The sequence below is a fragment of the Gymnogyps californianus genome, chromosome 3 (genome assembly GCF_018139145.2).
Source record: "Gymnogyps californianus isolate 813 chromosome 3, ASM1813914v2, whole genome shotgun sequence".
NCBI classification, from domain to species: Eukaryota; Metazoa; Chordata; class Aves; order Accipitriformes; family Cathartidae; genus Gymnogyps; species Gymnogyps californianus.
Window position 1 is genome coordinate 20,727,429 of NC_059473.1, and position 134,318 is coordinate 20,861,746.

Genomic DNA, 134,318 nt, shown 5'->3' on the forward strand with positions numbered 1-134,318 from the left:
CGTGCCGTGCCGTGCCGTGCCGCGCCACGCCGAGCGCGGAGGGGCGCCGCAGCCCTGCCCGCGGCTGCCATGCGTGTGCGCCGCGGCGGGGCTGCCCGCGCTGCCGCTGGGCGCCGGCGGTCCCGCAAGGCAGGGCTCCCCGCGGCGGCGCTCGGCTCCGCTCCGCGGCCGCGGACGGGCGGGCCGGGCAGGTGCGCGCTGCGGCTCCCCGCTGCCCCCCTCCCAGGTAGGGCCAGCCGTGCCTGCGTGTGCCGGTGTCTGCGTGTGCCGGGGTGTGTGTGTGTGTGTGTGTGTGCGTGTGTGCGTGTGTGTGCGCGCCCGCCCGGCCCCGGCAGGCTGCCGAGCCGCAGCGGCGGAGGCGGCGGCGGCAGCAGCCGCGGAGGTGCCCGCCGGCGCTGGCGGGGGGACCCCCGCAGGTAGCGGCGGCGGGGCGGAGGGTGCGGCGGGGCAGCGCGGGGCCGCACGGCCGGGGGAGCTGCGGGGCCGGGAGGGCGGCGGGGCGGGCGGCTGCGTGCCCCACGGGGCGGGCGGGGAGGGGGTGGGGGGGCGGTGCGGGGCAGCCGCGCCGCGGGTTGCGGGGGCGGCGGGGGCGACCCGCGGAGCCGGCGCTGAGCCCCGGGCACCGGCGAGGCGGAGCGGCTCTCTCGTTGCAGGCGGCGGCGAACCGGATGCCTTTGGCGGGCAGAAGATGTGTCATGGGAAGCAGGCGAGCGGCGGCGGTGCCCTCCCGGCGGCGGGCGCTGGCCGCGGCGCTGTGGCTGCAGCTGGCGCTGAGCCTCGGCCCGGGGCTGGCGGCGGGCGGTGAGTGAGGGGCCCCGGCCCCGGCCCCCTCCTCCGCCCGAGCCACCCCCCTCCCCTGCCGCCCCCGCAGCCCCGGCCCCGGGGAGGGGGGAGCGGGGAGCGGGGAAACTTCCTCCCCCTGCGCCCTCCGAGGGGAGCGAAGCGCCGCTTCGTCCTGCGCCCCCCCCACCCCACCCCCCCGTCCACCCCTGCAGCCTCCGGGCACCCCGCGTGGGGACCCCCGGGAGGAGGGAGCCTCACCCCGGCCCCTGCTAGGGAGCGGTAGCTCTATGTAAGTACAGCATGATTTTGAAACAGCGTAATTTTTTTTAATTAAGGGGGGGGAAAAAAGAAAAAAGAAAAAAGCCTTCCCCCACCGCGGTCCACTCACGCATCTCTCAGATGACTCTTAGTGCTAAATCCCCATGCAGCTGGGGAAAGCAGAAATTTGGGGAGGAAGCAGCCGATTTGGGTCTGAAAATGCAACGTCCTTCAGCACTCTCCTCGTGGAGAAGCGACCCAGCCTTATTTGGCCTTTTTATTTTAATTACATTTTTACACTATCATTTTAAATTATTGAGCCTGTGAGATATTTTCAGCAGGTACATTTAATTACAAAATTGCTTTAAATTGATTCCGTAATTAGACTTGGATTGCTGGAAAAGTCTGAAAGTAAACTGCTTTGCTGTAAAATGAACTTAGCTGTGATAATGAGAGCAGCTTCACATTTCTACTCCAGCATGGTATTATATATTTGTGTTGGGGGAATAAGCCATTTTATGATTGAATTGCATCACTAATGGCAGACAGAGTCCAATATAAAAATTGCCTGGGCTTCTTCTCATGCCAAACACTTATGCCAAAATTTTCTAACTTGAATGCCTAAGCCCAAGCAGCTCCGATCCAGATGTGTTTTCTGTCACTGAACATAGACTTACAGAAATACGGCTGAACAGGACCTCAAAAGGTCATCTTGTCCATCCTCCTTCTGATGTGATTCAGTCCTAATTTTCTATGTGGAGACGATAATGCCATTTTCCAATAGAAATCCCGTGACTGCAAATGTGATTCCAGCTAAACAAGCTTTTAAACTGTTGCAGTCTCTACGAATCCCTCTTTAGAAATCAATGGCTTTTTTTTCTGCAACTGCGTTACCCTTGGTTTCCTGGCCAGCTTGTGTTTCAGCGTGGTGATGCCATTCTGCCTGTCCTGTGCCTTCCTCGCAACTGGAGTTGTGTGAGCTCCTGTCCTTCTCTAGCCTCCTTCTTATGGCTCCATTCATAAAAATGAGACTGTTCCAAGGCCCCCTCCTCCCCGAGGCTGTGTATATCCCGCAGTTTGTCGGCATTTATTTAGCTGATTAGTGCAAGAGGTTCTTCAAAATATGGTTTATGTCTCCCTTGAATGTAGTAGCTTTCATCACAGCCTGCAATAAATTCTTGTGTGATGTTGATCGTTATTAACACCGCTGCCTTTCACCTTGGTAGTGTAACTAATTCTATATCAAATTCCATTTGTAAGGCATTTTAGGATCTTTCAAGAATTTTTTTTTTTTTTTTGGTCCAGAGCCTAGGAAAAGACAACACACTGAATGATTGTGCATGGGTAAAATAACCAGTGAAAAATATTCATTGCTGTTCTTAAGTTATTATTGCTATTGTTTTCCAGTGTGGTTGTGCTTGGAAGTTAGGCACTGTATAAATACCGGTAAATGTACAGATCTTTCATGTGGTAGAATATATGGTTGTTGGGGTTTTTTCACCCTGAGTCATTCGAGTGGTAAAAATAATGAGCTTTGTAATTAGAACAGAGGACTGTAAATTAGGATCCCTCCTATTTTAGGCTCTGTTATATCTGTGAGTGAGCTTACTGTGCTTACACAGCTTGCTGTGAAGGCTCAGCTTTTGGCTCCCCAGCCTGTGACCCAGAGCTTAAGAACTTGTAAGCAGCCGTTGACATGGACCAAAGTTGTGGTTTCCCGGGACCTTTGAATATTTCGTTTCTGGAGGACTCTCGTTTTATGGATGTGCGTATCCAGACAGAAGGCACCCGGCATTACTGACTGCTTTGGAAAATGTAGCCCCAATCTCTTTCTATCTTCTCATTATCTGTTAAATAAGGATAATCATACTTCTCTCAGAGATTTGAAAAGAGCTTTGATGACATTTAATGAAAATACTATGGAGGTGGAAAGAATTTGTTTCAAAAGCTTTAGAAAAACAGCAGTGACAATACGCTGAAATAAAAACTATCTCACATATTAAAAAATGAAAATGAATAGTTTAGGGTTATTTTTTCTACAAAGCAATCCACGGCTTACATTTTGGATCCCATTTATAGCTTCCTCCCTTCCTTAGCTGATACCAGGGTTTGGCTCCTGTAATAATCCTGTCATGACTTGTGTGACTCCTTCTATTTTATATCTGACTAAGCTCTATTGATTGTCACGTTCTACCATTTCACCCCAAATCAATACTACTTATAACTCTTTTTTTTCTTGTCAATAACCCTACAGAGAATAACTCTGTTTATTACATTCTGACTTTCTCAAAAGTGGATCTAGCAGAAAATTTGCTGTAGAAGTGAACTCAAATGAACAAACCTTTCAGCTATCAATATACCTCATTCCTCCCTGATGTATTTAACTCTGCTGATACCAAATCTCTCATACTTCAGCTTGTGGCTTTCAGCTAATCATCTTTGTTTATCTTGCTTTTTGCTATAATTCCGTAGTGTAGGAAAAAAAAAAAGAAAGAAAATAAGAAAGTAGGAGCAAGGTGGGAAGGCTAGTAAGAGGAAAAATGAAATGCGCAAGTGGATGGAGCTGATGACGTTATTTCAGAGTTTTAAGGCATTGTACAGAGTTTACTGTTAAACCTGTAATATGGAGAGAATAGCTGTAAGAATATATTTTTACATATATTTCAAATTCCTGGAATTATATTAAAATGGGGGGGGGGGAGGATCTAAAAGAAGAGGGAGAAAAAAAGTTCAGTAAGCTTCTGGTTTTGAGGTTTGTTATGTGGCCTTAGAATTTTGTCATTGTACCCGGACGTCTCCTGGGCGCATGTCTGCTTTATTGTCCTAGGTCAGTTGAGTGAGCTCTGTTCTTCTGCAGTGTCTTCTGCACGGCCCCATGGAGAGGCTCAGGACTGCGACACGCATCTCCGTAGGCTTGGATGGGGCCGTGAGCTGTCACCTCATCTTGCCTCCTGGCCTCAAGCAGGGTCAGGTGTACTCGTGTTCTTCTTGCAAGACGTTTGTTTAATCTTCTTCCTAAAAAATCTCCACTTCTCCTTTAAGCACCCTCTGCCAGTGCTTCATCAGCCTTTACGCTAGAAAGTTTTTCCTAATGTCTAACCTGAAGCATCCTTCCTGCTGTTTAAGCCTGCTATTTCCCATCTTGTTCAGGGCAGACATTCAGCAGAGCTGCTGCTCCTCAGCTTTCTGGCTGTCTTTTGTGTTCTGTTCCATCTCTTTGGTCTTCTGCTACAGAACTGCAGACTCCAGTTCCTCCAAAGACTGGATGGCTCCAGTTTCTCCAAACTTTTCCTAAGTCTACATCATACTTTCTAGACTGCTGGTCATTCAGACCATGAGCTTGCTCCCATGGAGCCATGTCCCTGTGGAATACACTGCTCAGCAGCCTTCCCAGTGCTGAACAGAGCTGAGGGATAGCTGCCCATGCCTTAGAGGCTCTGCTCCTGTTCAGACATCCTGGGTACCTTTGCCGTCATTATATGATGATGCTGGTTTATATTCAGCTTCTGATTCCCTGTAGCTCCCAGGCTTGTTCCTGCTGGGCTGCTACCTGGGCCGGTTGTTCCCATCCCGTGTTGCTGCTTTTTTTGGCATTGCAATCAATTTGCTGCGTTTCCCTGGTCGCATGTCCTGCAGGCAACATCCCTTCACATCGGTGGGTGCTTTTAAGATGGAAGGTGCTATACATCAGGTGTGACAGTAAAGAAATCTGACATGTTGTGAAACATTCAAACTTTATATTGAATATTAGTGATACCATGCAGAATAGTGGTGGGTTTTTTCCTAGACCAAAGCTGAATTTTTACTGCTCTGTGATTTCATTGCATTTGATTGAAGTCTTGGTTATGCCTTGGTTATAGTATCTAACGACTGCATTTGGATGTAGTTAATACCAAAACCACATCCCTCAGGTTTCTGAGAACGGTGGACTTGTTTCCTTGGGGTAATAAAAATTTTTGTGTGTGCTGATGATGCAGGCCCACCATAGGGCTTACTTTTTGTCAACCTGCAGTTGTTTTTGGCCAGAGAAGCCAGCCGAAGATTCCCCCTAACTGCCTTGCATACATTTCTGATTTTACAAAGAAGGTTTTCTGAAAAATCAGAATGTTTTCTGATACCCTCTCACTAAGTCTGTAGTTAATGTATTTTACTCACTCCCTCTCAGTGTGTCTGCTTCGCTTGTCAAGCAAAACAGACATTTCAGCCTTGAGTTCTCTGTACATTTGATGAAATCATCAGTTATTTTGCAGGATTGTTTTTAACCTCCAGCTTACTGGAGAAGCTCAGTATTTTGGCAGGAACAGATTTTTCCCACCGTGACATGATCTTATTCTCAATCCTGGATCTGCCTCGTACAACCTCCGTTTCCCTCTCTGCAGACTTAAGTTAGCAGTTAAGTACCATTTTGTAGCCGTTCTGATTGCAAGTGGCAAGGCCAGTGACATCACAGGATGGCAGCTCATCATTTGTCTTAGTGGCACATCCTTCTGCCTACAGCCTTGCGAGAGGTGGGCATATTTGATAGATTAATCTTAAATTGGTTTCTTAGCACCCTGCAAGAAGGAGGTTTATCCCTGATTTACCATGGGATTTGGAGACTGAGGTTAACTTGGCTTCTCTGTTTTGCTCCCTTACTCCCAGAATTACAGTAGAGTATCTTTGATCTCTGTATTAGGGATGATTACAAGTTCAGAAGAATGAACTAATTATGCTATGCTTGATTTTCTCATCTGTAAAGCAGATAAGTGATGTATTTCACGGGCATGTTATGAGGTAGTTTGAGAACCTCCCAAAGAAAATGTTACAGAAGTGAGAAATAGGGATATTAACAAAGTATAAACTAAAGTTTACCAAAGTTGAAGGTTCTTTAACATTCATGATTTTTGTTGTTCTTGTTGTGTGGATTAATAATTAAATATTCTTACCAGAATTAGGAAGATATTATCTTTTTTGACTTTTACAGCTTCTTATGGGTTTTTTCTACAGCGTTGATCATGTACTCCAGTTTTTTCCAAATATTGTCTACCTCTGTTTGTGATTCATTTTTTTTTACAACAAAATACACATTATTAAAAGTAGAAAACCTTGCACTCGTGCTGTGCATTTTAGTGAGGTTTTAGGCATGAAAAGGACAAGAAAGTGTGGCCCGAATTCGTATTTGCTATATGCCAGTGCAAATGTGAATGAAAAACTGGGCTGCACTTAGTGGTGAACATAACTTAGTCAGAAAATGAGCTCAAGGGATAAAGTGGTGTAGTGTGTACAATTTGATTCAGTAAGTGTAAAAATTTGCTTTGCTAACATATTAAGGGGACTGAAGGTACATGTATCTTACCAAATTCAGCAATTTAACTGTGAAACCAACATCTCCTCACTTGGTTTTACATCTCCTCAGGTGCTTTCTTCGACGTGGCACAAGCATAGCATTATGAAACCAATTACAGGCTGTACATCTACTAGATTTCACAGTGGAGTGGTTTCTAGCAGCAGTTTTTAATGTCCACGCTTGCCTTCTGACTGTCTTACCCCATTGCTTCTGTCGACACCGAGTTTGGCTGCCTCTTTTTCAGAGGGGGCTCCCAATGGCTTTTCCTGAACAGCTGGGCTGCTGATGGGATTTATCTGAATCGAGGTGTTTCTTTCTCCACGTACTGAAAACAGTGGAAGAGGTTGTTGGTGCCATCTGTGCTCACTGAGCTCCTGTGGGGAAAATGTGTCGGACGTGTTTTCACGCTCCTGATGGTGACCCCTGAATCGTATCAACTTTTAAACTGGGTAGTGTCCATCCTGGGTTGCTCTTCTGCTCATTAGTAAGGGATTATACAAAGCTTTTGCTCTGTAGGGAAGTTCCAGAATTTATCAGAAACATTTCTGTATTAAACAAGCCTTGTTTTTGTCAGTATATGACCAACTTTAGAAAGTAATATATGGGGCTTTTCTGCCAGTGCCACTACTTACTTTAGCTAAGCATATCATATTAAAAGAAAAAAAACCCATAATTTGACAAACATTCTTGCTTGTGTTAGGTGATAAAAATGTGACTTTTTAAAATATAGCCCTTCTCATCCATAGAGTTCAAAGCACTTTTTGTAAAGGAAAATAAGTTTTATTAAGTCCCTTCATAGATGGGGAAATGACTACAGAAAGATTAAATGACTTAAAGACGCGTTTCATGTAAGAAACAGATCTTGCCATAGACTGGGAAGAGATCCTCTGGATCTTTGTCCAGCACTTTCTTCTGTAAATAGAATTTAGGGAAATTCCTAATCCACATTAGTATGATACAGCCTTTATAATAGGATTTTTTGGCTGTGACTCTCTTCTAACTGAAATGAGCAGCAAATTTCCTATTCACATAAATTGCTACTTAAGCAAATCACAGAGGGAGTTTTTCCAGTGTGGTTTATTTGCCTTACTCCTTTATGTCTGAGATAGCACATGGCATTTTTCCAGACACTGAAAACATCTTCTTCTGAATAATAAAAAATAAGAAAATGTTATAAGTTAGAGTTGAGCACTGAAAAACGGTATCATGCAGTTTCTCATAATGCAAAGCACATATGAATAGGAATGATATTTCTGCCTTGCTCGATCATGTGATTGGTGATCATAGTTTACATGAAAGGGCGACATTAGAAAAGCATTGCATGTGATTTTTAAATAATTCTAACATACTTGAGCAGTTAGAGAGGAGAAGAGCACTGCATGACCAGGTAGCTCCATGCAGACTGTGGCATGAGTGCCATTGCCTTATACTGCCCATTGCAGTTTAGAAATCGGTGGATGTATACTGCGCTCCTGTAAAAAATGGGTTCAGCTTACAACTGTTTGCTCATAAAAACATAAGGTGTAATGTAAAGGACATAGGAGGATGAAATAGGTATAGTGCATGGTCCCTCGCTGTTTCATTTGCTTGCTGCAGGTGGTGAAGCTGGGCAAAATGCAGAGCAGGGAAGCATACCAGGGCTAAGGGTGCAGCAGAGTTTCTGTGTAAAGCCAAATTCTGCACTTTGTAAAAATTTACAAAATCTGCAAAAAAAAAAAAGTTTGCTTGGAAACTGAAAAGAAGAGACAGGGCTTACAATAGATTGAAGAAGAAAATAGGTTAGGTTACTAAGGGTTAGATTATGTAGAAGTTGGGTTATCAAGGATATCGTGAGATGATAGTGTCCTAAAAATAAACTCTCTTGTGCACTGCTAAAGAAAAAGCAGGATACAGCACGCACATGAATCAGAGGAAGCGTTGTATCACTGGACTCCCATTCCAGAGACCTAGAGAACACGCTAAAAAGAAGAGGTTGTCTTTGAAAATGCATAGCCTTCAGATCTTCTCTTTTGGTACTGCAGAAAGGCAGCAGCACACGTAGTTGTTGATCTCTTAGGAGACTGAAGAGCACCATACAGATTCAAGAGAAAAGCTCCCATATGTGCTGGGAGGGAGCAGAAGATGCTCAGAAGTGGAAGCCTGTAAACATGGTGTCCTGTTCTCACTTCTGTCATTAGCACCAGTGAATGTGTATACTAAAAAAACTATGGAACAAAAAATTCATTTCAATCTTTCTGAAGGTGAGACAGTAGACTTGAAAGCAAAGTCACAGAAATAGGACTGGAAAAGACCTCAGAAGCACCTGTAGTTCATCCTGCTGCCCAGAGCAGAACCCGCATACATACCTCAGGGAAGTTATAATTCAAGACTTTATGTTGGAAACTCTACAATCTCCCTGAGTATCTATCCCAGTGCTTCACTCTCTTAACCATTGAAAAGGTTTTTCTGAAGTCTAATTTGAATCTTCTTTGCTGTAACATAGGACTCTCTGAGGATTTACGTCTCTAGTGTGGGAATCCCAAGTGTTCCTCCACTGTGCTGCCTGTTGGTGCAAATCCACCAGTGCTGTGTCTTTGGCCATCCTGACTGCTGCTACCACTTCCCTGGGTCAGAGTGGGAAGAATCGTGACTGCTCCAGCCCAGCAAAGTGTCTCTGAAAAGTTAGATGTTAGTTAACAGCCTGGGAGCTAAAGTTTAGCTGTAACTGCCATATGTTCATATGTTGCTACCAACATAGAAGGAGCCGTTGTGATTCTTCATGGTGGAAATTACATTTTTCTAGTTTAGTTAAGGTCACAGCTAAGTTTGTATTTAACACGAGATCAGATATCTTACCAGCAGCTATCAAAAAGGTCAGCTTTGCCTTGCTAGTTTGGAAGGGCTTGCAAGGATTTTCCAAAGTCACAATTGGAAAGAATCAAGAGTAAATCTCAGAGCCCTCCTATAAAAGATGCTTATTTACACAGTCTGTTCTCCTTGGGGATATTAGACCAACTCTTTGTGCTTCATCGTGATATAAACAGTATGGTTATTGCCACACTAAATTGCACCCAAGTGAATTTGTGTTTTACTTCTGTAGACTGAGTGAAGTTGTATATACTGAATAGCCCCATGGTAATAGATTAGATCCACACAAAAGCCAGTCAGTAGCTTAAGACTTCCATGTGTGTTTGCAAATAAAAAATTTTAACTGGAATTTTTAGAAGCAGCTACTTACAGCTGTCACCTCCAGTGCCTCACTTCCCATTCCCAGTAAAATGGGTGCTGATGGTGGGTATCCAGAAAGATTGTGTCATTCAGGAATCTGGAGTGGCACAGGAAGAGGTGGGGGATATTAGAGAGTGTGTGGGAAGGAGTTGCTTTTTTAGGCTAAAATGGAAGTTTGAGAGATTTAGAGCAATGTTAAGAGCTGAATTAGCAAAAGGAGGACTGCGATGGCATGGGGATTGAAGTCAACAGGACTACTTGCTTGGGTAAATCTTTTAGCTGTAAGAACTTCATGGCATAGAGTATGTCTTCTATATCTATTTCTAATACTCTGTGTAAGCCTACCATGCTATTCCTGTGTTTGTGTAATAATGATTTGTATTCTGAAAGCCATGGGTACTTATGAGACAGACAGTCATTTTTCTGTATCTCTCCACTTAGTTGACATTTTTAGGGATATTTTGTTCACATCATATTACTCAGAGAAAACACAAATGATCCACTTAGAAATGAAAATAAATAATAAATAATTTGGTCTCCTGTAAATTGGACTTATGAAATAACTTGATTGCAGTTACCAGCTTTGCAGTAATCTTGAAGGAATTAAGATAAAATGGTGTTATCATGAGCAATAGTAAAAATGAGAATACACAGACATTTGTCTTCGTCTTGTAAAATGCAGGACATCCTTCTCTCCTCTGAAGGGGGACCATGTCCCCCAAAAAGTACAGTCACAGCCATTCTGGGGGAGCACCGCACTGCTGTGACTGCAACACTAACTCCCGCTCTATCCCTCCTTAGCTTCAGAGATAATCGTCCTGGGCAGTTCTTTCCATCGCTGACTCATACAAGCACATGCTCTCTTTTTTGCACTCCTTTTTTGCTCCCTTCTCTGAGGCCTGAGGTTCTTCTACGAGGCCAGGGAAGAAGCATGGAGGATACAACCTCTCTTTTCATTAAATGTAACTCCAGGTTAATACCACCTGGAGTTACGGGGATGAGCTGGAGCGTATGACATGGTTGTGACAGCACAGCCCTCTCACCCCCCATGGCTGTAGCTAGCCCAGCTGCAGTCATCTGGTGTCCCACCTCCCTTTGAGCTCCTCAGCAAGCCCTTCAGTCACAGCAGCAGGCAAGAAACAAAACAAATAAGCCCTACTTCTGGCTAGAAGCATCAATGGTGTAGATTTATCAGAAGCAACAAAATCCTTAATTTATACACCTTACTGTGATTACACGCCTCTTTTATGCCTTGTGTGCCCCTATGCAAATTATACTGCTGTAGTCTGGTCTTTTGACAGCATTCAGATACCTCTCCCAGTGCAGTACCCACATTTTAAAACTCTCCCTCTCTCTCTGCTATATGATTCATGTCCCAAAGAGCAGGGTTGTTGTTTCAGGCTTTAGCCCCTTCTCTTTTTGAAGAATGACAATCAGAAATGGTTGCCCAGATGGAAGAATCCATCTTCAAATCTCGCAGAGCCATTCACTGCCGATAGCCTGTGCGTCATCTGTCACTGTTGCCCTTATCCAGTGCATCTGTCTTAGAGATCAGCACAAGAAAGGTACTGTCTAGGACTGATTTTGTCAAGATTAGGCTGGTTTGCAGAGGCTAGGATATTTTAGTCCAAAGGGAATATCCCAGTGAAAATATTCACCAAACAAAATATACGAATTATTGCGGAATGTGCGTAGACGAAGCCCAACTCCATTATACCTATGATCTCTTTGAAATTGGGTCATGATAGGACACACCACTGCACGCCAGCTGTAAGAGGTGCAGTGGAAGAAATTGTAGGAAAGGGCACATGGACTAGCAGGGGCATCTGGTTATAAAGGAGGGGTGAAGGAGGGGTACATAACTGTCTTCATATGCACCCATGCACTAATGCACTTAAGCATGCTCTTATTAATCTTATGGGGGGGGTGGCGGCGTCGGGGGGTGAGAGAGAGAGATGTATGCATATATGCTGGATAAGAGTAAGAAACTAAAAAAAAACCCAGCAATGAAATTGTAAAAAATCTACTACTCTCTTTGACAGTCATTTCAAGGTTCTTGTGCTTGTTCTTAACTTTCACAAGGTTGCTTTTTACACTGCAGAATGGATGAGCGTTGCCCCTGATGCTTGGGTGCAAAATGATATTGGATTCATGTGAGGGATGGAGAGTAGAATAGTGTTGCGTGTATTTAGATTCTATTTCATTTTTATTTCATACACAGTAACATTACAGAGAAAGGACTTCATTCCTCATTTCAAAAAGAAAACCGTCAGATAAATTGCATTCACTGTGGGGAGAGGAATTTTGTGAAAACCAGGGTGGAAGATGCCTTTTTGCAGTAGCCTTGATGTGATAGGAGGTGTGTTTCCTGGATGCTACTAATAGGTGCATTTTTTAACTCTGGGTTCTGCACGTGGTAGAGTTTTCTTGGTTCTTCCAACAGGCTGTCTAAGAAACCTTGTACTTAGAGCAAGTAGATCTATGCAGTTCAGAAAGTTAGTATGTCGGCAAGGCCAAGTTTATGGGGATCTAACTTGATAAAGCAGACTGAAAAAAATTGTATTTAAAACATTTTTTTAGAATGCTAGCATTATTAGAATATTAAAAAAAATAAGGGGGCACTCATTTAAAGTAGCTCAGGATTATGTCAGCTAAAGAGATTTTGCTGCAGTGCATTAGTATCGCAGGTAAGTGATTCATTACATTTGCCGTTCTGGCCTGTTTAAAGCTGCGATTTAAAAATGCAAACTGTCAGAGGAAATAGTTACAAATCTGATCTGAACTCTGATTATTATTTTTTCCAAGGAAACAATGTAACAGCTCCCCGTTGCAACTGTGTAGTCATCTTAGCATTTGCTGTTTATGGTCACTTTTTGCCATACTTAATCTCAGTTTAATTCTTCAGTTGTTTTGATGGAGAGGAAAAAGTCCTTTGATAGTGTATCTATACATATATTGTTAGAAAAAACTATTTTCCATATGCCAATTTTTTCTGTCTTTGCAGTCAAGTGATTCTGTTATCATAAAATCTCCTCTGAAGTACAAAACCAAAGCAGTTCGGGGAGCTGCAGCAGCATTTCAGGAGCCAATGAGACTGGCAACTTACCGTGAATGTTAACATGATACTGTTATTTGTTAGCTTGGAAATACCATTTGCTGGTTTTTCCCTGATCCAAACATCTTTGGAAACAGGATGATGTAGGGATTTTCCTATTCATCAGCTTTCCATTTCTTCTGTGAATTTCCTTTCTCGCTCCGAGGCAGTCATTCAGGCCATGGGGGCTCTGATTGCTAGCAGCGCTGCCAAATTTCCTACAAGAGCAAATTTGGATCCTCGGTTTTATCTCCTGCACTTGACCTTGGGAATGAAGGAGGTAGGGGTGAGTGGAAGTTGTATGAGATGAAGAGATTTGGCCTTATGAAACAGTTCTAAAACAATGCCTCACCTCAGTTTACATGCAGGGATGAAGAAAATCCCGTAATTCTAGAACACAAGATGAAGCTGGTCCTTCTGATTGGATATACAGCCTCTCCTTTCAGCATCTGAACACCACTCATTCTTGCTCCCTTACAGCCTTGTCAGTCCATACTTATCTCCTCCTATTTCAAAAGTACTTACCTGAAAATAAAACAAACAGGTGGACTGGTGCCTTTTCTGGGAGATTCTCTGGGAAGCTACAAGGCACTTAAAAAATGTTTAATGTGTTTCTTTTGTAATTTGGCTCTTGTGCAGCCTTCTACAGATCATCTGGTCTATCTGTCTAGATCAGCTAGCTTTTAAAAAAAATCTTCACAAACACTTTATAACCATTTGCCTTGATCTGAAATACCAAAAAAAGACAGAAAAAAAAAAAAGACAGGGATGTACTAGATGGGGAAAAAAGGGATTGAGGGATGTATTATTCAGAGGTTTATGTATAGCTTCCCTTTTCTTCCTAGTTGTAATGGTAATTTCAGTCTTGACTCTCTTATTGAACTTGACTGTATTGATTTCGTTTATTCCTGAACTATCCTACTGAATTTTGAAACCAAGGGCTGGTCGGTGCCAAATTCCCGAGTGCTCATGTCCTTACTATCATTTCATGATCCGTGGTAGGAAGGGAGTGATTCTGTACATATAAGCCTAATGACCTGAATTTGTAAAGCTAAATAGCAACACTGCTACTGGCATGACTCACTATTATTTTTAGCTCTGAAGGGGAGACAGTGGAGCAAAGGTTCATCTTTCCACACCAGCTGCATCTTTTGTTGAACAATCTGATATAGCTGAGAGGTTTAACCTTCATGTTTCTGTTTTTAACCAGACTTCTGCAAGATGTTATGCATCTGTTTGGTTTCTTTTCATAATAGGCTCGCTCCTTGAGAGAATGGCTCTCTGCTGTTCTTGTACGGTATGGGTCCTTGCTTAGTATTTCTAAGGACAGAGACTTTGCAACTTGAACTATTGCTAGAAACAGCCAAAGTAGAAAAGATGACTGATTTAACTGAAACAGCAACGCAGAAGTCTTTGGCTCGGGTTTGTGCTAGTCAAAGCATAAACATTTTCTCTATTTCTCTTCAGAATGCTAATTATTTTATGTTCAAAGAGTAATTTTCAGAGGTGAAATGTTTGGTAGTACCGATACAATAAAGGAAGAATCACATTTTCCTGTAGGATAACTGGTCCAGATTCAGTTTGGAAAATTACACTGATTTCTGAAAGCTTTTGCTCCTAGTCTTCTAGAGTGCTGCAAAGCCTAGCAGGTTGCATGGCCTCTGCGTTCCTGCCAGGTTTACCTGGGAAATTAACTGGTCATTAAAATCCCCTGTGGCACCCAAGCAGTTCCAGTTTCTAACACTGAATTTCTAAGTAAAGGTGAGTGGTGGTACTGTCAGATTTGGAATTTCTTCCAAACATGCTTACCTCTTAAAAAAGCAGTTAAGTGACTTTGGAGGTTAAGAACTGCTTTTGAATTGGCTTAGGCACTGAAATAAACTTCAAGTCCATAAACCTTCAGTGAAACAAAGGCCCTGAGCTACTGTGAAGGTACAGGACAGACCAGAGAGGTGCTACTGCCTTTGGATACTTGCTAAGAGTATGACCAAAGCAAAAACTTTCATTCAGATTATATGGGGTTTAGGTCTTAGACTGTAGCTCATAATGGTGATGCAGCATATTTGATAAGGAGATTACTGCTTGTACGTTAAGTTGAAGAAAAGATTTTTTTTTTTTAATCACAGTGGGAAACTGCACATACAGAAACCTTTTCCTGGAAAAAAACTTACCAGTATTTAAATCTAATTTGAATTATTTCTTAAGAAGGACATATGATGGTGAATGTCAACGGAGTGATACTAGTATGTTCTCTGTAATCAAGCCTCGTTGTGCTACATATGGAAGATTTATCTGAGCCAAAAAGGGAAGTGAGGGCAAAGAATAAGCAATATGGGGGAAGAATGTACCTTGCATTATCAGGGGATTGCAAACTCCGATAAATTAAGACACAGAGATTTTGTCAAAGCAGTCAGGTATGTAAGTTTAAAGCTTGCTCTAGGCAGTTTTAACTTAGCCAGCACTTCTAGCAGCTGATAACCTAAAGTGACACTGACCTTGGCAGACTTACAAGGGTAAGCTTTGCACAGAGATGAACTATTTCTTGATCAGTTGCTCAAGTATATGAGGCATAGTCCAGCATTCCTTCATTATTGATTATGGATGTTTGTTTTATCCCAGAACAAACATACTGATTGCAGAGAGTGGAAGTAGAATCAGTGTCTCTGTATATTTGAGCTCTTCTGTATCCATTATATGATATCCTGGGGCATTGTGATGCCACTGAGCTTATGCTATGCCTCTCTCTCCTTGCTTTTTTGACTCATTCCTTTTTAAAGCTGTAATGCATGGAATAGGAAATACTGGTTTTGTTCAGTAACTACCTGCACAATCAGGCTTTTTTGCTGGATTGTCTTTTTCCTGGCCTTGTTGCGTTCATGTCCAGGGGATGCTTCATGTCCTTTGCTTGTGGACATGCAATTGCAATTGCACAGGTAGTTTTCAAGTATCATAAGTGGCTGCTTTGAGGTTGTCAGTGTTTAGAGACACAGCGGGGGCAATTTAGCCACAACGTCACTATTTTTAATCCATCCTCTGTGTACTGAATCACTGTACCTCTTGCTAAATCTGTCAGGGTCCGTGGGTGTTAAATGCTGCTAGGATGTAAATCCTTTTTCTTGTGAGGAGCTACCCAGACTCAGGAAATAAAGTGCCACAGTGGGAACAGAGCTCGGTTGTACCCTCCTTATGCTAATTGTAGTGGTTTCTATTAGCAGAATTGGGCAGCTCTGGAGTCACACCATAACCCATGCCCTTTTCTGGAAGGTCATAAATTGTGACCCAGTGGACAGAGCCTTTTGGTTTCTTGGACTAACAGAATGCTGTCAATGCCAAAAGTCCCACAGATATTCTCATTTTAGGCTTAATATTTTAAAATGCCTGTGATTAAAAAAAAAAAACAGAACAAAAAAACAGCACCAAAATGTTATCTGATACCTTAGGGAATGTGACAGCTGAAGTGTCCCTTCTAGGTCTTCTGTTGAGTGACTTGCTGGGTTCAGAGATACTTTTGCACATGCTACTTTGCCCATCTGTTCTCCCTGCTTTCTCAGATCCCCTGAGCAGGCAGAGAAGCAAAACTCAGAAGACTTCTGTTCTCTCTCCTCTTCAGAGAAAAGAAATTGTGTCAACTGCAATACACTGCTTGGATGCAAAAAACCTGAGCCGGCAGGAAAAAAACCCAGATAGTATCCCTGACGTGTAAGGCTGGTTGCAGAAGGGCTCCCATCTACCTTGGTTTTAGCAGTGGTCATTGAGTTACAGACCTGGATGCGAACATTTTTGGACAGCTGTGTTTTTTGTTTGTTTGTTCCTCTGTTAGACATTTAAATAAAGGATGCAATACTGTGGTGAGAAATGGCTTAATTTATATCATTTTCTTTAACAGCATGGCCTTTAAGGCAATAACATGTTGTAAGACTCAAGCTCTTTGTGAGCTAAATCTCTGTTGACAGCACATGATTGATTCAATTTTGCAGATGGGACAGATTTCCTTGTTGTGTCTCAACCTGTCTTTTGATTACTTGCACACAGACCTAGCCACTGACAAACCAAAAATGTTAATATGGATGAATGCTTACACATACGCCTTACACATATGTGAACGCCCACTCCTTTATGCATTGCTTGAGGAAAAAATATACTTGTACACAATAATCTTGTTCTTTATACATGTGTAATACAGAATGCAAAGTTATGCAGCCAGAAATAGGAGCAGGGGTTTGAAAAGTTGACTTGTAAAAAAATGGAAAATGAATATTGAATGGTTGTATATTCAAGAGGGCTGAGTACAACAGGGATTTGTACTTGATCATCGATCCTTCTTCCTCCAATAGGTCATCAGTTGTTAGCTCCAAATCTGAAGTTGCTTTCACCTGAAGGCCTTCTCTTACTGTACTCTTATGGGGTACCTATCTGTCTCATAGACCCAGGTCACTTGACACTAATTCCTAATAACTGCTGTCAGTTTTGAAGGAAAAGCCAGTACTGAACAGGCAAAGAGAGTGAGTTGTTCTCCTGTCCCTGAAAGTTTTACATTTAGCAGCCAGTTGTCACACAAGGCTGCTGCTGTGGCCTCTCCTATGTGTTTTGTGAATGTTACCTGGTTCAGCAAAGACCACAGGAGTTATGCTTTGGATTGTATTAGAAGCACAATGTCACAATTAACTAGAGGAATTCAGTTTCCAAATTTTCCTTGTAGGATCATACTTCTAGAGATACTGTATAGATATTGAAAGCATTTTAAAATATAAAATTTAGCTCACTTTTCAATTTTCTTTACCTTAACCTTAATGCCAATTTAGAAATTGATATTTCTGTTCAATAGACTTCTGTTGTAGTAGGCTAACACCTATGCAGCAAAATTTTTCTGCCCTCCCTGATCCTGTAACTTATAAAACTGAGCAGGGGGGAACCTTGGTCTCTCTGAAGGTCATATTGTGACCACAGTTTATTTGGACAACTGATGGCTTGTGTTTCTTTTAGGTTCCAGAGTTTGTCCTCTAAGCATTTATTTTCCCATTTAATGTAAAATCTTTGCCTGGGGCTGAGCCCTGACACATGAGGTGGCATCCCAAGATCAAACATTATTAACATAAAAAGAAGCACTGGAGACCACCGGTTTAATCAAAGGACTTCATTTTCAGAGGTGGTCTACCCCAAATTTCTAGTAAAATTCCATGAAAGTTGTGATTTTGTACCATCTTTGGAAACTGGATCCTGATCTAAGACACCTTAATCATATGGCACCATTAGTGGGGAATGACTTCGGGCCACTGTACTGAAATCTCTTTAAAATGTGACCATCTGCCCACTGTTCTGCAAAGGCAGGAAATATTAATTACAGAATATTCTGACAGCTCTGGATTTGTAACACAGCTGAATTTGGCCCATTATATTTACAAAATTGATGTTGATCAGAATTTATGTAGATGAAAAACTACATAGCTAAATAGCACTTTGTTTTCTGAACTGTTTTACCTTTGTATAAGAATATTAGACAAAAGGAGTATATTTTAAAAAGACATTCAGTACTAATTTGCATGAAAATGGTACTGTTGCTACAGGGTTTATTATGAACTGTTATATAAATAATCTGCTTTTAAACAGACTCTAAATATCTATTTATGCAATGTAGCAGTTAGAAAAGTTAGTATGTATTTTAAGACTGACAGTAGCTTACTGTGTTCAACATCTTTGGTTTGTACAGCAGAACATTTTTCACTTAACAACATATTTAAAAAAACAAAGCAAATACAAAGAGACATACTGTGCGCACGCACTGTATTTAAATATAAAGTTCAAGTTGCATAATGAGTCAGCTACAACCAGGAAAATATTAAATCTGACAGTTTGTTAGTAAATGTTCTCCTATGCCTATATGTTATAAAGGATATTTGTCAATAGATAATGCTGTATATGCTACGAGTTGCATGAACCAAGACAAAAAGATTTCTAAATAGATGAATTAAATTTTTAAGAACTGGAACTACACAGCAGAGCTACAGTCTGATCCCCTTAGCCAAGGCCATGAGAGGACTCATCTTTTCTTCAGCCACACTGTTCAGTTCTGCTTACTCCATCTGCAAAACTGCCCACAGACTTGGGTGCCTGCTAAACAAGGGCAGTGCCTATATCATCTTGCTCTTTTAGCAGTAGTGGCTCTTAATGTTGTCCTCTTGCTTTTGAGTCCAGCTCCTGACTCTTGGCTTTGTCCTCTGCATGCTGACTCTGAACTGAGAACCTCTACCACAGCCGCTGGGTGAGGTCATATATCCCACGACATTCACTGAAAATTTATCTTCTCTTTTTGTACAGGAGAGAATTGAATCTTATCAAACTACACCAGGGAGATGTTTTCAAAGCAGAAGACTAGCTGTGTGATCTGATCCTATTTGAATGTCTGAGAGCAATGTTTTAAATCAGGGTAGTGCAAGCTGAGCTCTCCACTTTAAGTCTCATGTTTGACTCATCAACACTTCATAGTCAACTGTAACGAATTCCACTGCCGGGCCTAGTCTAAAGTACTTTTTTTTGCTATTTGTGCATCTACATCCAAGTCTGGTATTATGCAGGCACACATTTTAAAGGGGAGTTCATCTTCAGATAGTTACAAAACCTGTTAGTCAGCTTGGGGCCGACCAGATGGAAAGCAGCTCTGCAGAGAAGGAGCTTGGGGTCCTGGTGGACAGCAAGCTGACCACGAGCCAGCAATGTGCCCTTGCAGCAAAGGCCAACAGCATCATGGCCTGCATTAGGAAGAGAGAGAGACTGGGGCATGTTTCATGTGAGGAGAGGCTGAGAGAGCTGAGACTGTTCAGCCTGCAGAAGAGAAGGCTCAGGGGAGGTCTTATTGATGTATAAAATAACCTGAAGGGAGAGGGCAAAGAAGCCAGAGCCAGGCTCTTTCCAGTGGTGCCCAGTGGCAGCACAAGAGGCAATGGGCACAAACTGAAACACAGGAGGTTTCCTCTGAACATCAGGAAACACTATTTCACTGTGAGGGTGACTGAGCACTGGTTGTCCAGAGAGGTGGTGGAATCTCCATCTGTGGAGATATTCAAAACCTGACTGGATACAGTCCAGGGCAGCCTGCTTTAGCTGACCCTGTTTGAGCTGGGGCATTGGACTAGATGATCACAAGGTCCCTTCCAACCTCAGCTGTTCTGTTATTCTGTGATATACCACATATCAGCACACATCAGAGGAAGCCTTCGTATCAGATTTGTCTATCAGTCCTGTCAAGGACACGGGAAGTGTGTGAGACACACTCCGTTATACAGACATTATATAGTTGTGGAATGACTGAATATGATGTGCCGGGCATGTCCAAAGCACATGGACTTGCGGCAAGTTGGGTGCAAGGCTGAGGTGTGTTCCTAACATAAAGAAGCAGCTGAAGATCTGAGATCTGCTATTGGATTTTTTTAAGTGTATCCAACAAGATTTGTATGTATAGTACACACATGTGGACATTTTTGCTCATGTTCAAGAGCCTGAATGATTTCAGCCTGAAAATATAGCCTAAGAAATACTTAATTCTGGCAGCATGTAATCTACCTTTCCTCCCCTTTCTTTCATATCGATTCTAACTTCAGTCCAGAATGAATGTAGTACTTGATCAAGGTGAAACAATTTAGCAACCCTTTCAATACAGAGTTAAAGGTCTATAGTGCAATGTAAGTAAAGGGAATGACCGTTAGAAAATAAAAAAACTATAGAGACATTATGTATGGCAGTGCTATTGTGGTCTGTTATTACTATTATCATCACTGTTATTGCTATTATGACTGACATAGTTGTTTTTAACATAGTCTGGCTACTATCCTCAGCTGAAATTAGGAAGAGTTTGTTGCATTGGTGTCTTTATGAACACACAACATGACCGTATGGTGCCTTGGCGCAAGTAGGACCAAACTGCTAAGGCACAGCTCACATTCTTCAGTGTCCTTGTGTTGCTGCTTTCATTATAGGAACAGATGGCTTAGCAGGAGTGTTCCCCGCTTGGTTAAAACAAAGATGCAGAAGGTCATATGAACTGGCTTTTATTGGAATATGCTGGCTATTACAGTTAGGTGTTGTTTAACAATCAATCCTAGATTTACTCCTCCTCCAATGCACTGACAGGATCAAAGGTCTCTCAAGTGCGGGAAGCATATACAATACAGAAATGAATTGAATGGTTTTAAGAAGTAAGATGCAAAATGACTGATTTCATAGATATATATGTGTTTTGAGACATTTCTTCCATATCTGATTCTGAACATGTAGAGACAACATTTTCGTTGTATAGCAATAAAATGACTGCTCTGTTGGCAGCAATCTCATAGTTGCTTACATAAAAGCCACGATGGCCTTGAAACCTTGAATCTGGACAGAGAGATAAAGAAACAGTTATATTTTAAGCTCCTGATTCAGTGACCTTAGTTCAACAGTGACAAAAGATTGCTGCCATCTAAATAGATATTAAATGACCTCACAAATGTAAAATGGATTTTTCAGTTGCTCAGGTGTCTGCATCACACATGGTCTCTTCGTGACCTTTCACAATCTCAGCAGAGATGCCAGTTTTGGATGAGATCTTGGAAGTTGAACTGTGCTTGGTTGTAGAAGTTAACTGCTTGGGGCTGGAGGGGTGCTGCTGGGGCCATGGAATAAATTTGCAATCCCCCTCTACTAAGTGTACTGTTATTTTACTTTCTAGCAATTTAAATCCATGCCAAAAGGAAAATCCTTTTTATGCTTTTTAGACTATATTCACTGATGTTTGCTCACTGTATTTTGGCCTTGTATGTATGCTACTAGATGTAGGCTAATTTATGTTGGCATGTGATTGCTTGCTGTACTTGTTCCTGAAATTGGGGGGGAAATGCTAGGAACAGATCTGCAAAGTGATTTTATCTCATTTTCTCCTTTCTCCTTTATTGCTTTTGCACTGGATTGATCTACATTCTTTTCTTTGTTCTGACATGTATTTCTTGGTCTCTTAATTTTCTGCATAAAACTTAAATAGTTACTCACTGATCCATATATATATCTCAAAAGGTGAAAGAGGTCAGTGAAGAGACTAATGACAAGAGGGAGAGGAAAGGTGCATTTGAAAATATGTTTCTAGTTTGATTAGATTTTGCTCCTGGTTCTAAATATAAAATCTTTGCAAACTTTTAACTCCTGCAACCTTGTTAGGTTATATTCCCAATCAATTGAATCTTCTGGCCAGCATGCCATTAAATGGACATTTTCTAGTTCATAATTGTAGTAGAGACAATACAGCAGGCTTTGTGAGGAAGGCCTTGTGTGACTGCGAGATGGTCCATTTTTTATAATTATCTTAATTGGTCTAGCAAAATATATTTATTTTCCCTACAATTGTTGCATTGGTGTATCCTGAAGGCAATCACAGCTACAACAGTATTACTGCTGCTCTGAAAGTCACAGCTGAATATGTCAGTGGGAGTCAAAGCAAAAGGTGCAATAGAAATGTTATGAATTATTATTAAGATACAGGAGAAAGCTCTGCAGGGAGGAACTGGAACATCTTGGGAAATGGTCTGCAGTCAGCCAGCTGGGAAAGCTGGAGACAGAATGTTAATAGAAATGTTGTTTTTAAAAATCACCATGACATCAACATTTATATCAAGTGCCTTGTGCTGGAGCTGGTTATATAACTGTGATTATATTAGGTGTGATGAGCAGCTGTGTAGTCGAGAGGGGCTGTGCTGTGTTGGGGAAGGTGGAGTTGGTAGTGATGCCTGTAGCTAAGGCTGCTTCAGTAGGAATCCTTGTTTTCAGTGACCTATAACTTTATAACCATTTAGCTGAAATTTTCCATGCTTGTTTTATCTCTGGCTTCGTAGCTTTGGATTTCAGGAAATGTTAGAACAAATTTTTAAAATACCTAATTGTGCCCAATGTGTTACTTTTTGCACTAATTAATTATCAGAGTTTGCAAGTGCTCAAAAGGCATTTAGGTGTTTGCAAAAGTATCTCAGTATTCCTACGCTGCACATTATCCTACCCCACGCATTTGGAGCTTCAGGTTGCAGGACAGAGGTGTAGCCTCCCCTTTGTAACCTAAGGGAAGGAGTAACTGGGCTTGAGTCTGAGGCAGGAGCTACCCTTTTGCCCAGAAGAGTGTTGGTCAGAACGGAGCCACATGAAGGAAAGCATCAGTTTGCCTTCTTAAAGTCATACTCAGTTAAAGTTAAAGACATATTAGAAGAGGTTGAAAGGACATTGGACTGCAAAAACCCTCAGGTTACAAAATGCTGAAGTTAGGCTCGCTCATATGGCCATTGTTCCAGTCCTCTTATATCTGAGCCCATTATAGACATTTGTGATCTTTCTCAAGACTATAAATTATTTTAACCCAGGTTGCCTGTTTAGAGTTATTTCAGATATGTGAAAGAAAGATAGCTTCAAATGATCAGTGTTACCAGTATGGGTTCCAGTGGGATATTTACTTCAGTTATGGAAAAAAAAAATGCAGAACTGAAGTCCCCTAGCATACAAGAGAAGCATCTTGAGAGAGTATGGTAAGTACCATACCTCATCTAACAATCGATCTGGTATTTGCTTGGCAACATTTTCCTTCATTAGTAGGAAGAGAAAGGGAAATGTCCCAGTTCCAGCCTAAGTAAACTAAAACATAAGTTCTTGTCATTGTGAAGTAAAGCCCCTCTGGCAAAATTTCTTGTTTAGAAGGATGACAGTTAAGAATAACAACATATAAAGATCTTATATGGCGAGCATCTTCTCAAAAATGGCATAAGCAATTCAGAAGTAGTTCAGGGACTAGAACAAGTGATGAATATTTCAATAAATGTACTGTTGGAGATACCAGATACAAACATACTATATCCTTTTTCATCCTCTAAGCAATATATGCTTTAAGGCAGATTTTTTCTGAAGAGCCACAGAAGGAATATGATATAAAACACAGATGCTACTCTGTAGTAGCGTATTTTTAATATTTCATATTTTTAATGACATTTTGAAGGTCAGCTGTCTAGGGAACATGAGGGGGATTGTGCAAGAAGTTGAAAGGTCTGAGAGAGCTCTCCTGTCTTTTCTGAAGAACTCTGCTTTCATCCATCTACTCAGCAAGGCAGCCGTGATGCATATAAAACCTGTGTACACACAGGGTTCATACATAGGAAACAAGCTGTATGTTTTCTTTTGTAAAATCTGTTAAAAAGTTTATGTCTAGATAGTGAAAAATTGATACTATTCTACTACCTTAGTGTATTTATATATTAATATCTGGTTGCAAAAGGTAGCTCTTTTGAGTAATCTGAATTGCTTCTAGCTACGCAACAAGACTGAAGAGTTGCTGCATTTTTAGATGAGGCAATTGTTAATCAAAGTTGTTCTCATCCCAGTCTGACTCTTGTCCTTCCTCTGCATGCTTTCTATATTGAGAGGATCCAGTTATACCATAAATTACATCTTTTTACAAAACTTTACACTGAAATAGAATTTGGTCTTAAGGCAAAGCTGCTGCTTCTTGGCACTCAATTTCTCAACTATAATTATTTTCATTAATTTCTCTGTCACTTTCAATAGCTTTTTCTTCTCTAGAAAGATATCAGAGGCTCCCTCTGGTGGCTACGTTAACTTAATTTGGCTCTTGTTTTTTTAAAAAAGAAAGATGAAAAAAGCAGAGTATCCCACAAGATTGAAAGCCCAAACCAAAAGAAACAATAATAATAATAACGCGGCTGCTTTACAGGTGCAGCAATGTAGATTCATGCTGAAGAGGGAAAAGGTAATTTCTTGCAGGGATAGCTGAAGGATGTGCTTTAATTTAACACATTCATACACCATTGCTATTGAGCAGTATGTTCAGATAGGAACAGGACATGAGCTCTACTGAGTGAAAACACAGTCTTTCTTTTTGATTATCTAAAAAATTAGACCTGTTATTTCAGTTAGCATGGCAAACTACTTTGACTTTTGACTTTTTTTTTAAATACAATTGTAATGTACAGAGGTTTTTGGAAATAATGATGGAGTCTGTTGCGCTCAAAAACGCATCACTTGGTTCCCATTAGTTACTTCTTTTGTGTTTATTTTTTCCCAGGCTTTCCAAGCATATGTAAAATAATTCAGCAGTTCAGTTCTGCTGTTTGTTAGGAATCCATCTGGCAAATAGTCTGGATGCAAGAAGTTAAAGCTAATGCATTTCATCTCATGGGCGAAAAGCACGCACAGTCTGTTGCTGTAGCTCAGCTGCCACACACTACCTAGGTAAGCCACAATAGCTTGATTGTGCAAACACCAGCTTAAACAAGGCTCCAGGCAGCCTCTGCCAGCCTAAGAGACAGGATTGACATCTCCCCCAGTTGCCAAAGCAAGGACTGGTTTTAAGTAGTGCTGTTCCTGTTGGTACACAGAGAGCTTATGCTGTCCAGTTCATCCATTTTCTGTAGGTCATGAACAAATACTCGGAAGGTTTCAGGTTGAAAGCTGCACTCCCCGCTCTTCACATTCTGCCTCTCCCTTTCCACTCTCTGGTACTGAAAGCTGCCCACAAATGTAGCAGTCATAATTTACAGCAAAATCCCTTTAAATGGCCCACTGGGCTATGTATTTGGCAAATTTCCACTGGCTGGTGGAAGTTTGAAGAAGCCTAGTATCTACAACATAAATACAACCAAAATGGAGAGATGATTGTGGGTTATGACTGGATTTATATGCAGTCCTGATTCTCGTGAGGATTTCACAGTTTTGCTGAAGTCTGTAACGGTAGATGAGACAGATTAAAATACTTCAGAAGCTTACTCCCAAAAGAGAAAATGTATCGCACAATGTCATCATCAAAAAGAATATAACTCTTCATTACTGTTATAAATCACACTAAAACAATTTCCTCCCTCATTTAGGTATGCTGTATTTCAAAAGTAAGTGTAACAAGATGTGTTTTTCAGTTTACCTGATTACTGATTAAATGAATTTTAAAAAATGCTGAGTTCATCCCAATTTGGAGTATCTCTTCTTGTACTTCCTCCATACCATGTAGAAAAGCTGATAAAGTTGAGATAGCATCCCTTGCCACCTAAGAGAAAGCTGAGGTGTTTCAAGCCAGAAATGTGTACAGAGGCTTTGAGAAGTAGCAGTTTCATCAGTTTTTTCCATGGGATACAGTTGTTTTACCTCAATCTTCACTCCATTTCCAATTAGGCTTATATATGTGGTGTACTGCATGCATAATTGTATCTATCACATTTGAAACATGCTGAGTTTTAAGATGTACAAGGACATATATATATATAGTTATTTTCATTAAGATAGCTGAGTCATAAGGCATTATGTCTAGTAAGGCATCAAGTAAGCTATAGAATGGATTGTTTTATGAAGTGCTGGACATGCGAGAGGAACTTAGCTTTTGTATTCCCCTCAGAGAATCAGGCGCAATCGATAACATTGCCTAGTTGGCATTTTTTCTGAGAAAGTCCCTTTTCAACTAAGTTTAAGAAGTTAAGTTTAAACTTGCAATATAAATAAATTAGCTAAGCAGCAAGAAGGGTGAATTCCCTAGAAGAATCCTTCAACCCTCTATTTCAATTGAAGCTAAAGCTCAGGGTATGTTTATGTATGTGAATGTGTATATGTGCATGTGGTGTGTAGACTCTGTCCTTCATCACAACTCCTTTCTGAGTGCCATGCGGGGTACGCAGAGCTGTGCTTACTGAGTCAAGCCTAATCCTAACATAGCAAAACATTCAGGTTGCTCCTCCAGGAGACCGCTTTGACAAGGGATAATAAGTGATATTGGTCCTTCTCTTAATGGCTACTACCTGGGCTAAGGGGGAAGTTGCCTGTCCCATGTTAAGACAGCTACTAAACATGAGGTTGGCATTTATCCCTTCACACTATTGTATATATATCCTTAGCTTTCATTTAATTTTATCTTAAACAAAACACAGAGTTATCATTCCTATAACCGTGCCTAGTTTCAACATGATGCTGATAGGGCACAAGATGCTGCATTTTATGAACAGTAGGTCTAAACGTGTGGAGGACAGGCACGCTTTGTGAGTGGGAAAGATCTTTAGGTCAAGCCATACACTTCACAGAACGTAGCAGTATCTCAATGTGGGAACTCTTCACTACCTGTGGAAGTCACTCCTGCCTGATGTGTGATGATCACTGCGTCTTTGGTGAGCAGCATGTGGGCTATGAAGTAGCTCGAGTCAGAAATCAGGAGCAGAGATACTTCTTTTCATACTGGGAACAAGTATTTCTTAACAATAAGACAGATCAGATCAATGGCAGTCTCTCTGTTTTTAGGTACGGCAACATGTTCACAGAGAATTAATCGCAAGTGAAGATGTTAAGGGAGAAGCCGCTGCCCAAGCATTCACACACCAATCAAGGCGTCGCACATACACCACCTGAGACTGTAACTGCTTGGACAGGAGTCCCTTCGCAGCAGGTGACTCCAGTGAGCTGATGGGTGCCCCTTTCAACTCCTCACATACACATACACACACACACACACGCTCACCGTCGGGCGCTGCTGCTTCCCTCAGGCTCGACCCTAGGTTCCCCGAAGCAGAATCTCTAATCGAGGCCTTCAAAATAAAAAACGTAATTTATTTCATCTATGGTGCACAAATTTAGACAGCTGAAGCTGGGTGCCTCCAGAGAGGGACCCCAAACACCAGAATCCCTGGGCAATTATACCCTTACAGTCTAAGTCCTGCCCCTCACACCATAGTCTGGTCCAATATTCGGGTCTGGGGCCTTCTTCTCTCTCATTGGGTCCTTTTTCTCGTCTCTAGGCAGGTTCTTTCTCTTTCCTGCTTTTTAGGCTCGTTGTTACAATGTCTCCTTTTCCTGGCTCAAACTGGCTCTGGGGCTTTCCGAATCTTCTTATTCCTCCAAGCAGAGAATAGGTCAACATTAAGAAAAAGCATTAAGCAAGCTATGAGTTCTGCTTTATCATGAATACTTCTAAGCAGCTAAACAAAGTCTTTAAAGCCCTCCAAAACGTATTAACAGCCTCCATAATTTTTATACATTCCTGTGCTATTATAGTCTCACAATCTTATCACATTATTGCCACGTGCTGTTTACATCTCGTTCGGGTGTGGTCCGCAAGCTTATGTAGCTCAGCTTTGCCACCTTCCACAACAAAGAAATTCCAGAAGGTACGTGTGGGGTTTTTCCAGGAACGCAAAAAATTAATTAAAAGATGAAAATTTTCAGGCCACAGTTAGGGCGGACTGTGTAAGAGACCACGAAGTGTGGCAAGATGCTTTCTTGTCTTTGGATTTTATAGCCTAAACTCAAAGGCCTCATGGAGAACAACCCTCAAAGTGGAAAGCAGCTGGGTCTGGCAAAGGATAAATGAAATAAGTGGGGTTTTGAGAGGGGGTTTAAAAGACAACTGGACATGAATGGGGAAAAATGGGGGGATAGGGAGGTGTCATAAAAAGATAAATTCAAGCCTGAGAGAAAACAAAGCAGCCAGAAGTATATCCTGCGGAGAAGGGAGAAGAAAGGTAGAGCACAGAAAGGACCAACAATAGGGACGTATGGTGAGGAAGAACAGGATGAGGGCCTTGAACTTCACAAAGAAAGGAAAGGAAAGCAGTGAAGGGAACTGGGGCTGTGCCCTCACTGACCCGGGCACAGTCCCAAAGGGTCTCAGCAGAGCTGGGTGCTGGTAATGGTGTCCATCGACAGTCCCAGACACAGCCAGGGGATGAACCAGGCCTAGGGCCCACCCAGTCAGAGCAGCAGGAGATCGGGCTGCAACATGGGTCCAAGGTCCACCCAGAAGATGGGGCCAGAGACAGGGCTGGAGAGAGGCACACCTACAGCATAGCCCAGGCAAGGTCTGGGAGTCCAGGGCTGAGCTACCTGGAGCTCCTGGGCCATGGGCAGAGGGTGTGAGTGGGGGTTCCAGGTGAGGCCAGTCAGTGCCATTAAGGCCTATCAATGCCCTCAGGGTCCTGGCAGAGATTGACACGAGAGCAGAGACGTTACTGGGAATAGCGAGGAGACGTGGGATTCGAGGCAGTTCTAGAAAGGCAGTTTTGGCACCAAACACTGGATGCCAAGTCATGGTGGGTGACTCCCATCAGGTAGAATGGGAAGGAAGAAAGGAAAAGATTTTAAGAGAGATTTTTGGAAAGTGGCACCCAACAGAGCCACAGAAGAAAGCTGGGTAAGGATAGAGGAAATATGGAAAGAAAGGGTTGTTATTGTTCTTGGGAGGACAGTAAAACTGGTAATGATGAAGAGCAAAGGGGCGAGATACTATAATGGTCAGGAAACTGGTGCAGGGACCATATCAATGTTCTTCCACCAGCATTATCAACAGCCAAGTTCAGAGTTTTATTTGAAACTGTTCTTGAGTTATTGGAGGCAAAAAATACCCATGAATTTCGTGCATAACAAAACAAGGCTATTAGTCTTGCCTAGTCCTGCAAGGCCTGCAAGAATTGTCTGACCTTCCTAAAGCAGTTCATCTCTAGTCTCAAGTGAGGTTCAAGATGGTGTCAGATTATGAAAAAAAATCTTTTTAAGGTGGTCAGAAACTGAAAGTGGCAGTATATTTAGGCACGTTCAGCTCACTTTTAACCTTAATGTAGTAAGGCATATTGGACAAGGTACTGGCTGACTGGAGTTTGGCTTTCTACTCACCACTATGCCGTTAGCCCGTGCTGTTTGTGACCTACTTCTGTTTGTCTCAGTGCCCCTTGTGTAAACTGGTAATATATATGCCTATCTTCATTATAGGGTAATCTGTAGTCTGGTTATAGGAGTAAAAAATCATTTATAATAATAAGATTAGTACTGGCATGCTGTAGTCACAATAGCTACTGAAAGGCCATGCCTACTTAATAAGCTGCTTAACTAACTCAGTATTTTGGGCTACTTTTATAGAAAGGGCTGTAGATGTAAAGTGTAGATATAATAATTAGGAAGAACATAATCGTCTAAATAACCCAACTGCTCTTGCAAGTCAGGAAGCTTGATGTGTTGCTTGTATCAGTGGAGACTGCAATTCACTGAACACTGGAAGGCAGGCTCGAAAATCTGTACAGTTATAAAAATAAATGGATGAGCCAAATATTTTGTAAAAACAAAGTAAGATTTGAAAAGAGGGACCCTGAACTAAATCAGGCAACCCATTATGTGCGTGGCTGGAGTCTATGATGAGGGAGGGAGCCAGACTATAAAGGAGGGAGCCAGACTCCTGCATTTGTTTAAGTCTGCTTACTATATAATTCAGGGTAGCGAGGTGAACGAAGGATGAAGCATTAGCTTCAGCATAGAATTTTTATTCTGATCACTGGAGCCTAAAGTTATTAAAAGAACAAACACAATTATGACATCCTAGGGGACTGGCACACATATAAATCTGGATATGCTGCCTGTTTCTTGCAAAGCATATGTATGGATCTGTGTACCGCCTGCTTTTTATTTTAACTAGGTTTGCTGCAGCTGTTGCTCTGAAAAGAACCATTTAACACTCTGGGGAAAGAGAAGCTGCAGAAATCCTCAAATTAATATCTATTAAGAAAAGTAAGTTTTAAATAAATTGCTTGTTTATGTGGTTAAAACTCTTGTCCCTTGAATAAGAACAAAGAACCGTTGCTTACTAGCTCTAGACTTTTCCTAGCTCCCAGCTAATCAACTTACAGTACCATAAAAAATTTAATAACAGCTTATTCTTCCTCTTCCTCTAGTCCTTCAAAATGATGAGAATCTGTTTTCATGATAGGTAGGGACGTGAATACTTTCTGAAGAACAAAAGCCCGTAGTCTTTAAATTTAACCAGTATATGTGATTTTCAGATTGGCTTTTATGAAAATATTTTGAGCATCAGGTAGCTCAGCATTACCTATTACCTGTGCACACGAATGCCATAGCTCTCAATCTTTCAACTGACTAATAACAATGTGTATATATTATATAAAGTGTATTAGATTTCATCTGACAGTCTCAACTTCAGTGTTGTCAATGCAGAGTGCGTTACGGAGTCTGCAGTTTTTAGAGGTGTCAGCAGAAAAAAAAAAATCAGGTTCTTCTGGTCCAAAAAGATAGGCCATTAACCCTTGGGAAGGCTCTCATAGTGTATTGCCAGCCTCCGAAACTGTCCTGCCAGGCATCTTCCTGGCATTCATGCCCTGTTCTTGTTTCAGGCACTGCCCATCCTCTTAGCTCTGCTGCCTGTGACTGAGGGTTTCCCCCTCTCTTCCCTCTTGTCCTTCTCCAGCTCCCAGTTTTAGCCTACTGGGAACCCTGTTGGGCTGCTTCTTGTGTTCCCATCTCCTTCTCTCTTATCTTCTAGTGGTGTCACCATCCAAACAGCTGTCAGTCAGCTTCCAGGCTAACATAATTTTGTATGTCACTACATCCCATCTCTGTACCTTTGCCAAGTCGCTCCTGCTGTTCCTGCTCCGGTTTCTTCAATCTCTCTTCTGACCTCAGCTTCCTCCTCTTCTGCATAAGTTCACTGCCATATCCATAACTGAAAGGGAGCGATTTCCAGTAGTGCCCTAAGACACTATCTGTAATACCCACAGATTAAATAAAAAAAAAAAAGAAAAGAAAACCCCATGATCTGGGCAATCAGGGACTTAGTTCTCTCACTTCAATAATTCACAAGATTTTAGAATTTTTTTAAGGTAGAGAGATTAAAAGTCTTGGAGGTATGATATAAAATAAAGCATAGATGTATTAAAGAAAGATTCTGTCAGACTAATCTGTTAATCTCCTGAGACGACAGCTGGTTTCCCAGGGAAGGGAAATGCAGCAGATACTGTCTATCTTGACTTTCGTAAACTGCCACCAGGGAAAGTATATGTGAAGATTTGGATTAATAGAAGAATTGCAGAACTGATAGGAGACTGGCTAGAGAGGAAACAGATTGCATTGAAAGGGGAAATACTGGGCCAGAGGGGACTTTACACACCAATGATTTTTTGATGATGCCACAAAAATTGAGAGTGTGCCAGTGAAGTTTGTCATTGACATTTTTCTGGATTTTTTTTTTTTTTAGGGGTTAACTATGATGGCTCTGCAGTGGCACGATGTTTTAATTATACATGTTTCCATCTCGCTCACTAGCTCTTCTGTCACTTTGCTCCTTGAGTTGCTTGTTCTGATGCTACGAGCACCCTGCATTGCTTTCCAGCCATTGGGAGGTCCTCGGGTAGGACAGTAGCAGGGAAATGGGCACATGACGATTTGTAGTGGAGACAGCCCCGCAACTGGATTATCTGCTGTTACAGTCCCACTCCTGACCAGCTGTTTAAACAGAAAAATTTTAGGGGAGTTTTTACCCTGGATTGAGCAATTACATTGAACACAATTATGAATCAAAAAGAAAGGAAAAAAATATGCTTCTGTGTCATCTTAACCTAGTACTGATTTTTCCAGTCTTTTCAGTATGGACAGACTAACTCACAGGACAGAGCATTTTAAATGAGTAATTTAAGTAAAAAATGTTTCGGTATGATGATAATGCTTCATTATCGGTGCCCAACTGGATTCCTGCTTCCTTTCTATACAATGTTGTGGGTTTGTCTCATTCTTGGAAAATAACAAGCCAACTTTGTTTCATTTTTCTTCAGTGAATGTATTCTCATGAAGGGAAACAACAGACTAAAACCTGTGCTTAATGCTAACAGTACTAGCAGAACATAGGAACATAAAGTCACTTTTCAATATAGAAGGAAATCAGAAGTTCTCCCTGGGTCCAGATTAGGACTGAAATCAATCAGGGTATTTTTTTCCAGTGGATATTATCTGCTTGCTTTCTAAAAGCTTTACTTGAGTAGAAGTGATTTGCGGTGTGATCTGAAGCAAATGTGAAAGGCGCAATGGCAGTCCTCATGTGGAAAATACCTGGTAAACCAGTAAAACCACCTTGTCTTCCTTTACATCTTCTAGACCTGTAGGTAAATAATGTCCCAACTTTGCAAGGCTAACCAAAGAAGTACCAGCAAGCAAAACATACACAGAGGAAAAGGTCAGTAAAAAATGGATGGCTGCGATGAGGTCCCCTTCTAAGAGGAAAGGTCATGGTTTCACGAGTAGGTACATATAGAGAAAAATCACTGTAGGGCATAAGAGCTGTCAGAGTATCCAGAAGCAGCAGAGGATTTGTGATAAGGAATCAAGTGCAAAAGCTGGAAATGGTGTCTGTCTGCTCTCCTGCTTTAAGTATGTACCAGCTTTTTAAATCCCTTGTCTCTCAGTCTTCTCTAGTGCGCACTTTATTTAAAAGTTTAATATTATAATATTCACATATTAGTCCTGATTGTCCCTATATCCAATTCTGCCTGTTCTTGGGAAAGTATAAAATCAATTTCTATAGCACAGCTGAAAAGCAAAAATTGTTGGATTACCATACTGTTGTGTGCAATAAAAATATAGCATTATCTAGGGAAGCCTGTAGTTGATTAGAGCATAAATATCAAACCCCCAACTCATACCTCTGAGTGTTTGGTTCCTGCATCTTATAGAAACAAGGATCTCTGCTGAACAGTGTGACATTTCATTACTTTGGATTTGCTATGATGAATAATATTATATGCTATTGGCCTAGAAGAAATATTACTATAGTAACTAGCTCATGATTCATTTTTTATGGCTTTTTGCTATATTTCCTAAGGGATGCCTGTCTAGACTAAAAATGTTTAAGCTAACTCTTGGTAACGGTAATTAATTTTTTCCAGAGTGCTAAAAATATGGGACAGATAAACAACAATACTTAGATACTGCTTTTTAAAAACACAGCAGGCCCATAACATTCTTGAAATTATGGGAGTATAGTTTTATTTTATTTGGCACTTTTTTATTAGTAGATTTCTCTGTTGTTATTAATCCTGTTTAGTGACCTAAGGCTGGATTCCCACATCGACAATATTGCAACTCTAATGAAATCCTTAGACATATAAAGGATGAAAATATAAGTAGGGTTGGTTGATTTAAATAAAAGTAATGAGCTCACTGATTCATTTAAATCAGTAAAAAGGAAATCTTTCCGTAAGTGATAAATTAATATTTTATATTTTGGATTTGTACATATTTAATTCTTTATGATGATTCTTATGCGTCACCAGTCAACAAACAAATGTTGACAAATATCATCTTTATTACAGTGCCTTATCAGCATAAGGAATAGGAGGATGTGCTAGGTATATGCCCATTTATTGAAGCATATATAGAGCTTAATGTGCATTTACTGCATCCTTGTTTTTATTATGGTAAAAGATGTCATTTGATTTTTTTTTTAATTAGACTTTTTCAAAAACTCATCATCTATGTCAAACTGTGTTTGTCTGCAATTAGAATTCAGATACTCAGGGTGCAGATAAGAAGCATGGAGCTACCATGTTAAAGAAGAACTATTTTAGAGTAATTAAAATTACCTTAAGTATAAAAAAAAGCATAAAAATATTTAAGCACATTTTATATTTTAAATTCACTTAGAAATGTGAAATATTATCTATAACACGGAAATTGAAGAAACCTGCTTCTTTTTCACAGACTAGAAAAGAAAAACATACTTTTATACTTTTTCAATTCCTGGTAGAGTTTGCAGCTTGAATAGAACTAGTCATTAAACTGAATGAGCTGAATAAATGGAAATTAAGAAAATATTCACCTTATATTTGCAGAAAGCTGAACAAACTCTGGCTTCAGGTTTTTAGTTATTTCTGCCTAATGCTTGATTTGAACTGGCCTCACATTAGGCCTCAGCGTGCAAGTGTTATCATTTTCAATGGCTTGCTTTGAAAACTAAATACCCAGTTTAAAAGTTTAGGAACTGGGAGGAGGTTGTGGGATTTCTTGTGTGATAAACTGGCTTTTATTCACCCTGAATCATACCCCAGGATAGCCATGGTAACTTTCTGTAATAAAAACACAGAAGAACGGAGCTCTGTCAGCAGAACGACTAGCAGATTTACTTTCTGCCTTTTGTTTTTCATTTAAGTGATGGGAGGTTCAGAGGATCACCCACTAGCATATGACATCTCATACGGGTTCATAAATTATGCAGTCAGACTTGTTGGATTACAAAAGGCTGGAAGCAACAAGTGCTTCTTGCATTATAAATGAAATGGCTTATTTACAAAGATGACATAGCTATATTAATTGCAAGAAGTTATTATTAAAGGGACAGGCCTGTGCTGTTTAAGATGTTAATTAGAAGAAACTAATTTTCGAGAAGAAACAAATACATCTTTTCAGTTTGCTGTGGGTTTACTGAAGTGCTCCGCTGGTTGTATTCTAAACCATCTTTTTTTTCCAGCAAGTTTAAGTGGTTTTCCTCATGCATTAGCCTAATGTCAAGGCAATAAAAGAATCCTGTATCAAGGTTCACATTCAAAATTTAAAATGGTGATCACCTCCATGCGTAGAAAATTCAGCTTGTTTCCTGCTGTATGACACTGGTCAAGCACCAGCTGGGGTGTGCTATCATCCCTGAGTGTTGAACGGTAATTGGAGTAACGAATTGGAGGCATGACCCCTGAAATACAGATACTGTTATTACATCTGCAATCATCTATGCAGGGCCCTTGAACCTGCCCTGCTGATGCTGTGGCTTTTCCCCCTTTCTCCCTGGTGAGGTTCCCAGACAGAAGCAGCTCCAGCATGGCTCCTGGAAGGCCCCTTTTGCCCTCCATGGGCGCTTTGTCCTGGTTATGGCTCCTCACGTTCCCTCCCCTGTGCTTGCTCTGGAGGGAGCAGCAATCCTTAGGCTTTCCAGGGAGATGTCAGTTTGATTTAGCAGAGAAATGCCCAGGGACTTGTCATGCCTGAGTAGGGATTTTAAGGTTGAGCTGACCATCGCTCTTAGGAGCATCTCTAAGTGACTGCTCCTTTCCAAGCGGACACTGAGAAGAGGAGAAAGAGAGGTGGTGTGCATGGTGGTAAGCAAGATTTCGGAGCATGGAGGTCTTAACAGGGGGGTGCAAGGGCAGGTGGTAAGTTGCGGTAGAAGAGGGCATGAAAGGGAAAGATAAGAAAAATGGGGAATTGCAAATGAGGCAACCTTTCAGTTTTTGAATGATCAGTTGCCTCTCTTTGAGCCTGTTGCCCTTCATGCAGGGCTTGCATGTTCATTTTTTATTGCAGATGGGTGGTTTTGGTGCTTGTGAACTGCATTACACACTGATATTCTTGTTTTTCTTCTATGACACTCTTGGGTTATATGAAGGAGAAAGAAGCTTAATGGTGTTCTTGATTTTATAGATCAGCTTGTGGCTTAAGCGAAGTACCCACCCCCTGGAGGTCTTATTTGCTGTTCTGTTTCTCCTACAAAGTAATTTGAACTTCTCCCTTTCTTCTAGTGGCTTGTTAGGCTGCCCTGGATAAGGCTCAGCCAAGTGAGGAGGGATATCCTACAGTGCTGGGAGTTGGGAGTATGTTCTGCAAGGATAGTGAGGGAGGTTGTGATTCACATCTTAAACAGGGCAGGGTTTTACAAAGCTGCTGAAGTCTCAGGGAAGTGTAGGCATTAGTGACCCTTAAGGGATTAAAGAGAGTTTAGATTTTAGCAGGTGTTTCACTAATGAAATCACAGGTTTATAATTTCATTTCACTTCCAAGGCTAGATGCTAATCGAAGCACATCCTTCCTTTTCTTGTTACAAGGTGTCCTGGTTTCGGCTGGGATAGAGTTAATTTTCTTCTTAGTAGCTGGTACAGTGCTGTGTTTCGGATTTAGTGTGAGAATAATGTTGATAACACACTGATGTTTTAGTGGTTGCTAAGTAGCACTTATCCTAAGTTAAGGATTTTTCAGTTTCCCATGCTCTGCCAGCAAGCAGGTGTGCAAGAGGCTGGAGGGAGCATGGCCAGGGCAGCTGACCTGAACTAGCCAAAGGGGTATTCCATACCATAGAACGTCATGCCCGTATATAAACTGGGGGAGTTGGCCGGGAGGGGCAGATCGCTGCTCGGGCATCGGTCAGCGGGTGGTGAGCAACTGCATTGTGCATCACTTGTCTTTTCTTGGGTTTTATTTCTCTTTTTTCTTTGTTGTATTCCTTTTCATTACAATTATTATTATTATTATATTTGTATTATTATTAGTTAGTATTATACTTTATTTTACTTTAGTTATTAAACTGTTCTTATCTCAACCCATGAGTTTTACTTTTTTTCCCCGATCCTCCTCTCCATCCCACTGCGAGCGGGGAGGGGTGAGCGGCTGCCTGGTGCTTAGTTGCTGGCTGGGGACAAACCACGACACAGGGGTATGTGGATAGTTCAATTAACGTCATCAACAGTGAGGAAGCATCAACAGCCAAAGGCACAAAATGCTGTGCCTGCATGGCTCTCACAGAAACAGGGCAGAAACTCTTAAAGGGATAAAAATGACTTTTCCTTTGTACAAGACAAGCAAGCCCTCAGCAAGTTTGCACTTGTGGCCCTTCTGCTTTAGTCCTAATATGGCTTTTTACTGAGAGCTGGCCTAAGATAACCTGCTCCTGCAGTGTTTACAGACTCCTTATAAAACGTGCATGCAGGCAGTCTGGTCCTGCCACAGGCTGCAAAGCCTCTGCCTCCCTCTGCCACTGACTGAGATAGAAAGGACTTGCTGATTTAGTGAACCCAAATGCAGGTGTTGCTGTACAAGAAGCCCATTCCCCATCGTACTGAAGACAAATACTGAAAATACTCTATATCTTTAATATTATTACACGTTATATGCCACTCTTCCTTCACTGTGTGTATGCAACAAACTGAAATGAGAGTGATGTCTCTGTTCAGGAATGAGTGCAGCCATTTCTGAGCTAACATGCATCAGCAGTGCGTCAGTGAAATGCTATATAGCAGTTTTAGAGGCAAAGAAGTCCATCAAAACTAGATTAGAAATCACCTTGCCAGCACCATGAATTTACAAGGAGCTGTAAGATATGGAGGTGAGGGAAGAGGGAAACAAGGAAAACAAAAGAGGAAACTGAGAAAAAGGTGCGGAGAAATAGAGAATGACGGGAAGAGCTGAGTGATTCTTCCTCCTGCCTTTTTTCAGGCATGTCTGAAGTTCAGTTGTGGCTATCATGATTTCTTGTCATCACAAATCTGTAATTTTCCCCTGGCCTCCGATATTTCAAGTTCTTCATCAGGGACGAGATGAATCATTATATGTTTGAGAACATATAACGCAGAATTCTAGCAATACAGTCTGTTCAAATTAATTATAATGGTTCATTTTGCACCCCAAGGAGGTCATTACTTATTTTTCAGTCTTCTGATTAATTTGACATCATTTTTATCTGACTGACAATACCAAGTAATTTAGGTAAATGTTCTGGTTTAACCCCAGCCAGCAACTAAGCACCACGCAGCCGCTTCCCCCTCCCCCCTTCCAGTGGGGTGAGGAGGAGGAAAGAAAAAAAAGTAAAACTTATGGATTGAGATAAGAACAGTTTAATAACTAAAGTAAAAATAAAATACAATACACTACTACTAATAATAATAATTGTAATGAAAAGGAATACAACAACAAAAAAAGAAATAACACCCAAGAAAAGACAAGTGATGCACAATGCAATTGCTCACCACCCGCTGACCAATGCCTGAGCCACGATCCATGCCTCCCGGCCAACTCCCCTCTGTTTATATACTGGGCATGATGTTCTATGGTATGGAATATCCCTTTGGCTAGTTCGGGTCAGCTGCCCTGGCCATGCTCCCTGCCAGCTTCTTGCACACCTGCTTGCTGGCAGAGCATGGGAAACTGAAAATCCTTGACTTAGGATAAGCGCTACTTAGCAACAACTAAAACATCAGTGTGTTATCAACATCATTCTCACACTAAATCCGAAACACAGCACTGTACCAGCTACTAAGAGGAGAGTTAACTCTGTCCCCGCTGAAACCAGGACAGTAAAATAGGAACCCATATAAACTGCTTGTGTTCTATCCAGGTTAAGAGCATTGCTATTTTCTGATGACGTCCTGTTGGTCCAATGGTAGAAATATGGTAAATACCATAACCAAAATATATTGTGTATCAACTGCATGTTTTACTGGTGATGATGACCTTATGTACTCATTAACCTTATCAGAAGGTATTATTGTTCATTATATTTTACACAACATCCCTTAAAGGTGCCATGATACAGAAAAAGACTAAGTATTAAGCTGTTTTGATTACTGAAATAGTCAGTTCCAGCAGTAATTGTGTAGTCTTTACTTTAGGGATTTAAAGCCATAAAATAGCATCCCATAAAGTTGTTGCTAGTGATGCAGTGTTGATTATGATGATGGCTGCTGACCTTACTAAATTTTTACTAGATAGGTAACATGAAAATTTACTGCTTTATTTGACAAGTGCGTTGTATAGTTTTTACTAGTAGGTGCTGATGATTTCCTCTTCCCTCTTTGTAACCATGAGAAAAAGTCCAGTAGTCAAAAGTAAATTTCAGTCTTTTCCCCAAAGACTCATTGAAGGATTTATAAAGAAACAGAATCCATTGTAGTTCTAAGTTATTTTTTATCTTATTTGATATACTCTTTCCTGCAGGATAATGCCTTTCTATTTTAACTAAAAAATTGGCTTTCCCATTTATGTAACTTTTATGGTTCTTTCCAAAGACTTACCTTGTGGCTCTGGCTGAAAACTGTTTTGGCTAGTTTCATCAGGTTCTAAAGGGACCAAAGCAAAAGAGGTCCCGTCTATAATGTGAGATTACTCCTGCCATTATAAAAATACTGTATTGCAACTTTGAGTAGCTGCTTTTAAATGCATAGCTTTGAAAAAGGAAAGAAACTAAAGATCATGAGAAAAAAAGACTTAATTTACCAAGCTGTATTTCATTGAAGACATGCATTTACTCATTTTTGATAGGGTGGAGCTTAACTACATGAGATTATGTGAAAAAGATTATTATATAAAGGATCCAAGTCTGATATCGTTAAGGACAACTGGAAGATGGCAATTCTCAGGGATGTTTCAGCATTGTTGTTCTTGAATATTGTACCAGAAGTTTCATACTTAAATTGGAAGAGACTGATGGACATAGCTCTCAGCTAAATAAGCTGTTGAAGGACTCAGCACACCTCTTGTGCAAGAGAGGAGCAACGCTGGTGAAAATCAGAGCAGTCCCTGGCTTCTCTAGATTGTAATGGCCCCTTCAAAACACCCGCAGTACCCTCTGTGCTGAGGGAAATCCTCAGCACAGCGGCCAGCCTCGCTGTACCTCCTCCACGTACGTCCTTGCCTCCTTCTCAGCCAAAGCACAGGAGGAGGTGGCACAGCACTGGCTTCACTGCTTTGTGCCTGGATCATACACATCTTCAAAAAGAGGCCTGCCGTACAAGTGACTTCCACTGATTTTAATAGGACTAAGATTTGGGCCAAGTCTACTGTTGATATCTATGGAGAAAAGATGGGGCTGGGGTTTTGTTTGCTTTGCCTTTATGGTCTTACCATGAGAAGTTACCGTATTGCATGTTGTCCGGGTTTCGGCTAGGACAGAGTTAACTCTCTTCTTAGTAGCTGGTACAGTGCTGTGTTTTGGATTTAGTGTGAGAATGATGTTGATAACATACTGATGTTTTAGTTGTTGCTAAGTAGCACTTATCTTAAGCCAAGGACTTTTCAGTTTCCCATGCTCTGCCAGCAAGCAGGTGTGCAAGAAGCTGGGAGGGAGCATAGCCGGGCAGCTGACCTGAACTAGCCAAAGGGGTATTCCATACCATGGAACGTCATGCCGAGTATATAAAGAGGGGGAGTTGGCGGGAGGCGCGGATCGCGGCTTGGGAACTAACTGGGCATTGGTCAGCAGGTGGTGAGCAATTGCATTGTGCATCACTGTTTTTTTCTTTTCCCCCCTTCCTTTTTGTTATATTCCTTTTCATTACTATTATTATTATTATATATCATTATTACTATTGTTAGTATTATATTTTACTTTAGTTATTAAACTGTTCTTATCTCAGCCCACGAGTTTTACTTTTTTTTTCTTTCCTCCTCCTCACCCCACTGGGAGGGGGAAGGGGGAAGCAGCTGTGTGGTGCTTAGTTGCTGACGGGTTAAACCACGACACACGTGTAATCGGCCTCACTGGGGCTTTTTCCTTCTTCCTTGCTTCAGGAACAAGCAATGGAAATGCTGCATGGGAGCAGTGATCCTGTGCTGATTCCATGTGTCACCTCTTATTCAGTAGCTGAATAACAGCTGGCTACTGGCTTTGTAGAAACTAGAGGGTACATAATTCAATTTTTCCATTTGTGTTCCAGTTCCTTCTTGGGAACTCCCCTTGGGGATAGATTTGTCTGCTCACAAACTGCACTCGAGAAAAAGAACCTAAGAGACCAACTTACTGAAAAATGATCCCTAGGAGGAATGAAAATCTTTGCTTGTGAAAGGTCACTAGAAAAGTGGCAGTAGGGTCACAGAATTAGGCTGCAACAGGGAAAAAAAAATTCTTGCCTTCTATGTTGAGTTTTGTGCTGATGGTCCCAAAATCTCTAACTTTGCATATTTGACTTAATGAAAACTGAGAAATGAGCTTGGCTCATTTTTATACCAGGCAAATTGTATGTGACCTCAGCACCTTTCTTTTTTCTGTTGTTGCAGAGGCATAGTAGTAGGCAGTTGTGTACTTTTCCCTGATGCAGCTAGTAAGAAAGGACATGTATTTCAAGGTGGGTTATAATATTCCTTGCCTGACTGCAAATTCTGAGATTACTGAAGTAACAAAATTGAGCTAAATGTCATGTTATCCCTTGGTCTAATGGAAAATAATTAAGATCATCACTGAAGGATGTGGGTTTGCTGCCTGAAGCATAAGAAGCTTCTTTTTAATCTCCAGTAAAAATCGACAGCCCTTCTCTATTATTAAGTATCGCCTACAGTGTGTAATCCCATGAACATAATGACTGTATTTCTCCTTGTTCATCGTGTTAGCAAATGCTGGAGAGTCTTGGGCAATTTGCACTGGAGGTCTTGAGCCATGCGGCAGATGAGCAGGTGTGAAGTTCAGAGATCTGTTTGACTTGGCTACTGCGCTGACCCTTCAGTTCTCATGATAAACTTCACTGGATGGAGGAGTAAAACTGCGTAAGAGCAGATGCTCTGCTGCTCTTGTGCTGCTTCAGCAAAGAGAGGAGAAGCTAGTGAAATCTCTGTAGGTGAAGAGCCCCGGGTGTCAGAGCACTGCAGAGGGGCAGAGGCTGGGTGTAGGTGATGGTTCTCTCCAGCATGCATGGCACGTAGGTATTCCGGCTGGGTTCTGGCCATCGGGTCACCTCCTGGAAATTGTAGCGTGGTTGGGGAGGTCAGCACAGTGACCCCGACTCACATAAAATCAGCCGTGTATGGAGTCAGGAAGATGCAATCCTTTCTGGTGACCTGACAGTGTGCCCTGCCTCTGCTAGCAGGAGCAGGTAATTGGACATACAGCGCAGTGGCTCAGCGTGTGTTTCTTGTATTCTCCACTAGCAGCCTTCAGCCAGGGGACTGAAGGGAGAAATTCAGTGTTCAAATGCTTACCATCTTCAGTGCTCTCCATTTGGCTGCCGCAGCGTCACACCGAGCCCTTTGGTGGAGGGAATGATTTGGCCTTAGGAAACGGAGAATTGCTTTGAAAAGTCTTCTACTGTAATATCTTCCTTCTCTCTGACTGTACCATGGAGGCACTTCATCCTTATCATGCAGGAAGTAGCTGAGGGTCTCTGATACTATTCTTTTAAAATCAAAACATTAAAGCTACAATGCGATGATTTTCAAATTTTCCAGGCATCCGTCCCACCGGCATTAATTGCCCCCCTGCTGTTCCTGCTGCAAAGCTATTTGCTCTTTCAGTATGCAGTACTTGTTCAGTGCTGCACTAAACCTTTGTTGCTTTGCAGTAAAAAAAGCTTCAGTTTATGCAAATGACATTGAAATGAGTTTGATAAAGTGATAAACAGTCACGTTTTATGATTGCAACTGTTGGGTTTTTGTTTGTTATTTTACAGTTAATTTTGTGGAAGTAAAGGGCTTTACAAACTCCCTTCTGGCGTCAATGCAGTAATAGAATGCTCCCATAACAGAGTTTTAAGAATTTGTTAGGGCCACCAAGCCAACGTGATAGGGGGATCACATACATCCAACGTCACAGTGTCCCTTTTCCCTGTGGCAGAGCTCCCTCCCAGCTCGAAATCTCCCTGTACCTAGCAGCTCATCTTCTGTTTTAGTTACTATGTCTTTGGATGGCAGTTAGGTTTCGTGCCCTTTTCTTTATTTCCTCTTCCTCTCTGCTTCTGACACATTATTATTCTTTCCAGTGACTGTACCAGACCTCCAAAATCCCATAGTCCCCAAGAGTAATTACAGATACATTACTGTGCAATCCCCACTGGTAGGTTGGGTCAAGTGCTTTATTTTTATCCAGGTCAGCTACTGAGCAGTGTGGTTGACTGCTTCCTCAGTAGCTGCATGACAAGACGGGATTATTTCTGTCACCTGAGTATTTCTGCTGTAGCTGGAGGTTGGTCCTCTCCCGAGCCTGGAGTACCCGGTACCCAAGTAGGGTTGTTAGTGGTTATTAATGGATGATGTGAGGGCCCCGTGAAAATTAAATGCCAAATGGAAAAAACTAGAAAAAGCATGACTACGGCTGCACGAGGAGTAAATGAACACAGTTTGATTGTATCTTTGTCTGACATAGGGTTTGATGACCTACATGCTTGTGCTGATCCTGGAGCTCCTGAACATGGATACAAGACACCCAGTGCAGGTGTTTTCTTTGAAAGTGTGGTAGTCCGGTTTCATTGCCAAGAAGGATACAGGCTTAATGGTACTTCAAAAAAACTTTGTGTGAGACACTTTAATGGCTCCCTGAGCTGGAAACCAAGTGATAAACCTGTGTGCCTACAAGAAGGTAAGTCAGTTTTCTTAAAGCAGTTCACCAGTGTCAGTTCGTCTCACTTGTCCATGTACCATGTCTGTGTGTCTCAGCACAAAACACAAAAGACTGGAGGCCATTTCACTGTGTCTTATTTGAGACATACTTTAGTTTCCCATCCATCCCATCCATAATCCCCATTTGTCAGTTAAATTTATACCATGAAAGGTTGTGTGTGTGCGTGCACGCATGTGTTGAAAGGGACATAAACAAATCTGAAGAAAAAAAGACAATACATTACTCCTTTTAACTAGTTACAAATTGATGCAGAGAGAAAAAACAACCTCTGGTATAAGTAAACTGTTTGTAACTATTTATTAAAGCTGCCCACTTAATACTCCTTTCTTCAGTATTTTACTAGGAAAATATAATGAATTTCCAATGCTACTGCTCCTGCTAATCAGGAGTTTTAAACAATTATATTTTATGACGTGTGCATGATTCAAGTAGGAAAATCAAATACACATGCGCTGCAGAAGTTTAAAGTCACAGTAGAAGTTTACTTTGGATAATTCAGACTATTATGGCATAAACCAATTTATTTTTATTGTATTGCATTTTTGAAATTGTATTTGTTTTTCAATAATTAGGATGTTAAATTACTTTCTTCTTCTAGGGTTTAGATAGAGGCAGGATTAATTTGAGTATCATAAGTGTAAATTTTGGCCAAAATACATCCAAGCAGCACAAACGATTTATTTCACCAAGTATATTAAAGATATAACTTGTTCTTTTTGTTGATTTATTTTTGGTCAACAAAGCTATTAAAATCAACAGACATGAAAAGTGTTAGTTAAATCAAGTGTGTACATTTTAGTGTTGTGACTTCTCCACTGAAGTCATTAGCCGTTGCCTTGTTGTCTTCAAGGTGGAGCAAGATAAATTGTATTTCAGGATGCCTTCCATCATTTAAAATCAGATAAATATATGGACTTCCTTCAAAAGTAGTCGAAGACTTATGTGGCTCATAAACACACTTACTACATAGGATCATGCATCACTCAGCGTGTATAAAAAATGCAAGTACTTGTTTATGCTGATGGGTGGGTGGATATGAGAATCCTGTCCCAGGGCAGGGGTGCATGAAGGGATGTGCCACAACAGGAGCAAGCAGGGCCTGGGAGGACCGCACTCAGGAGATACACGTGGAAGGGAACAACCCTAAACAGTGGTCTGTGTGAAAGTGGTGCATGAGATATTGGAGAGAGTAGCCAGAGGCAGCTGGTAAGTAGTCCATGGTCTTTCAGGTAGCTGCCCTGTTGGCAGGAGAGGTCTTGGTAAAATACAGACTCTTCGACATGTGTGAGGCCACAGGCTACAGAGCCGTGAGGGGCACAGTCGTGAGCTGTCTCATGGTATGCACTCAGACGACAGCTGATGTGTAGAACGTAAAGGCAATGGGGGCCAATTGGTCATAACGGTGGCATGGGTCAGCTTCAAAGAAGCAACCTGATGCCTTTAAAAATAATGTATGTATGAAAATCACACCCTCTCCTGTTACAGCCACCTTTCATAAATGCCCTTGTCTCTCATCTCATGGTTATTTAAGAAAAAATACATGTAGAGTGACAGCAGTATATGTCTAAACTGGGTATTTGAACTACCAGAAAAAGCTATAATGCTTGGAAAATCTGTTTTCTTAACCACTATAGGTAGCTTCTGGGAATTTTCATGTGCATCTTTGAGATAGTACGTGTATCATCCACTGCAGTTGTTAAAATAAACATTAATATGTTTTATTGAACATTCAAACCTCTTCCCAGGCCCCCCAGTCCAGTGGAAATCTGTGGAGGAAGTTTCTGATCACAATGCCATCAACAGCAAAACTGCCGCTGATGTCAGTGTGATCAACACTTGAGCCAGGTGTTTTCGAAAAAGAAAGAAATTGGAAGATGAGAATGTGATGGATGATGTGACAACAGTTGCTTAAGAGATAATCATTACTTTACAGCACAGAACACTTAAAAAGGATTGCTAGCCAATGCTCTGATCAAGCAAAGCACTTCAGCTTAAGCATGACTGTAATTATGTGATTAGTCTTGTTAAAGTTCTGTGCTCAAAATTAGGCATATGCAAAAATGCTTTTTATTATTTGGACTGAAGAGTAGGACCCTGATTTAGGATTTAGTGAAGCAAGTGCTTAAGTACTTTCCTGATTAATGATATAATAATACCTCAGGTATTATTAAAACAATCCTAGGGTTTAGCAATAGGAAAAAAAAAAAAATTGGTTGACAGAATTAATTCTTCTTTCCAATACAACCACTGATTCAGAAAAAATACTAAGCAAAGGTTCAGTGGCAATCCATGAGACCTAAGCATTTGCTTAAGTGCTTTTTAGAGTGATCTTTTTGTGTACTGGGAGCGGAATCATGAGAGAGGGGCACGACAGGCAGGTGGGCAGTGTAGGAACATGGCACATCTGGAGAACAATTAAGGAAGAATTATAACAGGGTTTGTAATTATCAGCTGTCTAATGACATATATAAAAGTCCTCATTGCAGAAATTCTGTAATGATATATAAAAAGAAATTTGAAATTTGTAGCAACTACTGGAGAAGCAGGATGTTAATGTTTTACCATTCATCATTAGCTATCACAAGGTGAAATCAACTTTATGTTGCATTTACCCATTTAAGGCAGGGGCTGACTGCCATGTGTGCTATGGTATGCTGTACACGCCTCTCATCCCAGTATATCTAAATGTCAGATATTGGCAGCTGAGCTTGAACAGTAAAAACACTCAATACCTTGGAGTTCATTTTAAGTTAAATCTCAGGAGTTTGGATTCAACTAAGGATGGTTACATATAATTTTATGTCTGTATGTTATGTATGTTTAATTGTCATTACGTGTTTACTGGAACAATCTCTAATCACAAATGAATGCTATTTACCAAAGGAAGTAAAGCAACCTGTTTCAGAATGTAATTGATTTTAAAACTAATACATTTGCCTGGAGCTCTTCATCCAATCAATTTGATTTTATAGGTCTGTCATTTCTCGTTAAGAGGCAGGAGATTTTAAGTGTCAGTACGAGAATGAAGTTGCATGACTAGGTGCCCAATAAATGCCCTGTCAAAAATCTATGTGCTTGGAGTTATGTTCTCATGTTGATCTACAGCATGTTGTGACTGTAACTTCCGTCAATTCTAATACGGTTATGCACATAATACCAAAGCTCTAAGGTAGGAATTTTATATTTACTGTTTAAGAGCAATATGTCATGTTGTTCACACTTTAATCTAATCTTCTCCCACTGTGATAATGTGGCTGCTGAGACTGTTGCCCTACTTGGAACAAATGCTACCTCTTTCCTATGAGACTGAATCTAAATTTACAGTCTACATGGAGATGACAACCAAGCGATGAGCTGTGCCCTTCTCTCCCAGTGCTTCTGCAGGCAGACGCCTTCGAGATGTCCTTAGTGCCTCATTCTCCCACTGATAGGGATGATAAACCTGCAGTGAAAGTAGTGGACTAGTACATAGTTTGGCTACAGTTTTCCTGTATGACATTTAGCACTCATTTCTCTCTGCCTTTGTCCCTGGATCTGTGAGATGACTGAAATATTTTTATTTCTCCATCTCTTACTTGTCTTGCCCAGTCTTCGTTGATTCTTAAGCCTGGTTACAAGCATTATATGATGTTTGTGACCTGTGCTTAGCACAATGGCCACAGATCTTAGGCGAAGTCTCTGTGCACTGTTGTAATACAAGCAAAGACAATAAAGAGGAAGTGTTATTTAATATGCACTGAAATAGTGTTTGCCATCCACAGAACTATCCTACTAACACAGTACTATCGATTTAACACTAGTAAAAAAAAAAGACACAATATTGACCTTAAATGTTTGCTTTTAAGAGGACAGGGTCTATATGAGCTGTCCTCGCATTCAACCCATTCTTCATGATGTTCCTTTCATCCTTCCTCCCCGTTCCTCTCTGTTCCAGCCTGTCAATGTTGTGGCTAGATGTGGTCAAGGCTAATTCAGAGACCGCTCCACAGTGAGATACATAGGAGCACTGGACCTCTGCATTTGAGTTTACATACAGACTAGTAAACAAAACAGTGCCAGAGCATTGGCCAAGGCACTGCTCTGCAACTGCACATACTGTTACAGTGTTAGAAAAGTCCATGACATGGTTTTGGCCAATGTCAAGTAGTACTCCCCAAGCAATTCTTACAAGCACCTTCTGGATTAGCATGGACCAGGGACAATTTTTAGAGGGTAAGAGTTCACCTGCATAGACACAAGCCATGCCAAGCCAGCTGGTACCCATGGATGGTGTGGCTCTCTCCGTAGTGTTCTGGTCATGCCTTCCTTCTGAGTTGCCTTTATGGTCCAGGTGCTCTAGCGAGGAGGGAGGGTGGTCCTCCTTCCCCATGGGCTGGAAGAAACAGTTCTGAGAGAAGATGCATGGTTTGCACATAAACTAAAGCACTATAACTATAGCATTTAACAAATTTTACTCTTCAGATCAATCTTCCTGTGATGGGGGACACACTTGGTTTGCTAAAGCCAAGAACTCCCAAGGTACAAAGCTGCATCTTCATGAAAGTTAGGTCAAGATGAGCCCTTGCACCTGGCAGGCTGCCAGGCCTGCTGGCTGCACCCCACCTCTTTGTGCCTCTACAAGATAAGAAATGTGTTCCTAACTGGGGCGTTCTTTTGGCTGACCTGTTTTAATATCATACAGTAGATATAAGCAGATCATGTAAAACTGCCAGAAAGGAGTGTAAATCATAGCCATTGCTGTGCGATGCTGGTTAAAGACCGTGTGTTCCCTTAAATGGTTTAGCAGCTTCCACAGATTTGCTGAAAATTACTTAGAATAAAGCAGTTTATTTTCTAGGACAGGACATTTTAAAATCCAGTCACTTAGTCTCAGCTTTTCCAAGCAGAATTTGTGCCAGCTAATCCAGTTGTTTGCGGAGAGGCGGCTACTGCAATTTATGCCTGACTAAGTGCTAAACAATACAAATTCTGCCAGTGGGAAAGCATTTGCTCGCAAGGCATCAGGAAAAAGAGCTGTAATACTGTGGTCCATTGGTCTCGCGTTTAGCCAGGGCTTGCAATAGGCCTGTTATCAAAGTCAGCCAGGATGTCGCAGGCGAGGGATAGTACAGTGACCAACTTATCACTGTTCTCTGCCAACATCTAGCCGATTAAAATGATTCGATCTATAGCCGTTACTTGGAATAATGGGGATGAAGTCGCTGTAATAGATCATTGTTACAGAATCAATTTCCCCCACTTTGAAAGTGAAATCTCATATTTTACTGCACTGTATGTATACACACCTCTTTCATTTGTATAGCAACAGAAAGCTGTTATGCCAAGAGAGTGAGCTGTTCATTGACGTTATCTTCTGGCATCCATCTCCAACCTCCTCCTGCGTGGCTGCGGAGCAGGATCCCCATCTATCTCATCCCATCCTCGGGGGTGCCCAGGGCAGCCTCTTCATGACAGCATTCAAGGCTTAGCGTCAGGCATTTCTTATGCTGTCTCCTCTGCTGATTAACTTGCCAGAGAGAGAGAGAGAGAGAACATTGTCTGGTCTTTGAAGGTGATGTCTGCACCCTCATCACAGTGCGTTTTATAACCTTCTGTTAGGGTACACATCCTCCCAGGCTTGGGCATTTATAAATGAATAAATTCTAATAAAACTTCTTGCTGCAGGTTCTCAGACTGCCTGACAGACTGCCAGCCCTTCCTGTTACAGGCAGCAGGAGCTACCTGCAGCAGCAGCCAAGGAGCTAAAAGTAACAAGAGAAATGGGAGAATTTTTGACTATTAATACGTCCAGGCCCCATACTAAAAGTTAGCTAAGTACAATGTATTTTAGAAAACATCCCTATAATGGGAAGGTACAAAGGAAAATATTTTTTAACTGGGGAAGCAACACTCTTCCACTTCATATTAGTAAAATTTAGTGATGAAGTCTCAGAATAATAGATACCCTAGTTTGCCTAAATAAATAAATACATTATGAAATACATTTGCTCTTAGTTTGCATGTGCTATGCTAAATGACAGTTTATCTTGCTTCTAGTTGTGCTTCTAAGCAAACAAGCAGGCTGTTGCTATCGCTTTACTTTGTGCATGCTCACAATTAATTGCTAAATACAAATTTAGAGTTGCCTCTTCCTCTTTAGCGAGAATTACCCATGAAAATGCAGAAACTTTCTCTTTTATGCAAGTCTCAAGGGACTTCTGAAACTTCTTTTTTTTAATAAATATTGCATTCCTAAATGAAGATAATTGCCTCTTGTGGCAGAAGTGTTGGGAAAAAACCAGCATAAAACAGGCTTACAATATTTTTACTGTCTTGCTTTTATTTGAAATACTTTGTCGGTTTTGATGCCTGGAAACTTTTATCACCATCTCTGTCATGGATTGACTGCTGGCAGACAAACAGATAATTTTGATTATATTTTCCCAATATTTAATCTTTTCTTCTCTTCTGTTTAATCTCACTTTGCAGTTATGAGGAGGATGAACTTTGAGTCACCTGGACTATTCCTTCCTATCCTCTTGGCTTGTCTCTTAATTATTCAGTATTAGCAGAGGGATTTTTACCCTGCCTCACCCTTTCCTTCCACTTTCCACAACATCTTTCATTTTTTAGTCTTCTGAGTTTGATTTTATATTTTGGTATCTTTGGCACTGGTATATACAGTGAGATATAAGACTGTCCAATCCATGTATCACAGACAGACAACAGAGCCCGTGCCTGTATATCACTAGAGGTTTGCAGTCATTTCCCTTGTTGAGAATCTTCTACAAGCACTTGAGATGCTGCTCAGGGCCTTAAAAATCACGCCCTCTGAAGGCATATGAATTCAGGCACATAAAATTATCTGATTTAAAACAGAATCAATGAGATGATTGAAGTGAAGACATTTTCGTAACGAACTCTGTGGAATGGAGCTGGATAAACCCTTGTAAATGTACCTGATTTTCATCCAACTCTTTACAAACTCTAGTTTTTCTGTGTTCCTCATGCCATATCTGTATTTTATCTTTTCTTTCGTCCTGTCCTTAGTGCTGTCAAAGAGTCTGCCTTCACATGGGACTTTGGGATAGTCAGACTGTGTGGTGTAATTTGCACACATGATGAACGGAAGGACAAAATTAAAAACAGTCTTCCTAAACGCTCTTAATTTTGTTTGTTTAAAAAAGTCTGGGGGAATGATGCATTATTGTAGCACGTCAGCTTCTACTACAGTGCTATAGACTTTGTAACCGATGGTTAACTAGGGAAAGGACGTATTTACTGAAATGCATGTATTTTCCAAATGGTTTAAGCAGAGCACTTACATTAACTGATAACTTTTGCTTAAGAGCTTGATTATTGAATAGCTAGCCATGGTTTTTTAATTAAGTTACTATTTTTTTTTTTCATGAAGTCACAGATTGCCTTGTTCCACATGTTGAAGATGCAGAGATTCATAACAAGACATACAGGACTGGCGATAAGTTAATAATCAGCTGTCATGAAGGATTCCAGATCCGTTACCCTGACTTAGACAACATGGTTTCAATATGTCAAGACGATGGAACATGGGATAATCTGCCCATTTGTCAAGGTTTAGTACACCAGCACATCCTGTTTTATAGCTCATGCACCTTGTGATAGTTTGCCAATTTTTTTTTCTACAGTTGTAAGGATGTCAGTGATCTGATAAGCTCCACTGTACAGTACTTGAATACTGCTGCTGCTAAGATTTTTTTGATTTCTCTTCCCTGTTGCTCACTGCAGGAAAGAAGATGCCACTTTCTGAACATACCCATACTTAAAATACTACTTTAAATATTGCTTTTTGTTTGCTAGTCTAAAATCTGACAGAGATACATTGCATTTTAAAAAAAATCAGGGTTAAATCAGTCAGAAGTTCAGCAGAAGATCTGATGGGCAACTGACATTTTTGCACAAATTAATTTCTGGAAAGATTTAAGCTTCTAACTGCAATTTATCTTTCTTTGCCTTGTGCAGTGGGCAGGGGTAGAGGAGAGAAGCTGGAACCTGTTCTTCTGTCAGTTTTCAGTATAGTTGTTGATCAGGTTCACAGTCCATTAAACCTATAGGTATTGACTGAAAATTCAGAGTGTGCACAGGAATGATTTTGGCCAGAAAAGCCATTAGCTGTAGAACTAGTACTACTAGTACCATGGGATCCCAGCTTCACTTAGACCGTGAGAAATGCCTGGGTGTAAGCCAGCTTTAGTGAATGGAAATTCAATAACCCTGGGCTGCTATTACCTTTACATTTCTAACATGCATGTGTTAGTACCATTGACTTGGTTTTAACCAATTCATGTCTTGACCAGCTGAACAGCATCGAGAGATTTTACCTGTCTGTGCTAAGGAGAAGACTGGGTTAGTATCAACTTTCCTCAAACCCATCTGTCATCTCCTAAAGCTGACAGTTCTCTGTAGGCACTTAATTACACCATCACATCAATTTGCAGAGTCAGGGCAGGCAGGCAGGGGAGCTGGGACACTTCTCGGCAGTGACGGTGGCAGGGTGAGACACAAAAGTCAGGGCTTGGCATTTCTGCTGTCAAGTGATGAGATTGATGGGCGCCAGAGTCAGAAGTTACAGAAGCTTAGTTTGTACAAGTCTCCAGTTAGGACCCTTGGTTTGGGGCACATCAAACTGTCCCCCAAGGTCTTGTCTTAGACTATGGCACAGACACGTAGAAAGTTAGGCACATTACAGGGCTAGCTCAGTGTTTTAGATGCACACATTGTATCTGAATAGGGCTAACAGAAAAGGGGCGTTTTCACAAACCCATAAAAAAGTGGACACTAGTTTTGGGGTATCTTATCAGCAATGGCATCATGTGTGGCAGTATGAAGTATACAGCCCATTTTTGAGAGTGGGTGCACCTCACATCTAAGATAGATTAAGACTCTTGCAGTTAGGTGAGATGAATACTCAAAAGATTAATTTGCAGGTACTGTATTTGCCAAAGATCCAGGTGGAAATTTTGTGACAGCCAGTATTAACTGGATAAGCAAAAGTGCCCCAAGTACCCCTTGGCTTGTTATTTTCTTCTGTTGCTGTATTTATACTATGAAACACACTCAATTGCTGCTACTCCATATTCAATATTAACTGCTTTTCAAAATAAAAGCAGTGCTAATAAAAGTTAAGAAATCAATTGCACAAGAGCCAAGTGCTGTAACTACCAGACAGGTAGAGAATAGGCAATTCAGATTCAAGTATCTGCCATATTTTGCCAAATTCTATAGACCTCTTCCAAAATTGTCTCCAGAATTTTCTTTTTGCTATGTCAAGCACTAATAATATCAAAGGCACTTCTCTACTTGTACTAGGTAGGCTGTCAATTACATTTCTGTGGCCCTTTGATTACAACAGGCAGGGGAGTCTCATGACACTAAGATGCCTTTTTTCCTGCCAGAGCAGTGGGAAAGAATTGTAGAGCGTATAAGAATCCAACCTCAAACTATTTTTGCCACGAGATAATAACGATAATTACTGACCTGAAATGATGTGAATTACTTAGCAAAAAAATGTCAAAATGAAGTTTTCAAGCAGCTTGAGATGTTTGGAGACCTAAGGACTTTCACAAACACTTGGCTCTCATACAAATTCAAGTAAATCTCTGTCCTGCATTACAAGGAACTCAATGAGCATTAAAATTCTGAGCCAGCAGGACAAAATTGTCCCTGATACAGTTCAGAGAAGAGTAAGCTTCGTCTTGCTCGGGCAGTCTGTGCTCTTTCTCTCCCACTGGAGGCTGCTTATATCGTCCTGCTCAGTGGGCTGCTCACTTTGCAGGAACTGGTGTGTTATGCGTGGGGCATACTTGATCAGGGGTACAAGCAGTAGCCAGTAGATAGGATGCTTGAAGCTTTATTTGAGCAGGGAGATAACCAGCTAGTAAAACAGCTATCAAAACCATTGCTCTGGTAGTACAGTGTGCTGTAAAAAGCTTTCAAGCTTTTTCTGTTGTTTTCTTTTGCTTTTGTCCCTCTCCCTCAAAAGACCATTGCAAGGAAGTAACCACCTGAAGTGCTGCCAAGACTTTTTCTTTTAGGTGCCAGTATCTTACAAGTTCTCAGACTGATTTTAGTTTCCCCCTCAGGCTTAAAATTATGAGAGTCCTATGAACATCCTTCACAAATTCCTAGGATTGGCAAGAGACCTATTTATGGATTGCCATAATGCAGCTCCTATTAGTCTCATAACTTTATAATATTATTTTTCATTCCCTGATTACTAATCATCTTTCCTCCACATTATTGCAAATTAAAAAATCAACAGTATTAAGTATTACCCAGAGGGTCATTTCTAAGGCCATGAGGAATTATTTTTTTTCTCTAGTACAAAGTCTTATCTAAATACCAGCTCAAAACAGACTCTGAATGTATGTGAATGACATGTTATAAAGTAAGTCATGTAATCTATTAAATTCACTGCTTTTTCTTGCACCAAATATGGTTGCTGACCATTTAACTGTCACCACTCAATACCATCCATGGTACAAATCCCTCAGAAGTAATTCCAGAAGTAGAACGTAGTCTCTGACTACATTTACAATTTCTGGTGATAACAGATACCTTAACTTTTTGATAACCTAATCTGAGACCTCGTTCAGTGTTTATCATGGGACTGCTCATAGGAAGTCATGTCCCTTTAGACTTTCTCAAACTGGAATTTCAAAATCATTAATTCTGTCTGCAAATCTTTTACAGTTGTGTGCACTTTGTCACAGGAGCAGTTTTATTATTAAAGATGGTTTACATGCCTGTCAGTTTTCAGAGGAGGAATAAAACTCATGGTTTATATAAATGACATTATTTATTAAAGATTCTACCTCAAAAAGAAATTGCCATCTGCTAAACCAGTGAATGTTTGTGAAACAAAATACTGTCATTTTCAGTAAACCTTTCCTGGATTTGCTGAGAGTGAATCCCACGCTAGCAAAGCGTGTGGGCTAAACAATAAAAGGGTTTGAAACAGGATAATGAGGCATATGTATCTGAGGGAGATCATGCAGACATGCCATTCATAGTAGAGAAGATGAAAAATATCGCACTCCTCAGTTTAGGAATTGTAACCAAGATGTGTGAAGATGACTGAGATAAGCACCTTGTAATAAAAGATACCTCCCTCTTCTTAATTTGCAGGTTGCCTGAGGCCATTGGTTCTTCCTCATAGTTACATTAACATATCTGAGTTCGAGTCCTCCTTTCCCGTAGGAACAGTGATGTATTATCAATGCTTTCCTGGATATAAACTAGAAGGGGCAGAGTTCCTTGAGTGCATGTATAACCTTATCTGGTCAGATAGCCCACCTAGGTGCCTTGATGTGGAAGGTAAATGTCTTATTGTTTGTTTATCTTTCAATTTTGCAAAATCGGCATGCTCTCTGTGATTTTAAGTCAGGGCTATAACCACGGTTCCGCTATATGTAATGTTTCCGCAGGCCACGCAGAGTCTCTCTGTTTTTTGTTGTGTGCAACCTATTGTGGTTCACTGCACCGTTAGCTCTTGGTGTTCCCTAACTAATGTTTGTTCTCTCAGTGTCCAAAGTGCAAGAGGGGAAGCTCTTAACGATGATTGCTTTGCCCTTAAAATGTAAATTCTTTGCAGCTTTTCTAATAAAAATACTGAGGAAGTTACAGAATTCACATTCATGTGCATATGGTCAGAGTTTCTATAGATAGGAATGGATTTCCATGATAAACTAAAAAATACTCCATAGAAGCTCTTAGTTTGGGCTGTGCCAGCTGCAAACATTATTCAGTGCTACGCGATGCTGCACGCTTGAATATTTGTTGTCTCTCATAGTAGTTAACCTTAAAGAAGGATTTGCCACTAAAATGACTGAGCTAATTTATTGATTAGGAACGTAAAAACTGTTCAGTGTGAAACAGAGGTAACAGAGGTAAATCATACCAAGCCAAAAGGAATAATCAGTGACTATAGCTGCAGTGCTGGAATGGAGGATATTGTAGTGCATTTATATTTGCATCCCATACATCTAAAACAAAGATATCGAATGGATTGCTCCATACACTGTCAAAACCTTATGAACTACCTTCCTCCATCTTCATACTGCATCTTGAATGAAACATCCTAGGAAGTCATCAGAATCCAAATACATCCTCTGCATTTCATTCCCCTAAAAGGACTACATTTTTGCTCTATTTCAAGCCTGTAAGGAAGCTATCTATATGTAGAATTTAGGTAAAAGCAATTATAGGAATTCATATGTGATGCTTATGTCACTGAGCTAAATGCTAAGCATTCTGGAAGTGCAAAAATTTGCCAACAGCATCAACAAACTGATATACTGCACAAAAATAATAAAATTATCCTTATTTTTAACTGACAATTCAAATTCCAAAATTCAAAAATGCCTTTGCAGTTTTGGAATGACATAACAAGATGATTTTTTTTTAAATTTAGCACAGCATAAAAGATTAATCCCAAATCAGCTGTATGTAAGCCATTTTTGGAAGGTTTGTTTGTTGTTGTTTATAGCATGGAAAATACATTAAAAAATCAGGAGGGCCCTGTTAGGCTTAATCCAAACAGTGTAACTGTTTCAATAAAAATTACAATTCTCCTGTTAGGAAGATAAGAGCATTAAAATACAGAAACTCAAGTGTATGAAGCAGAAAAAGTTGTGTCTTACCCTCACTTAACACAGGTGAGCATTCCAGCTCCTGTCAAAATACCCAAGAAAACTCATGTGCTCATTGTTTATTGCTTGTATTATAAAGTCATGGAGAGGCTCTTTTTTCTTGATAATTTAAAACATGAGATAAGAACTGCTGCCCTGACAGTTCTACATTTTAAATAACATGTCAAAAGTTATCATCGCCAGTCAACGAGGATGATCTGTGATGGGGGGATCAGTGTGTGCCAGACGCTGGGTCAAGGCCATCTGGGAGGCCTCCTGAGTTTTGATTTAGATCCAGCCTCCCTCTTAATCGCTTTCTTATTGCTCTCCTTAAATGTTAAAACTTTCCGTGCTGATTTCATGTTGGAGTCCCATCTGTGCATGTGTTGAGTGAACCACAGGAGACCAAAGTCTAGAGCATAATGCTTGCAAGAGCAGGATCTCCTCAGCTTTGGGGCTGTCCCTGCTTCTGTTGGGGCAGCATCACTAAAAGGTCACCCTTGACAACTCCCCTTGTGAACTCTGTTGTAGGGATGCTTCAGCTGGTATGCAGTGAACTTCAAAATTAAATCCCAATAGGGTAAATCAACTTGAGATGCCCTCATTTGAAAGTGTTTTTTCAAGTGATTTATGCAAGGAGTGCCAGTCTCCAGGTATCTTGTTACAATCCACTACTCTTAATTAGTGGACAAAACTCCCTCCCTGCATATTTTTAATTCTGCACCTTGCATACCAATGTCAAGCTCATTTTTCAGCATTCCTTTTACGTGTGAGATATAATCTCATCAAGCAGTATTTTTCACAGAGGAAATCTGCCAATAACAAATTAATTCCATTTATTTATTTCCATGATCAATTCAAAATTTATTCTAATGACATTTCCTGCTCAGTATTTTAATGTGGTAATGATTAAAAGCACATGGTTGTTAGGAAGCTATAGTAAACCATTTTAGAGCTTTTATTCTGCTATAAACAATGCTGCTTACAGCTTTCTCATTTTGACATATGTTCTTCTTGAAGCCTTCACAGAAGGAATTTCTTAAATGTGTGCATAATCACACAAATGCTATATGTCAATCTCATGAATTTTTCCCTCTGTTAGGCCAAATAAATTCTGAACGAAGGGTTTGTAGCTCCATTTAAATAAATAGTTACACCAGGGATCACTCAGCTCCCATCGTACAGCATGCTTTCTAATGCTCAGTCCAGTCTTATTCTCAATATTGCCAAGCGCAGAGCTTCCACCAACTCTGGCAAGAGACTAATTTTTGCTGATAGGGAAGAAGATTTTTCTAATAATTAAAATCACTGTTGCTTTAGTCACAGCAGTGCATAAAAATTGTGTTACCTGGTACTGAAGCGCAGCCAACACTGCAGAGTTACGCAGCGGCTTCTCAGAAACAGCTGTTTGCATCTGATCAGGGAAGTTGTTATAGCTCAGGCAAATAAGGATGCCTCTAGCTCAGATTGCCAAGTATTTACTGGTATGAGATCCTCTTCTTAAACGCTTGTACCTTTGCCAAATTTAAAACATTTGGATTGATTTTTGAGTGGCTGCCTCAAGCTGAATCATTTGGGAAGCCTCAGTTGAAATGGTTCAGCTATATCTGAGAATGACGGTAGAGGAAATGGTGTTATACCAGTGCTAGAAAATTTTACAGTCATTTAGAGGATAAGATGAAGCATTTTAACACTGAATTTTCTTCTCCTTTAAGTCCTCTATTTACATCTTTCATTTTCTTAATATCCTTTTTTCTAGTGGAATTCCATAATTATGCGGAAGTTTTTTAAATGTTCTTTTGTACTGAAACTCGCTAGACACTTCCAAGGATATATGAAAATCTAAGGAAAATGTTGGGTTTTTTATTTATATGATTTTTAAATGACCAATTTGGGGTTAATCAATCCATCTGTAGAAATCAATGTAAGTTAGCGATCACTTTCTGTAGAATCAGATATGCAAAAAATGGGTAGAAAAACACTTAAATTGAAGATTACCACATAGAGTATAAACATTAATTGTAAAATCAGATGGCTTCCAAAAACATTGGAGGAGAGCAAACACTTGAAAACATACCAGTATGGAACTCTGTGAAATGAAACATGTAGAACTACAAAATGTTTATGATGTGATACTTTAAAGTGAATAAAGACATTACACAGGATTTGGAGAAATTAAAAAAAAAAAAAAAAAGCCTGGCCATTAGTACTTTGGGAACGTGATCTGCATATGATTACACACCTTGCCAACTGGACTCTGTATTTTAATCTTTCATGCCCTTTGGAAGACTTCCAAGAAGATGTAAGGAATAGTTCTTATAAAGAATTGGAGGGGAAAGCAGGCAAAGAAAGGAAAGGCTGGAAGAATTTGATTACAAAGCTAGTGCTAGAATATAAAGCACTTGTATGGATAGTGTAATTGGGAATTCCCGGCTTTGTATTTAAGAGTAAAAGGGAAAACAGGTTGACTGAATTTGCAAACAGACATGATCGTCTTATCTGGAATGTCTGGTTTCAGCATCATCCCAGCTGAACAGAAAAAACAGTCCTGCAGGAAATCAGATATATTGCAAGATGAAAACTTCATTCTACATGCTAGGATCAACAGATTCTCTAGCTGAGGTTAAGCTTGAAAGAATGTAAAATAGAAAATATTTCAAATTTTTGTAGGTAGATTCAAAATTTAAATGAAACAAACATGACAAATAGACTTCAAAGGGGAGATTCGATGAGTAGAAGAGCGGAAAAACATAGAGGAAAACTGAAGGCATTTCAGAACTCTGGTATATAAAACCACCTCATTGTGAGGGGAGGTGAAAAGATACAATGCTAAGCAACCACCAGTTACAGAAAGGATCCTGAAAATTATAGAAACTATGGAAGAAAGACAGGAGAAGGACAGAATTAAGAAAATTGCACAACAAAGCCAGAAGGAGTACAAGGGAACACAAAAAAACCCTACCTGGAACACCAAGAAATTTCTGAAGAATAAAAGGGGGTTAGTCATATTAAAATTAAAACCAGCAAAGTATGCTACAAATAAAAAAATATTCTGGAAAGACAGGCAAGAATACAGGACAGAGCTTTAAAATTATTCTTCTCATAAACCTGAGGACAGACACTCATAGAGAGGGTCTAATAATTCTGACATAGAGCCTAGAAAGTAAAGAGCATGAAAGAGCACTGGAGGAGGGTGATTTTACAGTTGAAATGCCATAGCTGCTTAATATTTTGAAACAAAGTAGCTTAAACTTTCTAACCAATTAAACACAGGAGACTTTCAAAGAAAGCTTCAAAAATCTTCATTCTTACATAACAACTGCTAATGCCATAAACAGTGATTGACACTGAGATATACATTTGATAAACTATGCCCTTAAAATATTTTAAATTCTTGATGGAACATACAGCAATACACTGAGAAAAAAGATACAAGTCAGCCTGTAATCAGTTTATGTTCAGGAGTCAGAATAAAGTAAGAAATCCTAAGCCTGAGATATTGTACATTGGTACGAATGCATTTCTCTCTGTGTTTCTTTGTTGACATTGAGAAGGCTTTAGATAAATTCCAACATGACAGACTGATGCGTATCCTCAGGGAAGATAATGTTGATGCAGCAGATCTCCAACAGATAAAAATCCTGTAGAGGGAGCAGAGGGCAGCAATACAAGCAAGTTGTGAAACGCTGTGGTATTAAGACATTAAGAGGTAGATACCAGGATTCTGTTCTATGCTTACACCTACTCAGCTCGCAGGAAGGATGGAGAATAAATTAACTATTGCTCAGCTGCCAAAGAGGTCATCCAAGTTAACTGAGTTAATGTTAACATAAGACACATTGGTAGCCTTGTTTTTAACAGCTCTGAATAGTTTCAGAATATATTCACTGCCTACAGCAATACTTCTTGCAACTCAGCAACAACAACCAGCTGCTCAAAAAGCAGCAGCCAACAATATTTGTAAGCACCTTTACTTGGGCAACACCTTTACATCGGTGACGCCTTTAGCCTGATGGTCAAAGGATGAAATAGGCTAATAGTGTTTCACCCTGGGGGTGACAAAGTCGTAGAAAGCAAGTGTGATGAAGAAGTTTAAAAGGATAGTTTTCTTTAAAAAAAGTAATTCAATAATTCTACATGTTTCAGCCCTGTAGACAGTTAATTCATTCATCACCCAGGGGTGTGGAAATGATACGCATCCGGCCACCCTGTATGAGCGTGGAAGTTGAACACTTTAAGGAGCTGCTCATAGTGACTTGGAATATCTGGATTTTTGTGCTGTTGGAGAATGATGAAATTCATCTGTACACCTTTACCCACAGCTGAAGAGGCGTGGAAAAGGATTGAATTCAGAAAGAGCACAGTGACATGAAATACTAGGCAGACAAATCATGTTTTTCTATGCTTCACTGCTTAATAATCATCCAATCTCTTAACTCGAGCAGGTGTATTGCAAAGTGAAGCAGAAAGAAAACCAGACCACATTTTGAGACAGAATGATACACAAAAGTGGGCTTTTTACAGCTCTCATTATGAGGAATAGGGGGTTTAGAGAATAGTCTCCAGGTTGAAGACATTGTTTGAAGAAGATAAATACCATTATATTTCTAAGTGACTGCTCCTTTTTTGCATTGCAGAAATCTTCTTTGATCTTGGCTGTGATCGAAATAGATGCCTTCTCCACTGTTCATAGTTTTTCAAGGAAGCAACAGAACAACAACTTGTAATCTGTTTATTTTATGTCTTCTGTTTCTGCTTGATGCACAGGACTGTCACAGTACATCATTGTTTTACACCTGCTCTATCACCTGTGTACCTTTCAGAAACTCCTCAGCGTTTCCAGAATCAGCCAGACATCCTGACTTTTTTATGGAGCCATAATTTCTGCCCTGAAGTTCCACATTAGCTGCCAGATGCATGTAGTGTTTTATCCACGGTGCTTTAAATATGCTGAGGATTAGGTGGGCGAAAGCAGACAAAATTTATCCCTGAGGGCTGTTTTATAGTATTAATCTTTAACTGTATCTGGCAGGGCTCCTCGGAAAGGAAAAGCACACTACATTGTCTACCGTGAAATCAAATATCTCTGTGCTTTATGGACACGTTCATTAAATTTGGCTACACAGTGCAATCACAGAACATCTTCCACAAATGGAGGGAACTGTAGCTACAGACTCTATGCATGAGGAAGTCTACTCGCTGCGTAGGTTTGTTCACTTCCAGAGATAAAAACCAGTATTTAAAGGCTGGCAGTTTCACCAATCAGTGTAGGCAGGCACTTGATAACTAAACATATATAACAGAAAACAATACTCTTCCATGCCTTCCTAGTCTTGTAAGCTGGTTTGTGGTATTACAGTGCTAAGATCACCTGCTGGTTTTCCTCCCCCTTTTTTTTTCCTAATAACACTCCATTGGGAATGGGACCTGTGCTTTTCCTTCTCCCCGGTGGTACAGCTTGATTTCCTCAGCCTTCAGCTAAGCCCTGGAATACAGCTTGTCTATTCCAGCATTCCTTCTTTCCGTCAGTCCCTGATGACTGGTGTAGGTGACACTACACAGGCTCAAGGGATTCTTGCTTATAAACAAAGAGGAAAAAGATATTAAAGAAAGAGGGATTGAAATAACATAAAAACACTGATAATGTCCAGCTCACAGTGAGCACTGGCTTCTTCAGACATCCCTGTCAGGTGCTTTTATCTGTCTGGTTTTCTTAGCCAGCTTCCCAACAGCGCTGTCTCCCTCCTCCACCACTATTGTACTTCTAAGCACTTTGACTTTTTCCAGGTCTGGGGTTATCCTGTGTCGCCTGTCAAACACCCAAGCCTTGACTATTTTGAAGTTCTCTGATTTCTTCCTGTTAGGTGTCTGTGCAGGCCCTAGCATCTGCTTCTCAAAGTCCTAAAAAGACCATTACTGATCGTAAAGTCAACCACTCATGAGAAAAGGAAGAAACAAAACTAGAAGCAAATGATGAAGAAAGCTAAAACAATCTGCTGTAAATGAGACCATAGTGCTCCAAGCACTCCCATGTGAATAATGAGTATAAATATTTCCTTAAAGATAATGATGGGCCTCTTGCTAAAAGAACTCCTAGCTCTCTATTGCTGCAAACTCGTCATCAATTTTTTGTAGTTTAAATGAAAATTGCACTTTTTAACTTATAATTTATAGGAGAAAGATCACTTGGGTTGCGTTTCATTCCGTATCTGTTTGGAAACACATTTGAAACTAAACACTTCAGCATTAAGATCAATGTTTCACAGGTTGCTGTGCTGGGAACGGCAGGATTGTTGAGGATGAGTGTGAATTTGGCGTGATGCTCCTGTAGGAGCTCAGCTGACTGGAACTGCAAAACAGGCTCCGTAATTTGCAACTCCAGTAACAAGGAAGCTCAATGTATGATAAGTGATTGTAAATCACCTTCTGTTTCCATTTAGGAATCAGCTAATGTTAAACTATTATTAAAGTAGGCTTGAAAGTAGTTTTATCCTGTTTCATTTAGGCTCGTACAGCTAGTGTCAGTGATAATTTTCAGCAAGATGGTGTTTGTCAAAGCTAGACCAGAGAAGAAACTTTTCATTAAAAACTCAATTATTCAATTCATTTCACACTTTGTAGAAGGTGAAAAGTGCTTCTCACTGTGTGCACATTGAAAGGCTTACCTCGCTATTGTAGCTGGTACAGAATTACCCAGGGGTGATTGTCTAGGGGTAGAGCAAGCAGCTTGGAGCCATGAGACCTGGGGTATGTTCCTAGCTGCTTGAACATTGACTTGCTGAATGGTCGAGAAGAAGTTGCTTAACTGTTAGGTGTCTTTTCAGAAGAAAACATGTAAGTGGCATTGTGAAGGTTAAGTAATTGAGAAAGGTTAAGATTGAAAAGAATTTGGAAATTATTGGCTAAATACAATATTTTTAATAATTCTTGCTGTAGGCTTTCAAGAAATAAATGTGCTGGCAACTTCAGAGTTCAAAATAAGCATCTTGTATCTTCGTTACTTTAAGTCACGTCTACTGTCAGGCTTAATAGGAGTTATTTTATATATTAGTGCTCAACTTAGTTGTTTCCACTAAACTTTCTGTTCTGCTATTACTATTGGTGCTGTTGTTTTGCTGTGGGAATGAGTAATCAGAAAAGTTCCTCAAAGCATGTCTTCACTTCCGAAACACAAATTCAATGGCCTCAAAGTTTTTCTCACTTGTTCCAGTACAGCTATAATATGCACTGTCTCCCTTCACAATGCTGGCAGCATTTGCTATAGGAATGTGTCATTAGGATATTGTTAAGCTGATGTTCACAATAAATGAAAAGTTACTCTAGTAATGCTGCCTATTCTGTTTACATTTCCGAAGAGTGTCGTTAGAAATAAATTCTCATTAAGCAGCTGTTCTAGACTGAGATGTTTTGACAGGGCTTATTTTAAAGCAACTGGGTTTGCTACTTCCTTCCTTTTAGAAACCTTTTAATTTCTTCTTCAAGCTCTCAACTGGATATGAGTGGTTGAGTCCAACAGTTTTTCTTCCATCCTACTTAAAATATTGGACAGTTTAATGGGAATTTTTGTTTTGCAATTTTAGAATTAAAATACTTTTGGTTTTTTACATTACTATAAATTGAAATCTAAGTATAGAATAGAAAAATCCTTTTTTTAATATTTAAAGTGCAGAAGTAATTTCCTTTGCCTCCTCTTCTTCCTGTTGGCCATCCACTCTCCCTTCCCCTGTGCATCTCCCTATTTGATATCACACTAGAAATACCGATTTTTGTCTACCAGTTTTTGTCTCGAGATCTTTTTGAATAACAAATAAATCAGTAAATTCTCTAAACAGTAGAGTGTCTTTAGAGTTTAAAAATCCACAACTAACAGCTACTTTTTTTTAAAACCACTGATTTATTTTCTTTTTGTTTGTTGTTTTTTTACAAACTCATAACTATTAAGAAACATTTTCCTTTGTGAAAGATGCTAATACCAGTATTCCATCAACTGAATATAGGACATAGGCATTACATTTCCCTCCATACTGACTATCTTATAATGTGTTTTTACGTGTATGTGAGAGGACGAGGAGCTTGAAATTAGGGCACTGTACTGTGCAGTGCAAGTGTGATTCATGTGCTGGTAATACCTGTGGAAATGGCCAGGTCTGTCAGGTGAACTGGACAGAAATTGTTGAGGTATATGAGAGAAAGGCTTCTTGGTTGAGTATTTATTTTATTCTGAAGGTCTGAAGGATCGTGACACTGAAGTAACCAAGGAATCAAGTTTTATTAGCACAGTGTTCATAAAGAAGCAGGAAAAGGAACAAACATAATCTTCATCTTCTATGTTCCTGTAAAAAAATTAATTTTCAGATCCTGCATACCTGCATGTGTTTGTACGAAGGCAATATATGGAAAAGGATCCTTACTGAGGTCCCAGAAGCCAGCCAGTAAAGCCTCAGGTGGTGACCAGGCCACCCTACATGGGAAGAGTCAGACCTGCTGGGATGTATACTGCTGCGGTCTCATGGAGTAAATCATGGCTCGAATTAAACATTGGTTGGAATGCAGTAGCCAGATGACAGATGTCCAGATTTCTGGTGTTAAGTACTGTCCTGATATGTACAAGAACGACAAGTGAGGGTCAGGAGAAGCTCTTGTTCTCTTCCAGTTTGTGCACAAACGAGACAGTGTGTCCACCTCTCTGATTAATATCTACTGAGATGATACATCAGTATTTTCCACGCACATTGGAACTGGCAGTATTTTATCTGTGTCTTTTCCATCATGAAGTTTCATCTTAATCTTTTCTCACTCTTTGCATAATGAGCAGGCACTCACGGTGTGTTTGGAAGAAGTGTTATTCTCTACTAGGTGCAAATGTCGCTATCCCTGTCCACCCCTGTGTCAAACAGAAAATGGCTGGCCTTACACTGGGTTTTTCTTCTAACCCAGCTCACCAAGCAACTAATGTCCTACATGAAAGGCAGACTAGTAGCTAGAGAAAAAAACATGCTATGCAAAAAATCAAAGGTGGAAAATAAGCTTCTTGCTTATTCCTACCCCTTTTTTATAAGTAAGTAAGTGCCCTGTATTTCAAGACATTTTTGCTTTTATTTTTTGGCTCACTCACAAAAGTTCGGCAAAACCTGAATAATTTACCTCCTGCCTACTTTGACCAAAGGCTAAACTGACTAGCCATTGAACTGATTGCCTAAAAAGAAGGTTTTGAGTACTGTAAATATCTGTAACAACTCCACTGTTATCTCTCTACCAGTGGCTTTTAAAAAGTGACGTGACATCTTTATTCTGTGCCATCAATGTTAACTGAGAATATGCTAATGCCAAAAAATCTTCTCTCCCTCCTACAGTTCCAGTGTCAACAGTGCAGAATTACTGCAGCATCCTCTGGGCAGAGTTTAAAAGGCTTCTTGACTGTAAAGGGTAGGAAAAATTATTGGCTGAACCCCATTTATTCCTCCAGTATCTGGGCAGTAAGCGCCCGCAGCCTGCATCACCCTCGCTGTGACTCTGGTCCAAGGGATGCGGCTGTTGCACTGCAGAGGCTGCGATGGAGGGGGCACGCCGCGGGGCAGACCTGCCTTTGCCTCTGCTCCAAGCCAGTATGTGACAGTGTTTGTAACACAAGGCTCGACTCCTCAGGTTTTAAGCTCTTCCTGAGAGCGCTAATCTTTCATTAAAATCAGTCAGAGCAGAGAGCCCATAGCTGATCTCAGAGGAGAGCCCTCAGCTCCAGCAGCTCCTAAGAGCAGGTGGGGAAGTCCATCAAATCAAATCAGGAATTCCTCCCTTCAACCTCCTTGAGTAACAGGCATCTTGAGCATCCTGGAAGGGATTTGTTTGCCGTATAAACACACTTGTTCTTTTTGATGAACAATTCAGCTTTTCAGCTGAGAATGCTGAGCTGTAAAGTTCCTCTAAGTCCCCTTACAGTCTGTGGCCAATTGCTCTACAAAGACACATCCAGAAACCCAGGATCACGTGCTGCAGAACCACCAGCAGACACTGCCTGAATTATGCCCATCCATCTGACAAGCTCCAAAGTTAAGGACGCACGCATGTGGTCTTTTACTGTTGGTTGTCAGAAGATACTGCTGGATTATCCATGCTGGATGTTGTAATTAGCACATTAAAGTCTCAAAAGCCTTATAAAGTGAAGATGCTGAAAGCTATTGGTAGTAAAGATTTCGTGTCATATTTGAGAACAGCACCTAGGGCTTTTTTTAAGCTGTGAGAACTTCCTGAAGTAGAATTCACTTGTTTCTATGATTATTTATCATTCATACTGCTGTCAGCTTTAACAGTGAAAATGTACTCATCAGACACACTTTTATTTTAATCAGTTTGTGGCTATTTTCATTCTGTGAGTTTGATGCATTTGCCCGAAGTCCATGGCCTGTAATTTCCAAATAGAATTAGGGTTGATCACTAGGAATGCTAGAATTTTACCTTTCCTAGAAAACTTCAGTGGACTTAGATTTGTCACCTGAGTTTTCTTCCGTATTTGATCTGGCACATTCCTTTAATCTGTGTAACCAGATTCATACACAGGTATCCAGCATAAATAAGGGATCTGACCCTCTAAGACGACTAGCTCTGCACTAAAAATCTTCTGTCTTTGGGAGCCACGAGTGTTCAGCGGCCCTCCAGACTTTTATAATCTTTCTTTTCTGTGATCAAAACTAGGGCCACGTCATAGCTGTCCTTCCACTGACTTTAAAGGCTCTTGGGCCGGGACGACCATGGGAATGGAGCAAGTTGAGAAAGGGACTGGGTGTACGACTAACTGCCCAGAGCTCAAAGCGAGTTCATTTTTGGTTGTTTGTGATATATCTCGTTTGACTTGATTTGGAAAAAGAGGCTTCGAACCTGAGCGTTACTGATTGTACATGGGGGCCAGTTTGCCCATGAAAATGTTGAGGGATCCTGAAACTGGATGAACATAAAGTTCACAGGAGGTGGTGAGGGATACCCCAAGTGAGTGAGAACCCCTGACTCTGACAGTCCAGTTGACGTAAGAATGAAGCACCGTTTCAATTGAGCTGAACACCCTCATTTTCAAACCCGCTCCATTGCATCTGCTGGTTGTAAGAGTGGTTAATGCAAGAGCTGTTGGCAGGTACGACCACTTAAAACTTGACTCTAATTCATTACTGATGCTCGGCACTGCATTAAAGAAATGTTTGCAGAAGTTTCCAGGCAGCATGAATACATGAGCATTTCCCTTGAAATATGGAGGGTGTCAGTGGAAGGGGTGGCACTCTATTTTAGCCCTGGGGACATATCCTACACAAAGAGTGATGCTCTTGTTTTCCGGTTTTATAAAATACATCTCCATTTGTAAACAGACTGACAGCTCCGCATCTGGGTTGTCCCCACGGTGTATTGTTTTTAATTTGCCTGGAAATGTGTCATTCCTGAGCTGATGCACATTGCTGGGACACCAACTTTGAGGCTTTTTTTATTCAGCAGGCTGCTGTGGCTCTTAATGACATTGAGAGGTTAGGGATGAGGCAGCAGGTACATTGCTGGAGAGGAAAATTTGTTTCTCTGAGTGTTGCTCTTTGTGATGAGGTGTGGTCTACTTACTCGTTGCTAGAAAGGTACTGGGCATCTACACATCTCTTGCAGCCTGCCGTAGCTTGGCAAAATTCAGCTGCAAAGAAGATTAAATTGCTGTCTTCCTTTGTTCTCATGCTGTAAGCGTAGATAATAAAAATATACCAGGTTTCCTTATGGCAGGCCAGAATGATCATTTCAGTGATCATTTTCTTTTTAATAGAAGAATGATCCCTGATATGGACAAAAGGTGCTTTCCTACTATTTCAGTCTGACACCTTTGCCCTAGTCTTAAGAAAATTGTTTTCAGTCTTGAGTTGACTTCCCAGTAAAGCATTCCTCTTTCTTGTGGGCCCAGAGACTTTGGAAAGTATGCAGAGTATTGAGGATGTGAATTTTGATGTGAATTACTTGCTCTGATTTCAAGTTATTACTAAGCCTTGCCAGTGAAAATGCAAACAAAACCATGTCTCCAGGGGATGGGGAATAGACATTGCTGCACATTGTAATCAGCCTCTCTTAAAGATTCATTTAATATCTTGTGTATTTTTTTATGAAATGCATTATTCATGTAACAAGATTCACAGAGAGAAGCAGCTGAATTGTAATTTCTGGGAAGATTCTTCTTCCAAGAGATGGCATTTTTATTATTTAAATCAATGCAGTAGGTCTTGCCTGCATGAGGGAGGCATGAAGTGAAGAGAACAGCCTGTAGATGGGGCACTGAGCCAGTTAGTTACTGCCTCTGAAGGGAAATAAAACAAGCCATCCAGTAATTTAAGCCCTTTTTGGGTCAGTATGTAGCCATTTGAGACATCATTACACTTTGTAGGGTTTTTTTCCTCTGTGTTAGAAGCACTTAAGAAAATAGTAATCAACTAACACTTACTCAGTGGAAAAGTTTCCTCTCTTATAAAAATACTGCTTGCGAGCTGCTTTCCCCGCTGCTGTTTCCTAGAGAGTGCTCCCTCGGTTCTCCATTCAGTTCATCTGCCCAGCCATGTGAGAGGACATTTCTTTTCATTTCAGGGCCTACAATAAAAGTTCCACATGTTTATATTGCAATTCTCTCTTATTTACCTGACCTTATGTAAACCACTGTACTTAATTAACACAGACTCAGCCTCTGTTACATTTAAGTAACTGATCCACTGGGATCAGTTGGGCTGTTCAGAGATAACAAAACACAAATAACACTGGCACAGTTTAAGCTCAACTTAATAATATTACAGTGGTACAGACTGTAAGTGCTTAAGCAACATTGTGTGCTATGCATCTCTTGCAGCACAGTTGATGGCAAATTTATTTTAAAAAGTGAATATTTAGGAATTTAATTAGTGCATATAACCATTTAATTATGTTAATGAAACAAAAAATAGGATGTTACAGCTGAATGTGAGATGCTTTATAAGGAGAGGGATTCTCCTTATTTTCACTGTCCCCCTCCATCCCCATATAGCCATCTTATAGGCATGTGTCCCCTTTTGTCTTCCTCTCGCCCTCCCCTTCCCGCAGAGGATGGGAAGCTTCCCAGATCCCACTCTCAGGCCTTTAAACAAGCAGGTGACAGCAGAGCTTGCTGGTGTCAGTGAGAGCCGAAAGCGACCCCACAGCACATGTTGCCACGCGGGAGGCATGTGCATCCATCCGCTGGTGTGGATGGGCGCCTGGCCTCCCAGCAGCAGTGGTCTGGTACCGCTGAGACAAACCCAAAACTGCAGGGAGCCTGAAAGGGAGCCTGTAGTGTGCCCTGTGCATTTTGACACACTGAAGCTACCCAGCGGTGGGTTGCTGGCATTAACGTCTTTCTCCTTTTCTCTTTGTTTATTTGCCCAAGTTTGTCCACTACCTCCAATGGTGAGTCATGGAGACTACATCTGCCACCCGCGGCCTTGCGAGCGTTACAACCACGGGACGGTGGTGGAGTTCTACTGTGATCCTGGTTACACCCTCACCAATGACTACAAGTACATCACCTGCCAGTATGGAGAGTGGTTCCCCTCCTACCAAGTATACTGTGTCAAAACAGGTAAGGGAGCAGCAATGGCATTACTCCTATCCTCTTATAGTCCCTCTTTTTTAGAGCAAATTTGTTGGTCTGTAATGCCTGGTGAACTTCATCTGTTTCATGGTTAAGTGATGAACATTGATTTTAAGATGCTATTAAATATAGTACATTTCCAAGATCCTGAATGATCCTAAATAATTTCAGTCATTAGCTCTTCAAATGTATTTTTTAACATCTTCTGGATATTTTTATATGTATATAAGCTAAGGTCATGATTGCATGTATAAAAAAAAGTCAAGGGGAAAAAGCAAGGTCCAGCCCCTGTGGCAGCTTAATGTTAAGGTTGCTTTTGGTATATGGCATTGGGTTCGTGTGTGTTTTTACAACATATGTATAAAAGATGTCTTGTCCTAACTGGCACTTCTGAGTATTGTTGAAGTATTAATACAAAATAACAACGATAATAATCAAGCACAACTCTTGTATTGCCTTTTTGTTACAGAACAAACCTGGCCAAATACACAGGAGACCCTCCTAACTACATGGAAAATAGTGGCATTTACTGCTACCAGCGTTTTATTAGTACTGCTACTGGTTATTTTAGCCAGGATGTTCCAGACCAAATTTAAGACACATTTCCTTCCAAGGTTTGTACTGTTTTCTTTTTTTTTTTTGAAGATTGAGGGCCTTGATTCAGTTTTCACATTCAGCACTCCTTGCTGAGGAGATGGAGTGGCTCACAAGCCTTGCAGATACCTTCTTCTTTTGCTCTGAGCAGAAGTCTCTGAACCACCAGTGTGGAAGGGCACCCCCAAAAACCCGCAGTAGTCCTTTCTGCAACCAAGATAAAAGGCAAAGTCTGCCAGATTCGCTTTGGGAGTAATTACAGCTCTGCTACTGAGAATTGCTGCTTCTGCATGTAAAAATAGCTGACAATATTTTTAAATACTCATTTTCAGGTGCTGGGGGAATTAAGTTTTTAACTACTGTAGACTTAGTAATGTAAGTTTTAAGAAAGAATTTCTTTTTTCTCTATGGACAAATTTATATTAAAAGTTTGCTTTCCCTTCATAAGTATTATTTTCGTCACGATTCATAAACATCTCCTACATCTTCCTTTATTTCCATAAAATACCGTGCAGCTATGAGCATTTGTCATTGATTCTCACAGCACTCCTCATGAGACAGGTAGGTGGGTATTATTATTATTATTATTATCACCTTACAAGTGGAAAAACAAAGGCAGACATGCTGAGTTTTAGGCAAAGCTAGTACTGTATTGGGGTTTAGACTTGTTTCTAGTTTTCAGTCTGCTCAGTTTGCTATGGACCTTGACTGTGTGACTTCTCTCCTGCGCTTGCTTTTTCTCGTGTCTTTATTCTACCACATGCAGAAAGGAGAGGTGAAAAAGCTGTATGTCAGTAAATATGTCCCCATGCCAGTGAAGCAGAAGGGACTTGCTGATCTTAATGTTAAATAAATATGTGTACATAAAAGTATACAGATTATATAAGTAATGTGTAAATTCATATACATATATGTGCACATATACAGTATATGGGGAGTAGTATACATATACATATACATATACATATACAACTAGGAAGATCTCTTGGGTAATGGGTTGCGCTACGGATAGCTTTATAGCCCATACTTGTCTAACTTATTGAAATGGCTTTCTGTCCTCTCCTTTTCAGACATTTTCATGTCCTAAAGGTACCTGGGACCAATTCCTCCTGCTAGGACTATCCTGTGATTTAATTGGCTACTAAACAGATACTTTAGGGTTTAACAGACCTTCCCAATTAATAGAAATGTTTTGCTTAAAAAAGAAACCAGCTTAGTACTGGTTAAGGAGGCCTTCATGCTTTGAAAGTAAGACCTGAAGGAGGCCACAAATCTGGCCAGCAAAGCCCTGTCATCCAGTAGTAGTCATCTCAGTGCCTGTTTACATGGGCTATAAACACTTTTGTGCTCTAGCACACATCTTTCCAGGGGTTCAGACACTTTTGACTGATGAACTACGTCTGTGATCTTATATCCATGATACCTACTGTGCACAGCACAGCAAATGGTGCTCCTTATCTCTTCCAAGCACCTGTTTTCTTTCCCTTCTCGAAATTGTTCTTCACATTACTGGTTTCATTTTTCCAATTGTCACAGATTCCACCTGACTGTCAACCTGAACAGAGTTTTGCAAACCCATGAAGCAAACATTTCTGTGAATGTTAATAACCCTGTAGCTTCATTTTGCATGACTAGAAAGTGCTGTGTTTACTTAAGTTCAGCAGTTGCTCCGAGGTGCTTTTGACATGCTCCTGCTCTCTGTGATAACTTGTCTGTGTTTGACGTAGAGGCAACCAGGAGGGCTCCATGGGTGACCCCGACTTTGTGGTGGTGGATGGCGTTCCTGTCATGTTGCCTTCCTACGATGAAGCTGTAAGCAGCGGCTTGAATGCTCTGGCACCTGGATACTCAGCTACCACAGACCAGGGGCATATTTTGCAGACAGAAGATCAAAATCCTCCCGCTTACCCCGGCCCCAGGATTACAGACACGCTGCCTAGTGAATTTGAGACCTGTGACAGTAGGTCAGGCTCCTCTGAACTGCTTGAAAATTTGTACCCATCCCCGGCATGCCAAGCAACAGCACTTCCCGGTTCAGATCGAACTGACGTATCCCGTAGCACTGCTGGGGAGGCTGCGTCCACGAGTCCGCGGATCGATATTGCAGATGGTGAGTCTTGCATAGGTGCAATAGGTGAGTCCGTAAACAGGAGCCATCATTTGTTTGTACTGTCAGAGCAGGAATAAACCCAGCTGACTTGCTCGTACTTTCTCCATGTTGTTATTCACCTCTTAATTTGGACATTTTTTAAACCATACTACTCCATGGTCATAGAGCTTCGTGTCTGCGATATGTCCTTGCTAGCTGTGGTGCAAGGGATTTGAATACCAGGCCAGAAGGTTCCGGTCCACACCCCATAACAGCAGTCTCATCAACAGGGATGTCAGCAAGCACCTGTGTACAGCAGCGAAGCCAACCGTCATCTTGCCTGTGTTGGTCTGTTCATCTGCTCCTCAACTCCTACGCTCACAACTCCCTCACGTGCCATGGCTTTCACAGCAAAGAACAGAATTTTCTCGTTAAAATGGAAAGCAAATCATGTTTTCATACTCAGCCAAAATTAGCAGCCTTTATTAACAAACTCATCATGTCTGTGCGTACAGCAAACTGTTCAGTCTGAAGCACGTACGCATTAAGCCATGGACATGGGAGTCACAGCATAAGGGGAACGTACCCTCAGGACCATGCATGAGAAGGGAGATTGCCATATATTATTGTCTGCATTTAAATCGAACATGAGCATGCATTGATATCATTTCATTGAGTTCTAATGGAGCTGTATGGTGTGCTGCTCAGCATGTTAAGTATGCTAGATAGCTTTCCTTGGAGACGTTTAGAAGGAGTGGCTCTGATCCTGCTCTCACTGAAAGTCACTAGGCAAAGAGCTGAAGCCCAGTGTCCTAAATTCAGTGTGGGTGAAGGTCTGGGTGGAGGAAGTCTTCCTGCTTCATAGGGTTGGGGCAAACTTTTAATGGTATCACAAGGCGAAGAGGAGGGCACATCTATCACAGCTAGAAGGAGGAGGGAGAAATTATGATAATGCCAGCAAAACTCCCTGCCTATTCTGAATGCTGTTTCAGTGATTAATGTAGTAGAAAGGATGTTTGCATTTAGGTTTTTGTAGGCCTAATGTTTTAGAAAATCTGGGTAGTTTTAGTAGGTTAATTTTCATATAGGTGTTAGAGCGTAAGTGGGTCTAGAATTGGCAATACCATCTGTCTTGTTCAGATTTTTGCAATGTCCGTTTCTATTTTTGTAGAATTGCTAATACTAATACTCTGCAAAAGTATAAAGGGAAGTTACAATCAGCAATCAATGCTATTTCTTTTTTTCCACTAGAGATTCCTTTGATGGAAGAAGACCCTTAGCCTGCAGAGAGATGTGTCTTCGTCGCATTGCACTGTTGGGTGACATGAATCATGAGGATTTAGAGATAGAAAAGACTATCTGTGGATTTGGGGAGGGTATTTTCCTACTTATCAATCTTCCATGCGATGATGTCACCAGATTGGGTGTACATCTTAATCCACAGAGGGGATAACAGCATCAGCATTTGGAACAGCAGCAGTTTTATGAATGAATCCTGGGGATTTGATGAGAGCAGATGTAGAAAAAGAACTGTGGCTTTTTAGAAATGAAATGTATATCTGCATCGCAGAAAGTCATATGGTTCTGTAAGAAATGCTATTGGATTTTGATACTAACTGCCTCACAAAAGCATGTCAAAGTATGTAAATTTGCTTATAAAGACTGCTTTAAATGATCTATGGACCTCTAGTTTATGATGAATCCTTACAAGTTTAAAAAAATACTAGTACTGAAACACAAAAAAAGAGGAAAGATCCTCTTTGGCTTTCCTATGATAACCAGGAAGCTTTTGATTTAGTTGTTGGTGATTTTGTTTCAGACCATGTCTGCAGAAAATATAACAGAAATGATGGGATTCATATATACTTTGATGTATGATAGCAAATATATATAAATATATATATATATATTTAAAAACTCTTAAAGAGAAAGAAAAGGAAAGACTCCCAGGTCACATAATGATCTGGAGATTTTTTTAAAGGTAAGGCAGAATTTATATCATATACAATATTCAAGGTAAAATATTGATATTTGTATTTATGCAAGACTTCTGTGACTACATTGCATTTGATAAATCCTGCTATGAGAGATCTAGAAAATGTTAAAATTATGAAATATGTGCTTAAGAAACGTTGAACTGCCCTGCTTCAACGTTTCTTAAGCTCTTACAAATATATATATACTAGAGTAATCTACAGTCATAGCCCAGAGCACTGCCTTGTCCCTGTACGTTGTGGTAGTATTCTGAGCCATTATTGTAGAATACTTTTTAAAAAAATAATAAAGTTCAGTTTCAGTTCTTTTGACTTATCCGACTGTGTGTAGTTGGCCTTTTTTTCCCTTCCTCACTTCTTTCACCAGCTCCCACCTGAAGGCTGAGAGGGCAGCAGAACACCAGGTCCGTGGCATTTTCAGTTTTATATTCATTATCCAGCTACAAATGGAAAGAATGGTTTTGGTTAAGCAGAGCACATGAAATGGGTGCAGCAGTGGCGCAGCTTCTGTAGATGCTACACAGCTTCTGTAGATGCTACACGGCTTCTGTAGAGGCTTTTCTCTCCTCTGCATGCTACGCCAGAGCATTGTGCTAAAGCCTGTATGAATGGTTCACCTTTGTGGTGTTACACGCTATTCGTTATTTGTCAGGAAGATTCCTGGCTGTTTCATATACTTATTGAAAGCCAAGCAGATTTTCTCATCTTATTTTTGGTATTGCGCAAATAAAACATATGTTAAACTGGCAGTGTCTGAAGGAAGAACTCGCCGTATGTTAATGATAGATTGCCATCATGTGGGCTAATCCAAACCAAAGGAAAAAATGAGACTGAGTTCTGATTTTATGTACAAAGTAAACCAATAATATCTCTATTGCCCTAAATAGAGGATTGCTACAAGTTGCTCTGTTATTTTTTCATGATTGTTTAATTATGTGTTTGTATTGTGGTAGCATCTAGTGGCCCCACTCATGAGTCAGGCTAGTAGAATGATAGATGTGCTGCAACCATTCAAGAAAGCGTTTATTAGCATCCTGTCAGCAACTGTATATGACAGCAAGAAGCAAATGGAGACAAAAACCTGTGTAACGGAGAGGCAATTATTACAATAATCTCAATTATTCTATGGTATCATAGATGAGAACATAGTCGTTGGTATTGAAAGATAAGACATATTCCACATTATCCTCCATTCTTGCTCACGTAAGATTTGCATTTTTTTCTGCTGAAATTGTCTCAATTGCAATCGTATCTTCAGGTTTACCCAGAGCCGTATCTATCGGGTATTAGTACTTTCTTTGCTACCCCTTCCTTTTTAGGTCCCATGCTTTCCAGAGGTGTTTGCACTACCAACTGAAGTTCAGGATTGTCACCCCAGCAAAGAAGACAAAAGTGCTGTAATACCAGCCTTGAATTAAAGCACGTCTCAAGCCTACAGTCAGTTAAGTGATTTTTGTTTCATAATGTCATTGAAAAGTATTGAATTTACTTTAGATGCCCTATAAAATATTATGAAATCTGTCTTTGCTGGTCTTTTAACAGCTTGTGAAATTTCATTCCTTATTAAATTTCTGGACTTCCATTTATTAATTTCTGTTATGAAAGCTTCTGATTAATATTTGGAGCTCTACGTTTTTACAGATTTACACTGCTGTATGTATTGTATTGCAGTCATTTTGTTAAGGGAGCCAGACAGGGTAACTTAAGAAATGTAAATTTATGGCTTATTAGACCATTTTTATTTTATAAAGTGCAGAACTGCAAATACACTAGAAAACATTGATGTATTAATATTGCTTGATAGTCCTTTGATAGCACCATACTAAATATCACTTGCAAAGGTAAAAGAGAGGTTTTTACCATTTTTTGCTTATGATGTATAAGACTTCCTGAAAGGGTGTTTTGGGGGGATTACTTGTGTGGTTGAGTTTAGGGTTTATGCATGCTTGAATATTTGGGGGGCAAGAGAGGACTGTTTCTGCTGCTTTTTTTTCCCCACAGGGGGCTTGAATTCTCATGAGAGGTTTGCCTGCCCCCAGATCTGCACCTGTGCCCCGACCCACAAGGTGATGCCCTGGGCTGAGGGCTGCCCCCAGGTGCCCCCCAGCCTGCCCAGCTCCCTGGTCACCCTGCCAGCCTGGAGAACCCCGCAGCTCTGTGGCCTAAGACCTCGGGTCAACCTCGAGCACTCCCTGAGCCCTGGCAGCCAAACTTTCAGGAGGGCGGATGCTCTTAGGGCCCCAAGAGACCAGAGAGCTGGTAAGATCATGACAGTATGTTTGCCGTGCAAATGAAACCAGACAGGAGGATGAGCACGTCTTATGCAGATCATAAGCTGTTTTCGCTTGAGCTAACTGGATGTGAATAAAAACAAACCCAGGAAAACCCTTGTTGGTGAGGGGAGAAGCAGCATGTTAGTGAAGACGGACAACCCGTGTGCCTTCAGCAGAGGGAGGAAAGGATACGTACTGACGACTTCAGAAAAAAAAACAAGAACTGGTTTCACCCTGCCAATATTTCTAAAAATGAAAAAGGAGGAGGAGAAATGAGCAATGTAGCAGCCTTCAACACTGACTTATGAACGAGGGCTTGACCTGCAGAGTGCTGGGGGAAGGGTGGGGATCCAAGGTCTCGCAGCAGCTCTGCAAGGAGTGAATCACAACCTGAGCATGAGTCAACAGGACCTGGCTGTTGTGAAAATGTTAAATGTCAATATGAGGATGTTTACATGGAACTATAACTTATAAAACACATGAAGCAATCCTTCAGCTCCACTCAGTACTAGTAAGGCCTCAGACAGAGCAGTGTGTCAGATGTTGAGCAAATTTTTTCCTCTTCAAGGAAAATGTGAAGTAGCTGGAGGGAAGCCAAGCAGAGAGAATCAAGAATTATTAGAAGTTTGGAAGAGCGTGTCCTCAGAGGTCACATTAGAGATCATGTAGTGTTCAGTGTGAACAACAGAAGACCAAAGGGGACACAGAAATTTGGTTTTCTGTAAAAAGCATATTTTGCAAAGGAGGAGGAATTTATCTATATAAGTAGGACAAGAATAATAGGCTTAATTGCAGCTTGAGAGAATTAGGTTAGATACTAGGAAAAACCTTCTAGCCACAGGGATGGTTACAAGCAGGGAGAGATGGTCTGAGGAAGGTGTCAAAAACCTCTGAGAGATTTTTAAAGACTGTTTTAAATAAATAGGGGCCAGGAAAACACTGGGACGGGATGCACTACGTGAGCTTTGGGGCCCCTTCTCATTCTGCTTCTGTGTGATTCCCAGCTTGAACTTGGGTGATGCACAGTTTTCCCCATATAGACTAATTCCAAACTGATGGTACTGGGCAAACTGGTCAGCAGTTGTTAAAATCACAGCCAGAAATACTCCCTGTTCCACCAACAGAAACTTTTTGTGTAGCGTGGGCTGAACTCCAGTAAAATCCTGTCAATTAAACCCTGTTGCATTAAAGTGACCTTGATTTCAGAATTTTGTTCTGTGACAAATCCAAATTTGGGATTTTCTGGTCTTTGTGTCTATCTTAGATAGTTAAATGAATGCAGCCCTTCTAATACTCCCTGCGCATTAGGTGAAGTAAATCCTCTCTCGGCAATTATCTGAGACACCTATTGAGTTCAAGGAAAAACAGCAGCTCAGGCACTGGAGCGCAAAGACCATTGTTATGTTTATGCAAAACTTGCTTCCCATGCCCCAAAAGCTGTTTGTTCCTCTCTGCGTTGTGCTGCAGATGGTAGCACAGCTTACCACATCAGCTGTCAGAGGAGGAGTAGCACAGATGAAAGAAGCACATCTCAAGCTCCTGTTCTTGGTCTCCCGTGGATTCTCAGGGAGGACTTGGGGGCAGGAAGAACTAGAAAGCAAGTAAACATCTGCCCCAAACCCAGGAGCATCTCCCACTGTCAAGGGCATGTCCAGTCCCTTCAACACAGTTCCCAAAGGAATTGCACTACGGTGGAGGGGAGATAGGCCCTGCTTTGCCTATCGCTCTCCCAGGCCGGGGCGTGCAGCCAGAACAGACAAATCCTTCTCCCCGAGAATGATGTATATAACTTCCTTCATGCATTATAGATTTCTCTTGTCACTACCATTATATAGTAGCATACAGCCCATTCTTCCAGCCCTACCTTTTCCAGGACAGTAAGATATGTTATTTAACAATAACAGAAAGGGCGTTAGCTTGAGATTAAATTATTTGCTGTCCAGGTGTCAGAGCAGACTTGTAATAATTCATTATTAATTCATCATATTATTCCTCAGCCAGGCAAAGGGACTGTCCTGCAGGGCAGGGGGAGCTGCTCCGCAGGGACATTTTGTAACCCAGGAAAACTGGATTCACCTGATAAAATACATTAAACAGAAACTTGGAGAAGGAAGAAACACTTAAATTTTAATGAAGTCTGGGGTACATGGATAAGTTCCCCATGTTCTCCAGTAAGAACAGAGGGAGCTGTTTTCTTAACACAACTAGTTCAAAAGAAAGTCAAGAGGCAGGGAGGGAAGACAAGCTTCCTGGTTTGGGGGTCCAGCAGCTCTTTTCCATCACCTCTGCATTTCAGTGGTCAGACTGGTTCTGCTTGCAATAAGGGCCTTGGTTGTGGTTTGGATCCACTTTTTCCATTTTACTGTGTTTGCCTTCTGTTTCCCCTCTGCTTATCCTTCTCTTTTTCCTTTTTTTTTTTTTTTTGTAACTAATACTGTTGTTCCAGTTTCATCCTGTCAGCTCAGTCATGCTGGGAAGCGAAACAAGTTGCTTAATTGCAGTGCAGTACCCAGCAGGACACATCCCCTCCCCTATAAGAGGTTGCTCTTATTTGCCTTCCTCATTTACGTTCTCAGCAGAGAGGACAACAAGGGACATGGAGCTCCTCACTTTGCTGACAAATGGTCCATGAAAATGGTTAGAGAGGGACACTGAGGGGAGCCCACATTGCTACATGCATGATGTATCTATATGCCTCGGTCCCAAGCCTGTCAGCTCATGATCTTTCATTGGCCCCAAATTCACAGGTGTATGTGAATGCTCCTATACAAATACAGTAGCCAAGATTTTTAAGAATGAGCTAATATTTTAGGGTGTCTCAAGGTAAGACATTTTAAAGAGACCCTCCTTTCTGAAACTGGTGAGCTCACAGCTTCAGAAAATGGGCACTGATACGGTCCAGTTAGGGAGCACAGGGTGCACAGCAGGTCACTTCATCTGTTTGCTTCCTGGTGCTCCGATATCAATTTCTTGTCCCCAGAATAACTGCTTGAACTAAACAGTTGCTGAGCTGTCAGGTTCACATCTTTTTTTTTTTTAACCTAATTAGGCTAGATTTATTTTTAACGCTCCATATTACCATCCGCTTCTGACTTCCATCCATCTACTGCTGAGTACATGCTGCTCTTGCCAAAGCAAGTGTCTTTCAGCAGCTATCTCAGCCCCTTGGAACTGTACCACCCTGCGGGAGATGGCACTTGCCACCGTTGTCCCTTCTATTAATTCCATGGCAGCACATGCTGTTCATCTGCCTTGCTCAGTGCTCTTGTGTTAATAACTGTGCAACCGGTTGTTGTTTCTTTCATAACCATTACCATAGCTGCCTGTTGTTGATAATTCAGACTTAATTACTTACTAAAAAGTTTAGCAGAACAATTTAGCTTCACTTAGCCTGTTCATTGATGAAGACTATAAATGTCTGCAGTCTGTCACTGATATAGATGTTACTGGAGTTTGGTATAATTGGCTTTTACTGAAGTGCTGCAGCAAAAATGAGGCTTAGCCCAACTGGCAAAGTCAGCTGCCTGCTTGTACATCTACTGCTTGTTTTTCCATTGGATTTTGGGCAACCACTTGGGAGGAGAACTGCCACAGTAACTTACCAGGTTCACTTATGTATCCATTCACATTGCAGCAGTGTGCAGCATAGATACAGCTACAGAAGTGCTGAAGCCCGGCATTAAAAAGGCAGCTGTAAAGAGTCCAGCATTTCAATTAGGCTTGCGGTGCTGGGCTGATCTATCACAAATACATCTTACTGGAGATAGACGTACCTATGACAAGACTTAGATGATAATGTTCTCTCTGTTTTATGGAAAAAGTGGGGGAAAAATTGCCAAGCAGCAGCATCATTAAAGGTAATGATGCCTCTCTAGTCAGTTTTCTCTGGTCTGGCAGTCTCCTGTTCCCTGAAATTTTGAATCTAGGAACTGTTACAGGCAGGCGGCTCTGGATATATGCACTGCTCTCAGTTTCCAGTGAAGTGAATGGGAACTGGGACCCCTTTCAGCAACGAGCTCTTTCTGACCGTGCAGTCCCATCTCCTGATTCCCAGAAGAAGAAGAAAGGCCATGTGCTCCCATCCAAGGGAAGGTGGGGTTTAGCATTGCACTCCTTTAGAGCAAAACTGGACTCTGGAAACTCCACCCAGCTCTCTGATTTTACTTGCATTACACTATTTGCAGTGAATTGAGGCTGACTGGGTGCATCGTGGTACTCTGCATTCATTTAAACCTTCACAACATAGGGCTGTGAAACAGCTCATCGATAGCCTTTGGCTGCTCTAGGCACTGACAAGCAAGTGAAAGCAAGAGAGTTCCCCTCTTAGACACTTTTTAAATCCAGCACGGTGCTGTGTTCATCTTTGGATGCCTAAGTGTCCTAAATATGCCTAAATATCTTTGTATTAAATTTTGAGCAAGAAGGTGATTAATCGTTCCCTGACCTTCAGTTTCTTCATTGAGACTGTGTCACCAAACCATATTTTATGTCACTAGGACACAGAAGATGTAAATCAATATCTGCCTGCTCTAGAATATCTAACAAGGGAGGAAATTACTTCCATCCGTTAATGCAGACAGATTTTCTTGAGAGGATTTTCTGCCTTCCAAATTGAGTTTTAAAATGCGATTTCATCCTCACAGGTCTGCCTGTTGGTTTCCAGCACAAGGGGCATTGCCTCAGTTTGTTGGCAGCACTGGCAAGAATAACAACCTGCCACTCTCTCTGATCTTCTAAATGCTTTTTTCCCCCTACATAATTTAAAAACTATAAATAATTTATAAAAAAACCCCAACACCCAAGATAAATTTAGATTCTGGGTTTCTTCAGAAGGAAAGGTAGTGGGTATCCTTTCTCAAGAAATTAAATGATAATTTAATTAGCTCAAAAGAAGACTGAACTTTAATTCTGTGGTCCAAGACCGAACCCACAGTAAGTAGAAAGGGGACTTTTTTCCCAAATAATCAGCAAGAAATGACAGTGGGCCTTGGGTCTCTGAGAGCACCCGTGTTTGCAGCACACAACATCTGTACATCCTGTAGCCACATCTGTGGATGACACGAGAACTGGGAGGCCAATGCCTTTGCATGCAATGGGGAGAGAGCAATGCTCTGTCCCCTGTGCTGTCTGGTGCTGCCTATGTTGCCGCTTCTGCTTGCTCAGGTATGCTGGGCACTGCAGCCCCCCTGAACCTGGTATATTTACAGTCTGTGGCAGAATGGGCCTCCCCCTCTGGCAGTGCTTTGTAGTTTCTTTTCCTTGGTTTGTCCTCTTAGGTTTTTGCATCAGCAGCATTCAACACTATCAAATCTTTGTATCAGCATGTTCTTCAGGCCCAGCTGTATGAGGTAGCATTTTCAACTTACATCAGCTCCAAAGCAAGTGCCATTGAAAACTAAACAAATTAAAAAAACCTTAAACAAAAAAATCAAGCTTAGAAGTAGCCTTGTTGTTGTGTTGTCCCTGTGCATTCATTTTTCTGTTCAGATTAGTCATGCACTTGAAGAATAGGAAGTTCACAACAGGGCAGCCAAATCTCATGTTCAGAATTAGGACCCTGGAAGGAAAAACCAGCATGTAAACCAGAAAAATATTAGCCCATGATTGCACTGAAATCTCAAAGCTTAATGCAAGATGTGTTCATAAGCGCTTTTGCTGGAAAGAAACAGCCTCTGCCATGCAATTACATATTTAACCTCTGTGGAAAAGATTTGTTTACTGAGCGAGAAAGGCATACACCCCAGGCTGCTGGTCAGAGAAAGTACTGTGTAATCATCACAGGCTGCAACAGAAATACAACAGTTTGAAGACCTTTGACATTTGATTAGTATTTTTTTCTTCTAGAGAGTGAAGAGAGTTTGGACCTTAAAAGGAAAATGAGCTAAGGCTTTAATTAGTGGGGCCACAGAGAAAGAAATGAAGAATGACTGTGGAGAGCAGTAAGTACATGCTGAAAGCTTACAGGGAAACTGATGCCAAGCAGGCTGTGATAGATTTTAAATTCCAAATGTAGATGGACTCACATGTGTAGATGCAAAACACAACTGTTTCGATGCAATTCTAAGAAGGTAGGAAATGCAAAAAAATTCAAAAGCACAAATTTGTCGTAACTGGGAAATGCTCTACTTGAGCTACTACTTTACTCCTTGGCATGGTCATAGAGAATTGATTCTGCTCTCTTAAAAACAACAGTTGTTCACTGCTCAAGGCTGTTTCTGGATTTGCACCATATATACTAGTGCAAAAAAGACATAAGTTTATGCTATTGTAGCCCATCTGTACTGGGCCTTGACCCACACAGCTCCGTCAGTACAAATACTGGTGTGTTGGCCAGGAAAACCAGTAGCAAAGGTGACTAGACACAAAATTCTCTCAAATGTACAAAGTAAATGAAAAATATCAGCAATCTGTGGCGTTACTGAAAATGGCAAGCACGCTGTTTTCAGGCAAACATGATTTGTAAGGTGATGGTTGCTTCACAGGCAGTGACTCACAGAAGCTTAGCCTCTGCAGCATCTCCCTCTTCCTTAGGCAGCACTTTCCACGGCAGGAACAGGTGTAGATAAGAGCAGTGTTTTAGGGCTTGTGCTGATAGCACAAAATGAGCGGAAACTGCTGTCAAGTCAGAACAGGTAGGAAAAATACAGGAACAGGCTATACAAAAGTGAAACACATTTCATGTCAGAACGGTTGGGCTCTCAGGTGTGGATGAAGCCAGAAGCGATGTGATATCCCGCTCCAAGCACTTTCTCCACTTACTGCTGGCCGGCAGCTGCTGTCGGCATAAAAGCAGGAGTACAAGCAGCACTGGCTGGAGCTTGGCTAAACCAGGCACCAAGTCAGGGGGAATGAGATGCAACACAACTGCTGTGTTTTTCTGTCCGGGCAGGTGAGACCCCAGTCGGCGTCATTACCTGCTGTGGGGCAGGACGCTGAGTGGCAGGTCACCTCTCCCAACAGGGCTGCGGTGGCAGGGCACCATTGGGAAGCACGGCCTCCGGCACAGCTCCGTGGTGGGCAGGTCCCGCTATCTGCACCGCTCTGGGGCCTCTCCTGCCCCGGGCGTAGGTGCCAGACGCAGCAGCAGCACAGGGGCTGGCAGCCAGCCTGGGAACTCGCATGGCCACCCAGCAGTCCTTCTTCTTGAATCTGAGTAGAAGATTACTTCCTCCTGATTCTTGGTAAAAATGTGATCTAGCATCGAGACTTCAGATTATTATTCTGATGCCTGCATGCCTTCCATGTGAAAAAAATGTTAAGGACTTTTTCTCTAGGATATTACATGCTTTGCTAATAAACCACTTTCGAGATCCTTAAAAGAATCATGTTCCTGGGAGTGCAAGAAGTGATGTGCTGTTTTTATGCTCTCCTCACCCTTTGTGTTTTTAAGTGGCACAACATGACATGTTGCAATTCATCTGTCATTTTCACATTTGGAGAAGCGGTCAGAATGGAGCAATCTAGCCATCCCAGCTGAATACGCTGTTGTTAACTGACAGATGTCTCGAGTGCAACAGGAGTCACGAGGCTGTCGTGGAGGTGCTGACTTTTAAATCCCAATTGCACGCAGAACCTTGGCATATTGTCAGCATGTAAAATTTTCAATTTCACGGGACATTTCTTTTGGTGTTACCAGTGGATTTTGTTTTACCTTCATCTTTCCTTTCTGTTAACACTGCAGGAATTATTTCTTGGGGCTCTCTCCTGTCTGACCTGATACTCTGTGCGCTGTGTGATTCCCACAGGGTTTCTGTGGGCAGAGACCTGAGCTTGCATGACTGCGTGCGTTATGTACACTCACATACAAATGCCGGACAATTCAATAACATGAAAGCTGTCACAGGCCATTTTACTACAGTCAAAACGTTTGAAAGGTATTTAGGTTAGTATAAAACCAGGTTTCAGCTCCGGTCAGCTGTTCTTTGCAGAATACGGGGAACAGCTGCCTGGCTGGCAGGCACTGCCTAAACAAAGGTCTCCTTCTACTCTGCGTGGCCTCAGGGGGAAGCTGCTGCTCTGGCTGGCTGGCCTGGCAGCAGGGCCCAAAATAGGGATTTGCCCTGTACAGCTGTGGAGGTCAGACAATCCGGGGCTGTATTTTATATATAAGTATTTAAAGTGTGGGAGTAAATTTTTCTCCTGCAACCTACTCAGACCTTGGAGAGAAGCAGAGCAGGCTGAATCAGTTCCTCAGACACTACCCTTTTGCATATTTTTACCTGATTTTTAAGAATCCAAAGCAGGGTAAGCACAGCTCTGAGCTTTTTGCCAAGGTCTGACCACGCTAATTTCAACAGATGGAACTTTGGTTTCAACGTGTTAAAATGAAAATATCGGCATTTTTAAGCTAAAATGTAGCATGTTTAATTATTCTTATGTCAAGACTGATAGAGCACTTTCATCAATTGGTCAAACTTTGCTCAGTTAGACTCTACTGATCTTGTTTTTCTCTTCTTTGTTCAAATTAACACAGTCGTATTTGTAATTGAACTCAGTGGTAGCCAAGGCTATAAAGGCATATAAATGCAAAAACCTGCCTCTCCAAAGTCTTCAGTCTCACTAAGAATGAAGCTCAGAAGCACATTCAGATCAAAATCGATGCTACCTAAACCAGGAAAAAATTCACTTGCAGAGGCTCATTTTGGATCCTTCTACATGCATAAAGGGAGAATAATTATCTTTGTACATGTAGAAATTTATCTTTTCTTATTTTATCCATTCTGTGGACAAACTGTTGAGTTCACTGCTTTGATAAAAGCTTCCTAAAACACTTTAATAATTCCCCAAACACTCAACACAACCCACACTGGCTGTTTTTTTTTGGTTTTTTTTTTTTTTAAAGCTGGAGGTTTATTAAGAAGATCACAGATTTTCCTATGTTTGTTGTGAAATCCAGGTGGGAAAAAATCAAATAATTCTTGGTATTTAATATGATCATTCTAACTGAGACTCATAAGGTAAACGAACTCATTGTCATTACCTATGCAAGATATGAAAATGTGTGTTTCCAGAAACAATGACCTTATTACAGTGTTGATCTTGTGTGGGTGGAAGCCTGCTTTATAAGAACCCTGTGGGAAATGATCATGTATTTCACCTGACTATTGTACATTATAGGTGAGCCCAGAGGTACAATAAGATACACATTTGGTAAGTGTCTTACATGTAAGAAATCAGTAATTTAATGCATTAATCACTAGAGTGCAATTATAGACCTTAATTTAGAAGGTATTAGTGATTCGCCATAGATAACCTTCAGTGGCTATTAGAATTTCATAGTCTGAGTTCATTACAACTGGCAAATGTCATCTGCACAACCAGCACACACAAGGGCCTGTTCTTTGGCTGGAAGCACATTTTTTCAGTATTAAATCCACTCCATTAAATACAAGAGAGAGCACCTGTTTGGGTCTTATTTCAATAAAGATTATATCCTAGTTGCATTTTAAGGGGGCTTATAAAGATTGCACATTATTAATGTATTTTATTAGCATGTTTAAAACAGAGTAGGATACACTGGAAATATTACAAGCACATCAGTAGAAGACATCATAGCTGGTGATAAAACATGGAAATAAACAGCCTATTACCTGTTGCAGTCTTTATCAAAATATGAGACAAATGACTGTTTGTTACAGAATCTGTTAAAGCATTTACTGACCTTTTATAAATGAACCTTCCTATACAGTATTTTCTTGAAATTAGTAATATGCTTAAAATTAGGTATCTCAGTGCTTAATTTCAAAAAGCTGCATAAATCTAGGACACAGTAAAATGCTGTAAGTATTTATTCCTAATTTTTGGTGTTTTCATGTGTATAGTGGAGAGGACATCTTTTCTTTTTCCCTCTTTCCTAATCCCTTATGGCGCCTACTAGGTGTCTAGCTCGCTATGTGTATGTGACTTGCATAAGACAATGGAGGAGCAAGAAACATGTCTCTGCTTAACACAGACACCTTGGCAGAAAGACAACTTTTGTTTTAGTTTCCATCATTTCTTGCAAGTGACAGAACATGAGATGGTTGTGTAGGTGTGCCTTTTGTCATCAAAATACAACATGCTCATCTGCATCATTTAGAGTTATATTACTTCCTCTGTGCAAGAAGGCATTGAAAGATGTCAGCACAGTGCTACAGAAAATATGGCTGCATTAACAGACAACTTAGCTGTTTCTTTTCTCTCCGAGTTACACAAGCACAGTAGCTGAATCTATTGGCATCTTTTACAGAGTCTTGTGATTTATACATTTTAAACTTGGATGTTTTTAAAAACTGAATCAAAAAGATTTAATCCAGAAGCAAGTCTGCAGTTGTAATAATAGTGTGTGAGCATTGTTCAGTGATAAATCAAAGTCAATGCACCGAACTAAAAAAAGTTCCAGGTTGGATTTTCAACCATAATTTGGCAACAGCTTTTGCAAAAAACACTTCTGTAAATTTGTGACCACTCGTTAGCAGCAGTTGACTGTACAACAAGCAGCAGTGAATACCTTGCTTCCATGCTGAAATGTACATTACACATTAAACAAAAAGATGCTCAAAGACTATAGCCATGAAAGGACAGCAGTCCTGCTTACCTGCTGCTTCAGCCACTGCCGAAGTTTTTATTCACAATCTGCAACTGGCTTAGCTGGCACCTAAACTGTCACTGAGTTCTAGGCCTTGCTTCAGTAACTTCAATATAAAATATCTCAGCCTTTTATGTATGTGGGCAAACAGTCAGAGGCCCAAGCTGACAGGATCCACAAAAACCTACATGTTTCCCACCTGCATCAACAAGCTACAACAACAGGATTACAAGTGAAGTATCTGTATTAGACACACGTTGAGATGTGTGAACTTGGGGCGAACATGTCTAAATCCTGATGCTGGTTCTTACTCTCACCACTGGAAAGAGGTGCTGTGGTGGTAGGCTCTGTAGAAAGGAGACTTACTACAGACTTACTGTCTTTTCCTATTAATTACAGCTGAGAGTAATCCTGAAAATACTCAGAACTTCAGGTATCCAGTTCCATCTATTCAATTCTAAGTAAGAGAGAGAAGCAGGACCAAACAGAAAATAAGTATTATATATTTGAGCATAAGTATCACAACCATTTCCTCACACTGTAAATTTGCACAAAACAATGAGTGCTTCCAGATACTTCTCTAATATCCCATGTGACCTGACAGAATTCTGTAGGACTTTTCCTAAACTGGTTTATTTGGCTTTGTCCAATTCTCTGTGTTTCGTTTAAACACAGCATTCCAAATTTAGCAAAATTACTCCTCTCCAGATACACAGGTCCTGTTTTCACTGGCCTTAGAACTATTGTTTCAGTGCCCGAGTGCGTTGTAATCTCTCACCCCATTTAACATAAGTAGAATATATCACAGGCAACCAGAGAGGTGCATTAATACCATTAAAATACATATATATGCAATCAATTGTAAGTACTTAATACAGGAGCAACATTAAGTATCAGTAATTAAAGGTACATAATTCAGATTAGCATGAAGACAGGCACTTTGGTGTCATCTCTGGCCCAACCAATTCCATACAAAGCAGAACAGCTTAAGCTGCAAAGAGTGCGGATTTCCTATCTAGATATCCTCATGGTCTGGTGGGACGTCAGGGGACATCAGGGACAGAAGCAGAGTTCAGATCCTATTAGGAAGAGAAAGGCTCTGGAAGGAGCGATCTGACCCTTGAGTGGAGGGATAGGAGAAGGGTCTACAATTTGCTGGGAGCTGCGAGCAAGAGCTGCCTTAGGCATTTAATTCCAAAAGAGGTTGAGAGTTGTGCAACCCCAACAGAGTGGAGTCTCATTTTATTTAATAGGTGGATCTTAAGACATGACCCTCAGTTCTGCATTTCCAACTGTCCAGATTAGGTCGTGCTTTGGTTAACATGATGTATATTGTAGATCCAATGCTTTAGGAACCTATGTCTCCCATGCAATGTTACTAAATCCCCAGCTCACTGCTGCGGATATGGCCAGGTAGCATTGTGCTCAAGAGTTAGCTCAGAAGTGGCCACTTTTTCAAACAGCATCAATTTCCAGAAATAGTATTTAAATGCAAAATGAAAATTTAAATTACTATAATTTCTTAAAATAAAAATTACCCTGTCTTCTCTTTTACCAACCCTTTTCATTCCTGGAGTCCTCTTTAAGAATGACAGTAATAGGCAAATAAATCACTTCAGCTACAGATCTATCATTCAATCTTAACTTCTTTAGTAAGCCTAAGTATTCTACTTAGTATAAGTTAGTGTAGAAAATGGAATATAATGACCATTAGAAATAGGATAAGAATGTGAGTAGCGGATCAGCTGCTTACGGTTAGCTTGGGTCAGGTTAAGGGGTCAGATAAGGGGTCAGATTATTATCAGAGGGTCAGCCAAACTGGAGGTAGAGACAGACATGAGCCAGCTATTTCCACCTGCAAAAGACCAGAAGAAACAGCTCAAGCACCAAGCAGCCAGCAAACACAAATTTTTACATTGCTTAGACTGATGAGTCAGTGTGATCATCTCCTACAGATTAAAATGCTTACATTGAGCAAAGCCTGTAAAAGCTGGCTCCTGCACCCCAGCTGCACCCCCTCAGCCTGGTTTCCCCTTGCCTGACCCCTTCTTGGTGTCTAGCAGCTGGTCTTAGAAAGCCAGGGAGGATTTCCATCCTGCTGGGGAATTTACCTGCCAGTGTTTCATCATTATTGTCTCTATTTTTCTTCCTTTAGATTTTTTTTTTTCCATTCCATATCCACATAATCACTGTTTTCCTCCGTTCTTCACCCCTGCAGCACCCCACCTCCGTGTGGCGCTGGCCTTTTTATTTACCATTGCGCGTTGTTTTCGGTCGCTGTGCAAGCTGGCCTCTTTGAGGCGGGCTCCTTCAACTGGAAAGCAAGGAATCCCCGGCTGCGGCGCGGGGCCGGCAGCCTGCCTGACACCGCTCAACCCCTCAACCATTTCCTACAGGCTGAGTTTTATGAAAACGCTTTCTCACTTCAGCCGGCTGCTGCGTACGGGGGGAAAAGCGAGCAGGGTGACAAACAGCGGGGTACACCACCCACGCCCCGCCGTGCTGCTCTCTGGGGTGTGCCTGTTTCTGCTGCGCGGCCGCCGGCAGGGGCGGCCCTGTCCGCCGCTGCCGTTGGGGCCGTCCGGGTTTCCGTTAACGGCCGCTCCGCCCCGGGGGCGGGGTGGCCTCAGCCCCGCACGCCGCAGGCAGGGGCGGTGGCGCGGGCTGGGCCGGGCCGGGCAGGCGGAGGTGAGCGCGGGCGGCGGGGCGGCGTGAGGCGGCTGCCGGCCTCCGGCTCGGGGGTTCCCCGGTGTCCCGAGGGGCGTCGCCGGGACAGCGGGCTGGGCCGGGGAGCCGGGGGTGCGGGTGCCGGGGGACAGAGCAGCAGGCGAGAACGGAGCGGCAGCCTTATACAGATCCTTCGCAGCCCACAGTTGTCCAAGTGTCGTGGTTCTCCTTCCCTTTCCACCCTCTGCCTTTCCTCTTTGAGCCGCTAAGAAGTAAGACGCGTTATCCACCCGTAGGAGAATTTTTTGGCACCCGGGTTGCACTTCGCATTTTTCAAAGCGGTATGTTATTTAGCGTTCTTTTTTTTTTTTTTTTTTGTCCCCAAGGCAGACAAGGATTGTTACACTCATTTTACGGGAAAAAATAGATATGTGGGGTATAAAGTTCCTAAAAGGCACAAAGGCATCCGAGGTAGGACTTCATGAGGCACAGCCTCACCTGCACCTAATCTTGGAATAGTCCAGGTTGCTGGATGTCAGCGGGGTTCCCCACCCCTCACTTCAGTATTCGAGCGTGAAACATTTTGCTTTTGCAGATAGGCAGCAATGCCCGAGTCTGACCGGGCCGATTAGTCAGCATCTAATCTAGCTACATTGCACGGGTGTTTTGATGTAGGCATGCTTCTAGCTCAGACCCAGGCCAAAACGCTTTGTTTTAAAATGGAGCGGTGAACTGTTACTGTACACCTTTAATTCAGTGGCTTATGGCTAGGAGCGTTCACCCAGGTCATGGGATAGTTCATGCAATTCCATCCTCTGCCTGAGGGCAAATGAGACGTATGTCTTCCTCCTAATTGGCGACAGGCTCTTTTTGGCACTCTTCAGCTTCCCTTTTGAAGCTGTGTCGTTGTGCAAGAACTTCTAGAAGTTGATTGAGATGGTAAGAGGCAGGAACTAGAGGGGAGGGCAAGAAGGGCCTCCAAGCTGTTCTCTAAGGATGGTTTCTGGGTTGAACATGTGTGTAGTCAGAATATGGAAACTGCCCAGAGCAGATCTCCTCCCTCCCCTCCCTTGGCCCCCATACAAAGCATCCCCCAAGCCCTCCTTAGGCTGAAACATGTCTTTGATTTAGTGAATCTCGAATGTTATTCACTCAGTTGGAAGAGCTGTAACAGAAGAGGAGGGGAGTGCCTCCAGTCCAAAATAACCAATGCTTCCACAGTTAATGGCTATTTGTGAGATAAAAGGGTTTGGTATTGCATTGTGCAGAAAACAGAATTGAGTGTAGCTGTTTTACATGATAGACTAATGTGCTAAATGAAGACATTGCTAGCTTTCTCTCCAGAAAGAGCTGGATAGGGATGGAATTTAAAATATAACCTGCATGGGGATTTCTTTTTTGGCAGTCCCTAGGTGTCAGACTGCAGGTCTTTTATGGATTCAGAAATCAGGTGCATATCTTTCTACATACACGTCATGGAGTGTATAATTCGGTCTCCGGCTTCCACTCTAAATGCCTTTCATGCAGGTTATCCTGTGTGACAGCTATTCTTCTTGGTTGGGTTGGGACCATCTTGTATAAGGATAATCAGTAGATAAGCACTTGACCTGGGATATATATGCAGATGAGCCCTAGGACTCTACTACCATACTGTGAGTCCGTGAAATAGCTAACTCACCAACAGCCTCACACCGGAACCATTTCATAAAGGCTACTAGCTACTTTTCTACCTTCTTCACATGTTAGGTCTCCTTTGCACAAGAGGTTCTACAGTACAAAATTATGTCAGCTGTACTTGTGAATGCAATTTTCACATTTTTCTCCTCTGGCAAGTTAAGAGCTAACTCAAATGTATTCTGATCTAAAGCCTATTTCAAAGAAATAGAAGGTATCCTTTCAACGCCTCCATTCCAGGAAAGAGTGGCGCCGGTTTCTAACTTCACTTAAATGCTAGGCAGATTGGCTGTCTGTCTCTCTTTTGTACTGTATTTATCGTCCTTTTGTCACTGGACGTTTGCAGCTTGTTATCTTTTGATTGCTTTTTTAAAACGTATGTGCGAAAAACATACTTGCAAAAGCAAACCTCTCTGTTATCAGTTGTTCCATTTGGCTCCACATATTTAGGCACCTGTCTCCACACTCTTTTAATAGTTCCTTAATAAATAATGTGCCCAGATTGGGTCCCAGGAGTGCAGGTGTGGCAACCATGCTATTTCCCCTCCGGCTAGCTATTTAGTCATCTTTGCTGACTTCAGCCACTGAACCATTACCGCTGTTTTATGCCTGACCACTATTTCACAAGCATGACAGTGCTGATGAGCTGTATAAAAAAGTTAGGTTTGCACTAAGGCTCTACAGAGCTCTGCTTGTGACCCTAGGAGTTACAGTCTGAATGCTGCTTCTCCACTTCCTCCTGCTTCCTCAGGAATTTCTGTCCCATGTGTGAAAGCTGGCCTCCTGTGAGTTAAAAACTCAGCTGTCATTCTTGAGAGTCCTTTCCTGTTATCACTTTGATCTTTTCAGGTGAGAGTTTTAATCCTGGCTGCTTCTAATTATCCTGCAAGCACAAAAAAGAACATTTTGTCCCTGGGCTAAATCCACTTTGTGAAAAACACAGTCCAAAGTGGTAGCTAAGAGGGAAGGGAAACAACAGGAAGGAAATGCTACTTCCCTGGAGTAGCTTCTAGTCTAGAGCAGGCAGTTATCACATGACAATTTTCAAAGAAAAAGAAAGTCAACATGGATTCAGGGTGTGAGGCAAGCATACCTGAGTGGTGACTGTGACCGCCCACGGGTGGTTTGTGCAGCTTTGAACGAGTGTCTCTGCTGGGAAACAACTGTAGCACCGAGTTGAAAAAAAAAAAACCAGGAATCGTCACTGTCCTCACTGAAGCCTCGAGAAATTCATTTCCTTAGGACCTAGAAGAGCATAAGAAACCTTGTTGGTCCTCCTCTTCTCTGCCTTCATCATCCCGTCAGACACAGGGGCAGAGGAGCCTGGGCTTCCCAGGGCTGGCAGATGGACCAGTGCCCAGCACTGGGGTGCTTCACTGGAACAACTAGCCTAGCTGGCTGCTCAGGCAGAGAAAAGAGCAGGCTGGCTCTGCTCAGGAGGGAGACACTTGAAACAGTGCTAGCAGCTAAAAACAACCGAGCTGGGGCCAGGGGCTGGAGTCTGGGGCTACAGCTCCCTCCCTGTGCCTATCCAGTTTACTCCTGTCCCCCAGAGAAACAGCCCAGAGCATGTTTTAGTCTATACTTTCAAGTTTATTTTCCCATCCTTCTGGAGACTGCTTTCTTTTAAAGAACTGTTATAATATAATAATAGAGGAATCACAGTCTGTGTGTGTCCACATCTCGTCATATAATCTGAGGGGATATAAAAACAAATAAATACAAACAAATAAATCTACATGATGAACAGGAACTAGGTCATTACATCCCATAGGTAGCTTATGATTACCCAAACCAGTGGCTGTTTTTTATGGTCCTTCTGCTCTGTCAGGTCATTAAATACCTTATCATCTTAGGTTTTCCCAAACAATGATAGGAATTGTTACAGTACTCACTTGCCTTATAACGTGCTTCCTGATTTTAAGTTGGAAAATGCTGTATTTGAGTTAAGCACCCTAGCAACTTAAGGGAGAGGCTGAGGAGGTGGGAAGGGGAACATTCATTCATCATCCGATGAATGAAATTGTTTCTTTTTTTAGATTGTAATTGACTAGAGGGGCCCCACAAAGAAAAGTGTGTTTACACTGTACAGCTTTTTATGAGCACAAATGCATATATTATGATGGCTTAGAGCCTGGGCAAAAACTTGGAGCTTTATTTTTGCTTCAGTAAGTAGATTTGATCTAATCAGATAACAGCAGCAATACAAATTTTCACAATAGCAGTTGGCCTTTATCTGGCCAGTCTAAGAACAAAGGCTTACTGTTTGTGATATATCTTTCAAGATCTTTTTTATGGCCTAGATAAATATGACAAACAAACGCCTTGTCAGTAGACTTTCTGTTAGATTAAAAGAAAAAGGGTGCTCTTTGAAGGTCTTTGGGTTTTTTTCTGAGAAATTCTACCAAGTGCCAAATACAAATCGTCCTTCACAGTCAGTGTGTATCACCAGCCCCTGGGAAAAATGCCCTGAGTGAAGAAAAGACTAACGATATTAGGGTATTAGACGAGGATATTTTACTTGTTCTGCACTTTCTCCAAGAAGTAGGAATGACTCCCAATTCCCTACAGAACTGTGACGTGAATATATAGCGAAAACTGAACAGGGAGACTCTTTCATTTGGATGGCAGGAAGGGACCCAAGAACTGAAGAATGAGATTGAGATATTTGTCTGTTCAGATGAATTTCAGATTTTAGGCAGCCAAGTCCCCAAAATCTGATCCAAGAGGCCCTTACTTCAGTCATAAATCCACATGGCACCACCATTTCTTCTGCTGCTCCCAGTATGTGTAAGCCATTGCACAGGAGCGCCCCAGGGTGAGGAGCCTTGCACAGTGATTGCAGAGGTTGTGGAGATCAATATGAAGAACACGGCCCCAGGCAGGCCTCCTCGGGGGAGCCTGCAGGGAGCACTTTTAGCAGAGCTGCAGCTTTGGGTCTAGTGCAGGGCATACTAGCCATGGGCATTTTCTTTCAAACTTCAGCCAAGGAAAGGAGAGGTCTCTGATATTATGACCCAGTTAGACCATTAAAGGAAGTGGAAGACCTGAGTACTTAGCCTTCCTCAGTCTGAGAAGCTTCAGTCTGGTTCCCACTCAAGGAAACTGCTTTAACCACGAGGCTATAAGCACGTAAGTACTGTTAGGTAACAGTACCTTATATCTCTCCTGCAGAAGCTTGGCTGTGCAAACAAGAATGCAAGAGCTGTGAGGATTTTTTGCTGAGCAGGCGTTGGAAGATAAACTCCGTGAATTATTTTGGAATAGAACATTGCTTGCTTGATTTTGGTTGTTTAATCCAAAACACTAGTTTAGCTAAAATCCATTACCAGACTTTATCTTTAGAGCCCAGTGTTGAGTACAGAATTAGCAACTGATGTTTACTGTCCTCTACTTCCCTTTGTCAGTACATGCCTCTGGCATAATGTTGCATCCAATCAGTATTCCCCTTGTTTTGCAGAATTGGAGAACTATAGTTAACTCCTCAGTTCTTCTTTTAGCATCTCCTTCCACTTTGAGGTATGAGTTTCCAAAGTTACAGCCTCTAGCCTCAATAGCTTTGACCCATTCTCAGAAAACTTGGAAGTCATAGGTAACCAGCCCAACTGTTCTAGATACTTTAGAGGAAGTCTCAGCCCCGTGACATATAAAAAGCAGAGACAAGTTTCCATTGTTTGCAGTGGGGTTTGCTTGTTATTCTGGGGGGTTTTGTTTTTTTTTTTTTTTTTCCAAGTCTGCTTCATTCTGCTTGGGTGTTTCCATAGAAGGGTCAATGCACTCCAAATAAGATAGGAACTGCACTAGCCATGTACCAGGGATAGGGCACATAATTGTGTGTGGGCTGCATTAGGTTTGTGCATGCTTTCTAGTCTTCATTCTGAGACTTTGATCGGAGGTTACTTTTCTGACTGGGCAGCTAACATCCAAAATTCCCCAGGCGGGTAACTTAAGTCTTACCTTTACATCCAGACTAAATAGCAACGTGGAAAGAGGACAGATGCAGTAGGTCATACTAATGTAGGAGTAAAGCCCCCTTTATATGCTGGTGTACTTGGTCCATGCCTAAGCTGAAGTATAGTGAAAAGAGAAAGGGACTGAAGAAAAGAAGATAGAGATGGGAACTGAGACCACTCATTGACATGTCAAGTCTCACGTCAGTAGAGTCTCACATAGGCTCCTGCAGCACTTCTGGGGTGGCTCAGCCGTCCCACACTGCTAAACTGTGAGACCCCATTTCAGCCCTAACTGCCAACAAGCTGTATGTGTGTTTCGTTGTATCTTACAGCTCAGCTTTGTCCTGTCAGCATGGCTGAGTGGTAATAGACTGTTGTATCTACCACAACCCCTTTCCTGGAGCCGTTCCAAGCACCTTATATGCAACGTGGTCAAAGATGTTACAGATGTACAAAGATCAGGTATTTAAACTTTAATACTATCAGCACATGAACATTTTCCTAACATTTATTCTCAAAAGTAAGCTGAGGAAGGAGGAGAGAAGAAAGAAAGCATTTCTTTGACTTTGTCGGGATTCTTGTTCCAGAACTTGTGGACTGAATCAAGAGCCCGTTGAAATCTCAGAGTCCTCCTAGCCGAGATTATCTATATTGAGTCAGGCTTAACCTGAAACTAAGCAAAAATGTCCTCACTTACCCAAAGGTTCCAAACTCCTCCTGTTCATCATTTCCCTTTCCCAATGGCTCTTTCATGCCCATGTGCTTTGTACCTGCAGCTGATTTCTTCATTGATACTGTTTGTGAATGCTGCACTTTGCCAGCTTCTGGCAGAAAGATCTGGGGTTAACTAACTCTTCCAGGGATTGGTTAATCCCTTGTCCTGAAAGGATTTAACAACTGACTGTTGTTTCTGGTCTGGGAAAGACATCCTGCAACCTTTGTCAGTAATGTTGGATGCCATGTGGAGGCAGAGTACTCCAGAACAATTTCATACTAAGAACATAACTACTTCAAGCAGAATTCAGAAGCTGTATATGGGCAGGACCCCCAATTCATTATATCACAACTGTAAATGTGTCCATCCCTATCGGGCAGGACAGCTACTCTGGTGAATGTAAGAGAGGGACAGAAGTTGGCAAGAATGTATTTATATTAGTATCTAACAATCAGAAGCAAAACATTTGAAATTATGTGATTTTCTATACAGAAACTTCTCTTGCTAATTAGATTTGAAACTGGAGAATTATTTCAAATCTTAGAATTTGCCAGAAAGCAGAAGTGTGGCACCAGTCTGTCTAAAAACATATTCATAAACACTGCTGCAAACTCAGTGTAGTTTAGGTTAGATGAATATAAAACAGTCTCTGTTCAGTTAGCTGGACTCTGGACATGTACATATAGAAGTTGGCTTAAATATATTTTCAAAACATTCACAAAAAAAGTTGTACACTGATGATGAAAGCAGTGTGCATATCAAATTTTAAGTTAAATCAGTGTAATTTTATACACAAACCCATCTCACTATAGGAAAAAAATAATAAGCAACAATTGGGATGGTCTTTATCTCTTCAGTGCCTAATGTTTTTGGGTATAGAAGGGAGAAAAGAGGTTGATTTTCCAGGCAAGAAATACACCCTGAAGTTGTTTAATCCTGTCTTTCTTTCTTCCCTTTGGGTAGCTTTTGTGCTGCCTGTGACAACTAGTGGTGTTTCACAGAAAGACATCAGGGTAACATCAGCACTCATGCAGACTGCAAGTGAGCTCTCACATCTTGCTGTCCAAACAGCAAGACCCTTAGCTATGGAGCTAAAGGGAAAAAAAGCCTTCCAACTTGGCAGTAGGATTATTGTTTATCCCTTAATCCTTAATCCTAAAGCAGGCTTGCGGCAATTAGAGATGAGATTCTCACACGCTCGTCAAAAGATACTGCTACCTTTGTTATATATATACCCTACTCATCTGTGATTCAGTGACCTACAGAAAATGGCGTGGATGTTTTTGTGAAAATTAGCATGAGCAAAAAATTTACCTTTTTTTTTTTGGTGCAGATAATGAAAAATTTACCAGCTTTATCTGTGTCTTTACCTTTTGATCCACCAACCACATCCCAAACACCTAAATGACTGGTATTCTTGGTCACAGGACTTCATCTTTGTGGAATTATTTCAAGCAGTCTGTGCTTGTGGTGGGCACACAGTTCTTCTGGCTGACTGAGTCATCATCTAGGAAAAATCTCCTTAGGAGGATATCATGGTCACTGCAATAGGTTATTGAAAAGATTTTTAAACTCTTTAAATCTTATTGATGATTCTATCAGACTGGTCTTCTCTAGAGTCCACCCAGATAGCCAGCGCCTCTGCTGCTTGGTTCCCCAAAACCTATGGCTGACAATTGAGAACGATTTAGGCCCACTGCTTATTTTCATAAGCACATATGGTACACGTCTGTTCACTTCCACTGGTGCGTGCTGGTTCATATTTGACCTAAGGTTATGTGGCGGAAGCACGGGAGGCTGCTGAAGAGAGTAAGCGTGCTACTGAATGCTGCACAAAACCACTTCTGAGACCAAAATTTTCCTTTCAGATCACTCTTTTAAAAAGCAAGCAAATACTCTTGGCCATCAGCAAGGACAAAAATAGGGTATGTAACCTGTTATTTATTTATGTGGACTCCAGTGCATTTTTGTTGGGGGTGTGGAAAGGGGAATGGCATGTGCTTTCTAATTCTCCATGGCAGAGTTGTTACTCTAACTTCTTTCCTGGCTTGTGTACTTCAAAAAGGAGATAGTCTTAGTCCTCCTCTTCAGCTATACTTCAGGCCCTGCTTACTGACAGCCTCTGTGGATGTCCGAAGGTGTACACAGCTGTGCTGAGGTGGACAGGCACTACTACAACATCCACTCTCGGGTACTGTCAGTTCCCTTTTTTGCTGTGCTAGTGAAGGTTTCTAGGTATAGAAACCAAGTTAACAAAACTGAGTTTTAAAAAAAGTTAGTACAATAGTGTAGGTCAGTTCCAGACGACTCAAAGCATCTGCGTCAGCCTTCCCTGATTCAGACACACACTTCCTGAGGAGGCTGAGACCAGAGCTAGAGTATTTGCATTCTGTATGGACTCGCTTGCTGCCTTTAGATCTAGGTAGAATATCCACCCTGCATTGTAAAAGTTCTTTCCATTGCTCAGAAACATACCCTGCTGAGGACTTTCCATCCCAAAAGCATTTGCTGCATTTTTCCTCCCCCTCCTACTTTTCCCCGTCCCTTTACTGCTTACCCCTTCTGACATCAAGGCAGTAGAAGGAAACAAAATCTCACATGCTGAGCTCTGGTTCTCTAAACTTCATTGCTCCAGTTTTCAATAACGAATGAAGCATTTACACATCCCTTCATCTCTGTGTCCATGCACAGGCATGTAGCTTGAATGGGATGATCGTCATTTTGTGGGAAGAATATTCTTCCCAAAAGGTTTTAGGTGCTAATGTACAATGGTGAAGGGTTGTATAAAATGCTACATGGAGGGATTCTGTTAAATTAAAAATCTTTGCTATCCTCATGAGAGCAGTAAAAGGCATTACTTACTGCCAGCATCCTCCTCCTGCTCATGGAGGGCCAGGATTCCGGGTAAAAGGTAGTAACTTCTGCAGAAAAAATTGAGGGAGCAAAGAGTTTACAAATGAAATCTTCTTTGTCACCAAACCAGAGTGGAGGTGGAGTGTAACAACTGTCAAGAGATTGTTAGAGACTTCTTTAACTTACAAGAATGTGGAAAAGCAGATAAGTGTAAAAGCAAAGGTGGCTAGAAATATTTCACCATTTTCTTATTTTCTGATAATAAAAATAAAACTACATTTTTAAATTTAAAAACAACGTTTTCTAATTCTTCCACTTAAACATTTTGAGCTTTTTCTTGTGGTAAGTTGATACATGTCTATTAAATTTTGACTTCCAAAGTACTTTCTATTTGTCACTGCTTTTGGTGATGCTGTGATTTTGCCCAAATTTTAAAAATCAGCCATAGCATTTGGGCAAATACAAGGAATGGAAATGTAAATGTCTGAAAGATAAATGTAATTTAAAGCTATTTGTGCTAAACATCTTAAGGTGTCAACAAGAATCATCGTAATAGTTAAGAAATAATAAAAGGGAAACTTGGTGTTTTGTTTTCATGGTTCAAGCAAAGAGAAAAGTAAAAAGTAAACAAGATCTTGAATGACTTGCTGTATGTTTAGTTGTGTCTTTTAATAACCTACAACATTTTGTAGTCACAAAGACAAACATTATATAGTTTACTGTTTATAATGTCCCCTTTTAACAGTGCATGCTAGGTCAAAAAAAGAGGGTGGAAAACACAATTATTTTCTAGTACTAGGAATTATTCCCCATAGATGCAGTTAAAATCTCTTAACAGAATTTTGATACTCACTGCCTGCAATTTTCTTTTCTTTGCAGCACATCCTAAATTCCTCAGTGAGACAAAATGCGGATGAAATTTGAATGCCAGGACTTCAGAATTCAGCACTCTACCCTATATTCATAATCTCTTTTACTTTCAAGAATCAGGTCTTGTCCCAAAACCATGAAATTGTCTTAAAAAATGACAGGATTAGTATTTTAAGTTGCAAGGTATGTGTGTTTCCCACTTGGTGTTTGAGCCTCTAGGGTGAAAATTTGCAGACTCACCCTAGTAGTCACAGTTGTTACAAATTAAGGTTTTAGTATAACCAGATGACTTTGAGAATGTCACCAAAAATGTTAGGTACAGTGAGATTGTGTCAGTTATGAGATTCAATGGTACTATAGTATCCTTGTACTTCCTATTTAGCAGATAGTCTCTAAAAAATGGCTAGCTCTTTCACTTGGTATTTGCAATGGGAATATCATAGTGGTTTCTACTGACATACTTTTTCATTTCCCAGAAATCACTTTGTATGATGGCAACAAGCATAAGATGATTTTAGTTCAAGTGCAATATTCTGCATAGAATTTTGTACTTGTGCTTTAAAGAAGCAGTGTGCTCAAATCATAATAATAATTAGTGGGGTTTACCTCTTTTTAATTACTGGCTCAAAGCCCAACTTTTTTCCTCTCTGAAGTAGATTTACTTTGCAGATGTTAGATGGCCATTGGGGGTTTGGTTCCACAAGGATTTACACTTACCAATTTTTAAGCAGATTGTGCTGGAGGTCACAAAAATTCTTCCATTGAGTTGTCATTTCATTTCAATAAATGTTTTTTTAAAAGCAGAGGCAGATGATTGCAATCTTAGTTTGAAGGTTTTTTTAAACTACAGTACACAAACAACCACTTTAGGGCTAATAATTTGCTCTGTTCTTTATCGTGCTCAATAAAAAAGACCTTCCTTGCTTTTAAGAGGTTTTGTCTCAGATAAAGAGAGAGACAGGCAGACAGATGGCATAATGCAAGGAAAATCCAGAGTGGGAATAAATTAATAAATGGATTCATCAGTAAGCTGTATGAATTATGTTATGCACCTTTTTGTATAACAGGAATTTACAATTCAGGAAATGTAGTTTTTCATAAAATGTGAAATATTGCAGCACAGTTTCAGGCTACTGCATTTTTTTCTTTTCCTTTGCTGTTAGCCTTGTTCCTGCCTATACCTTCAAAACTATTTTACAACCCTTTCAAGAACAATTTCACATTGCAGGGTTAATCTGAGGCTCAAGGAGCCCCAAAAGAGGTCCCCCTTTTAAAAATTCATGGCTGTTAGGCACTTCTGTGTGACAGCAATCTGAATTCCAAATAGCGTGATTGCCCTCACAAGGAGAGCACTCGGGGAAAGAGCAGCATTGGCCTGCCCTGTTGAGATGACTGGATGACTGCACTTTACTTTGGTAATCCAAACTGTTTAAACCTGTTTGGATAACTGATTAAGGAATTAAGCTAATACACTAGCATTATCAGTTCCATGCTGCAAATTAAATAGCTAGGCCAAGACTTTCACACTTACCTAGTGGGGTTTTGGTGCTGCTCTTAAGGTACATAAAGGAGGGTTACTTTTCAGGTCATAGGAGGTGCTCGCATCTCTTTGGGACCCATCTTCTGACCAGCCAGCCTGTCAGATGATGCCTGTTAGACTTCAGAGAAAGGATAAATCCCAAATCACTAGTAATTTTTAGTGTGACATTAGTCTTTCATTCTACAACTGTTAAAAACATGCTCTACAACTTACTGCATAGATAGCCAACTACAGAATTAATGCTTACTATTTTCACTTTTTTCACATAGATTCATGATGTTACATCAACAGCTAGTACTTGTCTTTGGAATATCACTAGCTAGTGATATATGTGCATTTAGAAGCTGTTATTCAGAAGCCCAAGTCTCCCTATATTATTTCTGCAACCTCACAGATATTCCACTTGTGCCAAAGGATACAGTGAAGCTTTTGCTAACTTTCAACTATATCAGACAAGTGACTGCAACTTCGTTTCCACTGCTGGAGCACTTGTTGGTGTTGGAAATTGGAATGCAATATGTCTATCCTGTTACCATAGGAAAAGGAGCTTTCAGGAACCTGCCAGACCTTCGTGTCTTAGACTTGGGATTCAATAGGATTCTTCAACTGGATCTTGATGCTTTTGTGGGCTTGCCAAGTCTGACTGTGCTCCGTCTGTTTCAGAACTTCCTTGGAGATTCCATCCTGGAGGAACGTTACTTTCAAGATTTGAGCTCGTTAGAAGAATTGGATCTTTCAGGGAACCAAATCACAAAACTTCAGCCTCATCCCTTATTTTATAATCTAACAGTCTTGAAAACTGTGAACTTGAAATTCAACAAGATATCCAACCTGTGTGAAAGCAATCTTACCAGCTTCCGAGGAAAACACTTTTTATTTTTTAGCCTCAGTTCTAATAATTTGTACAAGACAGATGAAATGGCCTGGGCCAAATGCCCCAATCCTTTCCGAAATATTACGTTTAACTCACTAGACCTTAGTGACAATGGCTGGAGCACAGAGAAAGTCCAATATTTCTGTACAGCCATTAAAGGGACTCAAATCGGTTCTTTAATATTTAGCTCTCATACAATGGGTTCGGGATTTGGCTTTAATAACTTAAAAAATCCAGATAATGATACGTTTGCAGGACTAGCAAGAAGTGATCTTCGTTTGCTTGATATTTCAAATGGTTACATTTTCTCTCTCAATTCTTTAATCTTTCAAAGCCTTGGTAATCTGGAATTGCTGAACCTTTTCGAAAACAAGATAAATCAAATCCAAAGGCAAGCATTTTTTGGCTTGGAAAACCTAAAAACTCTTAATCTCTCAAGTAATCTTTTAGGTGAGTTGTATGATTATACTTTTGAGGGTCTACATAGTGTAATGTATATTGATTTACGGCAAAATCATATCGGGATGATTGATGAAAAATCATTCAGTAACTTAGTAAGCCTGAAAATAATTGATCTCCGAGACAATGCTATTAAAAAACTCCCTTCCTTTCCACATCTGACCTCTGCCTTTTTAGGTGACAATAAGCTAATGTCTGTAGTTGGCACAGCAATAGTAGCAACACACCTTGAATTAGAAAGAAATTGGTTGGCAAACCTGGGTGACCTGTATATTCTTTTCCAAGTTCCAGATATGCAGTATATCTTCTTAAAACAGAATCGCTTCTCTTACTGTGTGAAAAGTGATAATGTTATAGAAAACAATCAGCTAATCTATATGGACCTAGGCGAAAATATGTTACAGCTTGTGTGGGAGAGAGATTTATGTTTGGATGTGTTCAGGGCACTGTCCAAACTTCAGGTTCTACATCTGAATAACAACTACCTTAGTGCTCTTCCACAGGAGATTTTTAGAGGTCTAACATCTCTAAAAAGACTTAATCTAGCTTCCAACCTATTGTCTCATCTTTCTCCTGGGCTTTTTCCACAAAGCCTAACAAACCTAAACTTATCTGGAAACCAACTTTTTTCCCCTGAGCCTGAAGTCTTTATGACATTGAGTATTCTGGATATAACACATAATATGTACATCTGTGATTGTACTTTAAAGAGCCTACTAGTGTGGCTAAATGAAACCAATGTAACCCTAGCTGGCTCACAATCTGACAGGTACTGTGTATACCCACCTGCATTTGCAGGGGTACCACTGTCGTCTCTGACGTACGATGATTGCAATGAAGATGAACTCCAGCAGACACTCAGGTTCTCAGTATTCATCTTCACCTCCGTCACTCTTCTAATGTTTCTGATGGCAGCCATCGTTTTTACTCGCTGTCGGGGCATTTGTTTTGTCTGGTATAAAACTATCACCGAAAAAATGATAGACTGCCATTCACAAGTAGCAGATAAAAGTGAATACAGATATGATGCATATTTCTGCTACAGCAAAAATGACTTTGAATGGGTCCAGAATTCTTTGCTAAAGCGCCTGGATTCACAGTATTTTGATAAAAACAGATTTACCTTGTGCTTTGAGGAAAGAGATTTCTTGCCTGGGGAAGAACATATCAACAATATTCGTGACGCCATTTGGAACAGCAGGAAAACAATTTGCATTGTGACCAGGCAGTTTCTCAAAGATGGGTGGTGTGTGGAAGCCTTTAATTTTGCCCAGAGCAGATACTTTTGTGATCTGAAAGATGTCCTCATTATGGTAGTGGTTGGGTCACTTTCTCAATATCAACTGATGAAACACAAACCAATTCGAAACTTTTTACAAAGGAGTCGATATTTGCGGTGGCCTGAAGATTATCAAGATGTAGACTGGTTTTTAAATAACCTTTCTTCCCAAATTCTGAAGGAAAAAAAAGTGCGAAGGAAAGCCAGTGGTATGGAGTTGCAGACTATAGCAACACTCTCACATTGATAGTGTATGGGTTGCTGGCTTTCTAAATATCCCGTTTCCAGCTGTGCCATGGCAGGAATAAACAGAAGTTTGTTTCATCTTTCCTTGAAAAAGCAGGTAAAAAGATAACTATTTCAGTATAAATCCTACTAAACATGGAGACAGCTTGAAAGAAACCAGCAAATACATGAAAGTGCAATTATTTTATGGACTATGACACACATTTTCAGAAGGATTAAATGAATCACAGATGCTTCACATTTTGGATGCTCAGCTTCAGACGCTTTAGTCCTGATTTCTGGAGTACTACTTACTTACAGGTCTGTTTCAGTTAGAAAAGGATGCCCACGGTTGTTTTTTTAAAAAGAGCCCATGGTACTGTATGGGAGTGACCAAGTATGCTTTTATGTATGGCCTAGCCTGACCATTGGTTCATGGATTACTTAGTCCTGTGCCTTCTAAACTCTGTAACTTTTCATGCTCTATTTCAAAGTAGAATCAGTGCTTTGCACCTTTATGCTTTAAATTGGTGTAACACAGATTTCATTTATTTGTTTTCTACTCAATTAGCCTCAGCTTCTCAACTGAAACATACAAACTTTGAACTTCATTCATCCCCTTCCCCTCCACAACTTCTCTGCTTGGTGGGAAAACTATGGTCATTGGTCTACTTCATTTGCTGCTGTTTCAGCCCGGTGCTTTTTCAGTTGAGCTGCCTCCTGCCCTGCAGAGAGGAACGGGTATCCCCTTCAGATCTGAAGCAAGCCTGGGCTTGAAAAGCAAACAAGAAACTACCTCAGCAGCCGTGCAGGCTGTACACCGGTGACATGGCCAATAGCCCAGTGACTGCCAGACAGCTTTCACATTCTGGGAGTGGAAAGTACAGACAACTGGTGTGTAATTTGGGTTGTTCTCTGTACATCCTGTGTCCTGATCAATTCCAAGGTGTTTTTCTGCTTCTGTTGAAATATTTTTCTAGAGTCATTAATGCCTGGTACTGTCTTACCTCTCTAATCATTTTACCACTGTTTGTTCAGGTGTGTGTCTTCAGGGGGTTGTTCAGGATCATTTTAGTAAAAGTCTGACTCAGTGTTCACTGTTACAGAACCTGCACCTATTATTTCAATGGTGACATACTCCTTGAGTGTACTGTTCATCTCGGTTTATACGTTTATTCAACAAAAGCTTACCAAATTAATTTCAGTATGGCCTCAGTGAGTTTTTTGCTGTAGTGAGGAAGCAGGAATGGGAGGTTTTATAAGCTGTCTGTCTTGACCTTAGCTGCAAACAAATAATACCATCTTAACTATTTTGATAGAGATGAAAAAGTACAATCCATTTCATGTGAATGCAGTTGTTTGAATGTAGATGTGCCTGTGGCTGATCTAATTTACTCTCAGTGCACCAGTGTACAGGATTTCTATTGATAAAATTGCTACAGTAAAATATTACTTCCTTCTCAATCAGTGTGGTCGTTCAGGAACAGAAAAGGGCTAAACCTTGGAAAATTTTCCAGGTGGCAAGGGGAGCAGATTATAAAAGGGATTGACTGTGCTGATGAAGCCCTGGGTGTCGCTGTTGGCTCAGGTAACAGCTAGGCCTTCCTAAACTCCTCCTGCCTCCTGTCCACTGCAGCTGCTGGCATTAGGGAAAAAATGCTGCTGCAGAGGGAAGTCTGAAAAAGAACCACCAGCCCTGGTTTCCACTGTCTGTATTTCTTACATTTCTCTGAAAACGTCCAACCTTTTTCCTTTTTTTCCCCCAACCAGTGCAAATACTTATAGGCATCCTTTAAAGTCAGAGGTTACACCAGGGAGTATTTCACATAAAAAACACTGACAGGTAGCCAAAGCAGGAGTGAATCTGTACAATGAAGATCATGTGCAGGTCTAGGCTGTTAGCCTATGCATCTGTACATAGTGTGAGAGATGGGAATTTTAAAAGCACACTTAAGAAATTATATTCGAATGAATGTCACAAAACATTTTTGGTCAAGTGTTACTTGAGAGCCCTGTCCAGTTAGGACCTTATTGTATACTTACAAGACACTCCTATCACTTCAGATACTTAAAACTTACTTCTGCTAACCTATGTATGCAGGAATGACAAGTAGATACAGAGATTACCAAGATGGCTTTAACCAAGGCTTTTCCATTTTGTTTGAAATGCTTCTGTCTACGTCATGCTTATGCCACTGGTGGGAGGTGGCTACATAAAACTTGCATTCACTTCAGTCTTTGGAAAGGTCTGATTTTTTACATAAAGGTTTTAATAAAACCTTTGCATGAAATTCCATTGTCTGCCTTCGTGCTTATATACCATTTTGGAAACTTAAAGAGATCAAACCTGTGTCAGGAGCAGCTGGGAAAACAACTTTCTACCACAGAGGCAGCTTAGAAACCTAGAAGTAGCCCAGCCCCCATCTGCCCCTTGCAGTTTTTATTGCAAGGGGTCTGTAAAAGGATTTTTGGAGAACATGCTACTGAACCATTCCTGATTGTGGAGTGGTTTGCAGGCATATGAATAACTGCAGTGTCAAATATTAAAGAGATCCAAAATAACTTCCGTTTTTTACTCACTATGAAACCACTCCAAGCCTGAGACTCTCAGAATAAATGCAGTTGGTACAGTCTGTCCTAGACAATGAAAAATTGACTTCAAATAGATCATAGGACCCTGATCACCACCTCTGTAGAGTCACCTATTCTTAAATGACAAAGCCTAGGGAATTGTCAAGAAAAGGCTTGTGCAGACTTTAAACTCCTCTGCTCAGCAGGAACCACAAAAGCATCCTGTACAAAAATGGAGAATGACTATGCTTGATGAATTAAGGTCATAAATTGAGCCTCAACCTCATAACTATTGATCAGATTCCCTTCAGGCTCACTGGGAACATTACTGCTCTATTAGAATTTTATGGCTCCTTAGTTAAGGATACTCTCATCAGTTTTACTCACCTTCCTCAGTGAAAGACATTAACTTGTTGGAGAGTGTCCAGAATAGGGTGTGAAGTGTGGCACTGGCTCTAAAGCAAGCTATTAAGACGGAAGCTGGTGAATTTATTTGCAGTAGTAGCACAGGGAATATTCAGAGGACAGTGACTCAGTGCCGCATGGTATCAGCTCAGATATTTAATAGTGAAAGCCTACCCCCACCATTGCAACATATATCATAAACATTAACTGCTCAAGCAGGCAGTGTTGTTCAACAGCACCAGCTAGCCAGCCTGTCAGAGTCCAAAGATTGCATGGGCTCCTACTTGAAATCACAGAGTCTTCACAATCTTCACTCAGGACCAGAACCCAGATTCTACAAACATATTCCTATGGAGGGTAACAGAAGCCAACAATGATATGCCCATATATTATTTCACATTTTACATGATTATTATTTCACATACAGTGAAATCAGGCTTCTCCTCCCCCTCCCATCTGACACGCATACTAGGCTCAGCAAAGTGTTGTCCAATTATATTTACTAATCCCAGTTGCTAATCCCTCCTCAGAGAGACTGTTCAACATGCTGGTAGATCTATCACCTTGTTAATTTACAGTTAGTATCCGTCATTGCTCCCACCCCAATAGCTGTACTACCTGTGCGGAGAACACTAGCATAGATAAGACTACAGAGAGTTCAATCTCTTGAGTGGGACGCTCCTACATATGTTGCTCAGAATCACTCTGCCTTTCATTTTCTTGTGTCACATCATTAACTCACCTCATTTGCTGACTTCTGGGTCTTTTTCAGCATGGCAGCTCTCCTACTTCTCACTGCCAGAGACCATCTGGGTTTCAGATTATTGGATCCCACCTTCTCAATTTCACGTGGTGCTGATTATTTTACAATGGCTTTAACATATTCTCTTCTTGCTGGGACTGTGAATAGCAGCAGTCCAGTTAAATCACAAAGCAAGGCCCATACCTGGCAAAATACTTACAGACAAAGAGCAATACACAACTGAGTGGCAGGAGTGAGTGGTGAAGACTCTGCAAATGGAGCAGAAGCAGCACATGCAAATCTCTGGGAAAGCGGCAAAGTTAGGAAGGGTACACATGGCGGTCTAAGCATCTTGCCATCGAAAGGGGACTTGGGTTCCATGAGAAGTGGAAACTTGAAGCAAGCAAAGGCAGACAAGGAACAAGATACATCTTTAGGGTATGACTCTACAAACATGACCAAAGATAATGCCCTAGTACATTAAGCAGATTTAAATTAAAATAGGACTAGCACTAGCAAATACTTGCAAGGTTTCTTTGCACTATACAGTACTGCCAACAGCAAGCATGCAGTTCTGTAAAATAAGGCTTCCAAAATCAGAAGACTGGTGTAAAAAACCCAAAAGATTAGAAAAAATTATAAACATCTGGTATTTGACCCTGTAAGACCATATTTTTACACTTTCTCCATGATCATAAGAAGGTGGATATTCATGCAGTCCATGAATACAAGAGCCAAGGCTTTAAGAAATAATCCAACTATTTCAGGACTTCTGCTTAACTGTGAAGTACGTCTAAATAGTCAGGCCTTGAATAAGGAAGAGCTTTAGGAAGATGGTAAAGAAAAGACAGGCTGGCCTTTCCAGCTTCCCAGCCTGCTCTGGGCAGTGGTCTTACATCATATACATCCTCTTTCATTCTTGCAGGATTTTTTAGTTGTTGCTGGATCAGCAAAACTACAGCTTTGACTGCAATGAAATAACCTGAAGGAGAAGTGACAATATGAAGACTTCCCGTACAGACAAGTTTACATCAGTAGTCCTTACAAGGCCTCTTCTGGTGGTTATTCCACTAGGCTGCTTGTCTAGTCTCTGAGAAGGTATCAGACACCTTCGGGATGCCAAACAGCTCATTCTGCTTTTGGGTACAAGCACTTTTTCATATATAGCTTTTAGTTACCTGTTTTCTGTTTTGTCCCTCACAAAAATGGGCTGAGCATCTTGGTCTTCAGTCTCACTGTGCTGCTCCTGGCAGCCATCAAAGATTCCATATACCTGGAACAGAACTGCAGGTGCTGCTCCACCAGTATTTCCTTCAACTAAACAAAAGCTGCAAAAGCAAAGTTTAGAAGCTGAGATTTACCCAGCAGGCCACTGTGAGCACTGACTTGAACCACAGAGAACCCTGGATGCCAAGCAGGTACCAGAAATTTTAAATTCAGCCTTGTTAGCCAACCTTGCATCACATCTAGGCATTATTGTTGGGCCAGTCCAACTCCTGCATGATTCCTTCTTGCTGTTTGTACAGATTGACAGGAGGCTTCTCTTCCCTTTCTAACCTTAACTTTGCTTTCTGTATTGTGTACATGCAGTGTGGTGGGTGCCAAAAATAAGTCTACATTTCCTTTCTCAATATGCAAAAGTCAGTGTATAGGTATGACATGAGTTATTTCATAGCGCAAAGACTATCTATTCATAGCAGACTCTGTTTGTTTCAGACATGCGGTTTTCCTTCCTTTTAGATAGCCTATTGTTTGTCTTTTCCATTTGTATTAAAAATAAAATCTTTGAAAACTGCAAGTAAGAGAGAAAAATATATTTCTTCTGAAACTAACAATTCTCCAAACAGGAAGGTTAGCTTTTTCCTGTTTAGACATTATGTTCAAAGAAAGGAAGTCGGGATTTTCAATGATAATAATAATTACATGGTATGTAAACTTCAGTAAGTATCAAAGAAGGCTTCACTCTTTATTTAGTATGTCCCAAATGCTACGCTGCTGTTTAGAGTATCTTTATCTTTACCAGTTCACCAGCCTCTTGCAACAATGGATTTATGAGCAGTCATTGCACTGGGTTGATCACCTGTATGCAAGCTTCCACAGTAGAACAGCAGCATTATCAGGTGGCCTCAAGGCTGCATGGACAGCAGTGATGGAGAGGAGTGGAGCAAACAGAGAATCCTCATACAAAACAACAGTTTGATATGGCAGGGTTTTTTTTGCATCAGGATTACACATACCAGGCTGTGTAACCTTTTCATGTTGCTACCCAAAGCTAAGTACTTGAAGCCATGAAGTCTGTTGACACTGCTCCTAAAAATTGAATTGGCAATGTAATTTCAGCATTGTGATTAGATGCAATATCAAAACATAGATATTTGGTACATGTGGTACCTTGTAATAGTGAAACTAGAAGTGCTTTATAAAGATAAGTGCATTTTATTATCTTCTCGTTAAAGATGGAGGAATTGAGGCAGAGAGAATGAAGTTACATACCTTTTGTCATGGGCAGCACTGTGAAGAGAACTCAGGTTTGACAAAGGATAATAAGCTATTAGGTCTGTTTGCTCTGTTTTGTAGGAGTTTTACAACATGCATTTTTATTACCTTGGAAACTAAAGTCTTCTATTTATGTGCAGAACTAATTAACAGTGTAAGGTCTCCACTTAACGTTCCACCAGTTTCCCCGTGTGGGGCAGAACTAGTTTTACAGGGAGGAGAAGGTAGCTGAAGATTCATTGAGAGTTGCCAGCTTGAGTGCCAGTGATTTTGGGATGATCTGAGCCTATTCAGGATAGGAGCAAGAATTCACTGGGCATTTCACTGGGAGTTGCTAACACTTTTCAAGTAGCCACATGGGCTGGTATTTCCGATGAGGGCTTGCAAATTAAGAACAATAGGAAAAACAGTGGAGGACATATGGCCTAGTCCAGGTGAAGATGCACCTGTGGGAATACCAGCAACGGAGTAGGGAGAATAGGGAGAAGGCAAAGTATTTTTAAACACATGAACTCTCTTTTGAGAACTCGTAAGATACTAAAATTTGATCAGGAAAAAGCTTTGGAATGAGCCATTTGGATATGTTGCTTCAAAACAATGAAGCCTAAGAATTTAATGTGAATAAGGAAAAAAAAAAGGTGAGACAATTAATGGTAGGAAGTACAAGAAATGAACAAACTATAACCTCCTCTTTCCAAAGATCTGATGTTCTGGAATTTACTCCCACAACTGCTCATCAGAAAGGAAAACCCCAGGCCCATGCACCCAGCCTTCCCTTTGGGATGGTGAGAAATGCCAGGGTGAATCACTTATTTTGTTGTAAGAGCGTTAGCACCTACAGCCCTCCTGACATAAACATTCAACACTCCTGAAAAGAAGGCCTTGAATTTCTCACTCTTTTCCTAGGGAGAATAGCCTTCAAGCTGCAAAGTGAATGCATTCCAACGGCTCCTGTTGGAAGCATCTTGCAGTTCTCAGTGTCAGCTGCTTCAATTTCAAACTTTAACTGCTTTGTAACTCCTTTTTGTAACCTCCCTAGTTCCACATTGTCAAAGATCCCTGGACCGTCTTTTGTCGCAAATGGATTTGCACCCACCCAGGAAAGGACCGTCCTGTGCTGCTGACACGTACGCTGCATGGCAGGAATGTGTGTGCAATTAAATACAAGTTAGGAAAGATCTACAAACCATTTACCTAGGTATGTCTACCATACTCACTACCCAGATTTCTGAGAAAACTCATGGATTAATCACAGCCCTTCCTCATGTCTCTGAAGTCTAGACTGCAGTTTTCCTGCCAGAGGCACAACTTTTTAAGAAGATGCCAGCTTAGGCTTCAGCTGTAGCAGCCAGTGCTGCCCCTGACAGACCTCATGGCACAAGGGGCAATACAAGCTCGTGTGGAACAGAGAGAAATCCAGAACACACAGCACCTTTACAAAAATCCCTCGATACTCTTCAGGGACACATCCAGCAAGAGGAAAATGTAGGCTGTCGGTTAATACAAAGCTAGTGGTATTTCACTCAGTTCTGTCTTTACAATTATTTATCAGGAGTAATTTGGAATGTGACTTGATGGAGAACAGACTCAAGCTGGGAATGACAGAGCTTGGTTAGTTTAAATAATGAAGGAATTTCTTCTTTTTTTTATTCCTAAAACTTGAGACAAGCTTTAGAAAAGCCCAGTTTTCTGCCCTGTTTTCCATTTTTGTGCAATTCTAGCCTAGGTTCTGGCTGAAAATGGAAACAAATGACTTCATGAAAGAAAAGACAGGTTGCAAAAGATCTGTAGTCTGATTTGAAAGAGCTGAAGAACGCAGAGAAGCAAAAGAACTACCAACAACTATGGCTGCAAGAAAATTATATCTGAAGCTAGCAGAAGTTTCCAGTGTGAAGAAAGAGGAGCTGCATTACTACAGAGGGCACTGTCCCTGCCAACTCACTATCTAGTCATATTGTAGATGCAGGGACTAAATGAAAGGTAAAGAATGGTATGAGAGGCCAATAACCTGAAATAAAGGAGACAAATTCAACTTTTAAAGAATCTTGTGCAAATCACCCTCTTCATGCCTCACTTCATCTTTTTCATGGGAAGACTAGCACAAGCCCTGTATTCTAAGGGTGCTGTAATTGGAAATACATTAAAATTGAGAGACATTTAAACTCCATGCTGATGGAGCAATGTAAACACAGAAGACAGATAAGGGCTTAACTTTTTTTAACTTATTCCCTTCTTAAGAGAGGAATCCATAGGCTTGTCCTATGGCCATGGAAGTACACTGGCACTTGTCTTCACACCCAGAAGAACCTTCACTGAGGACAGACGTTATTTCAGTTTTTTGCTATAACTGGAAAATCTTTCCTATTTAGCATGACTTCTGAAAAGAAAATAATGTAGTTCGCTAGAAAGTGGGAACCCGCTCCCCCTGGGTGTTCTTCCTTTCGAGTATTTGCTCATACTTCTGTGGTCGTTTTTGCTAACAGTGTCCTTTTCATCAGTGTTCTTCTCTGAAGAGACTCATTCATAATATTCTCATTTGGGTATACACACATTCGCCCCCTTGACACTTCAGAAATCCGCAGTTCCATTCATACCCCAGCACACACATCAGAAGGCTGTTTAAAAAGCCCCGGGAAGTTTGCTCAGACGTGCTATTTTAGGAGACTTGGACTGGGTCTTGGAATTTTACAATATTTAGAGGATTTGGCACCGTGACTATTTCCACACCAGGACACGTGTGCCGTCAGAACGCGTACCGTACACCTCGTGAGAGAGGAATAAGCTACCTGCAAGCTCAGAGATACAGAGGAAGGCCTATAAAATGCTTGAGAGTAGCTGTAGTAAATAATCTGGGGAAGACCGACCCAGTCGGCCAACAACCCGAGCCTGAAGAGAGAGGCAGGCCAGGCTGCAGCTGGCCAACTGCAATGCACGCGCTGGGGAACTACTTGCTGCTCCGCTACCTGTACTGTGCCCTGCGAGGAGGAAGGGCCAGCGTATACAGAAAACATTAGCCTGTCTGAGGATGGGTTGTAACATAATTTGGTGTTAGCTGAAGGGACAGAACTAAACTATCTTATTCGTGTTACAGCACTATAAAGCACATAGCTACAAAGCCTGATGCTTCCTCTGCACAACTCCACTACGTCAGCATACGTGTTATGGTCCTAAAATCATCAGAAGATAAAAGGGCTGCCCAGTCATACAAAGCCTGAGGAAGAACAAATAAGATGCTGCAGTTTTCTACACAGCTCCAACATACTTGCTGGCAGCTGCCAAAGGCACCAGCGAGGCACCTTTTTAGCAGAGGTGTCCAGGGACAGGCCATCCTGCTGATACTGTGGTGGCTGTCAGACTTAAGAAGCTACTTAAATCAAAATTTCAAACAACAGAATGAGGAGGTGGCAGTGGCCACTCTACCAGCTTTATCTTTCTCATTCAACGGGCAACCTGGGACACCTGCTCAGACACCACCGACTGACTTCAGGGAGCAGCACCAGGGACACTGTTCCTAGTAAACAATAATTTCTGCCACTCAGTTACTCTCCACGGGCTCCTTGCAGGGTTTAGGAAGGATCCCATGACTCACCTCACGTTTGCATGTACTCAGTATTTGCAGGCCCTTAGGAAAGAGGCCTGGCAGTATAACTTAGGGACCTATCAGGAATATCTGCAGAAAAATATTTTACAAAGTAGGTAGCTGCAAGTAAGCACTATGGCTGGGCTGTTCTGCCTTCTCAATTTTCAGAGAAAGGTGGTATTTCTCATATGTCTGTTTTCCCACGGGAGCAGGCCATTTATCAAGAAACTGGCCCATACTTCACATACGTGCAACACAGCAATAGGTGATGAAATCCACCAAACAGACCTATATCTTGCAGAAGCACAACAGGAGCTCTTCTCAGCAAAGCCTCACCCTTCCTTCTGCCATGCTGTAGATTCTGCCACCTCCCAGATGACATCAGAATACAGATTTTTTAACTTAATAACGTACTGCTCTCTGACCTTGGCTTTACCCCTTTGAAGGAAGAAGCTTAGCAGGAGACGGTCTGGAGGAATACAGCTTGTACTTCACATACAGAAGAAGCAGCTTTTCTTTCAGTGACCTTTTGGTAGCCCTTACACTCAGGTTGGAGATCTCCCCATATCCTGTTGACTGTATTCCACTGGCATGACAAAGCAGCACATCCTGCCTGAACCTATGAACCTTTGGCCAGACCCTCATCTTTAGAGGTCCAGGATACATGCATTAATAATGCCTGATGAGCTATCATGATGTGCTTGATGCCTTAGTCACTGAAATTCGTCTTTGCAAAATATCACTCTCTTCTCCTGGGATGTGTATCTGAAGCCAGAATCGTCACTAAAAGCTGCTATGCCACCAAAACACCATCCACAGCAAAACCAGCAGAGATTTTAGACAGAAGCTGTTGGATTTATTCTGACTTCCTGCAAAGGCCAGAGATGTATCAAGCCTCAGTTTTCAAAGTAGCATCTGGGATCAATGCAAACCTTTGTCACAAGGCGCTCAAGGTGCGAGACTCAGGCTTGCCTCCCAGAGAGATCCAGCAGCTGCATAGATTTTTGACAGACTGATAACTGTTTATGCAGTAGTAATATTTTCATACTCCATCTATTTATACTTCCGTGTCACTTCAGAAGTTTTTTGGGTTTTTTAAATCAAAGATACGAAGAAGGCTATATAATTCTGTGTGTTACTTCACAGTTTGATAGAGAAAACATGACCTAGGAGGGTAAGAGTCTGAGAAGTGAGATGTGATTGCTTTAGCAGGAAGGTTAATTAAATAAAATTCCTCAAGATCTAATCCCTCCTGCCTAGCTCCCACTTGCCTTTTGTGACTACTCTGCATGTTTCGATCTACCCACTGAGAAGTCGTTGAAGAGGATAATGGTTGCAGCCCGCCTGCCCTATATCCACTGACTTTGGGGAGGATGGGAAAAACATCTCTGAACAATTTTTTCTTCAGTACTAATACACTTAGTAGAAATAAACCTAATCAGTAAGATAGTGACTGATTAATGGGTGTTTTGGCTTTGATGAGTCATCTGAGATGAGAGCCTGAGAAATATCTAGATGGTTGTAAGCTGGATGAACTGGGGAGGAGAAGTCTTACACAATTATGTTGTGGTAAAAGGAGAATCAGGGACCACAGGGCAGAAGACAACAAAAGGCCTTGAAAATCAGAGAATACTAGAGAAAAACAAAAAATGCAGAGAAAAACAAATTGGCTTTTTACATTTTAAGCAATCTAAGATCTGACCCAGTTTCATCAATAGAAAAGATACCCAGGGAGTTCCATAATTCTTTTAGTTAAAAAAAAAAGGCATTTTTACTACATCTTGAGTAGATTAATCCCACAGCAAGAAGTATAATCTTTGTTTTCCAAAATCTTAGCCCTTCTTGAGAAATTTTTAAAACGGTATTAGATCTTGATGGGAAGATGATCTCAGCCCTGGATCAGCTTCTGACTTACAGCATCCAAAATGATCAAGATTATTCTCCTGCAGATGTGGCCTTAAGGATTTTTAAATTATGCAGCTGTCTATGAATTCCACATCTATAAAAGGAGAAGTTACAGAAAGGGACCACCATGGTGACTCACTGCTCTCAAATCGCCCTTGCAAAAGAGACGTCTCTATCCCTTCCCAAAATACGAGTCACAATTTTCTCATGTGGGCCAGAAATCTGCCCTCCAATTCTCAGAAAATGGTGTTTATAGCATTGCAATATCTAATGATTCAGGAATTGCAAGGCCTCTTTGAGAAACAGAAAGGGCTGCTACGCCCAGGTTAGAAGCAAATGGCATGATCCCTGGAGAGAAGACATCCCAGAGGATGAACGTGGGGATGAGAAAACAAAGATGCAAGGATTGCTCTTGATAAGGCACAATCTCTGTGTTTTCCCTGTGACAACCACACACTTCCACAGTCATAACAGCAATTCATATGGTAACAGAAGCTTATCAATACATATTTTAAATAATTCCCAATTTTTGATGCCTCCAGGAACTTCTTCAAAAGGTGCCTTAGCAAATAGGTCCTTCTGTTTCGTCATTAAATCAGAGCATCAAGCACACAGGAAAATCAACTACCCAGGAACTGCTCTCAGCAGGAGTCACAAGCAACATCTGCCCTGGTACATTACCTTCTCCATTAGCCTTCTGAAATTAGATTTGACTTTGCGAAAAGGAGTGTGCAGGTACCCTTGTCAGCTCTAGAGGCATGAGACAGGAATGGCACTTTAATGACCCACTTAAAAGTAATGAAACAGCCATTTATCCTAATTGGAGGAACACTAATTATATCAGAAAGTGGCGCACTCTTAGATGGCAGAGTGCAAATGCTATCTCATCAAACTTAATGAATAGGTAAGGTATCCTGACAGAGCATCTGTGCATCACTCACGCATTCCTGCAAACAGAAAAATTAGCCTGTAGGGAGCTGATCTGAAAATGGAGGTTTTAAAATGGAAGGTTAATTATGGTAGTTGAATACATGTGCTTTAGTTCACATCATGGGCCTCAAGGGACATTTTCCTTTTGAAAGAAATGAAGGTAGTTGAAGGGTGGCTGGAACGTGGGGGAACACCCAGTGTGGAGGGCCTGTGGTGGTTACCAGGAACATGTGAAGGACTCCCAGTCTTCATCCATGGGACAGAAGGAGGAGGTTCAAGACAGCCTTTGAGTAAAGCCTCCACTGATGCTTACCACTGCTGCTAAGCCACAGGGGTGAATCTTATGCTGAAATGTCTTTGTTTTCTCTCTAATTGGCTCCCAGCAAGCAGAAGAGCGAGGCCTTTGGCACTGCTGCTGGGAGGGAAAGGTCAATTCCAGTATCTTCCCAGCCAGACAGTCTGGAGTGCAGCAGAAGCAGAGTGTATGGCCCTGGGCTGGCATGAAGCACCTCACATCCTTCAGCCTCAGTCCTCAAGGACAACAATGGGGCCGCTTATGCCAGGCTCTGAATGAGAACTCATGTGCTTTGCATTAGCCAGGAGAAGGGTGGTTGGGATGCAAGGGCTGGGAGGGGACACGAAACAAGGATTAGTGAACAGGTCCTGGAGAGCGCATCAGAGCTCAACACTCGTGGAAGAGGAGATTATTACTACAGGGGGAGTGTAACGGTCTTGCCTTCAGCAATCACATGGATATACTAATGCATTTGTATGAAAGTGAGCTGGGCCTTCTATGAGCTGTTCACTGATGTTCATCCCAACAGCTATGAAAAAAGTATAAAAACTTTGCCACCTCTTTAAAAAAACTCTAACAAGGAATAGCAGTGAATTGAAAAAATTGAAACCTCTGCCAATGAAAAAAGCCATCAAAACTTGCTCCTCTGAGCAAGGTACAATGTTAAAGTCAGAAAACATTTACCCTCAAGCCACATTAGTGAGAGCCTTAAAATATTAGTAGAATCGGCTGCGTGGAAGCCATGCGAACAGCGCTAGTTTTATATACTGAAGATGCCAAGTAAACACACAAGTCTTGACCAAACAAGTACTGCACTGACAGCTCAGCTGCTAAAAAAAAAAAAAAAAAAAAAAAAGCAGCCATGAGGGATGTAATAAAACTCCAAGCAAAATGTGTTCCCAGCCAAAAAAACAAAACAAACCTCAACAACTCAGGATAAAAAGACATTCACAGCCTCTGAATGCTTACTGAGATTAGATATAAAAGCCTCTTCAACTTATCTTGAGTTGTACTTTCCTCTTAATGTCAAAGGGTACCCTGCTGCATAGGGAGATGTTTATACCCTCTCATGGGAAGCCAGAGGCTTCAGATAAGGGAGTGTCTTTGGAAGAAGAGAGCTTTAAAGGCTTGGGAAGACAGCCTTTATTATCAGCCAACCCTCTATTAGGTTGGTGAGATTCCTGTTTGATTTGGCTGCTGTCTCTAGCCTCAAGTTCCTGCCCTAGCTTTCAAAATAGAAGAAGATCTCCCTGCAGCTGAAAAAGGGCAAAGGGTGGAACGTGTAAATAGCAATTAAAGCAAAAATCTTGTTTTTAAAAAACCCTCCCCTAAAAGATACTCTGTGCTCTTCCCAGTGGCCAAGGTTGGCAAGCTGACAAAGCCAAACATGCCACACAAACCAGTTCAAGTTAAATGTAACTTGCCCAGCTATTTCAAACTGTGGACGACAACACAATCCTGGCATCACCCTTCCTTGCTCTCCTGATTAGAGGCAATTCAGCCAAAAGGACAGACTTCTGGACTGGGGTTCATGAGTGCTGGGGGCTGTTCTGGCTCCCCCACCAACCTGCTAGGTAATTACCTTGGGACATCTCTGTTGCTTTACTTTTCTGAAGTATTTTTGAGACCTATAAATAAGAAGTTCTGGATTAGGTAGTACTATATATTCTTACTATCAGTAGGTTTTGTTCCATATAGGTTGGTAAGACTACACAGAAAAATAAAACAGCTAAGCAAACCAAACTTGGTTTGGGGAATAAGAACCCCTCGTATCCTTCCTTACCATCACGGAGCCGCCCTGTCAGGCTCGTGCTTTACAGGAGCTGAGTGCGCTCAGCTCCCATTTACCATGCATGTTTTGTGACCTTACCTCATCTGTTTCTCAGTTTTTCACTGTACTGTTGTAAATCATGACTTTCTTGTCTCGCAGTGTTTCAATCAATATATAAAATGTCAAATCAGATAACTGGTACTCTCTCAATGCACACTAATGTAATTTCATAATGTGATTTCATTTTTCAGAGAAAGAATCAGAGAAGCTATTATTGGAACAGGAAGAACTGGGTAATCGATCAAGGACACTTTAAAGGCAAAATTCTTTTGAGTTTTGAGTACCATATTTGCCTTTGGATTATACATGAGTGGCTTCTGTGACTTCCACTCCATTTGCACATGCTACAAACCAAAACTATTTCCAAAAGCTAAGCACATATACAACTGACCTAGGACAAAGTGGATTCACAGGATGGTTAAGTGCCAGTACCTTGGGAGATCTGTTTAAGTCATAGAAGTTTTTCAGCATCTATAATTTCTTTTTATATAGCATTAATATCATGTGGAAGAAATCACACTCCAGCCTATTGTTTTCTATCTCATTTCCAAGCAATATCTGACATATGCGATGAATCTAAGCTAACATGTATCTCCAAGTATGACAACACTGTATAGAGATCTTGAAGAACTGCAAGGTGCAAGGTGTGAAACGGAATCAGCTACAGAATTTGGGGGAATAATTAAAGAATTAATACAGGAGAAAACCCCACTCCAAAACTCATGCTGTTGGTTTGAATCTGTGCTCCAACAGAAGACAAATCCAAAGACACAGTCAAGACCCAATCTCAGTCCTACCAGCTCTGGAACCAGAACTGTGCAATGACAAGATGAAGTTCTGCTCACATCTCTGCACATTTCCTCTCCATTTATTCATGGCCATATCATCCCATCTGTGTTAGGAGATGATGAGATTTTTCAGTTGGGATTCTTGGTAGGTTGGCTTCAGTAACTAGGTAGTCCCTTTCAGGAGCAGATTAGAAATGTCTGGGTGAACTGTTGATAATTTGTGCTATATAACAGCAGCCTGCAGTTTCAGACTACTTTGTAAACTTTCCTCAGTTCTCTGAATTATCAGCATTATCCTCCCCACTGCTCAGACTTGAGAGCACAGAGAAACTAAATAGTACAAGTCATTGGAAAAGGCAGGGTCTGGGCCAGAATCACAATCCTTATGTTTCTTGCTTTAACCACCTCTTGGACCATCCAAAATATTTTGAAAGAATAATCAAGTAGTTTAATTTCTGCTCTATTTAGTCATTGAACTCATTTTTTGCCCAAGGTCTGGGTGGATACACTGAACACCTCAGCGGGGAATACAAGCAATTTTCTGTGATAGCAGTTTCACTGTACGGTCTTGATGCCCTGCCTCTTTTCAACTTGTAAAAGCTTTTGCTTCATAGGGAGGGAGGTTTGGTTTGGATTGAAAAAAGTCATTGCATTGCACAGTTATCCTTATAATGCCCCTAATTTCCAAGTGCCTTTGCTAAGCAAAATATAAACAGGTTTTTTGTGAAACGTGGAAATAAGCAAAGAAGCAGAACTAAGTATTACTGGGATAGACTAATCTGAGATTAGAAGAGAAGGAAACTGCAAACAGAAATTAAGGTATACAGCAAGGGAAATTGGCACAACACTGTATGAACATCTTGATGAGAATCAAAACCACCCAAATAACCTCACTGAGACCACAGAGTGATCTCTGATTTTTTAAAGCACTGATAGGCTGTGGGGATGCCAGCACTTGAAAGATGATGTAACTTTTCCTGAGAGAAAAGAAGGAAAGAAGGTGAAGGATTCCGGAGATCCAGGCATCTCCACATAGAAAGTTCAGCAATATGGGAGAAAGAAAGGCATTTGTCTTCAAATCCTATGGTGCTAAAATTAACAGGAATTCAGACTTCACTGGAGCTGGATTTCCTCTGTGGTCTCTGTTTGCAGGGACTCGTGTTGCCATGCTGTTAGGCACACGTGGCAGAGCTGAGAAGTCTGGGCAGATACTGATTTTAATCAAGTTACCTGGAAAAGTCAGTGTAGGTGACTTTACCTTGAGGTGACAGAGATAAACCAGATACCTTGGACACTGTTACACAGAGACAACTTAATGTCAGTGCGTGCCTTAAAGCAGTGAAGGTTATGTGGGCAATTTGACACAGGCATACCTGACATTCTTCCCAAATTGGGGTGAAAAGACCAGCCTGTGATTTATACAAAGGGGAGACAAAGCTGCACAAAGGCCAGGGGCAGGAAAGAGATCAAAGTTCTTAAACAGAACAAGCTATCAGATTGAGGCTTTTTTTCATTTCAGGAAACATTTAAAATATTAATTGCCAGCAAAAATCTTATTCTCAGAATCATCTTCCTAAAAAATGAAACCCTGGATTAAAGAAGCTTCAGTTTTCTTGTCTTTTTTGTTTGGTTGATTTCCTTTGTCACTTTTCGTCTTCTTTCACTTTTTCAGTGGCAAATTAGAAAGATTTAGAGAGAGAGAGAAAAAGAGAAAATGTCAAGCAGCCACAAAGTAACCTGGACATTTTCTGTACAAATGCTGGTGAAATATTTTGAATTAATAAGGTATTTATGCTGTATGCAAAAGCCTTCAAAATTAAAACATTTTTAAAGATCATTTTTCTACCATCATTACTTCACAAGTCCTAAAATAACACTCTGAGTCTTACAAAGCATTTCTGACATTTCAAGTTTTTCCAAACTGCGCTTGAATAAAATCGTAGTAATAACAGTTTAAACAAACAATAATCCTGGAGGTCTGAGTCTCTGGATTCAGGTATCACTCAGCATCAGTTTGAAAACAAAGAGCGTAACACAATTGTTTATTTCTTATTCTCTCTCCAGCTTGTCTTCTTAAAGACAACATTTGCAGGAGTACAGGACTCAGGGTTTCTTATTCCTGCCTAGTGTCCTATGCTGAATGGCAAGCAGAACAAAACTAGCACTTGCTACTGCCAATCCATGGCCAGACACAGCTAAAGACAGTAATTTCCACGGCTGATAAACAGGGTTTATTTCTTTAAATGGCTACATTTCTTGTATTTGTGTTTTCCTTAAGAGTTTTCTAGTTCAGCCACGTTCTGAGGTTTTCACTTAAAGCTCAGGCTGCCCAAATATTGAGATTTCTGACAACTCCACGCTCATTCCAGGCCTGTGATTCTGTTAATTCTCTCTAGGCTGCTGGAAAGACAAGGTAGAACAGCAGTCAGTCAGAAAGACACACTTATTTTCATCTCTCGTGCAGCTGATATCTGAGAAGAACATCTCAGTGAGGCCCTAAGGGCAACAAGGACTTTGATTTACTCCAGAAAGTGCTTTCTTAGACAAGTTGCTCTCTTGGCAAAATTCAGAACAAATTCTTCAACTATAAAGGCTCGGGGAAGGTTTTGACTTCCTGCTGCACTTGAACAAATACTGTTTGCACTGTATTTTGTGTGACTCCCCCCCCAGCCCCTCAGCAACCACACTTAAAATTTCCTGATGGCATGTCAGTATGTTGCATGTTTAAAGCCTTCATTGTTCATAATATCAATAATTATTATACAAACACAATATTGAAGAATTATTTCAAATCCTCATTAACTTCAGTACCAACAGGAAGAGGAAACTAGGGCAGGAAAAACCTGCAATTACTGTTACGCATTCCCAGTAACATCAGTCACACCGCATCAGTACACTGTCTTCCTTGTTCTTCATCTCTCTTCAGCTCGGATATCCTCTGGCAGAGCCAGCTCAGAGAACAAAAGCTGGATTAGACATTTGCACAAATAAGAATTGTATCTAATATTACACTAGCTAATGAAAAATGTCCAAAGATATCAACTGTCATGCTTCAAGGGGATAAACTGATTGCCAGCTGAGGTCAAGAAAAAATAGCTTCCCCACCCTCACCCACACAACACTTCAATGTAATTACAATGAGCATTTAAACCTTTTTTGAAACAGCCACAACTGGAAGCACTGGAAAGAAAACACTTGACCACACAACTCACTCGCCTCAAAAATTCCTATAGCAGTACGAAAAATAGACAGGGTAGCAATCCAGACCAAGGTAATAAAGGAGTTTTGGCTTTCCTGTTGAAATGCTGGCAGATGAGCCACGTACGGCTATTTGCTGCAATTCATGCCAACACATTAATGAGTGTCTGTTAAGGTAATACAGTTACCTCACAGCATATTGTCTGCATATCCACCAAGGACCCATATTACAGTTCTGCACACACTGTTTAATTCTAGTTGTTCTAATCACTGGTCCTGCAAGGTCAAACGGCCTTCGTTAAGTCTGGCCGTTCTTCCTAACTCAACTCTAACGCATTAAAGTCCACTACTCAACAAGACAGTAATACACACTCTCAGAGGCACATGTACAACTCAGGCTCAGCTAGCCTGTCTCTACGTATGTCCCTTTTATTCCTTGTTCAGTCAATATTAAAATATACCTCTGAGTAGCTAGTTCTGTCTCTGCTTTATTTATTAGGCAGAAGAAGGATTTATCTGGCTGCCAGTGCTGTAAATTTAACCCATCATCTGAGAATTAGGCTTGTCTTTTTATTTCATGCATCATTTTTAATAAGAATAATCATGCAATCACAGTGGAGATGTAATTTATGAGATGGTGCCTTCTCCTGGAGCTGTGCAAATTCTGAATCAGGAGTAGCTAATATGTGTATTAATTACCTGGCTCTCCCTAATTCTTGTATCTGTTCCTCTCTGGTAATATCCTTGCCTTCCAGAGTTGACCTTTTATTTATCTGTAAATCCTGGAACATCCACAAAAGGCTGCAGAAGCAATACAGAACTAAAAATGCTGGACAACCAAACTATCTGCCTTATTTTGGCATTCTTTTCACTGTTGCCCTACCTGTAATATTGCAGAAATGAAGCAGATACCATGTAGTGCCTGGCAGTCTTCCCTCTTGAAGGTCAACATTCATTGGGGAAAATATTTTCGTAGAGAAAGGGCAGATGGGAGAAGATTTAGAGATACAAGAATGAAGTTCACAATTTAAGTACGCAAGTATAAAAAGGCTTTCTAAGGAAGCTCTGAAATGTATCCTCAGGGAGTTCTGATTCTAGATTAATCTAATATCTTTTGAGAGGTTATTCCTTGTCAATCATCAAGAGAATGGGCATGTCTGGGCTGCGTGTCTGGTGTGGTCCTACAAGAATGCAGCAGCCACAGTCATACATAGATTAATATTCAGCTTCTAATGTGGCTGAAGCTTGATCCATTTATTGATTTGAAAACTAGATCAGTGCCTTAAATTGGTATTGAAACTAAATGGGAAGCAGCAGACAGCAAGCTTTAGATGCCCACTGTGGCCTGAAGCATGGAGAAGGCAGGCAGGCAATCACATGCTGTCCCCACTGAAATCTGTGCATCATCAAACCCAGCTTTAGATAGAACAAATCACAGTAACACAATCTGGAGGTGATGAATGAATTGGCATAATGTGGCCAGATGCTGTGTAAGAGAAGAAAGGCCAAACTTTCTTAGAAAGCTGGAAGTGAAAGATTACATTTTTAGAAACTAATGTAAACCTGAGCTTCCTCAAGTAAAGTATGCTGATGTGTCTCAATGCTTCAGCTGGCCTAAACACCATAAGTAAACACTGTAAGAACAGGATTTTTTTTTTTAACAGCCTCAACCTTTATGACCAGATCTAACCTTTAAAGAAATCTGGGTTTATGCTTGCTTATTTATTTTATATTTTTATACACACACTTACATATATGTATATGACGCTAGAACTTTACCAGAAAAACAGTTTTCCACTGGAAATTACTCACTTAATTTCTTCTTACAAGAAAGGATGACTGTAAATTCCAGGGTCAGAGAGGGTTTGTTCAAAATGTAAATGAAATGATGGCTCCTATGTGTAAGTACAGAGGTGTGCAGGAAAACTGCTGATCTGTAAGAACAAGAGTAGATCGCTTGTATTTCCTAGCCTCTATATTTACATACTGGAAGACTCTGAACTGGAAATCCAGTGGTTTAGTTTACAAAAAGCACACAAGATTTATAACTTTTTTATTAATATGCATATTGCACACAAAGAAGTATTACCAGGTGTCCTGGGTGAGTGCTGTCTGCTGCCATAGACAAAAACCCATGCCTTTTCCTGTTAAAACCTACACAAACAAACAAACGGGAACAATAGATTAGTCAACTGAATTAAGATTTCCCAAGCCAGCACACAGCTGATGGCTGACTGTTAGCAAGAAGATGAACTGGATTTAAAGCATCAGCATGGGGAAGACAAGAGACAAGAGCTGGGCTCAGAGCACTGGGCCCAGGGACTACTGTAACCACTGATTCTACCCTGTCATGAAATAGGTAACCAGTTACCCAGAAAAGGAGGTGCTCTGTCCCTAAAAGGCAACTACTAAAGACTATTGTATAGGATGACTTCCAACAGAAGTCAACATTGGCTTATGGCTTAATTTCCTATTGCAGACCACAGCACAGAGGTACATGTGGTAGCTTGAGTACTGAAGGCAGGATAAATAAGCCAGGCCAGAGCTTGTGTTGTCCCAGCGCGATTCCTTTGGCGGCTAAGGTGAGCAGGGCAAGTATCTCAGGTAAGGTTGTCAACCCTTTCCTTTGCCTGGTCAAATAAAAAGATTCATGGAAGCGAAGTAGCCCCTTTGCCAAGCTTGCTACCTCAAAGAGGAGAGAAATATTTCACCTGTTCCTGTGCTTGTCCAAATTACCCATGTTGTTCCAGTTTCAGGTTTCAATCTGCTCGTATGTTAGTTAACAGGAAAGAAAGAGACTATACTGCATTGTTAGCCAAAAAGACATTGCAACCTCTGGAAACCTTCAGAGGGTGATGTTCCAAGTTAGGTACAATTCACTGCTCCTAAATTAGGATCTTGGGCTCTCTGGACAGTCACTGGGAAGAGACACGGGTGCTTCCAAAAGGCTGTACCTGGATTGGATGTCTGAAGAAGACAGTGGGAGTACGTCTCAGATTGCTATTATGCGGTCAGTAGCTTCCTGTCCCACATTTAATTTGGAGGTTTTCCGCAGTGAGAACAGAGGGATTTCAGGCAGGACACCACAACCCAGGATGCACATGCTTTTTCCTAGTGGCAGCAGTCAGCTCTAGGTGCTGGCATACTTACTGTCTGCTGCATCCATACCCAGGCAGGATGGAGCTCTCAGATCTCGCTTTACTGAACTAATTCAGTATATGGCAAAACTTAGTAGCTGGGAGCCAAATTCTCAGTTCAGATCATCACAGATCAGCCACCGTCCTATAGAGAAGGGATGGAGGAGACTGAGAATGAGTCTTTTGACACAGTTCCAGTTTGTCTTCCCCATTTCCCCTCCCACTGTAGGAGAGGTTACAACCAAGAGTTGCATCTAGTTCGATACATTGAGATACGACTTCAAATCCTCTGAAGTAAGAACAAACCAATCTGAGAGCTGCAATAGCTTTGAGGAAATCTACATTCAGTCAGGCACACCTAAATGTAAAAACACGAAGAGGCTGTGGCTTCCTCGCTGTCTGGGTTTCCTAAGGAAGGGTGGACCCATTTCCAGATAGCATGCACTTGTGTGGAGGGAAGGGGGAAGACACTAGCAGCAACAACATCTGACATGAATCTTTGCTCTTCTAATCTTAAAATACAACAATGTGAAACCAGAGCAAGTGTGAAAGCTGAAGACTCCAGCAGGGTTTCACATCAATCAGGCTTTTCAGGCTAAAGTGTATCAAAAAACAGGAGTGAGACAGCAAATGTTAGATGTCAGGATGATTTCTGAGCTCTTGCATAGTCAGAAGACAAAACAGGTTTAAATCCACAGCCCTTAGATTTACAGTCCACCTCAGAAGCTCACACTGCCCCTGCCCCGTTCCCAGTCCCCAGGTGGCAGAGGAGGTTACAATACAAACAATAGCTATCTTTGGGGCAAGGCCACTTAAATAAATGAATCACGCCAGCTCTCCTCCACTGACAAGGGGCTCCAACAAGGCTGTACACAAGCAGCAGGGGCTCCTTCCTCAGCAGGGCCTCTTTGCATGCAGCAGCGACTGCAAGGATTTGAGGAACGCAAGCACCAGGAGGGAGCCGCTCTCGGTTGCCCAAAGGAGGGGGAATAACTTGCAGAGTAGCACAGTGACAATGGACAAAAGGCAAATTTAGACCTAATATCAGAAAGATAAATTGCTGAGAGTTCTCATGACTGGAGACTAATCCTCGGGGATTGCATGGCCCAGTGCCCCCCTGCTGCATAGGCCATCACACCTGCTCTGCTGCTGGAGATCAATCACTCCCTCGTGGTCAGAGAACTAGGCGAGATATAATAGTGGGTCTTATTCAAGCCCTGTGTCTGGGAACACACACTGAAAAAGCAGGCGAACAATGGCATAACTGCAGCCCCTCCGAAGTGGTTGGCCCCTTGCAGTACGATAACCAGCTCTTGTCCTTCAGGATTCATGTTCAGACACTGCAAGGAAACCAGAGCTGAGCCGGAAAGAACTTGGAAGACAGAACAAAGGTGGAGGTAGTCTTGAAAAGGGGGTTGTGAAAAGGGCAAGCTAGATGTGAGGCATGTGTATACAGACCGGCTAGCAATGAAGTATATTGGGCTTTTGTTTTACTATTATAGGTCAAGTGTTTTGTCTTTTTTTTTCCCCAGTTGTTTCAAGTAGTTTTAAAGCTAGCTGTAGCATCTATGCATCCAGGCCTAGCATCTCGAAGTTATTACTTTAAAGGCATCATGAAATACAATCATGAAGTACTAAAAATGGTAAATGAAAACAGAGTTTATATGTCCCTACAGTGCTGGACCATTTATAAAAATACTGAAATAGTGATAACATTAAACATCAGTTTATAATAATAGGAGTTTAAGACTGGGGCATAGTATTCCACATTTTATATATTTAAAATAAATATGAATTTAAACATAAGAGCGTAGTATTTCTTTGAGAGCACCAAAACAGAAACAGATCAGGCCACTTTTTACACTTAACCAGGGTGAAGTGAAAAATTAAACAATCAGTTTGAATGTCAGTAACTTCTTAGCTACAAAAATCCCAGTATGTCTTTGGAACACCAAAGAATCCAAGCACATACACACAGTTTCAGCTACCTGTACACGGCATCACAAGGACTTCATTCACCTTTTGCATTTTGAAACACCTATGCTGGTCCAAGTTATCAGCTTCTGTATTCAGGGGACAAACAGAAGTACAGATCTCAACCGCCCTCCTCCACTGCCCATAACAAGCCAGTATCTGGCAAAGGACAAACAGGCATACTCACATTCTGGTTTTACAGATGGTCTCAGTTTTGAGTTGCTCGCTCAGGAGGCAGTTCAGTCTCCACCCAAAGTCCTGACTGGCGACAGCCAAATTCGCTGCACTGATGTGCCTGTGAACCTGTGTAATAGATGCAAAGTGGAGCACATCAAAGTTACAGTACTAAAAACTATTTGGATGTACTGAGTTACTGGTCATCTTCAATAAGTACAAATATTTATTGCAGACTCATGGAATGCATCCTTTTTAAATACCACTGATTTTAAATGCACAGAAGTTTACAATTCCCTAATTAAACATCAATCACCTTTTACATGCTATTGTTTGCAACTCTGTTTAATGCTTATTACTCTGAGATCATAAAAGTTATTGTAGTCTCAAATATTGTGGTTTACACACATTTTCAAGACATTTACTCCCTCTGTATCGTGTACAAAAGTATTTCAATGCAAATAAGGATTTGGGGTACCTCTCTCTCCCTCTCCCACTCTGTCTCAACTAGACTAATTGAAGGTTATATACCTAAGTTATCCAGTGCACCTACTGAGCTGTTTCAAATTCTCGTGTACGGGCTTGAGTATCATGCAGTTAAAATACATTAGTTCAAGTCCCATATTGCTTCTCAGCTGCAAATGATGAAAATGCCAGACAGAGTAACACTTGAATGATAGTCTTCATCACGACACCTTATTTTGGTAAGATATCTTTCCCCAGTGCTGTTAAAATTATTTCACATATTCAAACTTCTCTGGAAAGTGATACTGTCTAGAGATGTCAGAGGACAGTTTCTCGAATTCTTGTTTGATAACAGCATGCTGTTCACCTGGGACATATTAAGCTGAGTGGTTTAAAAAGTCCTTATAGAATTGAGAAAGTAGCAGAGCTTACCTCCTGGCTAGCCACTCTAATCCTAGCATTTTTCAATTTTATGTTGTTTTGCTTAATACTTCCTGAATTACTTCATTTCCTTGTGTAAAGATAATGCTACACAAAAGAAGGTGAGAGTAAGTCATTATCTGTCAGTTATGTTACAAAATTCATAATGCCCATCTTTGTGAAGATTATACTTTCAGTGCTATGCCAAATAAAACACCTCCAAATCATGTAACGACCCACTGCTAGAAGTATTCAAACTAGTGTCAGTGTAACACAGCACTCTATTTCTGCCCTATTTAGTAGTGTAATACTGCTGTGAACTGTTAAAAAGCTGACATATTATACTCCCCAAATGTAAATAAAGCTTCTCTAATAAGAAAGGATCAAAAAGATTATGCCACACAACTACACAAGTTGTATTTCAAAAACTCAGGAAAAATGCGAATCAAAAGGAGAGGAAGGCCTGCTACATGCAGTTTTATGAATACATGAAATACAGGGAAAATTGGTTACCTTTAGTGTATATTAATGTCAAAATGAGCTACAATCGGCACTTAACAGATTCAGCACTGTGCCAGGAAAGAAATCAAGCTATTAGGGCATCTAAGAAAAGCCCAGAATTTTAGAGTCAGATGAGACAGAACCCTAACTAACAACACAGAATAGAAGAAAGGGTGAATAAGGGTCTTGGACAGCTTTGCTGCTATGACAGCCACAAATTCAAGCTTCATCAGATTGAAAAAAGTATATATTAGGAAAAAGGTCTGATGTTTAGCCATGCCATATCAGATCACTCAGAAAATATTTGGGACAATACTATTATATATTATAAAAAGATATTGAAAACATAAATTTTAAAAACATAGATTAAAAAATATATATTTAAACAGACTATTTTTGTAAGAAAAAGTGAAGGAGAGTATACAACCTAGTACTGCAGGATGGCACCGACAGAACTCTCCACTCAAAGCACTGCTAAACCCACCTTTCTGTGCTGTGAATCTTTTCAGTACTGAGTTCATGTGCCTTCAGTTGCCTATTTCTGTTCATTTTTACCTGAACGCTAACGACATCAATGGGTTCTGCTTTTGCACATAGACATCACAGAAAATGGATTTAGGGCCAAACACTAAAGTGTACTAGGAATTTTTATGAGAGCCAAGAACTCAGCGGTTGTGATACCTCTCTTTCTTATACCAACACAGCTCCAGTAACTCCAATTAACTTTTGATTTATACCATTAAAGCAAGAGTTGAATTATTGTCCCAGCTTGCAACACACAGGTTTTCTTATTACAAAAGAAAGGACTTCATCAGTCAGAGAAGGGGAGAAGAGGTGGCTGATGCAGTTATTGCCCCGAACGCTGCTGTTACAGCGAGGTGATTTCAGGCGACCTGCTGCTAGGGTTGGGCGAGGGCAGACAACCAGAGGTATCACCTCATTAGTCATCCCAAGCCAAGCTGTCCTCACTTGTCATTCATTTGTCCTGAAAATGACTTCAAATATACGTAAACTCAGTAACGATCTCAGTACATCACCCATCTTAAGATTTAAACTATGACATTTCCTATTATTGAATACTATTATATGCAGAAGACATGGCTTAGGTCTAATTTTTAAGGGTCTGACATTCCTCAGTTTGTATTTTAGTCATACTGTTTTCTGAGGATCAGGGCACTGTAATATAGTCAGCATTACTAAAGAGTCAGTTATGAATAAACGGCTCCTTTCCTAAGCCACGGAGAAATGTGCTAGAATTGCTATTAAGATAAATCTACGGACAATTTTGGTTAAGGCTTTACAAGGGTTTAAGAAAGCTTGTTTAGGCCTCAGAGCAAAGCCATCCATCTGCTCTAAAGATTCATTGCTGGAAGAGTTCAGCTTCTAACACTACCATCATTGTGGCCAGCCCACAGCAAGAGAACACGTGTTATCCCTGCTGCTTTTAAGACGACAAATCAGCGCCAGTTTTAATTAACAGTTTGGGAACTAGACTCAACATACATTTTTAACTAACAGAATTTAAATAAAAGCAACAACCAGCTGCTTCTCTGGAATATGTCTATCCATTTGCAGGTAAAATGACATTTATCAAAACCTAAAAAATGGAATCCAAACCCAAGCTGGACATACTACCTTTAACACATTTCAGGAATCAACTGAAAATTACGTGTCTCCAGGAGGCACCTGAGTCTATGCAACTTTCTGAAGTGGAGACCTTAGAAAAAACACTCCGAATACAAGCTGCCAAGTAAAGGGAAACAGCAAAGTCAGAGTCCTCGGTGTGTAAGACTACTTAGTATTCAGAAGTTATAGCACGGTCGTACCTAAAAACTGCAGCCTCTCTAAGCTGCGCACGATCTATTTTACAGGCTCTTCAGACCTCAGAGACCTTATTCTGATAGAGTAAGTGAATTGGTGAGATACACAGAGGCAGAATGACTGATGCCAGACCAATACTACGTACAGAATAAACAGTCAAAGGATAACATTAAAGTGAGGGTAGTTCTGCGGTAGTGGCACTGGATCCAAATTCAGGAGTCTGCGGAGACCTGTTACGAACTCAGAGAAGCTATTGCCTTTCTTGCAATCTCTCTTACTTATACAGACTGAGCTTTTTTTGCAAAGGCCAGTGTTGTTTCACACTGTGGGAATATGCAATACTTAGTGGTACAGTGTCCCAACTCACCATCGTAAATCAAATGCTAGCTGTATAGGCACTTCAGATATTATTGGCAGAAGTAAAATTTAATATAGCTTGCCAGCATGTGGAAAAAATTTAAGGTCCGATTCAATGAAGTCAGTGTGATTTTGGCCTGAATCACCCATATGCTACCTATATTAAGTAGTATAACATTCTCTATATACATAAAATATATTCAATTTTGATCACGTTTGACATTTCTTACAGTGCTAAAATTTTGCCATTTGTCAACTTGTATTTTTAGAGCTCTCTTGGACTGACTGCCAGGGCTCCATCTGGCAAAATTAAAGGTGTTCCTAATTCAAAGCATTTCAAAGCAATTCTCCCACATTAGTTAAAAAAGATCAAATTTAAGTGATTGCAGGTGATTGTAAAAAGATGGATTTTAATTTTCTTAAAAAACACAATGAATGAAATAGTAACTTAAAAAACCCCTTTATGTTACTATACCAGCTACCTACCAATACTTTGTATGAGGTAGCTGCAGAGTGATTATATATTGAGCACGGTATAATATTTTAAAGGATGTATTGTAAATTATCATATCAATTTTTGTTCAACTAATCACTGTATTACCCACACTATAAATATGATTGTAATCTGAAAAACACAGACCCTAAGGACAACACAGACAACTAAGGTATCTAATATGTTAAACATAATTTTTTTCCCCTGAGTGAAGTAAATTTGAGAGAGTTGGTCTCAGATGCAAGTCCCGCTCCCAGGAAGATTCTGGTTTGTATTCTTTATTCTTGAAGAAAGTGTACTAGCAACTTCAGAGCCACAAACAGATCACTGTCTTCAACATAAAGTCTCTCTTTCCTCTCTTGGAGAATCAGAGATGTCACTTTAAAGACTCACTGCACATACAAGTTGAAGTAAAGTCTTTCCTAGACTTTGAAAAGGCAGAAAGCTTGTCTGTTGTGTCCCAAGCTACATGTGTCTTCACTGCCAGAACAATTACCAAATACCCTGCTCAATTTGGTAAATACCCCAGCATGGACTATCCATCTTCTAAAGCCAGGACCCTGTCACTTGACGGAGCAAGTGCTAGCCAGCGTTGGTGGTAGGGCCCTTACCCCAAGCGGGCAGCCTACAAGAGAAGCGCCGCACTTAGCCAGAGTGGCATGCACACATCCGGATTCACTATGCAATCCCAATGCAAGGGAGGACCTCAGCGACACCAGATCAGTTAATGGAAATTAGAGTATTCTAGGCTCATCAGCTTCCCTTGAGACTTGGCAATCACTGGCAACTCTTAGAGAGATGTCTCAGTAGGATGCAATGGTCCTTGTTAAGATTTCCTGGAGTGGAACAGGATCCTACCTCTCCTCCCTTGCTCCTAGTAGCCTGTAAAAACTTAATTATTAGTATTTAATTTTTTCTCTCATGAGTTTTCTGGGGATAGGGTAATGCACAGCCTCATCAACCTTCAACTGTCACTGGAACCAACTCCTGTTCTATTCCACTCTCCAGTTGTTGTACTGGCTTGGATTTGAGAGTCTATGCATGAACTGACACAGACACTGCACATACACACATGTGGTGCTACATACATAAATATTAAACTTATCTATTTCAATGATTGCTCCTTGTCCAGCTAAGCGATTTGGAAAGAGTAAATAAGTTAGCAGGGAGGCAATGGCAAAGTCACAAAAGGCAAATACAACAGTGATACTGTTCACTAGCCGAGTACATTAGCTCATTTTAATCTAAGAGTGCCTTACATCACAACTCCTTATCTGCCCCATTTTTTAAACTGTATCAGCCTTTAAGAACATATAAATCTTAATGAAAATACAACATTAATCTTTATCACTTACCTCACCATTATAAAAGCAGTTATTAATATAAGCAGTCAGATGGGGTTTCCTTATACAGAATGCAATTGTGGAAAGCTGGCTTAGAAAAAAACCTCAATTTTGAGCTCACCAGCTCAAAATGTCCTATGTTCTGTAGATGCGTTAGCTGGGGACCTCCCCTAAGGCCCATGTCTCAAAGGCACAGCTGTGAAATGACAGCTGATGTGACAGGCACTACATAAGCATTACACACTGCTTTGGCAAGGTCTGACTGCAGGTCAATTAAACTATCGTAATGTTGTTTTTATTTCAGGAAGGGTTTATTGCTTAGCGTGTTACATACACCCCTCACAGAAACTGCACTCAAGCAGGTGCAGTGGTCAGGAATAAAGCTGGACAATAGCAACAGCAACAGCCCAGTTTATTTCTTATCCCTTTTAATTTCTTTAGATTGCTAGCACTGCA

General features: G+C 41.0%; 2 protein-coding genes and 1 long non-coding RNA gene across 3 annotated transcripts; all 3 read left to right on the plus strand.

Moving 5' to 3' along the window:
* Positions 1-668: 668 nt before the first annotated feature.
* SUSD4 (sushi domain containing 4) lies at positions 669-73,825 on the plus strand. Its single transcript, XM_050893110.1, has 8 exons — positions 669-801; positions 43,306-43,518; positions 50,960-51,133; positions 54,706-54,894; positions 69,607-69,798; positions 70,280-70,424; positions 72,132-72,514; positions 73,745-73,825. Exons 1-8 carry the CDS (start codon positions 669-671, stop codon positions 73,771-73,773), a joined length of 1,458 nt encoding a protein of 485 aa, XP_050749067.1. The 3' UTR covers positions 73,774-73,825.
* Positions 73,826-95,967: 22,142 nt separating this feature from the next.
* Positions 95,968-100,951, plus strand: LOC127014504 (uncharacterized). Its single transcript, XR_007766184.1, has 3 exons — positions 95,968-96,083; positions 98,205-98,261; positions 100,069-100,951. It is a non-coding gene; the product is annotated as an uncharacterized LOC127014504 (long non-coding RNA).
* A 917-nt stretch (positions 100,952-101,868) lies between these two features.
* Positions 101,869-104,458, plus strand: TLR5 (toll like receptor 5). Its single transcript, XM_050893923.1, has one exon. It carries the CDS (start codon positions 101,873-101,875, stop codon positions 104,456-104,458), a length of 2,586 nt encoding a protein of 861 aa, XP_050749880.1. The 5' UTR covers positions 101,869-101,872.
* Positions 104,459-134,318: the final 29,860 nt, after the last annotated feature.

Coding starts and splice junctions, on each gene's coding strand:
- SUSD4 (XM_050893110.1), top strand. CDS start 669: ATGCCTTTGGCGGGCAGAAGATGTGTCATGGGAAGCAGGCGAGCGGCG. Junction 70,425..72,131: donor AAGACACATTTCCTTCCAAG/GTTTGTACTGTT, acceptor TGTTTGACGTAG/AGGCAACCAGGAGGGCTCCA. Junction 72,515..73,744: donor GCGGATCGATATTGCAGATG/GTGAGTCTTGCA, acceptor TTTTTCCACTAG/AGATTCCTTTGATGGAAGAA.
- TLR5 (XM_050893923.1), top strand. CDS start 101,873: ATGATGTTACATCAACAGCTAGTACTTGTCTTTGGAATATCACTAGCT.